Source organism: Chiloscyllium plagiosum, unplaced genomic scaffold (genome assembly GCF_037043375.1).
Source record: "Chiloscyllium plagiosum isolate Xiang-an unplaced genomic scaffold, Cpla_swu_hap1 HiC_scaffold_13, whole genome shotgun sequence".
Classification (NCBI taxonomy): Eukaryota; Metazoa; Chordata; class Chondrichthyes; order Orectolobiformes; family Hemiscylliidae; genus Chiloscyllium; species Chiloscyllium plagiosum.
The window spans coordinates 68666391-68776985 of record NW_028270151.1 but is presented as its reverse complement, the minus strand read 5'-3'; the positions used below and the strand labels follow the sequence as shown (position 1 = coordinate 68776985).

The 110595-nt window shown below is 40.3% G+C and overlaps 1 protein-coding gene across 2 annotated transcripts; it reads right to left on the bottom strand.

Moving 5' to 3' along the window:
* Positions 1–6870: 6870 nt before the first annotated feature.
* ngef (neuronal guanine nucleotide exchange factor) lies at positions 6871–106990 on the bottom strand. 2 transcript variants are annotated; one of them, XM_043701979.2, is made up of 16 exons: positions 106826–106990; positions 86173–86457; positions 80955–81108; positions 66152–66496; positions 63434–63528; positions 54264–54544; positions 45882–46042; positions 44838–44990; positions 37357–37486; positions 33067–33141; positions 28692–28781; positions 27369–27532; positions 26098–26256; positions 21219–21298; positions 15042–15146; positions 6871–9073 (listed from the first exon to the last, which is right to left on the bottom strand). In XM_043701979.2, exons 2-16 carry the CDS (start codon positions 86396–86398, stop codon positions 8874–8876), a joined length of 2418 nt encoding a protein of 805 aa, XP_043557914.2. In that variant the 5' UTR covers positions 86399–86457; positions 106826–106990; the 3' UTR covers positions 6871–8873. The 2 variants fall into 2 exon arrangements, with proteins under 2 accessions (XP_043557914.2, XP_087849847.1); XM_087993721.1 differs by lacking the exon at positions 106826–106990 and having other exon boundaries at positions 86173–86577.
* Between the last annotated feature and the right edge of the window lie 3605 nt (positions 106991–110595).

Genomic DNA, 110595 nt, shown 5'->3' with positions numbered 1-110595 from the left:
AGTGTCAGAGGCTGAGGGGTGACCTTATAGAAGTTTACAAAATTATGAGGGGCATGGATAGGATAAATAGACAAAGTCTTTTCCCTGGGGTGGGGGAGTCCAGAACTAGAGTGCATAGGTTTAGGGTGAGAGGGGAAAGATATAAAAGAGACCTAAGGGACAACTTTTTCATGCAGAGGGTGGTACGTGTATGGAATTAGCTGCCAGAGGTTGTGGTGGAGGCTGGTACAATTGCAACATTTAAGAGGCATTTGGATGGGTATATGAATAGGAAGGGTTTGGAGGGATATGGGCCGGGTGCAGGCAGGTGGGAAGAGATTGGGTTGGGATATCTGGTCGGCATGGATGGGTTGGACCAAAGAGTCTGTTTCCATGCTGTACATCTCTATGACTCTATGACTCTATGTGTTTCTTGTTGACTTATATAGTAATGGTCAGCACTTTTTAACTGACAGAAACAGCTTCGTATAAGATGGTGCAAGGAGTGGTGCCTTGTGTTGTCCACATCTGATGTGTAAATGCTGCATCTTTCAATAGGGATCACAGACCAAGGAAGACACAATACTACTCCTTTTATTCCCTATCCCAGGGTGCTGGGTCTGAACATAATGTCTTTTCTACCTAGACAAGACCAATACAGTGCAGAATGAGAACTAAATCAACAACAACTTGCATTTATATAGCTTTTTTAATATAATAAAATATCCCTCACAAGAGCAAAATCAGACATCAATAGACTGAGCCACATAAGAAGATATCAGAATAGCTGACCAAAAACAAAGGCAAAGAGGTAAGATTTGAGAAAAGAGAGAGATGGACAGGCAGGAAAGTTTGAGGAAGAAACTGATGGTCCCCTGCCAATGCGTTTTCAGGCAAAGGAAGGGAAACCATAAAAGTTTCCAGGTAGCCTTTCGATGATCCATCAGCCAAGCCCTGACCAGTAAACAATTTCATGTAGAGGAGGTGAGGGCTAGAGGAGCCCTCCTTCACTCTATCACCCTAGTTATTAGTCATACAGTCATACAGCATGGAAACAGGTCCTTCAGCCTGATGCATCCATGTTGATCAGGTTTCCTAAGTTGAACCAATCCCATCTGTGTCTGTTTGGCCCATATTCTTCTAAGCCTTCTCTATCCATGTCGCAGTCTAAATATCTTTTAAATGTTGTCGTTGTACCAACCTGTACCATTTCCGAAGGCAGCTTGTTCTATGGACGCACCACCCTTTATGTGAAAAAGTTGCCTCTCAGGGCCCTTTTAAATCTTTACCCTGTCACCTTAAACTTATGCCATCTGGTTTAGGACTCCCTTAACCTTCGGGAAAAGATTGTGGCAATTCACCTTATCCATGCCTCTCCTGATTTTATAAACCTCTATAAGGCCATTCCTCAGCATCTTATGCTCCAGGGAAAAAAGTCCCCGCCTATCCAGCCTCTCTTCAGAACTCAGAGTTGAAGACCTTAAACAGCACATTATGAGCCACCTGGGCTGCTTTCTCCCAGCCCTCGATTTTGAAGCTATCTCAATGGTAACACGATTGGTTCAGCAGGTCATGCTGCTCAAGCCTTGATCAGGAAGGAGCTAACAGCGCCCTCTACAGCCCGATTTCCACATAGGTCTGTGATCCACACAAGATCCCTCCAAAACCCTACCTCCATCCCCTGGTCTCTCATTGCTAGATCTGAAACCAGTAGAGATCAGTGACAATAGGTGCTGGGTGAAAAGTGGGAGGCCAGGAGAGCATTTGCATAATTAAATTTGGACATAAAGAAAACATGGATGGCAGCCCCAGTACTGTATCAGCTGAATTGAAGCAGGGGCGCAGGTCAGAGACACAGCGATTTTTTTGGAAGCTCAGCTCAGAGTCAAGTAGGACTGCAAAGCTGTGAATTGTCTGTTTCAACCTTGGGCTGTGGCCAGGAAAGAGGAATTGGGGGTGGAGTGAGTGAGAGGTGACCATGGAGGAAGGAGTATCTTCAGTCTTTCCAATATTTAATTGGAGGCAATTTAACTTAATCTCTGGATGTTGGGCAAGCAACTAGTGAAGAAGTTGGGAGATGGTGAGTTGTCAGAAAATCAGTTCATTACTAACCATTCATAAAGTCTTCAATCCCACCAATCTCGGGACTCATAGCAGAGGCAGTTATGCAAAGGTTAGAACAAACAGTCCTACCACAAATTCAACCCAAACTCTGGGTCAGATATGTCGATGACACGTTTGTAATCATTAAAAACACGGAAATAGAAAAAACACACCGGATCATCAACGCCACACTCACAGGAATCCGATTCACGAGAGAAGAAGAAAAGGATAGCCAACTCCCATTCCTAGACGTGATGGTACAGAGAACACCGAACGGAGAATTCACTACAAGGGTATACAGGAAAGCCACACACAGACCAAGTCCTAAACTATGAAAGTAACCACCCCAACACACACAAACAAAGCTGCATCAGGACACTATTCAAAAGGGCCACAACACACTGCAGTACACCAGAACTGCAAAAAGAAGAAGAGGAACACCTATACAAGGTATTCGCCAAAAACGGATACCCCCACAACTTCATCAACAATGCCTAAGAGAAAGATCACGGAACGAGGACATACCACAACCAAAAGGACTAGCCACACTACCATACATCAGGAGCATCTCGGAACTGACTGCCAGACTACTGCGACCCCTAGAACTCATAACGGCACACAAACCAACAGCCACGCTCAGACAACAACTCACCAGAACGAAGGACCCGATACCCAACATGAGCAAAACTAATGTAGTGTACAAAATACCATGCAAGGACTGCACAAAACACTATATAGGACAAACAGGAAGACAGCTAACAATCCGCATACACGAACATCAACTAGCCACGAAACGACACGACCAGCTATCCTTAGTAGCCACACACGCAGACAACAAGCAACATGAATTCGACTGGGACAACAGTACTATCATAGGGCAAGCCAGACAGAGAACAGCCAGGGAATTCCTAGAGGCATGGCATTCATCCACAAACTCCATCAACAAACACATCGACCTGGACCCAATATACCAACCACTACAGCGGACAGCTGAAACTGACAACCAGAAGCGGCAGGGACAGACCACTATAAACACCGGAGGAAACATCAAAGAAGCGCTTCGCAGGAGGCTCCCAAGCACTGATGATGTCGCCTAGCCAGGGGACGAAACGTTTGCAACAAAAACTTCCAGCTCGGCGAACAGAACCACAACAACGAGCACCCGAGCTACAAATCTTCGCACAAACTTTGCCCAACATTAAGTGCTACAACTACTATTGCAATGTAATGCTGTGACTATATTGCTAGGGTCCTGATTTGACTGCAATGTAAGCCTATAAATAAAATAAATACAACAGTTTAAAAAAACATTAATCTTATCAAAAAAACTCAACTCTTGTATTTACTGAGATTTAAGATTCCGAAATTTATTCGACCACATAGCCTTTTAGAGTCATAGAGTCATAGAGATGTACAGCATGAAAACAGACCGTTCGGTCCAACCCATCCATGCCAACCAGATATCCTAACCCAATCTAGTCCCACCTGCCAGCACACGGCCCATATCCCTCCGAAACCTTCCTATTCATATACCCATCCAAATGCCTCTTAAATGTTGCAATTGTACCAGCCTCCACCACATCATCTGGCAGCTCATTCCATACACGTACCACACTCTGCATGAAAAAGTTGCCCCTTAGGTCTCTTTTATATCTTTCCCCTCTCACCCTAAACCTATGCCCTCTAGTTCTGGACTCTCCGACCCCAGGGAAAAGACTGTGTTTATTTATCCTATCCATGCCCCTCATAATTTTGTAAATCTCTATAAGGTCACCCCTCAGCCTACGACGCTCCAGGGAAAACAGCCCCAGCCTGTTCAGCCTCTCCTTGTAGCTCAGATCCACCAATCCTGGCAACATCCTTGTAAGTCCTTTCTGAACCCTTTCACATTTCACAACATCTTTCCAATAGGAAGGAGACCAGAATTGCACGCAATATTCCAACAGTGGCCTAACCAATGTCCTGTACAGCCGCAACATGACCTCCCAACTCCTGTACTCAATACTCTGACCAATAAAGGAAAGCACACCAAACGCCTTCTTCACTATCCTATCTACCTGCGACTCCATTTTCAAGGAGCTATGAACCTGCACTCCAAGGTCTCTTTGTTCAGCAACACTCCCTAAGACCTTACCATTAAGTGTATAAGTCCTGCTAAGATTTGCTTTCCCAAAATGCAGCACCTCACATTTATCTGAATTAAACTCCATCTGCCACTTCTCAGCCCATTGGCCCATCTGGTCAAGATCCTGTTGTAATCTGAGGTAACCCTCTTCGCTGTCCACTACACTTCCAATTTTGGTGTCATCTGCAAACTTACTAACTGTACCTCTTGTGCTCACATCCAAGTCATTTATGTAAATGACAAAAAGTAGAGGGCCAGCACCAATCCTTGTGGCACTCCACTGGTCACAGGCCTCCAGTCTGAAAAACAGCTCTCCACCACCACCCTCTGTCTTCTACCTTTGAGCCAGTTGGCTAGTTCTCCCTGGTTTTGATTTTCTAAGGGTCATAGTTTTTTATTCTTAATTCCCACATCTTGCAACTGGAATCAGGGAGAAAACTATCCACTGGTTGACGTCATATTGAGCACATAAGGAGGTGTTTGTGGTTATTGGAGGTCAATCATCTCAGATTCAGGACAACTTCTTCAGCTGCTTCATCAATGATCTTCCCTCCATCATAAAGTCAGAAATGAGGATGTTTGCTAGTGATTGTTCAATGTTCGTTACCATTCACATCTCCTCAGATACTGAAGCATTCCAAATCCAAATGCAGCAAGGTCTTGATAAAAGCCAGGATTGCAGGAATAAGTGGCAAGTAACATTCGAGCCACACAACTGCCAGATGGTAAGTATATTCAAGAAAGGATCTAACCATTACCCTTTGATATTCAATGGTATTACCATTGCTGAATCCTCCATAATCAATATTTTTGAGGTTACCATTGATCAGAAACTGAACTGGACTAGCCAAATATACACTATAGCCAAACAAACACTCTGACCAGGTCAGAGGCTATGAATTTGGCTGTAAGTAGCTCACCTCATGTTGGCCCAAAGCCTGACCACAATCTACAAGGTATGAGTCAGGATTGTGATGGAATACTCCCCACTTGCCTGAATGAGTGCAATAACACTCAAGAAGCTTGACACCTTTCAGGAAAAAGTAGCTTATTCGAATGGCACTACCTCTACAAACATTTTATCCCACCATCACCAACACTCAGTAATAGCAGCAGTTTACAGCATAGACTGCAAAGATTCACCATGTTCTTTAAACAGCACCCGTCAATCCCATAGCCAATACCATCTAGAAGGACAAGGGCAGTAAATACATGAGAACATCTCACCTGCAAATTCCCCTCGAAACTACTTACCATCCTAACTAGGAAATATATCACAGTTCTTTCAGTGTTGCTGGGTCAAAGTCCATAACTCCCTCCCTAACACCATTGTGGTGTACCTAGACTAAATGCACTACAGCAATTCAAGGGACATTAGGGATGGACAATAACTTCTGGTCTAGCTATTGACACCTGCACCCATTAATGAATAATAAAAAATAAGAAAAACAGTTTGATTCTGCTCCTATTCAAGGTTTCCCATTCCTTCCTAAGAGCTTCCAAATCCCATCTATACCTTCCAACAGTGTTGCCTAAATTCCCCTCATCTAGTGTTCTCAGGATTTTCATTGCTCCCGGACCCCACTTTCTCACTGCTGTAGATCACAGAGCTTTCATTATTTATATCCCAAACACTACTGAGAACTTTCAACTATCAGCCTCCTAAAGACCTTTTATGTGGTACAAAGGCTCTCAAAGCCCTTTACATCATCTGAATGTTCTCAGTGGCAGATCCATTGAAGTACTTCCAAGCTCAAGCCTCTGTAAGTTATCAAAAATTCATGATTGATAATCACTTAGGTATCACATACTCCAGATAAATTCCAGCACTGAACTCTACCTATCCCTTCCACATCCATTACCCAATTATTTCCATATCCCTGACTCCTATGTACTCACAGAGCCTGAAGCTGCTCTTGTACAATCTTGCAGTGTTCCAAATTCCCAGGTCTATTCTAAGTGTTCACTGTCTCTTGACTTTTCCCTTCCAAGTATTTAATCTACCAGGTTTTCTGGCAAATTTTTAATTTCAAGTAATTTATTTAGCTTTATATTTGTGAGTGGGAATTGTACAAAATGATGAGAATATAATTGCCTTGTTCCAGGTTAAACATTTCTTAAATTAAATAATCATATTAAAATATATACTTTTCCATGAAAGTCGATTTGAAATGTATATTCACTGATCTACCATCCACATCTGCTGCTATTTTCATGCCATCAGAGATTGAGGGCAACTGGCTAATGTTCCCGGAATTTTTCCTGCTCAGTGCCTGCTACAAATTCATGCAGCCGTTGGAGAGGCTAAGAATCTGTCAGCTTTCCAAATGCGTTTTAATTATCTCAACCAATGATCGAAACATTACTTGTAAATGAATCTCTACGACAGGGGTGGTCTTGATAAATATTCACATCCTCAAATGCTTTACATGCCATGCTAGCTTCTTGAAAATTAATGAGGATGTAGGATGATTTCTGGCTGAATTGTACCATTAAAATAGTGCCTAGTTGCAGTGTGATTTCATTTAAATTAGGCGCATAATCCTGCATATCATGGGCAGGTTATCAGTGAAGCATAATAAGATCCTGCAGAAACCAGGAGATCAAATAAACACATATAATTGCATATTTGATCAATGCAAAACCATAAAAACTACACCATCTTAATTATAATGTGACTTTAATTGTTCTCTTTATAAGATTACAGAAATTCCTTGTGTAATATGAAGGAATACATGGTGGATGAAACTCTTCACAAATTGCTGAAACTGTTTTACAATGCAAAACATTAACTTCTGTTCTTTTATTCAACATTCTTTGATATGCCTCATGAATATTTAAGAGCCACTTGATGACTAATCCATAATCACAATATTTATATATGCAAATTTTTCTTAACTCAGAACCTTCTGGTCTGCTGCACATTTAAACTTTCTCAAAGCTCAGCCTGTGATGGCACAATATAAAGTCCACATTTGTAAGACAGAACATTGACGGGTGGATAATCCTTTAGGTGCTCAAGCTATTAGTTAAACCCAGCAGAGAATCTGCCCTAAATATTTATAACACTACCATGCAGCTGATAACTTTGACACAACAAAGAGCGAAAGTACATCTCCAACCTAAGTTAGTGCGAATAAAATTCTGATCCAAAGTTAATGCTGAAGAAAGTTTAAATCCTGAAATCAACTTACTGACAAATTGATGTAACAACTCCTTTTCTTAATGCATGTTTCACTGACTCTATGGGTTAAGTATAAGCAACATCAATCCTGTCAAATAATTACCTTGAAAAGGGAAAGCACATTAACTGTCAGAAAGTTTAAGGATCAGAATAAGGAGTTTAAATGTATGTACATTAGAAGTAATTGGCAAACAGGACTTGGGTTAAGATAGGGCAGCAGACTTTTGGGCATATTTTTAAACATTTAACTTTGAGGTTTTTATTTTATAGAAGTTGAGTCTAGTATTGAAGACTTGGACGGGGGGTTCAGCAAGATGCTGATTGAGGCAAAGTTGAGACAGGCCAAGTTACAGGGGTGGAATTAAATAGTTTTGATCATGGAGGAGATATCAGCCATGTTCACAATTGCAGTCAATGTGGTTCAACCTGACAGTGTTCAAGGAGGGGGAATGGAATTGCTAATGAGGGAAAAGAAACTGTAGCATGGGCTAAAGAAAATACTTTTGCCTTTTAATGGTTTATTTCGTTTGAGTAGCTTTATACAAAAACTTCCAAATTTCATCAATTGAGATGGGTCATTTTGACAAAATAAGCTATTAACTTCAAATTAAAAGTTAATAAAAATAGATCTTTTACCATCAAGTTCCCTTCATTTTTCATCTTTAAAAAAAGCTGTTTACTCTGAAATTTTATAAATTTTGTTTCAGATTTAATTTTTGATGTGGTAGGTGTCTTTGATGTGTCTTGGTCATCAAGAAATGCTTTGTTGTGAATAGCGAAATGTCTTGATTTGTTGTTTAGGAGATAAAATACCTCTAGTAATCCCTGGGTCAAGATTAGGAATTTTAAGTATTGCTGTCTGAATTCTACATATTTCAATGTTTTTATATGAACTTTTTTCTCAAGACCCTTTTGGTTAAGTATATTATAAAAATAATTGATCAATTGTTGCGGGCTTTTACAAGAAAGTTGTTGTGCTGGTGAGGAGATCTATTTATCTTCACAGGAGCCCCACACCATTTACATGGAGATTTACAGCATTTAATCACAATATGGAGTGTAATTCTTCCTGGATTCTTCAAGGTAGAGTTTCTGTTTGGAGCTTTTCATACTTCATATTATAATCCATCCTCTGAACCCTTTCAATTCAAACATTATTCAAGTATAGCAAAACTTGTCCAATTCAAGTATATTATCAACCTAGCTGCCAATATACTTTATTGGGAATGAACTGTTGTCAGTTAAAAAAAAGTCAGAATGATCTCCCTCCAGTGTATTTAGTGCATTCTGCAGTTAAAAACCATTCAATTCAGTCATGCGTTTATTGTGCAAATGAAGTAACTTTTAAAAATGTAGTGTTCTGTGAATTAAATAAAAAGTTGATATTTCACAATTTTCTGGTAAAATTTCACAGTTAACACTGCCATGCAGAACGATGGGAGTTTCAAAACCTGTCAAAACTCCAAGCAGGTCAAAATTCTATCACCGCTGATGGATCACATTCCTGTTGGTAAATTTTCTTCCTTCCTTGTTCTTACTTCCATGGCTTTCCTCTGCCTTATAGATTCGGTAACATTCTTTTCTGTTTTGGGCTCGGAGTTGTGGATTTTTGATCTCCTCAACTACTGGGGTGGGAAACCAACCTTTCTCTCCATCATGCAAACGATCTCCTAATATCCAGCCTGAAAGATAACAGTTACCAAACATGACTCTCTCATGTAATCACCCTCTACTGTATTATACACCCTTCAAAAATATTTTATTTACTTTTAAATTATGTATTAATGAATGTAATTTTTTTTCAAATCAGAAATGTTATTCCTGGACAGTGGACTCTTTCCACTTTTGATATCTGTTGGATGACTTATAGAGCAGAGAGGCAGATAAAGAATTAATTTCTACTCACTTTTGATATTTGATCAATTACTTAGAGACCATAAAGTATAGACAGATGAAGAATGTATTCCTTTTGTTTTTACATGATGTTTGAATAAAATTTAAATTACACAAATCCAAAAGAAAATCTTCTATTAAAAAGCAAATGAAAAATATCAGGCAAATGCATTTATATATGGTACCAACATTTCAGGACATCATTTACTGTAACATTTGGTTTCCTAACAGCACAGTCATTGAATATAACATATAATGCATGAAAATAATTCCAATTTACAAATACTAAGAAAGACCTTGGGTCCAAAGCATTGTTATATATGAACTATTTGAACATGAATTAGTATGGAGTAGATATACAATCTCGGTAAAAACAATGACTGCAGATGCTGGAAACCAGAGTCTAGATTAGAGTGGTGCTGGAAAAGCACAGCAGTTCAGGCAGCATCTGAGGAGCTGTAAAATCGACATTTCAGGCAAAAGCCCTTCATCAGGAATACAGATATCCAATCTCTTCAATCACTGATACATGGAGAGATTGCACCTTATCAAGTGCTCATCATTTCAAGATGACCCGTGCCCTTTTTCTAACTATCATTCCTACCGTAATTCAGATTGGCTTTCTTCTTGTCACTCCCCTCACCTTAACTTGAAATTTGTCTGCTTCCAAATTAACTCAACATGGTACTCTTGATGCATCCTATGTTTAAAACTGGGACCCTTTTCTCCCTTACTTCACACTACCATTACTTTCTACACTGCTACACTGTTCACCCTCAATTCATACTGTTATACTTCCCAACCCCAAACCAGTTCAAGGTGGCATCTTCCTTTGTGCAGCAGCATTCTCATTCTTCCTACACCATAAATGGTTGCAGCTAATGTCACTCCTTTTCTTTCCCCAAGTATCACACTTGCTCTTGTGCACAGTTCTCTCCTCTTCATTGTCATTGATTCGTCTCTAACAATAATACCATACCATCAGTGGGAATACCATATGTGCAAATGCCTCACGTGCAACACTTCCCACTTTGATTTGCAGGAACAAGAATCTCTTTAATTATTGGGAGAAGCAAGAGTAAGCAAATTGGAAGTTCCTCTCTAATGATTTTTATCGAACACTGACTGAATTTTCAAAGCACTGACTTTTCCAAATAAACAATTGACATGCTGTTTAAAAATCTTTTATTACAAAAGGATGAATCTTAGAATGTATCTGGACTGTCGAGTTATGTCTCACAGCTAGCAAGGTCTCAGTTCGATCTTGCTGAGTCCTCTTGCTGCATGACGTGTGCAGGGAAGCATGCTGTCCTCTGATTGCAATATACATAGACAGCAGAAGCTGCAAACAAATGTCTGTTGAATCTTTCAGTATATGTTAGCCAATCTTGTTCTCCTCTTACGGGAGCTAACATAGATTTCACTTTATTAAGTACTAATACACTGCTGAAGGTAAAGAGCCCCTCACTGACAGATTATGAGGGCAGAATAGGTCTGGGTTATTATCGATGGCAGTTTGTTAAGAAATTACTCTCAGATCTTTGATACCACATCATAACACAATGCAATGGCAGGAGATCTCAGCTAGCATATCCAATCCAATCTGACCCGATTTCAAGTAGAGACTTCATAAACTATATTACTAAATTCCATGTAAGTTAAATGTCATTTGATTGTTTCCTATTTTCAGAAATTTCTAACCTAATTTATTTAGTTGCCATGTCACTTTTCCCTGTTGAGAAATGTGAAAAAGTTAACTAATCTCAGATTCTTTGGGCACTAAGTGGAAACCCAAAGCAGGCCTTAAGATCCTTATATGGTCATTCAGGAGAACACTGCTGTTTATCCTTATCCAAAATGTTAGGTGCTGCACTTCTGGTTAGAATCTGGCATACTCCACATGCCATCATTTGAAGCCTTATAATAGCTGGAAGAAAGGATCTTCGTCATCCAATGTAACCTTGTTGTTTGTGACAGGGGTATATAGGTGAGATTTTTGATTATATGGTTTTTTTTATTGCTATTATAGAATCTCCACAGTTTGGAAACAGCCCATTTGGCCCATAAAGACCACACTGATCCTCAGAAGAGTAACCCACCCAGACCCATTCCCCACATTTACCCCTGACTAATGCACCTAACCTAGCATGGCCAATTCACCAATTGGAATGTGGGAGGAAACCCATGCAGAAACAGGGAGAATGTGCAAACTCCACACAGACAGGCACCTGAGGCTGGAATTGAACTCAGGCCCCTGGTGTTGTGAGGCAGCAGTACTAACCACTGAGCCACTGTGCTGTTTGGGATTTGTGACAATACGATGGCTTTAAGAGGTATGTTTTCTCCCTTCTTTTCTGAAGTAAGATTGAGACAGAGGTGACAATAAAGTAAACAGATTGTGAGGCCTTGAGGGTTTTTTTAAAGTTGGAACAATAGAAGCAGCCTGAATAGGTGGGGTCAAGCTCAAACAGAACCAGGATCTTTAGCTTTAGCTTTCTGCATTTGCTGGGATCTTGAAGCTGGATGTCAAATTTCTTATTCCTTGCTCTGTTATAGCTAAAAGCTGAGGTTCTCTTCCTGCTGTTAGAATGCATGTGAGACAATCTGTTTTATTGAATATGCCTTTGCCAAGACTATGTTTATGGGATGTTACTATATTGGAACAGTTAATAAGTAGTAATTAATATATCTATTATTTTGTTAAGCATTTCGATAGAGTTACAGTCAAGCCAGTTATTTTCTTTAATTTTGTCTGTATTTTGACAGTAATGTGAAAAATAAAGTGTGTTTTGCTTAATGCTGAATAGTTTCACCAATCAGATTGCATTCGGAATGCAACACCTGACATCAAAGGGTCACTGGCTCTGAAACATTAACTGTGACTTTTCTTCACAGATGCTGCCAGACCTGCTGACCTTTTCCAGCAACTTCTGGTTTGTGATCCTGATTTACAGCATCTGAGTCCTTTCAGTCCTGCTAAGAATCGTATTATGTTTCAATAAGGTCATCTCTCATTCTTCTAAATTCCAATCAGTTGAAGTGCAATCCACTCAGCATTGCCAGATAAGACAGACCCTCCACACATGGTATCAGCCCCTTGAATCTTCTCTGAATTGTGTCCAGTACATCTTTCCTTAGATAAGGGGCCCAAATCAGTTCATAGTATTCCAGCTTTGGTCTGGCTAGATTCTTGTATGCTTTTAACAAAACTTCCCTAGTTTTGTTCTACAATCCCCTTGAAATAAAGGCCAATATTGCATTTGCCTTTCTGATTACCCACTGAACTTGGATGTAGCTTTTTGTGATTAATGCTTGGGGACTCCCAGATCCCTCTGTTCTATATATTTCTCCATTTAGATAATGTTTACCTTCTCTATTCCTCCTGTCAGAATGCATAATGTCATATTTTCCCGCACTATATTCCATCTGTCAAGTTTCTGCCCAATCCCTTAACCTGTCTATATGCCTCTACAGACTCTGTCATCATCACCACTTGCCTTCCATCCAATCTTTGAGCCAGTCTCAATTAACTTGAAGTCACTTCAAAATCTGCTGTTCATGTCCTAACTGACACAAAATCTTGTTCTCCCACTGCACTCATTTTGCTGACGTACCCTAGCTCCTGAAGGAGGGCTTATGCCCGAAACGTCGATTCTCCTGTTCCCTGGATGCTGCCTGACCTGCTGCGCTTTTCCAGCAACACATTTTCAGCTCTACCCTAGCTCTCTGTCAAGTAACATCTGGATTTGAAAATTCTCTTCCTTCCTTCCAAATTACCTCAATTATCCTTCACTACCTGTGCAATCTCCTACAACCTAACAAGCTTCTGTGTTATCCACACCCATCTAATTGTGGCTCTTTGAATATCCCCAGATCTAAACACTCCACTATTAGTAGCTGTACTTCAGTTGCCTTAGTTGTAAGCTCTTGAATTCCTGCTCAAAACTTCTCTGTCTATCCTGTTCTCCTTGTTTAAAACCCATCTGACCAATCTATTGATCATCTGTCCAAATATCACAATGCTGCTCAATGTTATATTTTGCTTTTCAATGCCCTCAGGGATGCAACATGGGTCACATTCCTACATTAAAGGTCCTAATTAAATAAAATTGTTGCCTGCTCACAGCCAAATGTTCATATTCTTGTCTTTGCCACTAGCACGAAGCATGTAGGAATTCTGCTTTACCAAGGAGACAGTGAAAAATATATGATATCGGAGCTCCTATTCCCAGGATATGCAGTGTACTGCCTGTGACAGTAAAATTGAGTATTCCCTTGCCATTTGTCCCTGTTATCTCTCTCGCTCTCTACCCCATCCCTGATCTCTTTTTAAGCTGTTGGGAAAAGCATCAGAAATTTCGCCCAACTGGCAGGCCAGACAAGTGAAACAAAAAACGGCTGACCGATAACTGGTTACCAGCACAAACAATGTCTTTGCTTTCCTGGTAAACAACCAGTCACAGGCGGAGAAGGCAGAGGGCTGGGGTTTTATCCAAATGTGATACTTGTCGAAATTCTTTGTTATACATTGTTAAGCTGGGTGCTCCTGCTCACAACCATGGAGCCTTCACACCTACCAAAATGCTTTCCAGCACCACACTTTTTGACCCGGATGATGACACCTGGGCAGCATGCAAAAAGACCTGACAAACACAAATGGTGAGTCAAAGAATCCGATGTTGCACATGAGGTAAACCTCTCCACGCAAAAGGAAATGGACAGCACCCTGATGTTGATCAAGTCAGACCATTAAATCTGTTACCAACATTCATAGCTTGGCACCATTCCAAACATCAGATGCCAATGAAAGACAGTGGCCATTGTTGAGATCGTGAAATCATTTGGTGAGCCACACAGCTACCACCCCACCTCCTTGCTTCCAAAATATACAAGGTCCTGTAAGGCCTCCTGCTATGCAAACTGTGTGCCACCATGAAACAGCTATGCTAACCACCATCAAACCCCCCCATCCCACTATCAAAAAAAACAGACTTTATGGTCAGCTACAGCTGCTCTGAGTAAGCTCTGACAATAATCTCACATGTTGAATGAAGTTTCCACTAAGGCCTGAAGATGGAAATGATCTTTCTTGACTTCTTTTGTGCACTCTGACATGCTGCTGAAATTCTGCACACCACCTGTTAGAAAAGCTGTGCAATTCATCCTCGTCATGAGCAAAAACTGACAGCTCCATGGGCATTTTGGATCTCACATCAAATATTAACCCTTGCTCTTCCTTGAAATTGCACCACATGAGATTACACATCCACCTGAGAGGTCAGATGGGACCTCAGTTTGTCAGCTCATCTCAAAAGGCAGAATCTGCAACAGTCCTCTATTGAAGTGTCTGCCTTTGTTTTTGCATTGAGCCCACAACCTTCTGATCCAGAGGCAAGAGAACTACCAACCGAGCCCCTGGCGGGGACTGTTCCTCTCAGTTCAATTTTCATTGTGCAATGTCGTTACAAGAATATTCTGGAGGCGCAATGAAAAGGAAGTGCGACCAGATGTCATTTCCTTCCAGACAATCTGCGCATTTTGTTGATACTTGCCACTGAACATCCAACTAAAGTGCTATAATACCTAATTTCATTTTTTTTCTTTTGATCCCCCAGTGATCTGCAGCATTAAAAGCAAAGAGAATCTGTCACTGCAGGAATAAAACTTGCAATGATTGTGTAAAACAAGGTTAAGATGAGTTGCTTATTTAAATTTATAAATTTACAAATTTACTTTGCAACAAAAAGTGATGTTTACCATCTTGTGAGCAATCCACAACATTGAGGATGTCAGCAGCTTCTAAGGAAAGCTCATCAGGTTCCTGTGCAGTATACCTCTGAATACACTGTACTTGGGGACAATCTAGTAGAGATCACAGAACACCAGTAAGATTATAACAAACGATGGCAATGGTTTATCTACAACTGAACATAATGGTCTGCTGTTGGACAACTAAAGTTTTTTCACATCATTGCATCGATCCCCAAAAGGCAGTATACTTTTAAGATAGTTAGATCATATCATAACGTGATGTTCTAGTATAAATGCCCTTGTCTCATCTTCAGCTGTCACAGTACAATCTTGTATGTAGTCAGTCGCTATGTGTAATGTTACAGTTATGTATCATGCATGTAACATTAGTACGACTCTGTGCAAAGCAGAGTCATAGAGTCATAGAGATGTACAGCACGGACACAGACCATTTGGTCCAACCTGTCCATGCCAACCAGATATTCCAACCCAATCTAGTCCCATCTGCCAGCACCTGGCCCATATTCCTCCAAACCCATAATAATATAAATATTTACTGTTGTTCATAAACTGTAAGATATCTGCCTGAACAAGAATGCAGTCTTCATGGTATATGTTAAAGAACTAACAACAGATGGGGAATACTCACCTCATATCATAGTGGCAGTAGTAGTGGTGTTTGACCGGAGGAACCACATTAAGGTTTGTCACAAGTTTCATTTCATTTCATTTTGTTGGCAAAAGTTGATTCCATGGTATTTCAAAGCTGTGAGCTAGTCCAACTTCCTAAGGTTCAGCAACACCATCTAAAGGATCATTCAGTTGATTTACAGATTCATACATTGCTGAAAAGGCCCTTCGGCCCATCAAGTCTGCACTGACAGTAACTACCACTAAAGGTGTGCTAATCCCAATTTCCTGCACTTTCCTATATCCTTGAATGTTATGATATTTGAAGTGCTCATCCAAATTCTTTTTTAAAGGTTGTAAGTTTTCCAGCCTCCATTATCTTCCCAGGTAATGCTTTCTAGATTCTCACTACCTCCCCAAGTGAAAAAGTTTTTTTTCCCCAAAACCCCTCTGAATCTCCTGCCCTTTACCAAACTGTGCCCTCTTGTGATTGACCCCTCCACCAAGTGGAACAGCTGCTCTCTATTCATCCTCTTCATAATCTTATGCACCTCAATCATGTCCCCCTCACACTCCTCATACAAGCCTATCTAGTCTCTCCTTTTGTTTAGATTCCCTACTCTGTGGAAACAGGCCCTTCGGCCCAGCAAGCCCACACCGACACTTTGAAGAGTAACCCACCCAGACCCATTTCTCTCTGACTAACGCATCTAACCTATGGGCAATTTACCATGGCCAATTCACCTGACCTGCTCATCTTTGGACTGTGGGGGGAAACCGGAGCACCCGGAGAAAACCCACGCAGACACGGGGAGAATGTGCAAACTCCACACAGCCAGTTGCCTTATAGCTCCTTATAGCTTAATTTCTCCATCGCAGGCAATATCCTGGTGAACCCCCTCTAGCAGTATCACATCCTTTCCAGAGTGAGGTGACCAAAACTGCACAGTGCTCCAACTGTGGCCTGACCAGTGTTCTGTACAATTCGAACATTACCTTCTTGCTCTTGTACTCTATGCCACGACGGATGAAAGCAAGTGTCAATTCTTAAATATCTTATTCCCATGCTCTGCCAACTTCAGGGATATGCGAATGATTACCCAATTTCTTTCTGTTCCTTTAAGCTACCCAGTATCCTGTCATTCATCAAACACACCCTAATCTTGTTTCTTCTTCCAAAGTGCATGACCTCGCACTTATCAGGGTTAAATATCATCTTCAACCCATCTGTATCTACCTTTGACCTACAACTATCTTCTTTGCTGTTAATAACTCCACCAATCTTGGTGTTGTCTGCAAATTTGCTTAACATTCCCCTCACGTTTTCATCCAGGTCATTTATGTATGTAACAAACAACAAGGGTCCCCATAAAGATCCTTGCGGTACACCACTAAACACTGGCCTCCAGTTACTCAAACAGACTTCCACAAGTACCCTTTGTGTCCTATTACTAAGGCAGTTTCTGATCAATCCCACCAAGTTTCCCTCAATTCCATGCGCTCTAACCTTTTCAATCAATCTCCCAATTGTGCCCTGTCAAAAGCTTTGCGAAAATCCATATAAATTGCACTTCCCTTATACACACACTTGATCGCATTTTAAAAAAAATCTAACAAATTTGTTAGGATGATCACCCTCTGACAAAGCCATGCTGACTATCCCTAATTAACCCATGCCTTTCCAAGTGGGTATTAATTCACTCCTTCAGAATTTTCTGCAATAGTTTCCCGACCACCAACATGAAACTGACTAGTCTGTAATTTCCTAGTTCACCTCTATTATCCTTCCTAAAAAGTACAACCACATTAGCCGTCCTCCAGTCCTGTGTCACTGCCCCCGTGGCTACAGAGGAACTGCAAATTTGTGTCAGACTCCCTGCGATTTCCTGCCTGGCCTCCCACAGCAGGCAGGGATGCAATTCATCCGGGATTTGTCTGTTATTAAGCTTGACAGAGCCTCCAATACCTCCCCATCTCCTATGTCAAACCATGCAAGTTTCTCACAGCCCCTTTTCCTGAATTCCGTAATCTGTTTACTTCTTCACCAGCGTGAATGCCGAAAGGAAATATTCATTTAACACTCTTCCAATATCCTGCAGTTTCATAGACATGCTCTTCCCTTAGTTCCTAAGAGGCTCTACACTTTCCCCGATTAACCTCTTCCCTTTAAGGTATTTATAAAATAACTTAGAATTCTCATTAATCCTGTTTGCAAGTCCTTTCTCATGTCTCCTTTTGGCTTTTCTAATTGCCTTCTTAAGTTCCCTCCTGCACTTCCTGTATTCCTCTCGGGCCACAACTGAATTGCTCCCTTTGGACTTGCTAAAAGCACTACTCTCCCTCCTCATCCAGTCCAGAATTTTCTGACACATCCAAGGTTCTCTGGACTTATTGCTCCTACATTTCCCTCTAAGGGGTACATGTTTGAACCTGCACTCTCCCCAGCTCCTGTCTGAGCCTCCACTGCTGTAGACTATCTCGCAAGGAGCTGTTCCCCATTTACTGTGGCCAGATTCTGCTCTATTTTAATAAAATCTGCCTTCCCCCAGTCCAAAACCATCTTTTGCATGCCATCTTTCTCCTTGTTCAGAACAAATTTGAACTGTACTGAGTTATGGTAGCTATCGTTGAAATGGTCCCCCATTGCCACATCGAACACTTGCCTGGCTTCTTTCCCCAGAACCAGATCCAGCTCAGCATCATCCCTAGTTTGACAAAAAGCTCCCCCGGATATATTTTGAGAAATCCGCCTCCTCTAAACTCTTGTCACTGTGACTATCCCAATACTTTCGGGTTAGTTGCTGTTTAATTTGTACTGTCTCCTGATGCACTGATAAGTGCGTGAATATCTCTGGAATTGTTTTAAATCGCTAATGCCAACAGGGAGTTGTTCAGTATATGCTATAGAACACCTTTTGTTCGATTCATTCATGGGATTATGGATTTTGCTGGCTAGGCCAGCATTGGTTGCCCATCTATAGTTATTCTTGAGAAAGTGGTGGCTAGTTAACTGCCTTCTTGAACTGCTGCTGTCCATTTGAGGTAAGTATGATCATAGTGCTTTTAGGTAGGGAATTCCTGCATTTTAAATCAGCAACATTGAAGGAAGCGTGATATATTTCCCAGTCAGGATGATGACTAGCTTGATGGGGAACTGGCTAGTGGTGGTGTTACCATGTATTTATTGCCCTTGTGGCTCTAGTTGGTAGTGGTCATCGAGTCATAGAGATGTTCAGCATGGAAACAGAACCTTCGGTCCAACCTGTCCATGCTGACCAGATATCCCAACTCAATCTTGTCACACCTGCCAGCACTTGGCCCATATCCTTCTAAACCCTTCCTATTCATATACCCATCCAAACGTCTTTTAAATGCTACAATTGTACCAGCCTCCACACTTCCTCTGGCAACTCATTCCATATACATATCACCCTCTGCATGAAAAAGTTGCCCCTTAGGTCTGTTTTATATCTTTCCCCTCTCACCCTAAACCTATGCCCTCTAGTTCTGGACTCCCCCACCCTAGGGAAAAGACTTTGTTCATTTATCCTATCCATGGCCTGCATAATTTTGTAAACCTCTATAAGGTCACCCCTCAGCCTCCAACGCTCCAGGGAAAACAGCCTGTTCAGCCTCTCCCTATAGCTCAAACCCTTCAACCCTGGAAACATCCTTGTGAATCTTTTCTGAACCCTTTCAAGTTTCTTTCCGATAGGAAGAAGACCAAAGGTAGTGTCCAAGGAGCTGAGGGGAATTTTTACAGTGCATCTTTTAGTTGTAATAGACTGCTGCGACTGTGGAGACATGAATGTTTGTGGATGTGCAAGCTGCTTTGTCCCGGATGGTTTCAAGTTTCTCATGTATTGTTGGAGTTGCACTCATCTAAGTATGCAGAGAGTATTTCATCATACTCCAAACGTGTGCATTGTTGATGATGGTCAGGTTTTGGGTAATAAAGAGATAAAGTACTTGCTTCAAATTCATAGCTTCTGATTGCTCTTGAGGCCACGGTATTCATGTGGTTAGTCAAGTTCAGTTTCTTGTCAATGGTAACACCCAGGTTGTTGATAGTGGAGGACCTAGCTTTGTGAATATCATTGAATGTCAATGGTCAGATTCTCTCTTGTTGATGTTCATTGCCTGGTACTTTTGTGGGATAAATGTTACTTGTTACTTAACGGCCAAAGCTTGATATTATCTGGACTGTTCAGTATATGAAGTCATGGAAAGTGTTGAACATTGTGCAATCATCAGCCAACATCCCTACTTCTGGCCTTATGATGGAAAGAAGGTCATTGATGAAGCATCTGAAGATGACACTACTCTGAATAATTATTGTAGTGATGTCCTGAAGCTGAGATGACTGACCTCCAACAATCACAGCCATCTTCCTTTGGTACATGTCCAACTGGTGGACACTTTCCTTCTAATTCCCATTGACTCTAGTTTCATTAGGTACCTTGATGTCATGCCTGGTCAAATTCCATGTCAAAGGCAGTCACTCTCACCTTAATTCTGGAATTGAGCTTTTTGTTTATGTTTGAATCAAGATTGCAATGAGCCCAGAAGGTGAATGCCCCTGACAGAACTCATGCTGAACGTTAGTGAGCCCGTTATCATTAAGCAAGCTTGATAGCACTGTTGAAGAACTTGTTCATTGCTTTACAGATGACCAAAGTCGATAATGAGGCTGTATTGATTTTATCCTGCATTTTGTTTCCAGGATAGACCTGGAGAATTTTTCACATTGCTGGTTAAATGCCAGTGTTGTAGCCATTCTAGAACAGCTTGGCTCGGTGCATGGTATGGCATGCTCTGGAAAACAAGTCTTCAGTGCCATTGTCAGAAAGTTGTCAGGGTCCATTGCCTTTGAAGTATCCAGTGTTGTTTCTCATTTCTTAATATCATGTGAATTAAATCAGCTTGGCCGAAGACTGGCATCAGTGATGCTGGAGACTCCAGAAGTAGCCGAGGTGGATTATCCACTTGATATTTTGTGCTGACATTGTTGCAAATGTTTCAGTTCTTGGTTTTGCACTGATGTGCTGGACTCCCCCATCATCGAGGATGGGAATATTTGTGGAGCCTCTTCGGGTACAGGATTTGTTTTGTTATCATGTCTGGTGAAAAACTTACTAATAGTCATTATCCGTCTTCCAGAAGTTTGGGTAGAGTTCTAGAAGCTGAAGTGTTTGAGGGGGTTGGGGGCAAAATGTGGTATCGTGGTATTGTTGCTGGACTATTAATCCAGAGATCCAGGTAATGCTTTGGCTACTCAGATTAAACATCCAATGATGATCATGAAATCATTGTCAGTTCTTGTAAAAACCTGGGTGAGATAGGCACTTAGTTCTGGGTCAGATATACTGTAATTTTGGTGCAGGAAAGCTCCTTCTACTTTTTGGTTGGTTCTAGCTGGACATCAGGAGCTACCATTCACCTGCTCATCAAACATTAGTATAAGAATTGAGAGAAAAACTCACTCCTGATCAAAAACAAAAGCAAGCTTAGTTAGATATCTGGGTAGGAATAAATTATGACATAAAGTCTTACCCCAATGCAATGAGCTGGGAGAAACATACTTTGTTCTTCGATTTGGGACAAGTGCATGGACCCAGCGTTTCTTATCACTCCTACAAAGAAGATTTGTGGATGATTAATATCAGTGAAATAAATCATGAAAAACACAGGAAAACACAGAGGAGAACACAGAGGGGATGCAAGCTGTCAGTTTTCCAAGTTCATCAGAACAACAGAAAAGTTTTGCATAGAAATCCAAAAGGTTCCTTCAGTCATGGATGGAGTATTGTTCTACGTTTGGTTTATTACACTTTAAAGTGACATTATCAACACTTCTTTATTACAAAGTGAAATTTAGTGGAGGTAAGATGTTTACTCATAACCAAATTGGTTTATTGTCAGCATGGTGGCCCTGTGACTTATTGTTTGAGTCACATTTCTAAAAATGCAAAGAAGAAATAACACAGTTAATTCACAGTCATTTCCAATTTGTTTTGATGAGTTGTAATTTGGGGGTATTTTAAAGATACTTTGAGTATTAGGACTCTAAGATGTCACGTGTGATTGGAGAGTTACATAATGCAATAGTATTTTATACCTAATACAGTAATTCTATAGTTTTAAGATCATTGTCTTCAATATTTATCTTCAGCTGACAGTCGAGGAGACATTCAAAACTAGACACCATTTTAGTTTTCTTGAGAGCAGAATTAGAACAAATAGGAACTCTGCTTTTGTGACACTCTGGCAAGGCCTGATGTTGACCAGTTGTGTCTTCAGAAGCAGTGATGACAAAAAAAACCAGCCTAATTCTCAGATACTTGAAAACTTTTAGAGTTCTGAGCAGAATGTCACACCTTGAGTGGCATCAGGTCATTACAAATATGAAGCGAAATTAAGATTAATCACTGATGTATTTACAGCATTTATATGGAATGATGTGTGTGGTTTTACATAGGGTTGAGGAATCATTTGATTGTCTGCTCATTCATTCCACGAGGCCACGAGTTACCTGATGAAGGAGCAGCGCTCTTACACCTAGTGCATACAAATAAACCTGTTGGTCTATAACCTGGTATTGACTAATTTTTATCTTTTCATCAAAGACTACCTTTTCTTTTCCCCCGAGAGAGGGACTATTCGACTGCTCCAACTACTCTTCCTCACTGTTGCCATCAGCTGCTGGTGATTCCATTACAAACTATTAGACTTAGAGTCATAGAGCAAAGAAACAGACCCTTCGGTCCAACCTGTCCATGCTGACCAGATAACCCAACTCAATCTAGTCCCATCTGCCAGCACCTGGCCCATATCCCTCCAAGCCCTTTCTATTCATATACCCATCCAAATGCCTCTTAAATGTTGCAATTGTACCAGCCTCCACCACATCCTCTGGCAGTCCATTCCACACACGTACCATCCTCTGCATGAATATGTTGCCCCCTTAGGTGTCTCTTATATCTTTCCCCACTCACTCTAAATCTATGCCCTCTAGTTCTGGACTCCCCCATCCCAGGGAAAAGACCTTGTGTATTTACCCTATCAGTACCCCTCAAGATTTTATAAACCTCATTCAGGTCAGCCCTCAGCCTCCAATGCTCCACGGAAAACAGCCCCAGCCTATTCAACCTCTCCCTATAGCTTAAATCCTCCAATACTGACAACATCCTTGTAAATCTTTTCTGAACCCTTTCAAGTTTCACAACATGGGCGGCACGGTGTAACAGTGATTAGCACTGCTGCCTCACAGTGCCAGAGACCTAGGTTCAATTCCCGCCTCAGGCAACTGACTGTGTGGAGTTTGCACGTTCTCCCCATGTCTGCGTGGGTTTCCTCCGGGCGCTCCGGTTTCCTCCCACAGTCCAAAGATGTGCAGGTCAGGTAAATTGGCCATGCTAAATTGCCCGTAGTGTTAGGTAAGGGGTAAATGCAGGCATATGGGTGGGTTGCGCTTCGGCGGGGCGGTGTGGACTTGTTGAGCCGAAGGGCCTGTTTCCACACTGTAAGTAATCTAATCTAATCTAATCTAACATCCTTCCAATAGGAAGGAGACCAGAATTGCATGCAATATTCCAACAGTGGCCTAACCAATGTCCTGTACAGCTGAAACATGACCTCCCAACTCCTGTACTCAATACACTGACCAATAAAGGAAAGCATACCAAACGCCCTCTTCACTATCCTATCTACCTGCGATTCCACTTTCAAGGAGCTATGAGCCTGCACTCCAAGGTCTCTTTATTCAGCAACACTCCGAGGACCTTACCATTAAGTGTACAAGTGCTGTTAAGATTAGCTTTTCCAAAATGCAGCACCTTGCATTTATCTAAATTAAACTCTATCTGCCACTCCTCAGCCCATTGGCCCATCTGATCAAGATCCCATTGTAATCCAAGGTAACCTTCTTTGTTGTCCACTACACCTCCAGTTTTGGTGTCATCTGCAAACTTACTAACTATACCTTTTAACTTCACACCCAAATCATTTATATAAATGTCGAAAAGTAGTGGACCCAGCACCAATCCTTGTGGCACTCCACTGGTCACAGACTTCCAATCTGAAAAACAACCGTCCACCACCATCCTCTGTCTTCTATCTTTGAGCCAGTTCTGTATCCAAATTGTTAGTTCCACGTGTGGTCCATGAGATCTAACTTTGCTAACCAGTCTCCCATGGGGAACCTTGTCGAACGCATTACTGAAGTCCATATAGATCACATCTATCACTCTGCCCTTATCAATCTTCTTTGTTACTTCTTCAAAAATCTCAATCAAGTTGTGAGACATGATTTCCCATGCACAAAACCATGTTGACTATCCCTAATCAGTCCTTGCCTTTCCAAATACATGTACATCCTGTCCCTCAGGATTCCCTCCAACAACTTGCCCACCACCAACATCAAGCTCACTGGTCTTAAATAGTGGCACCATCTTTCTTAAATAGTGGCACCATGTTTGCCAACCTCCATTCTTCCGGCACCTCACCTGTGATTATTGATGATGCAGAGCAGCAAGAGGCCCAGCAATCACTTCCCTAGCTTCCCACAGAGTTCTAGGATACACCTGGTCAGGTCCTGGGGATTTATCCACCTTTATGCGTTTCAAGACATCCAGCACTTCTTCCTCTGTAATATGGACATTTTTCAAGATGTCACCATCTATTTCCCTACATTCTATATTTTCCATGTCTTTTTCTACAGTAAACATTAACGCAAAATATCTGTTTAGTATCTCTTCCATCTCCTGTGGCTCCACACAAAGGCCACCTTGCTGATCTTTGAGGGGCCCTATTCTCTCCCTAGTTGACCTTTGTCTTTAATATATTTGTAAAAACTCTTCCAGCAGATTGTTATTATAGAGCTAAAAATGGACAATCAACTTTTGACTTTCATTGTCTCATTGTAATACCTGAGACCATTCATAAACTAAAATCAGTTTACAAAGGGAAACATGCAAACTTAAGTTGACCACATTACTGGTATGTCCACAAGTTGAACCAGTTCATGAAATCTTAAATAATAAGATCCTGTCTGAACTGAAATGAGCATGCCAACAAAATGACTGAAATCAGTCACTCAGACCTTTATCTCTAGTTTGATTTATGCCTTTCTGAACTTTTCACACATCAGGATGGAAGTCACCTGCAGATTATCCAGCTTGTATAAAGCAATGAAGCCAGATACAGGAATACACAATCTCTCTCTCTCTCTCTCCCTGTCTTGCCCTCAACCTCTTAAAAGACAACATTCAGCAAAAAACAATTCAGAGAAACATCCATTCATCGAGAACTCCAAGATAACTACAAGTATGCATGCATTTGTTTGTTATGGTTAATTACTTTTCTTGGTGTTAGTTGGTACCAAACTTATTGTTCTTTAACACAAGAAAATCTTGTAATTGGCTGCTTCCTTCTGAACTTGCAAATTGCAGTTAGTTGAAGTGAGATATTGCTGCATGCTGCAAAGAATGAAAAATCTTTTAATTCAACTAAGTGGGTTATAAAGAGGAAAGTCAATTCACCCTTCCTCATCTGATTGTAACAAGACACATGCACATTGCCATCTTTGGTACAGCTTTGGATTAGACACATTTACATTTTAGTTAAAGAATTATTGGAAAAATTGTGGTATGTTCACTATTGCACTATTCAACATGATGGCTTTGGTTCTGACGGCAGAAATGTTGGGTCCACTGGGGATTTCAAATCAAACAGATTTCAGAAGGGCTTTGACAGCAGAAGCTTTTAAATATCTTCCATCTTGTATATTATTAGAATATCATTTGCATAATGCTTTACTGAATAACTGTCTCCTGATTTATTTTTGTCCTGGTGTCTTTCATGATCAAGTCAGATGAAAGCCAGCCCTGCTGTTCCCAGAGATATTTATCACATTCACAAAGAAGAACCAGGGATGAAAAATATGCAGAGACTATTTTGCCAGATGGATGTCACATCCCACAGGCTGAAGTGTTAAAGAATCATAGCTACAGAATGTTTAGTCTTGTAGGCAACAAGATATACAGCCCAGAATCTCTTACACACTGCTTTAGATACCCTATAAGTTTGCCAATAATTAGAGGACCTCATGGCAGAGATTTTAAAAAATAAAAATTACATATACTGTATTGACAATTTCAAATAAGATGAAAAATATTGGGAATACAGGCTGGAGATTCTTTGTTAGGACAGTTTGAACTGAGGTTCTGATTCAAATTATTAAATAACTTTTATTCATACGCTAACAGACCTGCACCTAGAACATATATGGGAGCTTTCTGGTCAGGAGTTGATGAAATCAATTTTCTAAGCTATTGAAGAGATTTGGAGGTTTCAATAGAAATTGATGAACCCTAATGTACTTTTCCAGCAATGTTCTATTTTATTTCCTGCAAAGCTCTATTGAGATACTTACTGTGATTTTGCTTTCAACATATATTGGACCTCACGATCATTGTTGTTCTCTAAGAGTCTCAACATGAATATATTTGCAAGTGCCTGACCCTGGTCCTCCAGTTCTTGGACCCGGAGGAGACCTCGGAGTGCATAGTCAAACACTTCATATCTGTCACCACTACAGAGAAAACAACATCACTGTTAGGAACCACAATGAAAAATCTGGGGAAGAATTTCAACCGGATTTCTGGGTTAAGACAAGTCTAGACCTATTAGTATGAGCCAATGCTATTCTGTCCCTGTGTAACGTGATTTAGAGGCCTGAACAATGTTGCATCATTTGATATTTCACGGTCAACTAGATATCCTTCCTCTAGGACTACTAGATATACTTTCTGGTGAATTCCCTACTTGCTAGAATGCAGGAAAGAAAAAAAAGTATCTTTTTAGCTTTGTTTCTGCCCTAATATTTTACAGGATCAATGAGGAAGTTCAAGCATTGATGGCAATTAGAGTGTGTAAACTGCGTTTATTATAAGGATAAAATTTTTAATTGTACTCTTGTGTCTGTGGTCAAATGACAAAGGTTTTTTGCATTGAGGAAGGGAGAGTTTTCCATTTTCAGAAAACCTCAGTCAGTACTCTCAGATCAAATATTGACCTGCTAGATGCAGAATGAAGCTGCCTTGCAAAAAAAAATATACAGCAAGTCTACCATCCACTGTCCTGCATTACTGCCTTTTTATTTCACATACTAGCTATGCTGTAATCTCTGAGTGAAAGTGGTAGTTAACGATGAAGTCAGAATTGTTTGTTGACTTGTATGTAAGGCCAATTCAATTAGGAACTGGACTGAGAATATCCAAAACTCATCTCATATGACACAGTTACAACTATTAGACAGAGGAGACTTTAACTGAACCCGTGAGGTGAATGGCCAGTGTCAGAATCATTGAACGTCCAGCTTCCTAGTAAGAGCATTTCTACTGAATCTATCCAAAACAAACTTGCAAACAAACCATTTTATACTTACATATATATCTTTGTGTCAATATATTTCAGATACCTATTACTTCAGAAACTAGAAATACTTGATGATGAAGTAGCCAAAAATCAGATTTCAAAATGTTCAAACATGAAGCAATACTCTTGGACAAAAGCTTGTTCAGGAAATTCACCTCTTATAGCAAGTACATGCCCTAAAGCTATCTATGTATATATAATTGTACAATAATTCAAATTGATGCCATTCACAAAGCCAATATTTCTGATGCATTTGCAAGGACTCACTAGGAATGTTTCTTGGTTATTAGGAAAAGGTCATTGAACAGAATCAGGTGGACTGGCTTGAATAATTTCTTCTTCCTAAAGGTTCGTGTTGCTTTTTGTCCTGACATTTGCTCCAATTCACCTTCCTTCAGTAGCCACCGAGATTGGGAGATGATTGGCACAGCCTGGGAAGACAACAGGTTTTGGTTAAGTGTAAATTTTGGTAATAATAGAAGAAATGGTCTATTGATCTCATTATGATCAGGGGTACTTACTAGAAACATAGAAAATAGGAGCAGAATTAGATTATCAGCCCTTCCACCATTCATAGCTTATCATCCAACTCTGTACCCTGTTCCCTCATTCTCTGCCCTATTCTTTGATCTTTTTAGCCCAAAGAACTGTGCTAAACTCCTGTTTGAAAACTTTCAATATTTTGTGCTCAACTACTTTCTGTGGCAGAGAATTCTATCGGCTCAAAAGTCTCTGGGTGAAGAAATTTCTCCTCATCTCAGTTCTAAATGAACTATCCTGTATCCTTAGACTATGCCCCATGTTCTGGACTCCCTGGTTATCAGGAACAGCCTTCCCATGATTACCCTATCTAGTCCTATTGCAATTTCATAGGTTTCTATGAGATCTCTGCAGATTCTTATAAACTTCAGTGAATAAAGTCCTAAGCGATCAGTTTCTTTCCTTATGGCATCCTGCCACCCCAGTAAACATTTATTGCATTCCCTTCATATCATCCTCCCTCAGATAAAGAGACCAAAACTACACATAACACTCTCACCAAGGCCCTGTACATTTACAGCAGAACATCCCCGCTTCTGTACTCAAATCCTTTCACTACAAAGGCCAACCTACCATTTGCCTTTTTCACTGCCTGCTGCATGGTGCATGCTTACATTCAGTGACTGGTGTACGAAGACTCCCAGGTGTCCTTGCACCTCTCCCTTTCCCAATCTATTGAGGCAATAATTTTTCTTCCTAGTTTGCCACCAAAGTAAAAAAGCCTATATTTATCCACATTATTCTTCATCTAGCATTCATTTGCTCACTCCCTAAATGTACCCAAAACACACTGAACATGATAGATTACCTGCAAACCATTGTCCCACACTAATCTGTCTTGTTATAACGAGAGAATTCCATTAACATACTTTTTATATTGCCCCTTTTATAGAGAACAAAGAAGAATTTTATCTCTATTTTATGTACAATTTTAATTTGTTTATTCTTTCAATACACTCATTGCACTCTGTTCTGAAGATTATGTACACTGGCTTACTGATCGAGACATATTCAGTCTTTTTTAGACAAGAGACTATTTCCCATTCATACCTTGACTTTAAAATCCAGTTTCTTCTCAAAGCTGATCAGCTGCTCAGTTCTGCCCATTTTTTTCACACGTTCACTACATTCTTTGATAACCTTTAACAAGAAGAAATTTCTACTAACAACAAATAGATTTTTTTAATTAATACATCTTCATAGGGCTGTGTTTAAAAAGTACCAAATAAATGTTTGCTGTCGTTTGGTTTAATTTGTGAACGTGTAGAAAAATATTTTCTGCAGGGATGTTTTATAATGGAGCTATCAATATTAAAATGCTAAACTTGACTTGGAAAATATCACTACCAGTACCGAAGGTTAACAATCTGTGTGAGGTTTATAGTTGCTGCCATCTCAGTTTCTTAAGATGGAATTTTCCTGCTGGCCCAGTAAGTGCTGGTCCTCTAATGTAATTCAAATATATCAGTGGCAGACAATATGTAAAATTAAGCAGAGCTGTTTCCCAAAATGTATGTGTATTCCCAAATTTGTGTAGAATAAGTAAAGCATTCTAGGAATGTGTTGTGTAGTATATCTTTAGCTCATTTCTACCATTTCTTTTGTGGAAAGTGAAGACAATGGGACTTGGACAAGTTTTCTCTTGATTTCTTTGTTCCACTGTATACAATATGGCTTTAAGTCTCATTCTGCACCAACAGTGTTTAAGCTATCAAACAAGTCATTCGTGTGTTGTGACTTAACAAATCTCCTGCCTGAGCATTTAAAGTGTCAGCCAATAGGTTTGCCAGATGTATTTGTCACCCAAGCAAGCTCAATACCTGCTAAAATTTGCATTAAAGATATTGCTGGAAAAGACACATTGGCAAGTCAGAGTCAACCTGCTGTGTTTAAAATTTAAACAAAGCTTAGCAGTCATCATTAACTGGTGCAATCTCCATGGCAACATTTTCTACTGATTCCTGATAAGGTCTTATGCCTAAAACATCAATTCTCCAGCTCCTCGATGCTGCCAGACTGGCTGTGCTTTTCCAACACCACACTCTTTGACTCTGATCTGCAGCATCTGCAGTCCTCAATTTCTCCTAACATTTTCTACTAGTTAGAATTAATTTACTAACTAATCAACACTTTATTCTAATACAAGATTTAAAAGGAATCTAAAGGACAACTTTCTCACACAGAGGGTGGTGCATGTATGGAATGAGCTGCCAGGGGAAGTGGTGGAGGCTGGTACAATTGCAACATTTAAAAGGCATCGGGATGGGAATATGAAAAGGAAGGATTTGGAGGGATATGGGGCAAGTGCTAGAAAATGGCAGAAGATTGATTTAGGATATCGGGTTGGCATGAACGGGTTGGATCAAAGGGTCTGTTTCAGTACTATGCATCTCTATGACTCCAGAATATTAATATTCAGTTATTACTTTCATGATTCTTGCAAATTATCCAAATGAGTGCAAGATGAGAAGCTTCAACAATATATGTTTTTTTTAAGCAACACTCAAGTTCTGAACTATTTAATGACTACTATAGATATAATCCATCTTTTACAGGTCATCAATCTTCCTATTTTCCTATGCGGCCATTTATATTTAAGGATTGTATCTCTGTAATTTTATCGATTACTCTTCAAGTGTTGTTTGCATATAATTTTCTGTGCCCTCTCATTCTTTTCTTGTACATTTTCCCCATTCTTCCTGCCCAGGAGCTTTCAGCACCAAACTGAAATATGGGAAGGAAGTCTCCAAATTATAACCAAAGCTGACTGCATAAAATCAGACAGGTTAACAAATTATTGCTGAGGGATTCCAAAATGGCCTGATTGAAAGTCTATCAATATACTGCATTTTGTCACTGTCTTTTGTTGTATATTAATGTATCACAATAGTATATGTACATTCCTTTATACACAGAATCATAGAAAATAGGAGCAGCAGTAGGCCATTCAGCCCATCAAGCCAGATCCATAATTTATCATGCCCAAGGCTAATCTTCTATCTCAATGCCATACTCCTGCTGTCTTCTCATACCTTTTGACATGTTTAACCTCTGGAAATGTATCTATTTGTTTCATAACTATATTCAGTGACTTAGCTTCCACCGCCTTCTGCAGTTGCAAATTCATGGGTTAACCACCTTCTAAGCAAAGAAATTTCTATTATACCCAATCCAAACTGTCATACCACATACTCAGAGAACATGGACCCCTTGTTCTGTATACCTCTGTCCAGAGGAAATATCATGCCTGCATACAATCTGTTAGAATTTTTTATGTTTCAAGAAGATGGCCTCTCATTATTCTAAACTCAAGTGACTACAGGCCCAGTTCACCCAGTTCCTCTTCATACAACACATCTGCCATCCCAGAAGTTAGTCTGGTGAACCCTTGCTACACTCTCTCGATGGCAAGTACATCTCTTCACAGATAACGACAGCAAAACTGCACACGATGTTTCAGGTGTGGCCTCACCAAGGTCAATACATTTCTTTGCACCTGGACTGAAACCTTCTTGCAATGAAGACCAACATTCCATTTGCCTTCCTAGCTGCTTGCTTTGATATGTAAGGACACCAAGGTCTTTGCATTTCCCATCTATCACCATTTAAATAATATTCTGCCATTTTATTTTCCTATCAAAGTGGGCAACCTCACATTGCATCTGCTGCACATTTGTCCACTCACTCAACGTGTCTAAATCACCTTATGAATCTGTTACATACTCTTTGTCACTCACAATCCCACCTAGTTTTCCATCATCAGAAAACTTTAAACCTTACAGTTGACTCCCTCAACTAAATTGTTAATACCATATTTACTCCAGTAATAGTCAATCTCATGTAAAAGTCAACCCCTTATTTTTGGCCAAAAAACTCAAACTTTCTATACAATCCCATGTAAACGTCAACCCTGGTTCTTCATAGTTAACAGATTAACATTTATGAGTAAGTCTGCCGATCGACCCGCTCCACTCTGGACCTTCCAGTTTGCTGGCCATTGCAGTCCTCTCCAGGTCTTCAGAAGGACTATAATTCATTGTGCTTTTGTTCTTTATTTGTTTAGAGGTCAATTGGACTTCTGCTAATGAGACGGTGTTAAATTTGATGGGCATGAATTTCAGCCCCTTAACAGTAGTATCTATATAATAGTCAATCTCATAAATTCAACCTTAGAAAGTAGTCAAAAATTTTGATTATTACTGAGTATATATGGTATATTTTGTAGACTGCTGCAGCCCAAGCACTGATTCATGTGGTACCAAAACTCATCACTGCCTTCCACTCCTGATAATGACCCATTTACTCCTATTTCCTGTCTGCTAACCAATTCTCAATGCATGCCAGTATATTATCACCAATTCCTTGTGCTTTGGTTTAATGTTGGACTTTATTAAAAACTTTCAGGAAATTGAAGTATCCCACTTCTGCTTGTCCCCCCTATCGATTCAACTAAATATATCCTTACAAAGTCACTATGTGTTTATCAAACACCATTTCCTTTTCATACATTAGTATTAACTTTGTGTGATCCTTTTGGCATTTTCTCAGTATCTTGTTAATACACATAATAGACTCCAACAGATGTCCACTCTATCCTGACTTGGAAATATATTGCCTTCGCTATCACTGGGTCAAAATCCTGGAACTAACCCCCCCCCCCATGGCATTGTGGGTCAGTCAACCCACAGCAGGTGGACTGCAGTGGTTCAAGAGGCAGCTCAGCACCACCTTCTCAAGGGCGACTAGGGATGGGCAATAAATGCTGGCCAGCGGTGATGCCCACATCCACAAAATGAATAAAAAGAAATGTCAGGTTAATCTGTCTGTAACACTAGGTTTTCTCTCTCTCTCCTTTTTTAAATAGAGGGGCTACATTTGATACCCTCCAGGACTCTTCCTGAATCTACAAGATTTTGGAAGATGACAACCAACGAATGAACTATTTCCATGGTCCACCCCTTTTAGTAAAGTGGGATGTAGATCAACAAGTCCTCGGGATTTATTAGCTTTGTTTCCCATTAATTTCTCCAGCATTTATTTTTTCACTTCCCAGTATTTGGTGAAATACCTTCATTCTTGCTTCCCTAGCATTTCTAAGGAATTATTGCATCTTCTTCTGTGAAGGCAGATATTGTTTTTTTGATTGCACTGTAATTTCCTTCTCTTACATTTGTCTGTGCTAATCTGTTTTTTTAACATGCATTTGGAATGTAAAAGTTGAGAATTTTAAATCCTTGTATAGGAGGCATAGCAAAAATGCAAAATAAAAGGAATGGAAAGAGAAGGGCTGTATTCCATACAAATAAAAAGCAGAAACAATGCACAATGGGTGGCCAAGTTGATGCTGTACGATTGTCCAAAGTCAAAACATTGGCAAAATGTCAGAAAGGAATAAAAATAGGTAAAGGGAATGTTGCTCTTGTACCTTTTCAAGTTCTTTATGTGCCTTCACAGCTGTGCTTTCTCTCTTTGACTCTTCTTCTGCTGTTTTCAAGATATTCTGTGGACAGAATTGAATTGAAAGTCTTAATTCACATAGCAGGGATCTCTTATAAATACAAGCTACAGTCATTTGGTTGCCTTGTATGTTACTTAACCCGAAGTCACTTTGATTATCAGGTCTCCGTGAGAGTGATGAGCCAGGAAAAACTAACTAAAGAATCTTCATATCAGCCTTGCATTCCAGGGGAACTGATTACCTCCCAACACAGCGTGCTACCTGCCATGAAACACTGAGATTGCTTCAAGCAAAATTTGTAATGTAAAGTGATTGTGGAGTGAACTGAGAATCAAATTTTGGCTGTTTAAGTGCATGATCTCAATTAGATAACAAATAAAAACATTGCAATTTATTCTGTGGCTTGGCACACTTCAAAATGTGATACAATAAGTGGAATTTCCCCACTCCCAAATGACGCGGGAAATTGTAAGTCAATTGGCAAAATCGGAAAAATGGGGTTTTTGTCAGAAAAAAACAGAACACCTTCTGCAGGCTTCCATGCGGTCCAGCAATCTCCAACAACTCAGGGCATGCTCCATGGGTGGTGCATGCCTGCCATCCGCTGTCCATGGATGTGGCATCAGACATGTTTCCAGCCTCATGGCTTCATCACAATAAATCTTCAAATCAGTTAGAATACTTTTCACCATGTTCATGCTGTACATTGGAATTCACCGACTCCTTTCATTGCAATGATGTTGCCAGGCCATCTCTGGACAGGCATCAAAACAAGGTGCATTTCAGGACTCGCTCGCTCTCTGAGCTCACTCAACTCACTCACTGTGTGCCTACTTAGCCTTGCCTTGCCTTTTTGCTATCTCATTCAGAACTACAGGCTCATGGTACTTTGGTCATGCCTTATCATTTAGTGTAGACACAAAACCAGAGAATCTCACGTTTGCCAGAGCTGAACAGTTGAGTGGGTGGACATGTTGCCATACGACACCATGCTATGTCAATGTCGCAGCTGCACTGTGTGCCAGCAGCATACATGGCAAACACCTTGAATATGTTTCAATCAAAGAGCCATGTTGAAGTCGCTGGTTGGTTCACCGAGCTGGTTGATTTTCTTGCAAATATTTCATCTCCCTTCTGGGTGACATCTTTAGTGCTGTATAGCCTTCAGATGAAGTCCTTGAAGGACACCAGTTCAACTGGGATGGTGTCATGATACTGGGACCGGCTAAATAAAGCCAAGCTCGGTAATTCCTGGAGGTCTGGTATTCATCCTTGATTCCATAAACAAACAAGTTGAAATAGACCCCATCTATAGACCACCACAATGCAAAACCAGAAGTAGAATCACCTGTCAGAACAGACAGAATTCGGGGCAGATCACAACAACAGTGTTTCATCCAGAGGCTAAACAGCACTGAAGGGACACAAAATGTTTCTAAGAAAATCAACCAGCTCGGCAAACCGGCCAACAACGTCTACCACAACCCGAGCTACAGATCTTCATTAAAACCTTAAATAGCCATTCCCCAAAAAGTCTAAGAAGAGTGGTCTTCAGTGAAGTCAAGAGGGTGTGTCATCTGTCAGAGTACCCACAGTCAAGCAAGGGCATGGTCCAAATCAGTTCAGGGGCTTGAACAAGTTCATTCAGTTGTTTGAGTCATTCAGGACCAGGACTTCTGTCTCATTATAGTTTGAGGAAAAGGCCATTGTCAGTCCTGCAGGTTTAGTGCAATCAGTCTGGGCAATTGCACTAAGTCAGTTTGGGGGTGCTGCTGAGTTGAAGTTAGTGGTCAAGCCATTCATCATTCAAGGGTGTCGTTCCAAGTCAGTCGGGGTGGGCCACAGATAGTCCTGTGGTTCTGTTCACTGAAAGTCTGCAGGGTTTATCAACATCTGCTTCTGTGCTGGTGAAATCAGAACAGTTAATTGTTAAACCTATGCCCTCTAGTCTTGGACTATGCTACCCTGGGGAAAAGACCTTGTCTATCCAAGAACCTCATGATTTTATAAACCTGTATAAGGTCACCTTTCATGCTCCAGGAAAAATAATCCCAATCTATTCAGCCTCTCCCTATAGCTCAAACCCTCCAACCCTGGAAACATCCTTGTAAGTCTTTCCTCTGCATTTATTTTTTATGTAAATGGCCATTTTCAAGGATCCATTGGGAACCTGTGTGCAATCTCTCAATCTTTAACTCACAAATGTATCATAGCTGTTATCAGTGATAGAGCACTCAACTACATCTCATTTCTCCATGTCGAGGTCAGTGTTTCAACCCGGGCAGTAGGCTTTGTCAACATAGCTGGCTTTCACCAGTAGCAGGATGTTATAGAATAGAAGCAGGTTGTGTTAAGAGTGCCATATCATAACATGGCCTACTTCATCCATAGAAATTGTTTCCTTTTGCTCAATCTACCAGTCATCTGTGACCATTGCAGCCAGTAGACGAGGTCAGGTGCCCTGGAAACTGCCATGATGATTACAGCCATGATAACTCTTAGGCTCCTGTTTCACTTCAAAGAGCTGGACTCCTTTCAAGGATGGTTACTGGGGCACAAGAGTTACCTCGGAGAAAGTGAGGACTGCAGATGCTGGAGATCAGAGCTGAAAAATGTGCTTCTGGAAAAGCACAGCAGGTCAGGCAGCATCCAAAGAGCAGGAGAATCGACGTGTCGGGCATAAGCCCTTCTTCAGGAAACAAGAGTTACCGTCTGCAACCCTTATGTAAGCTCTGAATGAAATCAAGCATAAATACAATGCAATGCATTCTTCCACCTAGGCCATGGTGGAGCAGAGGATGGGCCTTCTGAAAATGAAGTTCCAATGCTTGGATCAGGACGGAGGGGCTTTGCAGTACAGTCCAGCTAGAGTATGCTCAATCTATGCTCTGCTTTACACAGTTGGAGCAGTCAAAGGGATATGATGGCTCTGTAGAGCTGGGAAAGTGACAGCAGTGTTCTGAGGAGGAAGATGAGGACATTGAGCAGGAGGAACATCAAGGTCACTATGACAGATTGATGCAATATCAGGCTGAAAAAGGAGACAAGACTTAACTGACGTCCACATCCAGTGCAGTAATAAATTTGTTGTTGCTTCAAAGGCAATCAAGCTCTGATTAGTCCCAGAAACAATTGCAACATTTTTGTTTGTTCTTTCTTCCATGCTCCATGGGTTAATAAAAGTAAACAACTGTTTGACGGCTTTATAACATGCGATGCTTCCACATTCAGCAATGACAAAATGTTCTGCTATGAAAGCCATTAGGGAAAGGGTTCAGTAGAAACATTCGTAGACGAGATGCTAAAGCTGGATAGCCTCTGCAGCTTCATTCTTGTAGCTGCATTTACAAGATCAGAGAGTTGCTTATTTAAACTGCTAATGTGTTAATGAATGTAATATTCTTCTGACAACAAAATGTTTTTGTGTCACCTATGGCCTCTTAGAAGCTTTTCTATTATTTTTTGTTTTCTTCCCACTACACAGACTGTAAATGGCTGTTGCTGGCTGGAACTGTTTGACCTGATGTACAGCTGTGCATAAAAAATGGAAGCAGCAAAGGAAAGCCCAAAAAAAACCTGACAGTGGCAAGAACATCTGCTGCTGGTAAATACAAGATATCGCGGAACCAACATCACAAAGACATGTTGCACTCACAATGAGGTGAGTAGCGTCGAATTATGTGACGGATTTCACTAAACCTCTTGGAGGCAAAGCCTCTGTGAAACCCTCTGTGATACTTACATTACATACATACTTACAGTGTGGAAACAGGCCCTTCGACCCAACAAGTCCACACCGACCTGCCGAAGCGCCACCCACTCAGACCCATTCCCCTACATTTACCCCTTCAAATTACATACTTAAACTTGATCTTAGCAAATCTAGCTCATACCTCTTGAGACCTGTGACCCAAACAAAATACCTCAAGCAACATATTGTCCATATCTTATGACTCATGAAGTTGCAACGGGAAAAGAACAAGTTCAACATGAACATCACCCAAATTATTGAGTAATTTTTGGAGTGCACAATAAGGCTGTGAAATAAACTGGAATTCCATTTAACTGGTTAGTATGGTGACATTGAGATACTTGAAACAGCTCAGCAAATTGGTGTAAAGTGTTATTGATGTACCACAACACATACACACAATGACGTTCATTGCATGAAATAATAATCATGACACAAATGGATGTTGAAACAGTCTCCTGAAAATTATAGCTAGCCTAATATTCAGAGTGATCTCAGGTAGTTACCTGTACCAGCAGTTTCAGTCGCGTTATCCTTTGAAAAGGCAGGATAAGAAATGAAGGAAATGGCAGTCCTCTACATTTGGGATCTTTCTCGAGTTCAGCCATAACGTTACGGAACTGGAGATTATTTTCCCTTTGAGAAATAAAAGACCACTGTTTAAGGCAAAAGTTCTTCACAAGAGTTCTTAACATTTACCTAAAATTGCTCATCAATATCAGTAGACTTCACTTAAGGTTGTCCCTGTTTAATGTTGCTTGACTTTGTTGTTGTTCAATTAATGGAGCCTGTAACCTCATCAAATATCAGGAAATTCACTTTTTCCCATTAACATCTCCCTGTCTCCACTGTCTGATTTGCGTCCTCACTCCAATCCAATCCAATGCTGGAATTCCAGTGTGAGAGTGGGAATTCTGGAGTTAGGTAACACCAGCAGTAGCAGCTTTAGTCATCATCCCAATAAGGAGCAATATGTGAATCAAGAGTTTGAACTTCTTTGTGAGTGAGCAAGAGATACACAAAATATTTGGAAGTGTTCCTTGTAATATCACTGACATCTATTCCTTACCTCCACCTTTCTGCAAAGTCATAAACGATGGAATTACAAACAGGGCACCCTATTCAGCCTCAAAAGTAGCTTTGACTGGTTGGCAATTCTCTCGTACCTGGTCTGCAGAACAATTAAAGCCTCTGTGATCTTAGGCAGATACAGAACAAATAGGAATCGGGAATCTGAGCACTGTCAAGTGATTGCAGCTAGAAACAAGTGTACGCGGATCATATAAAAATGGCTACCACTGGGATAACAGGGGAGTTAGGACTGTGACTAATGGAACTAGGTATTGCGAAATGGCTGTTTGTAGTACCAAAGTCAAACCCAGTTCCAACTCCCATCTCTTACATCAAAGCAATAATGTGCTGTTTCTGAGGGATGGAGGTGATTTCTGTTGGATACATTTCTTGTGTTAGAATTCTCACCAATAAAACCACCAGAACAGGAGGTCATTTTCTCCTTCAATTTACTTCCCTGGATCTCAAGGTTTTGAAAGTGCAAGCAGGATATACCTATCCTGTAAGTGAAAAGTTACATTTTTCTTCTATATTTTTAAATGCATCTTAGTTCAAAACACAGTTGTTTATTTTATGTTAGTTTAAAAGCTATTATTAGAAACATAATATATTTCAACTTACAGATTATAATACCTTATTTCCCTGAAGAGGGAGGGTCTGCAAAACCTACCTCGAGCTTTAACATTGTTTACTATGGGAACACACAATTCATTTAAAGTCATTTCACTTAAAGTAGTGAGTTTCAAGAATGGAACTACAACTTTAAGTGAGTGCTGTGATATTTACTCAATGATCACTGTTGGTACCTTATGGTATTTGCCACTTCTCCCAGTGTAGTATGTACCAGTTCTTTACCACCATACTGAGTAAAGGTTATCTGAGGTAGTTCACTGCCACCAAGCCTCATTTCACTTTGCCTTGTCTTAGACCTAATGGTTAGTTGTGGTTGTTTGGTGAAGTAAATTTTTAGAGACTCTTATTCATGTTTCTGAAAGATTGCTGCTCACTCTGTACCATCTCGGTCACTGGCATTGATCTCTCTGTTTTAGAAGAAAGAAGATTGAATGTTTCCATCAGTGCTATGAAGTCAGTGACTTTCTCTATATCAATAATGTTAAACAGCAGTCTTATATCAAGATAAGTGAGTGCACTTCATTCTTTCTTCTGTCTGGGTTCTGCCATGAAGTTGGAAAGTCCAATGAAGTCTTCTACAGGTAGCCACTTGAATGGTTGCCCCATAACAGTATTGTTCCTGGACCAGTGTTTTGACAGTTCTTTGATTCTGGAGGTTGTCAATCTCTTCTAATGAAGTTAAGGTAAAGACATGTGCAGGCTTCAAAGTCAAATTAGCTGATGGGAGTCAATGAACACATTTTCAACTCTCACACATGTTGTGTTACAGAGTAACCTGTAGCTTTCTTATATTTCTAATAGTTATTTCACCTCTGTTATGGTAGTTTCATCTCTGCAGGCTATAGTGTCTGCATCTGCGTCCACGATAACAGGTCTAATAGAACACCAATGCTTGCTCCTATATCAAGCATAAAATCAACAGGACGTCCAGTGACGTAGATATGTTATACCGTTTCTGAGTCATCTGGATCAGCTCATTTCCTCAGGCATACTCTTCAATGAAGGTATTTCACCAAATGCTGGTATTGTTTCTAACAATAATGGGTGTTCTACCATGTAGATCCTTTATGTCTGGGACCATCATCCACTCTGTTGTTTTGAAACTGTTACAGAGGACATGCAGAAATAGGACGGTGATCTACAGTTTTACAAATATAACATTTCTCAGTGATGCTGGATATTATTTATACCTGTGAGGCAATGCAGCCACTGTTTCTTAGATTCAGATGTTTGGCTTGTCCTCTGTGAAAGTTTTTCATATGTCTCTTCAGACTGTTCACATCTTATAATGTGAACAGATTTTGTTTCCATCTTGAGATAGTGTTGTCCGTCCTCTCAGGAATTATCTATGAGTCTTTCTAGTTTCTGATTCCAGCACAATTTGAACAGTTTTCTCCAAAGTTAAATCTTCCTTGGACTACATGATTTATGACAAACTTTCATCAAGTGTTCTAAGAACAATTTTTCTTTTCTTATGAATTCTGATTTCAAAGCTGTATATTCACATATTTCCATTAATCTGTAGAGGCCCTTAATTAAATTGTCGACAGAATCTTCTGATAAAACTCACATGTTCGTGAATTTATTTGATCTTAAATTCTTGTAATTATCAAATTGTTTTAAGAGTTTAGGAGCTTTTAATCTCTGTCATTTAAAAGTATCTGTCATTTCTGATGTTTTGTCTGTAACTAACATCAGGAATCAAACTCGCTGAAATAAAGTATTAATGTGCTCAGTTTCAATCTCAACATCCAATTTTGAGGCAATGCTGTACTTTAATATCTGTCACATTCATGAAGTTCAATCTTCTGTTCTGCATAGTGATTCTCTGACTTTCAATCTGCTAGGGAATATTATACCCATTCCTATTTGTTTCTCAATTAGATGATTAACCTGATTACTGTCAAGATGTTTTAAATCAGTATCATTTCGATGTTGCTTTAAACCTACTATCCTTGTATTCACCGATTCTGGATTAAGTTGAAAGACTGTAGAGATTGCTAGATTCTGTACCACAGCAATGTTGTCATATTTCCTTTATATACCAGGGTTTTTAACCCTGTGTGTCTGTAATGCAGTATTGTATTCCTCAGTAGAGATTTAAATTGTATTGCCAGCTGTTCTGCAGTTATCTAAGGGTGTCAAGTTTTTTAAAATCTATACCTTTGTAGTGCTGAGTAGTTGTCCCACACGAATCAGGGTTTTCATTCTTGCTAATGGTTAAAATGATAACTACCCACTTCTTTTCAGGGTTTCCCATGATCTGCAACTAAAATTGATTTTTTCTGTTTCTTATCTGGTAAAATGGATACTTTCCTGCCTTTTCACTGTGTAATACAAATGCCACTTTTCTCTTCACAAATTTAATAAAGATGTCTGGCTGCAGCATTTTTAAATCTTGCTACTAAAATTCCAACTTAATTACTGAATCCCAGTGCTTTCAAATCCTTACTTGATCTCAATGTTACTTCTTCTACTAGACTCTTAATAGATTTCTTTCAATATGCTTGTTTTCCACTTAAATAAAGCTGAAAGCTTTCCTGAATCCATAACATCTTTCCTGGCCATTTCACTGCTTTTTGCACTGTACTTTGTGCAGATCAAATCAACACATTTGTTATGAGAAGTGAGAACTGTCTTTCACACTCTTTAGCCTTCGCTTTTTCATTAAACCCATTCCTTTTCTCTTTGAAGATCTCTGACATTATCTCTTGGAACTCTCAGTTGCTCCTTAAAGAGCCTCCATTGCTCAGGCCTCATTGCTGACTTGCTGCCCTTTATCTAGCCCAGACTCTTGGCTCTGAGGCTTCTTACCAGCTTTTGAATTAAGTTTTGTTTTTTGAGGGCTGAGTTTGTCTTTTTGCAGATTTCATGGCAGGTGCAGTCTCTTCCTCTTTATAATCATGCTTTAGCTGCTGACTGGATGTCTATGTCTTCTCAAAGTGGTCATACTCATAAAGTAGTAAACTCACTTCTTTCTAATTTTGTTTTATTCTATTTTTTCTCATCCTGATAAAGATCAGATCCACACCACGGCAATCATGTCTTGTTTTCCCAGATAAAAAACTTTTGGCACCTTGTGATATTCGTCATCACTGCCAGTATATTGTACTGGGTAAGGGTTGATTGAGATAGTTCATGACCACCAATCCTTTTTGGTTCCAAGACATAATAGCCCTAACAAAACTGAAGTCAGGAGGTGGGCAAAAGCTCTCCACTCAGTGGATTCATATCCAGCACAAAGGAAGATGGCTGTTGTTGGTCAATCTTTTTAGCCCAAAATGTTATTGCAGGAGTCTCACAGTGCAGTATCCTAGATCTAACCATCTCCATCCAGCTCCTTTGTTAATGATCTTCTCTTTTTGTAAGAACAGAAATGAAGCTGTTCATTGATGATTTCATTCAAAATTCCTCAGATGTTGGTATACAGCAAGACTTGCACAATAAACGTTGGCCTAGCCAGCAGTGTCCACATTCCATGAATGAGAAAACAAACACTTGAGTTTGAACTGATAAGTGGCAAGTAACAATCGTGCCAAGCAATAACCATCTCCAACAAGACAGAATCTAACCACCTACTTCTTGACATTCAGTTACTTTATTGTTGCTGAACCACCACAGTTGGTTGTAATCAGTGACCAGAAACTAGGGCTAAGGATCAGACATACATAAACAATGTTTACAAGAGCCAGTCAGAGATTGGCAATTTTGTGGTAAGTGATTTACATCCTGAATTCCCAAAGCCTTTTCACAGTCAACGACATTTTAGGAAGGATGTCGAAGCTTTGGAAAGGGTTCAGAGGAGATTTACTAGGATGTGGCCTGGTATGGAGGGAAGGTCTTATGAGGAAAGGCTGAGGGATTTGAGGCTGTTTTCGTTACAGAGAAGAAGGTTGAGAGGTTACTTAATTGAAATATAAAATAAATAGAGGGTTAGATATGGTGGACAGTGAGAGCCTTTTTCCTTGGATGGTGATGGCTAACATGAGAGGTCATAGTTTTAAATTGAGGGATGATAGGTATAGGACAGATGTCAGAGGTAGTTTCTTTACTCAGAGAGTAGTAAGGGTGTGGAATGCCCTGCCTGCAACAGTAGTAGACTTGCCAACTTTATGGGCATTTTAATGCTCATTGGATAAACATATGGATGAAAGTAGAATAGTGTAGGTTAGATGGGCTTCAGATTGGTTCCACAGGTTGTTGCAACATTGAGGGCTGAAGGGCATCACTGCTCTGTAATGTTCTATGTTCTCTGTTCTAAGGCAAAAGTCATGAGTATATAGTTTACTGAAACAAAAGCAGACAGTCCTGGAAGAGTACAGCAGGTCTGTCAGAAAACAGAGTTAACATTTCAAGTCAGAACACTGATGAACATGTAATCAAAACATTAGCTCTGTTTTCTCTCAACAGATATTGCCAGACGCGCTGTGCTTCTCCAGCACTTGGTTTTGCTTTACATTTCCAGTTCTTTATTTTAATTTTTGTATATAGTTTACTCTCTACTTGTCTGGATAAGTTCAGATCCAATGACTTTCATGAACCACAACACCATCCATGACAAATCAGACGCCTTGATTAATATCAAATGGGCTACCTTAAACCTTCACTCCCTGTAGCAATGGCATACCATGGTTTCAGCAATTACCATCTAAAAACTGCATTTCGCTCAAAACACATTCAACACCATGACCCAAATTCAGAATCTCCATAGAAGAACTGGACTGCAGGCACTTGGACCACCATTATCTGCAAGATCCCCACGGAATCAACACTTGAAATGGTGGCTCAGTGGTTAGCACTGCTGCCTGACAGTGCCAGGGACCGAAGTTCAATTCCACCCTTGGGTGACTGTGTGGAGTTTGCACATTCTCCTTGCCTCTGCGTGGGTTTCCTGCAGGTCGTCCAGTTACTTCCCACAGTTCAAAGATGTGGAGGTTAGGTGGATTGGCCATGCTAAGTTGCCAGTAGTGACCAGGGATGTACAGACTAGGTGCATTAGCTGTGGGAAATGCAGGGTTTTAGGTGGACCTGGGTGGAATGCTCTTCAGAGGGTCGGCATGGACACGATGGGCTGAATGGGCAGCCTTGAAACTGTAACTATTCTATGATAATTCTATGAAAATATATTGTCATTCCTTTATCCTTACTGTGTCAAAATCCTGAAACTCTCTTATCAAAAATGAACAAGCATGGACTGTGCTATTTCAAGTCGGCAGCTCACAGTTACTTTCTCAACAATCAGAGATAGGCAATAAATATTGGTGCTGAAAACAACATTAATGTCCCATCAATAAAAAAATTTAAAATATTTAAAGGAAATGGAAATGTACACACTCTAAGAAGCACCATCAATACTCTCACAAACTATGCATTGTTCGTGAGGTGCAACAGGAATGTGAAATATGGTTCAAAAAATCCAACAAAATAAGGGGAATAAAGTACTGCAGATGCCGGAGATTTGAAGTAAAAACAGAAAATGTTGGAAACATTCAGCAGATCTGTTTGCACATATCAAAGAAAAGAAAGACTTGTATTTATCACACAACATAATCTCCAGACATCTTAAATGCCTTACAGTTGAACAGTCTCATAGTGTAGTCACTGCTTTAATTGCAGGAAGTATATCAGTCTACTTGCACAATGCTAGCTCCCACAAACAGAAAATGTGATAGTGACTAGACATATTTTTTCTCGTCATCATGTTGATTGAGAGATGAACATTGGCAAGGGAGAATTCCCCTCTCTGAAATAGTGCCATGGGATCTTTTATATCTGCCTCAGATGGCAGAGGGTCCTCAGTTCAGTGTCGCATCCACAAACAGCACCTCCACCTCTCTCAGCACAGCAGTGGAGTATCAGCATTGAATTTTGTGCTCAAATCCTAGTGTGGGTTTTGAAAAGTTGTCATTTAGAGGCAAGTGTACCACCAAATGAGCTACAGATAACATCCACGAAGAGAGGAAGAACGATTTAATGCTTTAGCTCTTGTTACTTTTTGTCAAAACCAATTCAGAGTCATCATTCCTGAAATGTCAACTCTACCTTTGTCTCTTCACAGATGCTGATGGACCATTTGAGTGTTTAGAAAAGCAGGTTTCTTCAAAATTTGCCCACTCGATGTTACCACATCGCTAACACCAGTACATTTTATGAATCAAGGTGAGACCCAGCTTCTATTACTAGGTTCAGTTGTACAATTACCCAAGCATGTGATAGGCAAGCATGCACACACTGTAACAAGGATGGTTTTACCGTCCTGGTCAGAAACGTTAATGAAACATACATTGCTCGTCGGTAGGCAGCCTCTTGGTAGCTCTGGTTTGTCACATACGGAATGTAGACATTGAAGTGGTTAACAGTATGTTCATACACAATGTCACAGACATCTGAGATAACAATGTCTTCTTCTATGCGGTGTTCCAGGTCCCGAAAGAATCTGAAAGTAAAAGGTTATGTACACATTACTGTTACTGACTGATAAAATGATCAGTGTAGTCCGTTAAGACTCATAAAGGGAGAAACTGAATGTTTACAGGTACTTGTCAGTTCTACTTTGTTCTAAAATGTGATACTTTAGAACAGCAGGATGGAGAAGCCTGTCAACAAACAGTTTACATAGAATTTTTTCTGCACTCACACCTGCTACAAGTATGCAAAATACAAAAATAAAACAAAATACAGACACCAGTAAGATTACAGATCTAAACTGAAACAAAAAGGCTATGGATACTGGAAGTCCGAAACAAAAACAGAAATTGCTGGAGAAGCTCAGCAGGTCTGGGACCATCTGTGGAGAGAAAAGAATTAGCGTTGAGTGCAGTGGACCTTTATCAGAATGTTCTGAAACAGGGCTACTGGACCTGAAACGTTAACTCTGTTTTCTCTCCATGCATGCTGGCAGACTCCTCTGAATTCCTCCAGCAATATTTGTTCCATTTCCGATTTCAGATTTAGTTCTCTTTACATAAAGACTCATTGAGCTCTTTTCATGACCTCAGAACATCCCAACGTGCTCTACAATCAATTAAATGTTTTCAAGTGTAGTCATTATTGGGAATGTTGCAAACACTGAAGCTAATTTATGCACAGCAATCTCCCACCAGCAGCAATGTGATAATCACCAGATAATCTGTTTCAGTGACAGATTAATATTAGACATGACAGGGAGAGCTTGTTTGCTTCACTTTGACATTGTTCTAAAATTAAACGGGATTAACTGTTTAAAAAATCAATCCAAGCACAATGAAAGATTTCCAAAAGGTGAAATCATGATACTTTTTCAAGGTGCAACAATTATCTACAGTTTATTGCACATTCTTTTGCTTACCTTTCACTGGCTGCTTTGATGTCTAGGATGTTGGAGAAAATGTGATGCTTTTCAATAGGACTGAGTGCTTCACTAAGCTGCTCAGATTTCATGAAGTGGAAAACTAGGATCTCCAGGCTCTTGTAATAAGAAGCTTCAGAGGTGACTAGTTCAAACATTGCCTGAAGAAAAATGTTCAATAATAAAATTCACACTTCAATATCCTTAAAGCATTTGAGATTTATATGTATGTCACATGAATTTTTAGCATGCCTCGACCCCTCCTTTTAATGCTTAGACCTTGCACTCATTTACTGACTTCAAAAAGACTTGTTATGACACAGGGTAAACTCTCCCACTTAATTTAAAACCGGCAACACAGAAAAGATTTATCCCTTGCAGTAATCTGTATGAATTCGAGTGGGCAAGAACTATGTAAAGTAAAAATTAAAACCTTTATTTCGTAAAGAGTAACAGAGAATAATTAACTAACCACTATTTACAATTTCTTTCTCTAATCTATCTTTTACCTTCCCTTCTATAGTACTAGTCCAATAAAACTCCCAATTAAGATTTCCAAAACAACACTTCTTATCTCAAAACCAGGCTGCTGTAGATTCTTGTCTTCGGATCTTCCTTTGTCTTCTTTTCTGCTTGTTAGGAAATTCTGCGTCACAGATTATTGATCGAAAGATTTTTTAAGAGAGTTTTTTTTAAGCCATCTGTTACGTGCTAAGACTTGGCAGTTCTCATCTCAATCGTTCAGTTTCCCCCCGGTCTTATGAGCATCAGATTGTTTCATTGGCTTTTAAGATTGTCAATATACTCAATTCAAACTTGATTCGAAATTGTTTTTTTTTTAGGGTATAATTTAAACTGATTGGCAGAATTCGAATTTGTTTTTGTCTCCAGGCAATGGACTAATCGAGTTTTTTGACCCAGCGTTACATTGTTGCCTTATTGAAAACCCTTGGTGCATGTCCGGTAGTTCTGCTGCTTTTAACTTTCTGAAAGTAAACCCACATCTTCATAACACCTCCCCCATTAAGAAAAAATGAATCATCATGAGACTGGCTCTAATGCAATGAGGGGTACATTGGCTTTCAAGAGATCAATTGTGTTAGGGGATTCTGTAGTCAGAGGTACAAACAGACGTTTCTGAGGCCAGCAGTGAAAAAGCAGAATGGTGTGTTGCTGTCCTGGTACCAGGATCCAGGATGTCTCAGAGAGGGTGCAGAATGTTCTCACAGGGGAGAGGGGCCAGCAAGAGGTCATTGTCCACATTGGAACCAACGATATAGGAAGGGAAAAGGTTGAGATTCTGAAGGGAGATTACAGAGGGTTAGGCAGAAATTTTAAAAGGAGGTCCTCAAGGGTGGTAATATCTGGATTACTCCCAGTGCTACGAGCTAGTGAGGGCCGGAATAGGAGGATAGAGCAGATGAATGCATGGCTGAGGAGCTGGTGTATGGGAGAAGGATTCACATTTTTTGATCAATGGAATCTCTTTTGGGGTAGAAGTGACCTGTACAAGAAGGACGGATTGCACCTAAATTGGAAGGGGACTAATATACTGGCAGAGAAATTTGCTAGAACTGTTTGGGAGGATTTAAACTAGTAAGGTGGGGTGGGGGGTGGGGGTGGGATTGGTGGGACCCAGGGAGATAGTGAGGAAATAGATCAATCTGAGACTGGTACAGGTGAGAACGGAAGTGAGTCAAATAGTCAGGGCAGACAGGGACAAGGAAGGACTAATAAATTAAAGTGCATTTATTTCAATGCAAGGGGCCTAACAGGGAAGGCAGATGAACTCAGGGCATAGTTAGGAACATGGGACTGGGATGTCATAGCAATTACAGAAACATGGCTCAGGGATAGGCAGGACTGGCAGCTTAATGTTCCAGGATACAAATGCTACAGGAAGGATAGAAAGGGAGGCAAGAGAGGAGGCGGAGTGGCATGTTTGATAAGGGATAGCATTACAGCTGTGCTGAGGGAGGATATTCCTGGAAATACATCCAGGGAAGTTATTTGGGTGGAACTGAGAAATAAGAAAGGGATGATTACCTTATTGGGATTGTATTATAGACCCCTAATTGTCAGAGGGAAATTGAGAAACAAACTTGTAAGGAGATCTCAGCTATCTGTAAGAATAATAAGGTAGTTATGGTAGGGGATTTTAACTTTCAAAATATAGACTGGGACTGCCATAGTGTTAAAGGTTTAGATGGAGAGGAATTTGTTAAGTGCTAACAAGAATATTTTCTGATTCAGTATGTGGATGTACCTACTAGAGAAGGTGCAAACCTTGACCTACTCTTGGGAAATAAGGCAGGGCAGGTGACTGAGGTGTCAGTGGGGGAGCACTTTGAGGCCAGCGACTATAATTCTATTAATTTTAAAATAGTGATAGAAAAGGATAGACCAGATCTAAAAGTTGAAGTTCTAAATTGGAGAAAGGCCAATTTTGACAGTATTAGGCAAGAACTTTCGAAAGCTGATTGGAGGCAGATGTTCACAGGTAAAGGGATGACTGGAAAATGGGAAACCTTCAGAAAAGAGATAACAAGAATCCAGAGAAAGTATATTCCTGTCAGGGTGAAAGGGAAAGCTGGTAGGTATAGGGAATGCTGGATGACTAAAGAAATTGAGGGTTTAGTTAAGAAAAAGAAGGAAGCATATGTCAGGTAGAGACAGGATAGATCGAGTGAATCCTTAGAAGAGTATAAAGGCAGTAGGAATATACTTAAGAGGGAAATCAGGAGGGCACAAAGGGGACATGAGATAGCTTTAGCAAATAGAGTTAAGGAGAATCCAAAGGGTTTTTACAAATACATAAAGGACAAAAAGGTAACTGGGAAGAGAATAGGGCCCCTCAAAGTTCAGCAAGGCGGCCTTTGTGTGGAGCCGCAGAAAATGGGGGAGATACTAAATGAGTATTTTGCATCAGTATTTACAGTGGAAAAGGATTTGGAAGATATAGACTGTAGGGAAACAGATGGTGACATCTTGCAAAATGTCCCGATTACAAAGGAGGAAGTGTTGGATGTCTTGAAAGTTTAAAGGTGGATAAATCCCCAGGACCTGATCAGGTGTACCCGAGAACTCTGTGGGAAGCTAGAGAAGTGATTGCTGGGCCTCTTGCTGAGATATTTGTATCATCGATAGTCACAGGTGATGTGCTGGAAGACTGGAGGTTAGCTAACGTGGTGCCACTGTTTAGGAAGGGTGGTAAAGACAAGCCAGGAAACTATAGACCGGTGAGCCTGACATCGGTGGTAGGCAAGGTGTTGGAGGGAATCCTGAGGGACAGGATTTACATGTATTTGGAAAGGCAAGGACTTATTCGGGATAGTCAACAAGGCTTTGTGCATGTCTCACAAACTTGATTGAGTTTTTTGAAGAAGTAACAAAGAGGATTGATGAGGGCAGAGCAGCAGATGTGATCTATATGGACTTCAGTAAGGCGTTCGACAAGGTTCCCCATGGGAGACTGATTAGCAAGGTTAGATCTCATGGAATACAGATAGAACTAGCCATTTGGATACAGAACTGGCTCAAAGGTAGAAGACAGAGGGTGGTGGTGGAGGGTTGTTTTTCACACTGGAGGCCTGTGACCAGTGGAGTGCCACAAGGATTGGTGTTGTGTCATTTACATAAATGATTTAGATGTGAATATAAGAGGTACAGTTAGTAAGTTTGCAGATGACACCAAAATTGGAGGTGTAGTGGACAGCGAAGAGGGTTACCTCAGATTACAATAGGATCTTGACCAGATGGGTCGATGGGCTGAGAAGTGGCAGATGGAGTTTAATTCAGATAAATGTGAGGTGCTGCATTTTGGGAAAGCAAATCTTAGCAGGACTTATACACTTAATGGTAAGGTCCTAGGGTGTGTTACTGTACAAAGAGACCTTGGAGTGCAGTTCATAGCTCCTTGAAAGTGGAGTCGCAGGTAGAAAAGATAGTGAAGAAGGCGTTTGGTATGCTTTCCTTTATTGGTCAGAGTACAGGAGTTGGGAGGTCATGTTGCAGCTGTACAGGACATTGGTTAGGCCAGTGTTGGAATATTGTGTGCAATTCAGGTCTCCTTCCTATCGGAAAGATGTTGTGAAACTTGAAAGGGTACAGAATAGATTTACAAGGATGTTGCCAGGGGTGGAGGATTTGAGCTATAGGGAGAGGCTGAACAGGCTGGGGTGTTTTCCCTGGAGCGACAGAGACTGAGGGGTGACCTTATTGAGGTTTACAAAATTATGAGGGGCATGGATAGGGTAAATAGGCAAATGCTTTTTCCTGTAGATGGGGAGTCCAGAACGAGAGGGCATAGGTTTCGGGTGAGAGGGGAAAGATATAAAAGAGACTCAGGGGCAACTTTTTCACGCAGAAGGTGGTATGTGTATGGAATGAGCTGCCAGAGGATGTGGTGGAGGCTGGTAAACTTGCAACATTTAAGAGGCATTTGGATGGGTATATGAATAGGAAGGGTTTGGAGGGATATGGACCGGGAGCTGGCACGTAGGACTTGATTGGGTTGGGATATCTGGTCGGCATGGATGGGTTGGACCGAAGGGTCTGTTTCCATGCTGTACATCTCTATGACTCTCTGACTCTAAAAGATGGCTTCATTTTTTTTCTACCTTTTAAACACATTACCCTAACATACTGATAACTTTCATATAAGTTCCCCTGAACTTCTTCCCGTATACCTCGATATATACATAAAATATTAAATAAATGCAAATCTCATCTAAACTCTCTCAGTTAAATCTGTGATAACACATCTGCAATTACATTCTTCCAACCTGCAACATGTATGACTTTAAAATTAAAAATCTGTAACATAAGACTCCAACAAAATAGTCTCATATTCTTATCTTTAAAACATTCTAAGAATGTAAGCGGATTGTGGTGAGTGTACACAATCATCTCCGACACATTGTTCGTAACATACACATTAAAATGCTGTAAGGCCAGTACCAAACTCAATGGTTCCTTTTCGATTGTGGAGTATTTCCTCTGCTGATGTTGATCTTCTTTGAAAAATAACCAACTGGCAATTCAATGCCATCCTCATTTTCCTATAGGATACAGCTCCAACTCCAATGCCATTAACACCGATGGCGACTTTAAAAGGTTTTGAAAAGTTTGGTGTAGCTTAACCTGGTTTGGTGGTTAATATCAATTTCAAATGGTCGAGTGCACCCTGGAATGGTTCTGTCCACCGAAACTTTGTGTTCTTCTTCAGCAAATCGGTTAACAGTGCCACTATATTGCTGAAGTTTGTAACAGGCCTCTGACAGAATCCGCTGAGTCCTAAGAGTCAAAGCACCTCTTTCTTCAAGGTTGGTCATGGAAATTCCTCAATGGCCTTCGTCTTTGCGTTCTGTGGGGTCAACCTTCCATGACCGATGTTATGTCCCAAGAACATCACTTCTGCTTTTGAGGATTCAGTTTTGTTTTAAGTTTATCACCGGTTTTGCTTCTTGCAGTTGTGCAAAGCGCTCTGCCAACTGTATCATGTGATCCTTCCAGGACTTACTAAAGATCACTACATTGTCCAAATAGACTGCACAGTTTGTTAACCCAGCCACAACTCTGTTCATGAGTTGTTGAAATGTGGTGGGTGCATTCTTTATTCCAAAGGGCATCACTTCAAACTCATATCGCCCATTTATGGTTACAAATGCAAAAATTTCTTTCACCAACTTATCTTTTACCTTCGCTTCTATAATACTAGTCTGATAAAACTCCCAATTAAGATTTATAAAACAACATTTCTTATCTCAAAACCAGGCTGCTGTAGGTTCTGGTCTTCGGATCTTCCTGTGTCTTCTTTTCTCCTTGTTAAGAAATTCTGCATCACAAGTTACTGATCGAAAAGGCACTTTTAAGAGAGATTTTTTAAAGCAGTCTGTTACATGCTTGGACTTGGCAGTTCTCCTCTCAACTGTTCAATTTTCCCCTGATATGATACACCATAGCATCGGATTGTGCCATTGGCTTTTAAGATTGTCAATACACTCAAATCAAGCTTGATTGGAAATTGATTTTTTTTCAGGGTATAATTCAAACTGATTGGCTGAATTCAAATTTATTTTTGTCTCCAGGCAATGAACTAATCAAGTTGTTTGACCCAGTGTTACATTGTTGCCTTAGTGAGAACATTTGGTGCTGTGTCCAGTAGTTCTGCTGCTTTCAACGCTCTTAAAGTATACCCACATCTTCATAACATACTTCACTGAGTAAATGCCAGATGATTCTACCTTCAATGTGTATCTGGATCCTGTAGTTTCAGCAGTCTAAAAGATTCTTTTTCAAAATGTCTTTGTAGGGTGTGGGTTTCACTGACAGGGCTAGCATGTATTGCCCATCTCAATTTGCCTTGGAGAAGGTGTTGGTGAACTGTCTTCTTGAACCGTTGCAGTCCATGTGGAGTTGGTCCAATAACAATATTGTTTGGAAGGGACAAATCTACTGTTAGGTGTTCAGTTCTTAGCTACCATTCACTAATGGATGTGGCTGTACTGCAAAGCTTAGGTTGTATTGGTTGATAGTGGGACCACTTAGCTCTGCCCATTTCATGCTATATCTGCTGCTTGGCACATGGAAGTAGACCCCTATAGTAGCTTCAGCATGTTGACCACATTTTGTAATATCCCTGGCACTGCTTCTGACTTGCTCCCCTGCATGCTTCATTGAATAAGTAAGGACATTAATTTTACAAAATATTAATTGTCAGAACAGTTTGTGGAAGTTTTCATCATTTGAACAATGCAATACAGTAAGCAGTTTATTTTTAGTTCAATTTTTAAAAATAGTTTTCTTTCACCTCCAGTTCACAAAGGCACATTTTCTGCTTCCTCTGCTGTCTTGATTTCAAAGGTGTACCCTCTTCTTCTCTCCCCTATTCAGTAAGTGAAAGTACTCACATCTTCTCCCAAATTGCCCTTATTACCAATTTGAAAGTCTCCTTAACGTTGTTGCTTCGTTTGAAGATTCCACTATGCTGCAGTTCATGGCTGGGGTTTTCCAGTCACACAGTATTAATAGCAAGACCTCCAGTCTGCTGAGAAAAAAAAAATCTGCTGCACAAGATATCATCTGTGAGGTGTGAACTGGTAGTGGATGGGAAGATTACACTCAGATTTACATTGGTTTATCCTGGTGAGCCATGTACAGACTGAGAAATATTAATTCCTGTTTGATCATCTGGAAAAACAAACTCACCCCAGCTACCTGTTGTGAATATTAACTATCTGCATAAAACATGAACATTTGACATGCTTGGAAGTCAATTCCTCTTTTATGTTATACTGCTCTTTCATAGTAACATTTTTCAATTATTGTCATGCACGTTATTTTTTTTTGCTACATTAAAAAGTGGCAAATGTTTAGAAATCCCTGCAACTGGGTAGTGTGGTCAAAATCTCCACTGAACTGTCTGTTTGATGTTGTCACGCAAATAGTGCAAAAGTGGTGGAAGGTTTAGAAGGCTGTTTATCAGTCTGTTTCTGAGTGCTCCTCTCATTACCAACAACATAGAGAGGGGCTTAAACACAGAGAGTCTGACTCAGAGGCAGGGACAGTACCTACAGAGTCACAAGACCCCCACAGAAATTTGCTTTCTGATTATTATTATCTGTCATCACTGTGAAGGATGGTTTACAATAGCTCCTATCGACATCAAGATTGCAAACTCATTCTTGAAGAATGTGTTTGTAACTTCATTACAAACAGAAAACTGCAGGAATTTTTCCTCTATGTTAGCTGACAAACTTAAGTGAGAATTCATTGTATGCAAATAAAATTAAAACTTATCTTAAATTATTAAAGATTTCTTGTAATTTTAAATTAAGATCATTGTTACAATAATGAATGATTGGTGCATTAGGGTATCAAAACAACTTCAGTTCATAAAATACTTAAAATTCACCATGGCAATTTCAAGGAATATAACATAAACCATGTATAAAATTAGAACTGAACTCAACTGGGCTCATTGTCTCTATTAACATTCAAAATTTGAAACACTAGAAGATAGAATCTTATTGAATTCCTAATTCAAACCATTTTAATTCCTAACTTTAATCAGCAACTAGATTGCATCTCAGGCATAACAAAAACCTAATCTCCTTCTTGTTGAATTCTAGCAAATTCTCTTTGGTTTTTGGGAATTCTAGTGAACACAGAAATCCGATGTTATTGCGAGAAAGAAAAATTTTAAATGGCTGATATTATTCCTTGTCATTTGCAATCTTGTGAGAGCAAAAGTGGTTACAGTTAACTGATGGAAACAGTTTGCAGAATGAGTGACATTGATTTTGAAGAATCAAAGGTTTTAGGATGAATAATACATGAAACATAAACTGTGCACAGGCGTTGCCTTTATTCCTGCCTTACCTCCTGGAGTTTAATTTCCTTGCGACTGAGAGTACTCAGCACTGTGCTGTTCCTCACTTTTTCTAAATTCTGCCATAATTTCATGCCCAGATTATTTGTTCTCTGATTAAGTTTTACTGGCTGTGTTATCATTTGAGCAGGTGCATTGGCATCAGTCTTTCCTTCCTGAGGCTCAGCTTTGTTTGTGAACTCTGGCCTGTCTTTTTCAGTGCAATCTTGCATCCGTCTTGTCTCAATTTCTTGAATGGTGCTCTTTTCCCGATATTCCTGGTACAGAAGTTCTAGGGTAATACAAATTGGTGTATTTCAGTTGATGAATCAGATTAACTAAGCATACAAGCACTATGTGGTAATAGCCTGCAGTTCAAGGCAGTTTATCAGATCACGAGAAACAGTAGGAGAATTCTTAGATCTATGTTATTAGCTTGTGATTGTTTTATCTACAAATGGTTATAATGAACATTTCAGGATGAACAGAGCCAGCCTGTGGTACTATCAGCATCCTAATCCTTCCTTCAATTTAAAACACTCTGCAATATTCATTAGCAGCACAGTTATCCAGACAATTCTGAAAATTTTCAAAGGTTGCATTTTCTTGCAACATAATCCACAAAGGCACAGTAAAGACAACATTGGAACACAAAAACCTATTTAAATGACAGATTAGAGGGAATGTGTTTTCAAACTGCTGAGATCTGTATAAGCAGAGTGACTCAGTTACCCTTTGCCTTCATAAGAATGGAATCAATGACTTCCAAGTTAGTTCTCACAAAGAATGAGAATCAAACAGACATTAAGGTCATTCCCAGCATCCAACTTCACAGACTCATTAGCAAACACTTTGAAGTAGGTCATCCATGATTTATGATATATATTTAGTGGAATGTCCGGCAAAGGAGAAAAGAGAGGTCAAGTAATTAGTTTCCAAACAAAGAACAGCCAAAACTTCTCAGGTCTTCAAATATAATTTGTTCCAACCTCAGGGGCAGTGCAATGCAAACTGACTGTAACCCAGACTTGGTGGGTGCTGATTTTGCCCTGGATGTATCTTTGTAATGGAGCACAGTTAGGGTGGATGCTCTGCTTGGGGAAGTGGAGATTTTTTGGCGGGGCTGGATGTGGGATCATACAACTGTTGTAGTAGATAGGACTATGACATGAACATCTGAATCTAAACATTTGTGTGACTTTAGCTTGGTGATTAACAGGAGAGGTAGATGTGGAATCCACATTGCCCATCTGTGCTTAGGTCATGCACTGTACCCGCATTGAAGAAGATTAAACAATTTTTATTACCAATTTCAGCGCAGGTATAGTCAAAAGATTTCTGGGGGAAGGAGATGCTGCCAACTAAACCAGCACCCAGAAGGATAAAAACAGTAAAACTTCCAAATACCACACATTGGTCCAAATCGAGCTTGGATGTGACTACCACTGTCACTTCCAAGTATTACAGGGTTTTTTTTAAACTGCTTGTTCCCTCTGGGCAGCACAACACTTTGCATCCAATACCTTTTTCTAGTCATGTAGGTATTTGTGGGAATATGTAAATTGTGTAACCTCTTTCTGACCCTGAATGCTCGGACTGAAGATGGAGCAGATGGCTCCAGCAGGTTCAGTATTGTTAGGTTCCACAATCTATGGGCCTTCAGGCCTGAAATCTAACTTTTGATCAGGGTTTTCCACCATCCCGGGTTGTCCTTGAATTCCCAGGAATTAAAGATCAATTTATAAACATTGTGAAAATAACTTTGAGAAATCTCCCCAAAGATGTGTTTGGAGTATTTCATTCATCCCTGGAAACTCTATAGTCCAACCGATAATGAAATGCAAAGTCAACACATCATCTTATTGATGTATTTGCAGAATGTTAAGTCAGTCCTCTGTCATTTTACAGTTACATTCAACTTAGGTCGTGCGATGAGGTCGCCCATAATCTTCCCAATCAAAATAGACAGCGTTATCAAATGGTGCTCTGTAGGTTTGGATATTCAAGTTGTAAGATACTGAAATGGTCAACAGTTTTGCCTTTGAATACCAAAGCACTGACATCTTGCAACAGGCAGGGCTCTGAGAATGACCTTCAGAGGAGCTAGATAAGGTGTTTGTGAGACATTCTCAAAACGTCTTCATCTGAGTCAGCCTATATAAGAATCAATTGGTTTCAAAGTCTAGCTTTCAATTTCTTAGTGTGGGGCGTAAGATAAAATCTAAGTTCCTTTTTTCCTCATTCCTGGGATGTGGATGTCACCAGCAAGGCTGGCATTTGTGGTCCGTCCATATTATTCTTGATCTGATTGACTTATTAAGGACCATCATAGCTAAGATCTATTGCTACAGATCTGGAGTTTCATGTAGTCCAGACAGATAAGGACATCAGATTTCCTTCAAATTTGCCAATCATACAAAAATAGATGGGAAGGCATGTTGTGATGGTGACAAAAGGAATCAGCAAAAGGATACAGATAGGATTAATGAATGGGCAACACCTTCAATGATAGAGATTAATGTAGGAAAGTGTTAGATCATATATTTTGGCAACTGTGGGAAAAGATTTGCTAACCCACGATAGGCCCACAAAAGCAAATTGGCCAAATTGTACCAGGACACCCAGAATTCCCGAGCAACTCACAAACTGGGTCAGATGATACGCAGACAATGGAATACACTTTCAAACTCCCATGGACATGACAGAGGCTCAAAGCCCTCAGGGCAGTTTCACAACCCAGCAACAGCAAAGCCACACAAAGAGTGGGACAGACAGATAGGTACCACAGGATAATGGAAGCACCTCACCACTCCAGAAAAGACTTTAACACCTACCTGGGAAGATGAATGGAACCATGATACTGTCAGGATGTTGCATTGTGTGAAGGAACTGGACACACATCCAATAAACTGTTTTCCAATTAGCACCCTTGCAACTAAATTACTCTATTTTCAGAAACATTGTATTTTCCCATTTCTTAATCAGTGTCATTGTGCAGCATTACTATAAAACTGGTCTCATTCTCAGCCCTCGGAGGAGAAAATCAACTAGGTAAAAACAATGACTGCAGATGCTGGAAACCAGAGTCTAGATTAGATTGGTGCTGGAAAAGCACAGCAGTTCAGGCAGCATCCGAGGAGCAGTAAAATCGACGTTTCGGGCAAAAGCCCTTCATCAGGAATACAGGCAGAGAGCCTGAAGGGTGGACAGATAAATGAGAGGAGGGTTGGGGTGGGGAGAAAGTAGTATAGAGTACAATAGGCGAGTGGGGGAGGGGATGAAGGTGATAGGTCAGGGGGAGGGTGGAGTGGATAGGTTAAAAAGAAGATAGGCAGGTAGGACAAGTCATGGGGACAGTGCTGAGCTGGAAGTTTGGAACTGGGGTGAGGTGGGGGAAGGGGAAATGAGGAAACTGTTGAAGTCCACATTGATGCCCTGGGGTTGAAGTGTTCCGAGGCGGAAGATGCCATCGCAGGAATTGCAAAACCTGCACCCACACCTCTTCCCTCATCTCCATCCAAAGCCCTAAAGGAGCCTTCCACATCCATCAAAGTTTTACCTGCATATCCACCAATATCATTTATTGTATCTGTTGCTCCCGATGCGGTCTCTTCCACATTGGAGAGACTGGACGCCTCCTACCAGAGCGCTTTAGGGAACATCTCTGGGACACCCGCACCAATCAACCAGACCGTCCTGTAGCCCAACGCTTCAACTCCCCCTCCCACTCTGCTGAGGGCATGGAGGTCCTGGGCCTCCTTCACCGCCGCTCCCTCACCACCCAACGCCTGGAGGAAGAACGCCTCATCTTCCACCTCAGAACACTTCAACCCCAGGGCATCAATGTGGACTTCAACAGTTTCCTCATTTCCCCTTTCCCCACCTCACCCCAGTTCCAAACTTCTAGCTCAGCACTGCCTCCATGACTTGTCCTACCTGCCTGTCTTCTTTTCCACCTATCCACTCCACCCTCCCCCTGACCTATCACCTTTATCCCCTCCCCCACTCGCCTATTGTACTCTATACTTCTTTCTCCCCACCCCCACCCGCCTCTCATTTATCTGTCCACCCTTCAGGCTCTCTGCCTGTATTCCTGATGAAGAGCTTTTGCCCGAAACGTCGATTTTACTGCTTCTCGGATGCTGCCTGAACTGCTGTGCTTTTCCAGCACCATTCTAATCTAGACTCTGGGAGGAGAAATCAAATTCTCTGTGCAGACTGTCAGTTCTGTGTCAGCTAGTCTGTTTTCTCCTCCAGTGATATCACTTGCAATAAACTGTTTGTCAATTTCACTTCGAGCTGTGTTTTGTCACCTCTAACCTATTGGGCAAATTTCTCCGACAGTAGCAATAAACAAAAGGCAGCCTATTATTTAAATGGAGAGTGATTCAAAAAAAGATGCTGTGCAGAAGGACCGGGATGTTCTTCTGCATAAAGCAGAAAGTATGAGCATGCAGTTGCTGTAAGCAATTAAGAAGGCAAATCAAATTTTAGCTTCTATTGCTAGAGGATTGGAGTTTAAAACTAGGAAAGTCTTGTTACAACTACATACGATGTTGAAGAGACAGCACCTGGAGCATTATGTGTGGTTTGTTTCCATATTTTAAAAAGGATATGGGCGGCATGGTTGCTCAGTGGTTAGCACAGCTGCCTCACAGCACCAGGGATGCGGGTTCAATTCCAGGCTCGGGCGACTGTTTGTGTGGAGTTTGCACATTCTCACTGTGTCTGCATGGATTTCCTCTAGGTGCTCTGGTTTCCTCCCACAGTCCGAAGATGTGCATGTTAGGTGAATTGGCCATGCTAAATTGCCCATAGTGTTCAGGGATGTGTAGGTCAGGTGTATTAGTCAGGGGAAATGCAGTGCAATAGGGTAGGGGAATGGGTCAGTGTAGACCTGTTGGGCCAAATGGCTTATTTCCACACTGTAGGGGTTCCTCTATTCATCCTCTATGTTATACTGGCATTGGTGGCCATTCAGAAGAGATTCACTGGGCTGATTCCTGGGATAGAGGGATTGACTTATCAAGAGCAGCTAAAGAGGTTAGACCATTAGTCATTAGAATTTAGAAGAGTACATGCAAGATTCCGAGGGGGTTTGTCAAGGTCGGTGTTTAGAAGATCGTTTTACTAGTGGGCAATCTCAAAGTTGAGCAGATCAGCCAGGAACTCACTGAATGGCACAGCAAGCTTGAAGTGCTGTTTGGCCTACTCCTGCTCCTATTTCTTATGCTCTTACATTTTTATTTCCAGACAGCAAACAACATCAATTACTGTTCGCTTTTTAGTTATTATTTAAATGGAGAGTGATTCAAAAAAAGGTGCTGTGCAGAGGGTTCGGGAGTTGTTGTACATGAACCATAAGATGTTAACAAGCATGAGTTTAATGTGGAAACTGAAATATCATAAAACACTGTTTTTTAAAAAAACACATTTTAAACATCTATGGATTTAAAAAATAAATGCAGGGTATGACACTTCAACCTTCTAAAATTAGCTTTTCAAGGCCAAAAGGTTGTTAATAAGTAATTACAACTTAGTACCTTACAACTCAGCTATGACTCATTCAACAGACATAATAGTTCAACTTTATTTACAGAATGAATACTGCGCAAAAAGTTGAATTTCAGATCAAATCAATGAATTCTGTGTTTCTTGCATCTGCAAAAGCACAACCTCTGGTATCCTAGAAGTTAATTTCTAGATTTCCACATGTAGTTATGGAGGTTTAGAAGCAACGGTTATGATTAGATTCCCTAAAGTATGGAAACAGGCTCTTTGGCCCAACCAGTCCACACCAACCCTCCAAAGAGTAACCCACTCAGACATTTACCCCTGACTAATGCACCTAAGACTATGGGCAATTTAGCATTGCCAATTCACCAGACCTACACAAATCTCTGGATTGTGGGAGGAAACCCACACAGACACGGGGAGAGTATGCAAATTCTGCACAGACAGTCGCCCAAGTCGGGATTCGAACCAGGGTCCCTGGTGCTGTGAGGATAGCAGTGCTAACTGCTGAGCTGCTGTGCCACCCCTTGGGATTGTAAGCAGTTTCACAGGGCAGTGATGGTAAATGCTGACAGTTTTGCCGCAATGCAATCATAAAATCTGGGCACTATATGTATGGAAATGGAAGCCATTTTCTCTGTACAATGTAATACAAAGCCATATGAAACTCAGACTGGGTAGGCTGCACCAAAGCAATAATTTAACATTTAAATGATTTAGCCTAGTAAAACAAGGACTTGGCAATTCTATTGCACCTTTTATGATCTCAAGACATCCCAAAGTACACAACAACCATTAATGGAGGTCTGATACATCGTCACTGTTGTAGGAAATACAAAGACCAATCGGTGTTCAGCAAGATCTCTGTAAAGACCGGTGACTTTTTATTTTATTTTCATCATGGACTGAAAAAGGAAAAGAATAGTTTTATTTTGTGAGAGAAAGTAACTTGACACCGATTGCAAATGTACTGTTTACACATCTGCTGGTGGAAACAGTAATACATGGTTTGCGAACGAGCCAGATCTGAGGGGTTGTGTACATTTGAAGATTCAGCCGGCACCAAGTAGCTGATTGGTTTGTGGGTTAGTGATCAGTTATCATTGACAAAGGCTTTCCATCTTCCAAAAACCATGTGATCAGTTTCCAGGTAGTCGAATAATTTGGGGCTGTGGGCAAGAGAGTGAGAAGCCATCTGATCTCGGCAGGTTCAGGAACTATCTCTGTTCTCTCAGTTAAAAAAAACACTTTAAGCCTAATGAAAACCAGTTATTTCCCCTCCAGCAGTTGCTGTAATCTGTGACTTATTTTTTTAAGCAAAAAGTCAGAAACCTTTTATATGAAAGCCAGTCAGCCTGCAAACCAATGAAAGCATCCACAGAAGGAAGATCAAGAAGCAATGTTCTGATCAACATAAGAATAACCTTGGCAGACCCTGTGATCATAGCCCACTGAGAACCGCTTTCCCAACCTGTCAACTGTCTATAATCGCCATGTATTTTTCCTGTGGCTGTCTGTATGTGTAAGGGAGAGTTTATAAGGAGGTTATAGTTTTAATTGGCAGTTATATGCCTGCAGTTCATAATTATTTATCCTCAGCCTAAGTCTATTTATTTTGTAATAATAGTAACTTGATTCTTGTCAGGCTGTGCTTTCTGTCCACCCAGGTCTAAAAGACAAGGGAGCTCTGCACACATTTAAAATCTTTCATTTTTATGACAAGTCCAGGAACAGCAAGGCTTGATCTTCAATGTGGAACCCCAGTGAGGCATAATATGTCATAAAGAAAAAATAGGTAATGACCTGATAATCTATTTTTTAGTGACTATACTTGACTGTCAGCCTAGATTATGTACTCAAGTATTTGGAATGGGACTTGAAATCATGACCTTAAACATCGCTGAAAGGTGACTAAAAGTTGAAGATTTTCCTCTTGTACAGAACTAGAATGCAAGAGACAGATTTGATTAAAAAAAGACACCATTTTATATGGAATGAGAAGAGGGTGATGATTGGTTGTGCCATAATTTGTATAGAGATGCAACCAGAACAGTTCAACGTTCATTTTAATATTCAGACTAGACAGTCTATTTCTTGCATCACCCTAGCTCTTGTTGTGGGTTCTCACTGGGGGAATGCACTAGAATCAAAGCCCTGCTATTCCTGGAGTCATCACAAAATTTAAACTTTTGATAAAAGTTCACAAAATTCCTCAATTTACCGGTTTTTTTAGACCCAGGTTGACAGAAAGCAGAGAACAGGTTTCTGTACTTGACAAAAATTACAATTTATTACAGACAATTAGGTTCTAGTACAGGTAAACTACAATGAACCATCATCACATAACTGTACTTTAAAACCCTTATAAATAAAAATGTTAGAAAGACTTATAACCCACACAGACAAAAAAAAGTTAGGTATTATGAATGGAGGGAAAGACAGGGAAGACAATTCAATGGTTCCTGTTTGCAAAATTGCTGAGATTGTTGCACTGGTCAGAATGTGCCCTCTTGGTGTTTGTTCTGTAGAGACTTCAACTGGTTTGCAAGACGCACAGGGTGGCTGGTTCACTTATAAAAGGTCTGTGATATATTAATTATAATCACAGCTTACATCAAATCTTGAATGAAAGAAAATCTGGTTTAGTTCAGGCTTAAAGTGGCTTTTACTACAGAGTACAGCGAGTGTCCCTGAACTGATGGAGATCTGATAAGCTTCTCTGTATTCTGTTCACAGTCCCAAGCTGTTCAGTCACATGAGAACCGATCACATAGTTGTTGGCAGGCAGAAGGCCTTTGTCATCAATAGCTGATCATTATTCCAGAGAATCAATCTGCTTGATTTTGCCTACCAAATCTCCATTTGTACACATCACACGGCACCAGTTTGTCTGCAAGCTATACTTGAACTACTGCTTGAACAAACAGCTGTATAAACCATGCTTGCAATGAGAGTCAAATTACTTGCTTTCAAAACTAGCAGCAATCTTCTTTTATAACCATTATTTTCTCATTTCAGTCCACAATTAAAACAACAGGAAGATAAAAAAAAGAGTACTCATTATAATGTAAAGATTGTAAGACAAAAAGCTTCAACTTCTAGTCTCCTTTTTAGCAATGTTGAAGTTCTGCACTTCCAGGCATTTATTTATATCCCATGACCTTCCAGTTCAGACTGACAATACTAACATTAAACCAAAATGTCCTCAAAAATGTTACTATTGGATAAACCAAAATATTAAACAACAGTTGCTATTGATTGTTTTCATGCCTTTTTATCTTCTGGCCTGTGTCTAGAAATATTTATGGAAAAATATTGTCTTTATAATATTATTTTGATGCAATTACTGAGCAAATAACGTAAAAAAAATGTTGAAGTGAAGCTTTCTGATGCACCTTGGATTAATAACTATGTACTAATGTTAATTCACCTCCCACATGTTGTCAGGCTCAGTAACTCCCCCAAGCTGACAGCAACTGTTTCACAAACATGCACATAAGATCAACAGCAATGAGACAAAAAAAAAACAAGTGGGATGTGCAGGTTCATCATAATTTTAAACCTTTTCATTTTTGAGAGGATACTAATGACAAATGTCTCTCTTTAAATCATATTAGAAGTAATAGTTTGAAACATTCAAATATATTAATCATTCACAGCATAGTACCTATGTTTTCAATGAAATGCCACACATTCTTAAATCTGGTTATGGAAGCATTTACTGGAGAATTTCCATTTTGCTGTGAGCTTGCCAGAAGAAATCTAAAATGGTACAGGAAGAGATGATTGATTAAGTTACATAGGAATAGTTTCATTGTCATATTGATACATTTATGAAGTATTTCATCTCCCTACATTGAACAAATACTTGTGACCCATTAACAGCAAGTACACATATGGATTAGTTTTCTATTTATTTTGCTCTTTCAGTGCTTAGTGCCCTTCATTCCCATTCATTTACTTTGTAGCATTAAAGTAGTATCTTCATGGTTTTACCAATAGATTCTTCAGTCATATATAAGCCTCCTCCAGCTGATTCTTGCCCACAAACATTAACAAAGAAAGCAGCATTATGAGAAATGATTGAAATTTGTATAGTATTTCACTCTGCTTTGAGTGCATACATTAATAAAATAAATTTGGACCTGCACATGTATGAATAGCTTACTCTGTCCACACAATATTCTGTATATATCTCGAGATTAAACAAAAAGTTTAGTTCAATTGCTTTGTATTAGCAAGCAACTGAATATTGTACTTTTGGAACAGAATTAAAATGGTCAGAGCTACAGATACTCATTCTTCATTGTAATAGAGTCAGTTTTCCTCGCCAGGCCAGAATTTGCTGTATTGAGGTCACAGCAAGGATATCAGGGCATGTGAGACTCGAGTAAACAGGGCAATCTCTTTAAACAACCAGATTGAAGGATTGTGAGATTAAAAGGGCAAAGATGAAGATGCAGGTATAAAATAGAGTGGGTGAACTTAATGTCAAACTGGAAAGTGAAATGAAAGGAAAACGTTAAGATTAAGTGAATTAAAGGAAAAAGTTTAAAAAAGAAATTTTAAATCTGACATTTTTTAAAATCTCCAATAATTAAAACCAGAACAAACAAGATTTCACACTTTATAATGGTCAATTTGAAGTGCCAGAGAAATTGATTAGGTTGCAATTACCAATTGCTACATTGTTATGTATATCAGTTCATTGTGGCTTCATACTGGTCAACGCATATCAACAATAAGGCTGACAGAAATATGTAATTCTCACAAAAGCTAACAGCCAAACTGTGCAACCTTTTTTAATAACTTTGGACATTCATGTTTAACCATTCATATGCTCTTTGCCTGAAAGCTGCTGTACTATTTACTCACAAATAATGGTAACATTAACCTCACCATTAGTTAAATAACAAATTATATCTCATTAAATTAAGAAAAGCCAACTCTGTGTATTTAACAATTTTTATATAATATCATAGAATCATAGAATACCCACAGTTTGGAAAGACGCCATTCGGCCCATTCCAGTCTGCACAGACCCTCCGAAGAGCGTCCCACCATACCTACCCACTGCTGCCCCTTCCCCATATCAAGATGTTCTTTTTAAAACACATTTGGCAGGGGCAAATGCAAAGCAAACCTCCCATTTCATCTTTCTTTTCAAATTCTTTATCCTTGATTTCGTAAGAACACCTTTAATGCATCAATGTGCATTTCACAGTTTTCAAAACAAACCTTCTTCAGGCCTGCCATCGAGAGAGATCCAATTTGGAACTACTGTATTGTTAAATTGATCTCAACCTATGCTTAGATGGGAATTGAGTAGATACCATCCATACCATTTCACTTCTGTGTCTTATGGTATTAGACAAGGAAGTCCAGAGGGTTGATCTCCCACTGGGCACTGGCAACAAGCATGCCATTCCCAGAGTTCCCTTCAGTTCAAGAACCTTCCAGCCCTGAATTTCTTCAAGTGAAATGATTGAACTCTTCACCAGCATTTGTAGCCAGTGCCAAATATCACTGAATGTGCCCAAACAAGGAATCCAAGCTTATTTTTAAGGCCAACTCTTAGCTCCCAGACTTGAAAGGATAGTATTCAAACACATTATTTTTTTCTATTTAAAATGCCACCTGTAAAATATGCTTCAAGTTTTTAAAATTCATTTCCTTTTAATTCATCATGAATAAGATGTAATTCTGCATTTCCATGGAAGATGTTTGTGTACCTTGCCAGGTCATTTGTGTGGCATTTTCCAGTGAGATTGCCATTTTTAGGACAAAATGGAAAACTTAGAAAAATATTTACAGTTCTACATGTGGATTTCACATTCAATAGAAATTGAGTTGAACCCAATTAAGAAAATTGCATTTAAGACACATTAAACCTATAATATTCAACTGGGTTTGAACCCAACTCCTGACAGCATTTTGTTATGTTAGGCTCAATCTGTTAAATATTTCCAAAGTATTGCATTGTTTAGATTATATTCCCTACAGTGTGGAAGCCGACCCTCCGAAGAGTAACCCACCCAGACCCATTTCCCTCTGACTAATGCACTTAGCACTATGGGCAATTTAGCATGGCCAATTCACCTGACCTACACATCTTTGTATTGTGGGAGGAAACCAGAGCACCTGGAGGAAACCCACGCAGACACGGGGAGAACGTGCAAACTCCACGCAGACAGTTGCCCGAGTTGAACCTGGGACCCTGGTGCTGTGAGGCAGCAGTGCTAACCACTGAGCCACCATGCAGCTACTGCTGCCAATTAAACCTGTTGGACTATAATCAAGTGTTGTGTGATTTTTCACTTTGTATACCCCTGTCCAACACCGGCATCTCCAAATTATTGTTTACTTAGTTTCGCAGATATCTTACCTGTTTGAGCTGTCCTCTGAAGTATTCATTACTGAAGTTACCTTCAACCCTGTGTTTTCTGGAGACTGGACTTCTTCGCCAAGGGTACAGGATCCAAGATCATTGGCCAGAGTCTCTGTACCAGTGACTTTACCCTGAGTTGGAATGGAACCAGTTGCTTTCTTTCGAGAATTTTCAGGGCTTGATGTCAAATTACAACTTTGGTTGTCATAAGGTCTTTGTACGTGATTTTCCTTTTGCACCTCATGCAGTTCCAAAACTGGCAAACATCCATGGTAACTGGGCAACATTGTCGTTTCACCACTATTCCAATGCTTAGGTCCAAGGTTCTTTGATACTGATGACCTGGACCAAAAAGATTTGTATTCTTTACACATCAATATGCAAAATACAACAGTAGTTTGTTTTTAAAAGGTCCAGCTAGCAGTTTCCTGTTTAAAATTCAGGACCATTAAGTACACCCAAAATAAATGGCAACTGTAGATGTCAAAACAATGTCAAAAGAGACTCACTTGGTCACATCTGAAGACCATTACCAGCCATTCAAGTCATTGCCAAAGGTGTCACACACTATTAGCCTAAGTCACATGTTTTTATACAGTATGTATTCTTTTCCAATATGAAGGTTAGCTCATTATGGCCAATGTTGAGAGAACAAATTGTAGATTGTGTTCAATACCTATGCAGTCAATATCATCAGATATTATGGGCTGATTTTAATACCTGTGAGAGGATGTAAGAGCATGCCAAGCCTACAACCACATCCTCACATTTAGCAATGACACTGGGGTTGGTGTAAGTGCCTGCTTTATCAACCTAATATACAGATTAATATCTTAGTGCAATGATATTATTGGTACAGAATGTGATTCTTACAAACACTTAGGAGGCAACCCATACAAGACAGTACTAAAGGACATGGAATCTTGACAATTCAGAGCAACAGTTACTTCAAGAACCATAGGCTGTGCTATGGTCCTGCAAATCAAGTGTTTTTTTAATAAAATCAGTAAAATTATATAAGGTGTCATCAACAGTGTTGGCTGGACCAGCATTTTTTGCTCATTCCTTGAGGTGGTGGTGGTGAACTGCCTTCCTGAAACACTGCAGTCCGTTTTGTGCAGGATTCTCCAGCGATATGTGTCCTAGTCTCGATGGTAAGCAGATTGGCGGGGAACTTGCAGGAGATGGGCTTCCCCATGAATTTGTTGATTGTGTCCTTTTAGGTGACAGTGGTTGTAGGTTTGAAAGATGCTACAAATATTACATATTGCTGCAACAGAGCACTGGTGGCAAAGGAAGTGGATGCTTCCAGATATGGCACTGATCAAATGGGCTGCTTTTCTCACCACAGAATCCGAGCCTCTAAGCCATTTCTAAAGCCGCAGTATTTATGTTGCTAGTTCAGTTCAAATTGTGGTCAATGGGAACTCCCATTGACAATGGAGAATTCAGTGATAGTAACGTCATCAAACATCAGGGGGCAATGATTAAATTCTCACTTGTTGGAGGTGGTCACTGCTTGGTACTTGTGTGGGGACAATGTTACTCACCAATTATAAGGTCAAATGTGGATATTGTCCAGGTCTTGTTGCATTTAGGCATAGACTGCTTTAGTATCAGAGAAGTGATTAATGATACTGAAATTGTGCAATTGCCAAGAACCATCTCCATTTTGATCTTTAGTTTTATTATTCATTCATGGGATGTGAGCATTGCTGTCTAAACCAGTATTTATTTCCCATCACAAATTACCCTGAAAACAAATGGCTTGCTAGACTCTTTCAGAGGGCAATTACACCTTAACCACATCGTTGTAGGACTGGAATTACATGTTTGCCAGGCTGGATAAGGATGGCAGGTTTCTTTATCAAACAGACATTACTGAACCAGATGAGGTTTTACTCCAATTAAAATTGCCTTTAGACTAGGTTTTAATTCTAAACTTTTTTTAAAAATTGAATTTAAATTTCACCATCTGTTATGGTGGAAGTTGAACCAATATCCCCAGAAGATTAGAGCTTGGGGTTCAGGATAATTGTGCCATACCTACCCCTTAAGTTGGAGGGACATTCATTGATGAAGCAGTTGAAGAAGTTTTAGGTCTAATACACTACATTGGAACTGAGATGACTGACCTCCAACCAGCACAACTATATTCCTACGTGTCAGGTAGAACTCCAACCGACAAAGAGGTTTACCTCTGACCCCTATTTTGCAAGGCACATGGTGCTCAGTTAAATGTAGCCATGATGTCGAGAGCTGTCACTCTTACCTCATCTCTCAAATTCAGCTCTTTCATCCATGTTTGAAGCAAGGCTGTAGTGAGATGAGTAGCCGAGTGACCCTGATGGAAACTAAACTGAGTGTCAATGAGCAGGTTGTTGCTGAGCATATGCTGCTTGATGACACTGTCGATGACCCTTTCCATTGCACTTCTAGTGATCAAAAACAGACTAATGGGGTGGTAATTGGTTGAGGTAGATTTGTTGCTTTATTTTGTTGCAGGACATAACTGGGCAGTTTTCCATATTTTTAGAGAGATGTCAGTTTGTAGCTGTACAAGAGCAGCTTGACTTAAGGCACAGCAAGTCTTCACTACCATTGCTGGAATGTTGTCATGGCAATATCCCGCAATATTTGCAGTATCCTGTGCCTTCACCGTTTCTTGAGTGAATCACTTTGGCTGAAGACTGACATCTGTGATACTGAGGACATCCGGAGGAGGACAAGATAAATCACCCACTCAAAAACTTCTGGCTAAAGACTGTCGAAAATGCTTCTTTGCATTGACCGCCAAACCTATCACAAAATCCTTCAATTTATATTTTGTATGCTGTAGTACAATTTTTCATCTCACCTTTCAATGTCATATCCAGCTTATCCACTTCCCTGGTAAATAATGAAGCAAAATAATGGTTTAATATTTCAATATTGCTGTTCAAATTATACATCTTGTACCAAAAGCAACAGCTTTAGGACTGTACGTGAGTTTGCAAAATGTATAGCAAGACCATCCCTTCTAGTCCTGAAAGTGTCTGGTCAACCTTAGATTATTCTGAAAAGGTGAGGTACTTTAAATGTTTGAGCAGCAGGTGAAGTTAGCTGTTTCACCATGGTACAATGGTCTTATCTTTTGCACTGAGTTAGGCTTCCCTGTTATTGACGATGTCAATGCTTGTGGGGCTTCCAGCTCCAGTGAGTTGTTTAATTGTCCACCATCATTCATGACTGGATGTGGCAGGATTGCAGAGTTTAGATTTGATCTTTTGGTTGTGAAGTCATTTAGCTCTGCCTATTACTTCCTGCTTGTGCTGTTTGACATGTAAGTAATCCTGTTTCATAGTTTCATCAGGACACCTCATTTTTAGGGATGCCGGGTGCTGTTCCTGGCAGTCACTCCAATACTCTTCCTTAAACCAGAGTTGAACCCTGACTTAATGGCAATACTAGAGTGATGGAGATGCCAGGCCATGGGGGTTACGGTTTGTAGTTGAATACTATTCTGCTGTTGCTGATGGCTCTCAGCACCTCATGGATTTCCAGGTTAGATGGCAGCATTCTGTTAGTGGCAAGCATCACTTGTGTTGTTCCTTCATTGTACCATGGTGAAACAGCTAACTTCACCTGCTGCTCAAACATTTAAAGTACCTCACCTTTTCAGAATAATCTAAGGTTGACCAGACACTTTCAGGACCAGAAGGGATGGTCTTGCTATACATTTTGCAAACTCACGTACAGTCCTAAAGCTGTTGCTTTTGGTACAAGATGTATAATTTGAACAGCAATATTGAAATATTAAACCATTATTTTGCTTCATTATTTACCAGGGAAGTGGATAAGCTGGATATGACATTGAAAGGTGAGTTGAAAAATTGTACTACAGCATACAAAATATAAATTGAAGGATTTTGTGATAGGTTTGGTGGTCAATGCAAAGATGCTCACTATCATCCTAAAGGAGAATTGCTCACCAAAGATTAGTGATCTCTGTAGCATGGATTTCCCTTTTCATGACATGAGTTTTAATCTGTGGCCAGGTCAAGGGGATCTGGTGGCACACTGCAGTCATGATGTCAACAAAATGGATAACCAGCAAATCAAATTGAAGTATTCTCACAGATAGCAAACCAAGAATCTAAAAGCACACTAGCCTTCATTTCTAATTTAAATTGTTTAATAACAAAATGAATGAATATAATTGGATGAGATACAATATTAAAATACCAATATAAACAAACTTTAATAAAATATTAGTATTCTATCACAATAGTGAAATCTGGCAATTCACAAAACTTGTATGGAGGGAACTGGGGAGAGCACGGTGGGGTGGCCTCAACCTGAGGAGAAGTGTGGAGTCACTGACAAGTTTTGGATTTCTACATTATTCTCTAAACTCCTTTATTTGTGGTTAGCTTCAAGAGGGTAAAAATGTCAAATGTTGACAGTCTTATCATCATTACCACCATTAAATTCAGGTCATATCAACTGATCATTGGAATCTCTTTTGGGGCAGAAGTGACCTGTACAAGAAGGATGGATTGCACCTAAATTGGAAGGGGACTAATATACTGGCAGGGAAATTTGCTAGAACTGTTTGACAGGATTTAAACTAGTATGGTGGGGGGGGGATGGGACCCAGGGAGATAGTGAGGAAAGAGATCGATCTGAGATGGGTACAGGTGAGAACAGAAGTGAGACAAACAGTGAGGGCAGGCAGGGACAAGGTTGGACTAATAAATTAAACTGCATTTATTTCAGTGCAAGGGGCCTAACAGGAAAGGCAGATGAACTCACGGGATGGTTAGGAACATGGGACTGGGATGTCATAGCAATTACAGAAACATGGCTCAGGGATGGGCAGAACTGGCAGCTTAATGTTCCAGGATACAAATGCTACAGGAAGGATAGAAAGGGAGGCGGGAGAGGAGAGGGAGTGGCATTTTTGATAAGGGATAGCATCACAGCTGTGCTGAGGGAGAATATTCCTGGAAATACATCCAGGGAAGTGATTTGGTTAGAACTGAGAAATTAGAAAGGGATGATCGCCTTATTGGGATTGTATCATAGACTCCCTAATAGTCAGAGGGAAATTGAGAAGCAAACTTGTAAGGAGATCTCAACTATCTGTAAGAACAATAGGGTAGTTATGGTAGGGAATTTTAACTTTCCAAACATAGACTGGGACTGCCATAGTGTTAAAGGATTAGATGGAGAGGAATTTCTTAAGTGTGTACAAGAATATTTTCTGATTCAGTATGTGGATGTACCTACTTGAGAAGGTGTAAAACTTGACCTACTCTTGGGAAATAAGGCAGGGCAGGTGACTGAGGTGTCAGTGGGGGAGTACTTTGGGGCCAGCGACCATAATTCCATTAGATTTAAAATAGTGATGGAAAAGGATAGACCAGATCTAAAAGTTGAAGTTCTAAATTGGAAAAAGGCCAAGCATGACGGTATTAGGCAAGAACTTTCGAAAGCTGATTGGAGGCAGATGTTCGCAGATAAAGAGATGGCTAAAAAATGGGAAGCCTTCAGAAATGAGATAACGAGAATCCAGAGAAAGTATATTCCTGTCAGGATGAAAGGGAAGGCTGGTAGGTATAGGGAATGCTGGATGACTAAAGAAATTGAGGGTTTGGTTAAGAAAAAGAAGGAAGCATATGTCAGGTGTGGACAGGATAGATCGAGTGAATCCTTAGAAGAGTATAAAGGCAGTAGGAGTATACTTAAGAGGGAAATCAGGAGGGCAAAAAGGGGACATGAGATAGCTTTGGCAAATAGAATTAAGGAGAATCCAAAGGGTTTTTACAAATATATTAAGGACAAAAGCGTAACTAGGGAGAGAATAGGGTCCCTCAAAGATCAGCAAGGCAGCCTTTGTGTGGAGCCACAGAAAATGGGGGAGATACTAAATAAATACTTTGCATCAGTATTTACTGTGGAAAAGGATTTGGAAGATATAGATATAGGGAAATAGATGGTGACATCTTGCAAAATGTCCAAATTACAGAGGAGGAAGTGCTGGATGTCTTGAAATGGTTGAAGGTGGTTAAATCCCCAGGACCTGATCAGGTGTACCTGAGAACTCTGTGGGAAGCTAGAGAAGTGATTGCTGGGCCTCTTGCTGAGATATTTGTATCATCGATAGTCACAGGTGAGGTGCCGGAAGACTTGAGGTTGGCAAATGTGGTGCCACTGTTTAAGAAGGGCGGTAAAGGCAAGCCAGGGAACTATAGACTGGTGAGCCTGACCTCAGTGGTGGGCAAGTTATTGGAGGGAATCCGGAGGGACAGAATGTACATGTATTTGGAAAGGCAAGGACTGATTCAGGATAGTCAACATGGCCTTGTGCATGGGAAATCATGTCTCACAAACTTGATTGAGTTTTTTGAGGAAGTAACAAAGAAGATTGATGAGGGCAAAGCAGTAGATGTGATCTATATGGACTTCAGTAAGACGTTCGACAAGGTTCCCCATGGGAGACTGATTCGCAAGGTCAGATCTCATGGAATACAGGGAAAACTAGCCATTTGGATACAGAACTGGCTCAAAGGTAGAAGACAGAGGGTGGTGGTGGAGGGTTGTTTTTCAGACTGGAGGCCTGTGACCAGTGGAGTGCCACAAGGATCGGTGCTGGGTCCTCTTCTTTTTGTCATTTACATAAATGACTTGGATGCGAGCATAAGAGGTACAGTTAGTAAGTTTGCAGATGACACCAAAATTGGAGGTGTAGTGGACAGTGAAGAGTGTGACCTCAGATTACAACAGGATCTTGATCAGATGGGCTGAGAAGTGGCAGATGGAGTTTAATTCAGATAAATGCGAGGTGCTGCATTTTGGGAAAGCAAATCTTAGCAGGACTTAGCGGCATGGTGGCACAGTGGTTAGCACTGCTGCCTCACATCGCTAGAGACCCGGGTTCAATTCCCGCCTCAGGCGACTGACTGTGTGGAGTTTGCACGTTCTCCCCGTGTCTGCGTGGGTTTCCTCCGGGTGCTCCGGTTTCCTCCCACAGTCCAAAGATGTGCAGGTCAGGTGAATTGGCCATGCTAAATTGCCCGTAGTGTTAGGTAAGGGGTAAATGTAGGGGTATGGGTGGGTTGCGCTTCGGCGGGGCGGTGTGGACTTGTTGGGCCGAAGGGCCTGTTTCCACACTGTAAGAAATCTAATCTAATCTAATCTTATGGTAGGATCCTAGGGAGTGTTGCTGAACAAAGAGATCTTGGAGTGCAGGTTCATCGGTCCTTGAAAGTGGAATCGCAGGTAGATAGGATAGTGAAGAAGACGTTTGGTATGCTTTCCTTTATTGGTTAGAGTATTGAGTATAGGAGTTGGGAGGTCATGTTACGGCTGTATAGGACATTGGTTAGGCAATTGTTGGAATGTTGCATGCAATTCTGGTCTCCTTCCTATTGGAAAGATGTTGTGAAACTTAAAAGGGTTCAGAAAAGATTTACAAGGATGTTGCCAGAGTTGGAGAATTTGAGCTATAAGGAGAGGCTGAACAAGCTGGGGCTGTTTTCCTGGAGCATCGGAGGCTGAGGGTGACCTTATAGAGGTTTACAAAATTCTGAGGGGCATGGATAGTGTAAATAGCAAAGTCTTTTCCCTGAGATTGGGGAGTCCAGAACTAGAGGGCATAGGTTTAGGGTGAGAGGGGAAAGATATAAAAGAGACCTGAGGAGCAACCTTTTCACGCAGAGGGTGGTACGTGTATGGAATGAGCTGCCAGAGGATGTGATGGAGGCTGGTACAATTGCCACATTTTAGAGGCATTTGAATGGGTATATGAATAGGAAGGGTTTGGAGGGATATGGGCTGGGAGCTGGCAGGTGGGACTAGATTGGGTTGGGATATCTGGTCGGTGTGGACAGGTTGGACCGAAGCGTCTGTTTCCATGCTGTACATCTCTATGACTCTATAACTCTATGACCAATCTCAAAGAGGAGAAAAGTGGACAGACTGCATTTATAAGTTTTCAAAGAATCTACTGTAGACATAGCAGAGACACTATAACACATGCCTAATCATTCATTAGAAAAAAAAAGTGTACTGTCAGAAGACTGGCGGATAGGTAATGTAATTTCTATATTTGAGAAAGGAGTTAGAACATGTCTATGAGAAACTGTAGATCAGTCACTTAAACATTGATGTTATGGAAGATAATAGAACAACCATGAGTGGAGAAAGTACAGAAACATCTCAAAACCAAAACTGTAATAATGAACAGTCAGCATGGGTTTCAAAAGGGCAAGCCTTGCTTGAGAAAACCCATTGAACTCTTTAAAGAGGTAAAAGTGAGGGTAGAAAACAATTATGGAGTCAATATGGATTTCCAACAATCTTCAATAAAGCTCCGTAATAGTAGACCAATAAAAAAGATCAGAACATTTGGATTGAGGGATAACCTGTACAATGAATGGCTAAATGCTGCTCTACAAAAAGAGAGAGTGGGAGTCGGGAAAGGATTGTTACAAATCAAGTGATAACAGATGGTAACCATGGTCACAAAAACATCAGTACTCTTCTTCACAATTTATATTAACAACATAGAATTTGCAATCAAAAGCACACTTCCTAAATTTATCCCATATGGAGGGTCAATGACCCCATAGATTGCTCCATCTAGAGAGGGATAGCCAACACTAAGGAGGGCTGGAACAGATTATGAATGACATTAATAAACTTGTAGAATGGACAGACAATTGGCAAATTAACTTCAACACAGCTAAGTGTGAGGTTACACACTGGTAAAAAAATAACAAGGTCCCACTTTACTTGGAAAATAATTATCCAAATAAATTAGAGGAGCAAATGAAAATGAATGCAGACGCTCACAAATCTCTAAACATTGCAACTTTGGTCAATGAAGCTATTTTAAAAAGCAAACCAATCACTAGGAGTTATTTCTAGACAGATAGAATTGAAAAATAAAGAAGTTATGCTAAACTTGAATTTTACATAGACTGTACTAGGAGTACTGTGCAAAGTTTTGGTCACCATATTGAAGAAAGGGCACTATGGAGAGTGCATAAAGATTTATGACCTGACCTTAAATTCCACCCTGACCTTAAATTTACCTGGACCATCTCTGACACCTCCCTCCCCTTCCTGGACCTCTCCATCTCCATTAGTGACGACCGACTTGACACTCACATTTTTTACAAACCCACCGACTCCCACAGCTACCTGGATTACACCTCTTCCCACCCTATCTCTTGCAAAAATGCCATCCCGTATTCCCAATTCCTCCGCCTCCGCCGTATCTGCTCCCAGGAGGACCAGTTCCACCACAGAACACACCAGATGGCCTCCTTCTTTAGAGACCGCAATTTCCCTTCCCACATGGTTAAAGATGCCCTCCAACGCATCTCGTCCACATCCCGCACCTCCGCCCTCAGACCCCACCCCTCCAACCGTAACAAGGACAGAACGCCCCTGGTGCTCACCTTCCACCCTACAAACCTCCGCATAAACCAAATCATCCGCCGACATTTCCGCCACCTCCAAAAAGACCCCACCACCAGGGATATATTGCCCTCCCCACCCCTTTCCGCCTTCCGCAAAGACCGTTCCCTCCGTGACTACCTGGTCAGGTCCACACCCCCCTACGACCCACCCTCACATCCTGGCACTTTCCCCTGCCACCGCAGGAACTGTAAAACCTGTGCTCACACCTCCTCCCTCACCTCTATCCAAGGCCCTAAAGGAGCCTTCCATATCCATGAAAATTTTACCTGCACATCCACTAATATCATTTATTGTATCCATTGCTCCCGGTGCGGTCTCCTCTACATTGGGGAGACTGGGCGCCTCCTAGCAGAGTGCTTTAGGGAACATCTCCGAGACACCCGCACCAATCAACCAAACCGCCCCGTGGCACAACATTTCAACTCCCCCTCCCACTCTGCCGAGGACATGGAGGTCCTGGGCCTCCTTCACCGCCGCTCCCTCACCGCCAGATGCCTGGAGGAAGAACGCCTCATCTTCTGCCTCGGAACACTTCAACCCCAGGGCATCAATGTGGACTTCAACAGCTTCCTTATTTCCCCTTCCCCCACCTCATCCTAGTTTCAAACTTCCAGTCCCCTTAACTTGTCCGGACTTGTCCGACCTGCCTAGCTCCTTTTCCACCTATCCACTCCACCCTCTCCTCCCTGACCTATCACCTTCATCTCCTCCCCCACTCACCCATTGTACTCTATGCTACTCTCTCCCCACCCCCACCCTCCCCTAGCTTAACTCTCCACGCTTCAGGCTCTCTGCCTTTATTCCTGATGAAGGGCTTTTGCCCGAAACGTGGATTTTGCTGAAGCTCCTCGATGCTGCCTGAATTGCTGTGCTCTTCCAGCACCATTGATCCAGAATCCATAAAGATTTATAGTTAAGGCAGTAGTAAAACTGTGAGCTTATATTTATCAGGATAAACAGACTGGCTTTCTTCTTTTGTGCAGAGAAGGCTGAAGGGTTATCTGATGGAAATCATTAAAGTTATGAAAGATTTTGATCGAGTAAACAAAGAGTGTATCCACTTATGGGGAAGGGCAAATCTAGAGGGAGCCACATTCAAGGTCATCACCAAGAAATCAAACAGTAAATTCAGAAGTAACTTTATTTTTTAATTTGAGACAATGTTGTGGTGCAGAACTCTACCATAAAGAATATTTAAGACCAACACTGCTGATGTGTTATAAAAAACTGAAAGAACTGTGAATGCTGTAAATCAGAAACAGAAACAGAAGTTACTGGAGGCATTTAAGCTCAACTAGTATAAGTGACAGCAAATTGAGATAGGGTTTCCCAAAGTGGGGTTTGGAAACCCAGATGGGGGTAACAAGTTGAAATTTTGGGATCATGAGTTCTGAGGCTGTAATGGCCACTGTGGACTCTGATGAATTTGTATGTCTGCTCTAACAGGCCCCCAGTCTCACCACCCCCAAACCCCTCACTCTTAGTTGCCACTTGGGAGTCAGAACAATTCCAAGCCTCAAAATGGGGTCTTGGCATGAAAAGGTTTGGAAAGCACTAAAATCAAGGGCTTGCTGATGTGATTCGATGAGGGTAGAGGTTGCAGTGGAACACTAACATGAGCATGAATATTTTGTGTTAAGTGGTCTATTTCTGTAACTTTATGTAAAATGAGTTTAGACAATCTAAATTTAATTTCTAGTGGGTGTGATGCTGTGGTACAAAAATTTTCCTTAATTTGGTCCTGATTACCAGTCTGACCCAGAGAGTTATAGGACATTAGAAACGTTGCCCCACTATATGTACTTTTCTGGTGTCTGGGCTGACATCAAGGAAATGGAGCCTTAATCCCACCTGTAGTGGTAATATTTTCACTGGTACCTGAGATAAAATGAGATGGATTCACCTAGATAAGCATAAATGTTTCAAAAAACTTTACAAAATACAAAATCTCTCAAGAACCACCTTTGTTTCTTTTATCAGTTCAGCCTTTAAGACAATGCCCTTCTCAAGACTGGATAGCAAAAACTCACAATCATTGGCAGGTATATTAGTATGAATATTCAAACAAAATATTTGCATCAACATATATTTATGAAATTACTGTAATCCCTTCTGTACAACTTCTAGAATCAATTCAACTCTTACTCTTTTCGTTCCCTGCCAATGGCCTCCTAATAGATTGACAAGTCGCCAGGCCAGGATCAGATTTGTCCTCGGCTGCTTTGGGAAACGAGAATTGCAATTGCTTCGCCACTTGCGAAGATCTTTGCATCCTCGCTCTCCACTGGAGAGAGGCAAGTGTAATTCCTCTCTTCAAGAAAGGAAATAGGGAAATCCCCGGCAATTACAGACCAGTAAGTCTCACATCTGTCGTCTGAAAGATGTTAGAAAGGATTCTGAGGGATAGCATTTATGACCATCTGAAAGAGCATGGCTTGATTAAATGCAGTCAACACGGCATTGTGAGGGGCAGGTCATGCCTCACAAACCTTATCAAGTTCTTTGAGGGTGTGACTAGAAAATATGATGAGGGTCGAGCTGTGGATGTGGTGTATATGGACTTTAGCAAGGCATTTGATAAGGTTCCCCATGGTAGGCTCATTCAGAAGGTCAGGAGGAATGGGATACAGGGGAACTTAGCTGTCTGGATACAGAATTGGCTGGCCAACAGAAGACAGCGATTGGTAGTAAAAGGAAAATATTCTGCCTGGAAGTCAGTGGTGAGTGGTGTTCCACGGGTCTCTGTCCTTGGGCCTCTACTGTTTGTAATTTTTATTAATGACTTGGATGAGGGGATTGAAGGATGGGTCAGCAAGTTTGCAGATGACACAAAGGTTGGAGGTGTTGTTGACAATATAGAGGGCTGTTGTAGGCTGCAGTGGGACATTGACAGGATGCAGGGATGGGCTGAGAGGTGGCAGATGGAGTTCAACCTGGATAAATGCGAGGTAATGCATTTTGGAAGGTCGAATTTGAAAGCTGAGTACAGGATTAAGGATAGTCTGACCTCAGTGGTGGGAAAGATGCTGGAGTCTATTATAAAGGATGAAATTACGGCACATCTGGATAGTAGTAACAGGATAGGACAGAGTCAGCATGGATTTATGAAGGGGAAATCATGCTTGACTAATCTTCTTGAATTTTTTGAGGATATAACTCTGAAGATGGACGAGGGAGTTCCAGTAGATGAGGTGTACCTGGACTTCCAGAAAGCTTTTGATAAAGTCCCACACAGGAGGTTAGTGAGTAAAATTAGGGCGCATGGTATTGGGGGCAATGTATTAGATTGGATTGAAAATTGGTTGGCTGATAGGAAACAAAGGGTAGTGATAAACGGCTCCATTTCGGAATGGCAGGCAGTGACCAGTGGGGTACCGCAGGGATCCGTGCTGGGACCGCAGATTTTTACAATATATGTTAATGATATAGAAGATAGTATCAGCAATAACATTAGCAAATTTGCTGATGATACAAAGTTGGGTGGCAGGGTGAAATGTGATGAGGATGTTAGGAGATTACAGGGTGACCTGGACAAGTTAGGTGAGTGGGCAGATGCATGGCAGGTGCAGTTTAATGTGGATAAATGTATGGTTATCCACTTTGGTGGGAAGAACAGGAAGGCAGACTACTACCTCAATGGAATCAATTTAGGTAAAGGGGCAGTACAGAGAGATCTGGGTGTTCTTGTACACCAGTCAATGAAGGCAAGCATGCAGGTACAGCAGGTAGTGAAGAAGGCTAATAGTATGCTGGCCTTCATAACAAGAGGGATTGAGTATAGAAGCAAAGAGATGCTTCTGCAGCTGTACAGGGCCCTGGTGAGACCACATCTGGAGTACTGCGTGCAGTTCTGGTCTCCAAATTTGAGGAAAGACATTCTGGCTATTGAGGGAGTGCAGCGTAGGTTCACGAGGTCAATTCCTGGAATGGGGGGATTACCTTACACTGAAAGACTGAAGCGACTGGGCTTGTATACCCTTGAGTTTAGAAGACTGAGAGGGAATCTGATTGAGATGTATAAGATTATGAAAAGATTGGACATTCTGGCAGCAGGAAAGGACACGGCTTAAAAATACGGGGTAGACCATTTAGGACAGAGATGAGGAGAAACTTCTTCACCCAGAGAGTGGTGGCTGTGTGGAATGCTCTGCCCCAGAGGGCAGTGGACGCCCAGTCTCTGGATTCATTTAAGAAAGAGTTGGATAGAGCTCTCAAAGATAGTGGAATCAAGGGTTATGGAGATAAGGCAGGAACAGGATACTGATTAGGAATGATCAGCCATGATCATGTTGAATGGCGGTGCAGGCTCGAAGGGCTGAATGGCCTACTCCTGCACCTATTGTCTATTGTCTATTGATAGGATTCTTGGCAGTGTGGAGGAACAGAGGGATCTTGGTGTGCAGGTACATAAATCCCTTAAAATGGCCACACAAGTGGACAGGGTTGTTAAGAAAGCATATGGTGTTTTGGCTTTCACTAACAGGGGGATTGAATTTAAGAGTCGTGAGATCTTGTTGCAGCTCTATAAAACTTTGGTTAGACCGCACTTGGAATACTGCGTCCAGTTCTGGTTGCCCTATCATAGGAAAGATGTGGATGCTTTGGAGAGGGTTCAGAGGAGGTTTACCAGGATGCTGCCTGGACTGGAGGGCTTATCTTATGAGGAGAGGTTGACTGAGCTCGGACTTTTTTCATTGGAGAAAAGGAGGAGGAGAGGGGACCGAATTGAGGTATACAAGATAATGAGAGGCATAGATAGAGTCGATAGCCAGAGACTATTTCCCAGGGCAGAAATGGCTAACACAAGGGGTCATAGTTTTAAGCTGGTTGGAGGAAAGTATAGAGGGGATTTCAGAGGTGGGTTCTTTACACAGAGAGTTGTGAGAGCATGGAATGCGTTGCCAGCAGCAGTTGTGGAAGCAAGGTCATTGGGGACATTTAAGAGACTGCTGGACATGCATATGGTCACAGAAATTTGAGGGTGCATACATGAGGATCAATGGTCGGCACAACATCGTGGGCTGAAGGGCCTGTTCTGTGCTGTACTGTTCTATGTTCTATGTCCTATGTAATACTTTTTCCTACTCGCCAGCAAAGAGCTGTTCCTATTGAGTGTTACTGGGAACTGACTGGAGGCCCAAGTCTCTCACAAGCAAGATGGCTTCCTGCTGCCTGTCTGATATCTACCTTGAGTTAAAATCAGGTTAAAATTTCTGTTAGGAGACTTGCTGGAGAATCGATCAATTGAAACAAGTCAAAACCACATCAAAAATTCCCTATATTTGCTCCATAAAAATGTCAGACTAGAGTTGTTTACTCATGCTCTTACCCAAGGTTGTTGCTGAATAGTGGAGATCTCTGCATGTGCTGCGGGGTGATAGTGGGAATTTTCCAGCAAGGCAGTGAATCAGAAAGTTTGGGGGCAAGTCCTAGTTCTTTTGGTCTTTCCTGTAGGCCATCTCTTTTCATGGTCTTGTGGCTATCTAAGCAAATGAAACACAGAAAAAGTTTAACATTAAAAAAAACATAAGTCACCATCCAAAAACACAAGGCTAGGTGACTAAATTTTCTGTTATACATGCAGTTTCAATCAGGGCATCCACCCAAGGAATTTACGTACTTTATATTGTGACAAGACAGTTGGTTGAAAATTATCAATTTATATTTACAATGGATTAGATTTGGATAGTTTTAAGAACTTTGTAATTTTTTTAGATTCATTAGAATCCATCAAAAAATAAATAATGATAAATATATGCTTTCAATAGATATTTCTAAACTCACATCTTTCTAAATTATAATTTAGGGTTTATCAAAGGTAGCTTGAAATTGGTGTAACACGTTATGAATGTGTTATCCAGTGACTCGTTTCTGATTTTTACCACATGGACACATTCACAACTAAATGTGATTATTTTGTTCATACTTGTAGCAAGGGCAATTAAAAAGTACTGTTCTATTTACTGACATATGAAGAAAATGCATCCAGTTTCACGCCACTGAAAAGTTTAGATTTCAGTTTGGTGACTTCAAGATTCAAAATCATGAATGCTGCACTACATGTAGTAAATACATGTACCAGTGTTAACTTCAGACATTATACATTATTAATATTTCTGTAATATATTATCAAGCATATCCATCTGATAATAACATCGAAATTGTCATTTTTCAGAAGATCACCTGTAAGGTCGCTTGAATTGTAAATAATTTAGCCAAAAGCCTACAAAACATGATAAAATCCTAATTTGATAAATAACCAAGGTTAACTTGCATTGCAACTAATGCTTTAACATTTACATTCATAATAGAACATCACTTATGCTTCTTAGCCCCCAGAGTATAATCTCATTTCAGAAGTGCAAATTCTACAGAAGCTTCCAAATTGTTCTGTTCTGATACCGGTTTAAATATTTCCTCAAGGCCTTGATTCTACCTCACATTCTGGCCCTCTTAATTCTTCTGTTCAACATCATGAATGCTTCTCCATTCTATCGAGGCTTTTATCTTTCCCTCCATTTCACAATTCTGTAGTGGTGCATCCTCATGCTCATAGAATATTGATTTCATCTTCCTAGTGTGGCTTTTCATGTTCTCAGTTTCCAGTCCTTCTTGTTTTCTTCCGATGCCCTTCCAAAGCTGTGATCTTGTTACTGTGCCAAATACATAAAATGCTGGCAGCACTTAGTAGATTGATCATGCTTTTTGGTCTCAACATTGTGCTGGTACAAAAAAGGATTTATCATTTCCATTCCCATTCTCCTATGATAGACTTTTCCAGACTGTTTGATTCTCATTCACCTTTTCATAATTTTTTTCACGTTCCATGGGGCACTTGAAAAGATTAGTTTATCTCATCTTTTCAGATTTTGTCAGAACTGCCTGCTCTGAGTCTTTCAAACTGCATTTTTTTTTATCTTTTATTTTTTGAGCGCTTGCCATAAATCGATTTTATGTAAATTCAGTATTGATTTTTCTGACCTCAAGACTTAACATTTTCATTTGGATTTTCTGCTTTACTCCCATTTATTGATAGTGTCTAATCAACCAGCTCAGACATATTACTATACATCTCTGAAGTAGGTAGGACTTGAACCCAGACCTGCTGGTCCAGAGTTATGGACACTACTACTGTACCACAAGACCCCTCAACAGTCTAATTTCAATTGATAGATTATTAATAAATGATCTGATATTGTATTGATCTGTTATTAATCTATGTTCTGTCATATAGACACCATCTTCTTGTGGACAATACCTAACACAGTATTTGAAAAAGATAGTCTTATGTAGGAAAGTAAATACAGAATCTATATAATTTACAAAAATTTAGAAACATTTTAATGATTAACATCTTTGGCCATCTGTAAATATCAGATAAGTGTAGGCCTGAGCCTAAGCAGAATGTGCTATCTTCATCAAATAGCCTCCCTGTCAAGGCATATGTCAGTAATAGTGAGGCACTCAAGTCAAATACTGGATGGTGATTGACATACACAGTATTGCGTTCCAGTATGGAACCAATACATTATATTAGTGTGGTCTGGAAAATGATTTGTGTGACAATGTGCGAAAGGAAGGAAAAATATATTCAGGTTTAAACCCACTGAATCTATCCATCCCTTGTTGCCGGGAGAAAACACATTTTGAAATATATTTCCATTTGTTAAATTTAAGTGATAGAAATAATTTCCTATTTACATAAATCGATATTAATAATGCAAAGATTATTCATTTGCAAGAGCTCAGACTGCATTCCTATTATTACCACATTCCTCACAACTTAAGTCCACCTCCAGCTTTCTGCAGCGATAACCAATCAGTCTCAAAGTTAATTTTATTTCTGGTGAGTCATGAAACTGTGGAATCTTTTTGCTTCCTGTACAAATACAAACACTGAAAATATCTCTTTCAATTTATCATCACATGCTGAACTCAACTGAAACCAAAATGTATTTGCTCCAATTCTAGTACCAAGTCTTAGTGGTATGGAATCCTTCCATTAGAAATTGCTATTATCTTAAAAATAAGTGATATCAACAATGATTGCCTGAAAACCTCTGAGCACACTTTCTTCAATACTGTAATGAAACCTTCAAAAGAAATCATTAGAAATAGTGAGTTGCAACAACCTAATCAAGATTTTTCACTGATAAATAGGATAGATGGGGTTGTAGTCAGGGTTTCAAACTGAAACATCCATGATTGTTTTTTATTCCTTTGTTTAAAGCGGAATGCTTTGAATCAGGGGTAAAATGCAAATCTTCTGAGTTTTGTAATTCAACGTCTGTAAACCAATTAGTGGAGTTTGAGCTTGTAAGTGTTAGCCAGGGATTGCAGAGAATAGTAGAGAAATTATTGATACACTGTTAATAAATAGCTAATGCTTGCACTTAGTCCTTTAGAGCTTTTTTTCAATCAGAAATTTTCATTTGCTTTTTTTTCCCAAAACTGGTATTGTTTCCTGTCATCATCCTTCTCCATTATTTAGCCTTTTATTCACAGGTTCACTTTATTACCTCACCATTTCACAACAACACAGCTACAGAACTGTTACATTTTCTCAGACATATAATAGTTTATTCAGTTTTATACTTTACTCAATATCATCATTTCAATTAATCATTTTCCCTATTTTAAAGGTTTAAATTGAATGTTATTATTTAGTCATTGTGTAATGATTACATTTTTAAAAATCTACATATGAAATACAACTTGTCTTCAATTACATTCTCACCAACAATAATCACATCTCTGCTTCGGTGAACGATGTGTGAAACTAAGGATATGGCATGGAAAATTTGATGTTTGGGAAAAAACAGAAGCTTGACAGTTTAGGAACAATAATTTAATCCTTAAGTCCAATGATTTTATGGATGCTTAAATTGTAAAGCAAAATGGGTTACATAATTTTTTTAGACTGATCTCCACTTTGCCGATGCTATCAATTCAATCCCACATAACACACTGCTACTCTGTTATATTTATAAATATCTTATAAATGAGACAAATCAGTTACTCATTATTAAATGAATGAGTTAGCTCTTCTAATTGTTTAGTAAGTAAATGCACATTTATTGCATTGCTATTATTGACCAGGGAGTCCCAGATTAATCTCAGACTGTTTTGAATTACTGATCTCTGCTTGGTGAGCGACCTCACCTGTAGTTGACTCCCTTTCTTAAGGCTTGTCAACAAAGGGGTACCTGACTTGATGCATCATGTGCTTGAACTGCTAACAACATATTCCAAAAATAGAATGGTCACTTGAATGAGATAGTGCCGGACATTCACTGATGCTAGTGAAATCACTGGGGCATTGTATAAACTCCTCCTACATATTACTGTTTTGTATGTGATGTTAAATTATATAAGACATACAGCACATGAACAGTTTATTTGATCTAACCAGTTCATACTGGCAGTTATTTGCAGCTTTTGAAAAATTATTCTTACTATATTATAGCATTTTCATATCAGAGATCAGTCTCAAATCTGTTAATGATTTTGAACGAAAAAACAATCAATCTTCAAGAGCCAAATTGTTTTAAATATCACAAGCATCAAGACTCAGAAACATTATTTATATGTTACACAAACAGAAACTATGTTAAATCCCTCTTCCTACCTGAGTAACAGGGTCTGAACTCTGTATTCTGAATGACAAGCTTTGGAGATGTTGCCTGGGCAAACTGACTGCTAGCTCTGTGCGCTTACAGTATTTCACTGTAAGCAAGAGCACTTTGGATCATTCATTATTCTTAAGGGGGCACCATGATTATAAAAAAAATCGTCAAGTCTTTTTTGTTTACTAAGTGCTGCATTGCAATGGAGCAAATCTTTTCACAAACCTTACTTGCATAGTGCCATTTGCACAGGATTTTATCAAAACCAAAATAATGATAGTGATCTTTCTGTTATTATCCCTCATTAATTACTGAGAGACTGCCTCTCTAACAACATAAATACCAAGACATAAACTGATGAATGATGATGCAGTATAATTTGTATCATCGTTCATTAGTATCTCAGATATTTGGTCAGAATTCCACCAACCGCTTCACTGGCAAAGTCATCCATTGACCAGAAAGATTCCAGATTCAATCCTTGGTCAGCATTGGGTTCCATAATCTCAACTGGGGGAATAGTTGATTGGACATACTACCTTTAAACCAGGGAGGGTTCTCATTCTTTAGTATCATTCAAACAAATCTGTGCATATATGGGTGCCTAGAGAGAAGAGGTTCAAAACCCCAATTCCTTGGTAGAGTCCTCTGTAATAAGTTACCTGTTGGCACATACATTGCCAAACTTACATGTGGGAAGTAAGCAATTGGACAAGGTGGCAGAAGGCAACCTGGTTTCACATGGATCCTTATCCCAACATCAGTCAGGAGAGATAGAAAGAAAATCGAGGGCATTTCTCTTTTTAAACAAACAGGCTAATTATCATTTGTAACATTGCGGAAATCATTAAATATTGCTTTTCATCAGTGAAGTCTTATGACTATTTTGTGACCCTGTACGTTCTATTGATTGTAACTTACTGTCTGTTTGTCTTGGTGCTGATTCAGACTGACCCTTGGTATGTCGTTTCCTCCTCATGGATCGGTAAAACAAAGAATTCCTGCGAATGGGTACATGCTTCTTTCCTTCTCGTTCTGAGTCGTCAGTGTCATGTTGAGTGAGTTCAAGTTCCCTGTTATCACCAGGAGCATCATCCATTTTCACTGCACCAATCTGCTTCACACTGTTTATACTGCTTGCTTTCATCCCTTCATGCTGATATTCTTCCTTGCTGTGTTATTCCTGTTGAATCCATGCTGGGAAATCTTGGTAAATGGGAGAAATGAAAGATTATATTTATAATCCAACGTGCATCTCTGAATCTTCTACTCCAAGGGCATCTATACTATAGTTAGTTAATCGTTGTTGAAATGAAGAGAGAGCTATTGAAATATTGTCAGTAACCAGGCATGAATTCATCTTTGTTACCATGACAACTAATAGCACTGTTACTAAAGGAGGGTACAGTGGGTGGGAATGTGTTCCAAACCAAACAAGAGACCTGGTTCTACCCTGTTTTGGTCCATTTCAGATAACATTCTGAAATAAGAGAACTTTGACATAAATTATTTATTTAAGTTAGCTTGTCCCTTTAAGAAAACTTCTCTTTCTACATGCCATGTTCATTTGCCAAGCAATGCAATGCTGTAAGAGCCTCCATTTATTACAATATATTTAAGATGATCAGCTAATTAATGTGCTAAAACCATGCCTCATTGCTGGTCTTCTGATAAATGACTGGAAAGGTGATACAGTTTAAAAAATATATAGTTTTTAAATTTAAGAACAGTATGATCAGTTCTTCTTTCAGGATTTCCATGCTGAAAGAAATGTGCAAAATTGAAAGTTTGTTGCTTGCACCCACTCCTAATCATGATAGATTAACCAAAATACAGGTTTTGTGTTAAAGATTCTGATGATATTTAATTACCAAAATAAAACTAAGAGCCCAATTTTCCCAATTCCATATGGGCAGGCAGAGGTGACAACAAACTGATGTCTGGATATGGGCTTATGTGTCTAAAAGCCTTACTTGAAGAGGGATTTGGGAGAATAGTTTCAAAGAAATGGAAAGAACAGGAAGCAAAAGTTTGTTTTTAGGGCTGCAAGAGGAATCAAAGATGGAATGAAGCTATGTTATAATTAAAAGAGTGATATTTGAGTCAATGGGAATAGGGTTGATGGAAAACTGGGCCTGGATGGACAAAATACAGGAAGCAGTGTTTTAGATCAGCTACAATTTGTTGAAAATATTGGATAGCAGAATGGCAAGGAGAACATTGGATAAACTGGCTAGCATTTTAAAGAGGGGTGGGTCCAATGGAGATGAATCTAACGCACCTGAATGTGGTGGTAAGGTGGTCACTCTCAGGATGGAAAGTTACAGCCCAGGACACAAAGGTTCAAAGCTTACTTACAAGAACTACCTTAAAGTTACACTAAGCAATTTTACTCTTGGGGTCTTTTTTTAGCCCATAATCTCTGGCTTGAAGAAGAAGCCATTTACTTCTCCATTCAGGCCTCCAGCTAAAATCGTGGATCAAGTCCAATCCACATAATTCAAGCAAGGCTCCAATCTCCTTTCTGTAGATGTCCCACTCACCTGCTCAAAAATGCAGGTTAACATCTGGAAGCAGTGGGAAGAAAGCAAATCGGGTTAGATTGGGAAAATTATTGGCTTCATACATGCTCGACATCAATTAAGCAGAGGGATATAAAATGGGTCAAAGTTGAGGAAGATATGGATGAGGGTTTCAGTGATTAAGGTGGTCAGTGTTACAAAGGTGGAAACAAAAGTATTTTGGGATGAAGGGAATTTGATGTCAGAAGCTCAACACGGAGTCTGAAAGGACAATTTGGTTTCCGGCAGTGCCTTGGTAAAGGGAAATGAAACTGGTGTCGAGGTTATGAATGTTCAGATAGTGATCAAACATAATGAGTTTTCCTAATGCTGCTAGAAAGCACATTCACCTAGAACTAAACACCGAAGCAGTAAAGAGACTGTAAGTAGTGAGAGCTGAATGGTCATTAATGAAAACTGCCCTAATGTATACAGACAGTGTCACCAAATGCAACATGAACATAATGAAGAGGAGAGGGCCTAAGGATAAATCTTTGCAGGACTCAAGGGGCATGCTGCAGCAGTAGGACAAGGAGAGTTATTCTGAGTATAATTGCAGGAAATGAAAGGCAGGTAAGTTTCTACCTTCTACCTCTGCTCTGCCTATTTTTCATCAAAGTGGTGAAAGAAAAATGACCTGATGACCCCTGGCTAATCCCAAATTCTCTGTAATTCCTTATCCCTTTTAGCATTTTGTAAGCAATTTGACAAGTTATACTTAGCAACTCTAATATAATTAAATATTCCAAGATATTTCACTGGTACATTGTAAAACAACATCTGATCCTGAACAGCATAAGGGAATATTAGACAAGATGACCAAAGCCTTGCTTAATGAGGTAGGTTTCAAGAATTATTTTTTAGGAGGAAAGTGAAGTAAAGAAAAGGAGTGGTGTAGGGGGTATATAGAATCACAGGAATCTCCTAGCTGTGTGGTGGTAATGATAACATTAAATGTGACTGAACCTCAGTTAAGTAAATCAAAACCTATTTTCCTAAATCTAATTTACTTTGGGCTTTAGATGCCACCTTGGCCTATTTATGAATACGGTCACAGCACTGCTGTTGTGACAGACAATTTGGGAAACTAAAAATAAAACTGATAATTAAGAGAGATGCAGACTTTCACATGACATATTAGGCTGGATTTTTCTAAGGAATGGCAATTACAGGCAAATTGCTATTCCACTCTTTTTTTATTATTAAGGAAGAACTCACATTTCTGGCAGGAAATTCCAAATGCACCTCCTTCAGAAATGCACAGTGTACTTTAAATCCAACAGATTCCTCATAGTGCAGTATAATGGGGGGGAAGTCAAACCATGCCCCTTTTTTCATAGCAGTAGCTGCGTTATTCTGTGACTTAAAAGACAGGTTGCACAGCCAGCCACTTTGATAGATCTTGTGAGAGCATAAGCAGATAACTGAGAGGTCAGGGAAACAAGTAGAACAGGGTGAAAACTATCTTCTTTAGGTCCTTTCCCTTCCATCCTTACCTCCAACAATTGATGTGAGAGGTTTATGGCTCAACAACTTCTTTATCACTATGACTAAGGCCAGCCAATTAACTGCTCCTGCCATATCCCTTCAGCTAAAGCTCCCTCTCCTCTAGACCCCCAACTTGAAACTTTCTCTAATTTCTCTGTTATCTCCCCACATGCCCTCAAACATCATCTTGTCCAAGACACCCACTTCCTGTTCCCCCAAACCTATTTCTAATAAACTGCTTATTGCCCAACCCGATACCCTATTAGCAAATATTGTTAACAGTTCTCTCCTTTCATAAGCCCCTTTGTTCTTTAATCTGCCACCGTCATTTCTCTCAAGAAACCAATCCTTGACCCCAGCATCCTTGCTTGGTTAGTTTTGTTTTCACAGTGTTTGATGTATTGTTACCTCTTGAATTTATTCCTGTCTTTCCCAGAACTCAATCTTTCAAGCCTTCCAATTAGGTTTCTGCCTCTGCCACAGTATGAAACAGCTCACAAAGTCCCATATTACATCCTCTGACAAAGATCATTTTTAGCTCCTCGTCCTTCTTGACCGGTCTGCCTTTGTTCATCACACCATCTTCCTCCAAATGACTATTCCTTGTTGTCCAACAGTGAAACCACTCTGGTTCAATTTTTATAGACCACTCTGTTACTTTTGGTGTCCTCCAAGGAGCTATTTGTACACCTTTCAAGTGTATCCACTTACTGCCCTTGGAAACACCCAAAGCATGGAGTAAATTTTCCCTGCCTCACCAGAAGCTCTCCTAATTCCACTGCAGTTTCCAAAATATCGGACTGTTCATCTGACACTAGGGCCTCAATAAACAGAAATTTCCTCCAGCGAAATGCTGGGAAGACTGATTATTGTTTTCAGTCCTCATTCTTAATTCCTTTTCTAAGTCACTGGAAGCTCTCTATGGCAACAGTCTGAGAATAGCTAGCTAGCTTGCAATCTTAATGTCAAATATGATTCCAAGACAAGGGGGCAGGAGAAATAGGTTTAACTTAAAGGACAGAAGACTTATTGAAGACGTGGGAAAAACAATTTCACTTAGACGGTGGTGGGAATCTGGAACTCACTGCTGGTAAGGGTGCTAGAGGCAGAAACTCTCAGAACATTTAAGATGTACTTATATGTGCAAATGCAATGCCAAAGAATGCAAGACTATAGGCCAAGTGCTGGAAAATGGGATTAGAATAGTTACAGAGTCATAGACTCATAGAGATGTACAGCACAGAAACAGACACTTGGGTCCAACTCATCCATGCCGACCAGATATCCTAACCTAACCTACGCCCATTTGCCAGCAATTGGCCCATATCCCTCTAAACCTTCCGATTCATATACCATTCCAGATGCCTATTAAATGCTGTAACTGTACCAGCCTCCACCATTTCCTCTGGCAGCTCATTCCATACACGTACCGCCCTTTGTGTGAAAAAGTTTCCCCTTAGGTCCCTTTTAAATTTTTCCCCTTCCACCCTAAACTGATGCCCTCTAGTTCTGGATTCCCCCACCCCAGGGAACAGACCTTGTCTATTTATCCTATCCATGCCTCGATAAATTTGTAAACCTCTATAAGATCACCTCTCAGCCTCTGACGCTCCAAGGAAAACAGCTCCAGCCTATTTAGCCTATTCCTATAGCACAAAGCTTCCAACTCTGGCAACGTCCTTATAAATCTTTTCTGAACCATTTCAAGGTTCACAACATCCTTCTGATAGGAGAGAGACCAGAACTGCATACAATATTCCAAAAGTGGCCTAACCAATGTCTTATACAGTTGCAACATGACCTCCCAATTCCCACATTCAATACTCTGACCAATAAAGGAAAGAAAACCAAATGCCTACCTCACTATCCTATCTACCTGCAACTCCACTTTCCAGGAACTATGAACCTTCACTCCAAGGTCTCTTTGTTCAGCAATACTCCCCAGGACCTTACCATTAAGTGTATAAGTCCTGCCATGATTTGCCTTTCCAAAATGTAGCACCTCACATTTATCTAAATTAAACTCCATCAGCCAATCCTCGGCCCATTGGGACATCTGATCAAGATCCTGTTGTACTCTGAAGTAACCTTCTTCGCTGTCCACTACACCTCCAATTTTGGTGTCATCTGCAAACTTACAAACTATACCTCCTGTGTTCACATTTGAATCATTTATATAAATGGCAAAAAGCATTGGACTCAGCATCAATCCTTGTGGCACCCACTGGTCACACGCCTCCACTCTGAAAAGCAACCCTCCACCACCACCCTCTGTCTTCTACCTTCGAGCCATTTCTGTATCCAAATAGTTAGTTCTCCCTCTATTCCAAGTGATCTAGCCTTGCTAAGCAATCTACCATGAAGAACTTTGTCAAACACCTTACTGGTGTCTATATAGATCACACCCACTGTGTTGCCTTCATCAAACGTCTTTGATACTTCTTCAAAACACTCAATCAAGATCATGAGACATGATTTCCCAAGCACAAAGCCATGTTGACTATTCTTAATCAGTCCTTGCCTTTACAAATACATGTAAATCCTGTCCCTCAGGGTTCCCTCCAACAATATGCCCACCACTGATGTTAGGTTCCATGGCTTTTCCTTACCAGCTTTCTGAAATAGTGGCACCACTTTAGCTAACCTTCTGTCAACTCACCTTTGACTATTGATGATACAAATATCTCAGCAAGGGGCCCAGCAATCACTTCCATAGCTTCCCTCAGATTTCTAGGGTACACCTGATCAGGTCCTGCGGGTTTATCTACCTTTATGCATTTTAAGACATCCAGCACTTCTTCCTTTGTAAAATGGATATTTTTCAAGATGTCACCATCTAATTCCCGACATCCCATTCCTTCTCCCTGGTAAACACTGATGCAAAATACTCATTTAGTATCTGCCCCATCTCCTGCAGTTCCACACATAGGCTGCCTTGCTGATCTTTGAGGTGCCCTAGTCTCTCCTTAGTTATCCTTTTGTCGTTAATGTATTTTTCGAATTCCTTTGGATTCTCCTTAACCCTATTTGCCAAATCTATCTCATGTTGCCTTTTTGCCCTCCTGATTTCCCTCTTAAGTATACTCCTGCTGCCTTTATACTCTTCTGAGGATTCATCTCTCCTGGCTATACCTGACACATGCTTCCTACTTTTTCTTAACCAAAATCTCAATTTCTCTAGTCATCCAGCATTCCCTACACCAGGTTAGTGCAGGAGAGAAAGAGAGAAAGGAACTGACACTGCCTTTGCTGTTTGAATTCATGTATTGCTGATATCGGAGTGCGTCTGGGAAAATTAACTAACAGTGAAATTCACAACTGATCTTGGAGGAACTGTTGGGTGAAGTTCACAACACAGAAGCAGATATGTGCATTGTTGTTTTAAGTGTGATCACAGAAAATCTGCAGTAATGAGTAGAATTGATTCTTTCTTGATTAGATGTTTTTTGGAGACATGACTCTTGATTAAACTTAAAATATAAGCCATAACTATTAATTTAACCTGGGGCAGTGTTTTCTAGAGGAATAAGACAGTGTTATTTTCTGGGTCTGTAGATTGTGAAGGAGCAAAAAGTGGCTTTTAGTACAGTGATATGTGCTTCTTGTCAGATGTGGGAGTTTAAAGAGAGTTTAAGGATTACAGCAGATTATATCTGCCAAAAATGCTGTTGGTTGCAAATCTTATCAGACCGAATGGATCAGTTGGAGAGACAGTTAGAAGCAATGAGGAATTTGCAACAGCAACAGTATGTGATGGATGGCAGCTATAGGAAGGGGGGCAAGTCTCACATACAGTCACATAGATGGGTTAACTCCAGGAAAGGTAAGAGAGGTAGGCGGCGAGTGCAGGAGTCTTTTGTGGCTATACCCATTTCAAACAGATATGCTAATTTGGAAAATGTAGGGGGTGATGGATTCTCAGGGGAACGTAGCACGAACAGCCAAGTTTCTGGTAATGAGACTGTCTCTAATGCAACAAGGGGTATGTCGACTTCCAAGAGATCAATTGTGTTAGGAGATTCTCCAGTCCCAGGTACAGACAGACGTTTCTGTGGCCAGCAGCGAAATATCAGAATGGTGTGTTCCTTCCCTGGTGCCAGGATCAAGGATGTCTCAGAGACGGTGCAGGATGTTTTCATGTGGGAGAGGGGCCAGCAAGAGGTCATTGTCCACATTGGAACCAACGACATAGGAAGGGAAAAGGTTGAGAATCTGATAGGAGAATACAGAGAGTTAGGCAGAAATTAAAAAAGGAGGTCCTCTAGAGTAGTAATATCTGGATTACTCCTGGTACTACGAGCTAGTGAGGGCAGGAATAGGAGGATAGAGCAGATGAATGCATGGCTGAGGAGCTGGTGTATGGGAGAAGGATTCACATTTTTGGATCATTGGAATCTCTTTTGGGGTAGAAGTGACCTGTACAAAAAGGATGGATTGGAAGGGGACGAATATACTGACAGGGAAATTTGCTAGAGTTGCTCGGGAGGATTTAAACTAGTAAGGGGGTGGGGGGGGGGTGTGGGGGTGCAGGGCAATAGTGAGGAAAGAGGTCAATCTGAGACGGATACAGTTGAGAAGAGAAGTGAATCAAACAGTCAGGGCAGGGAGGCTTAATTAATTAAACTGCATTTATTTCAATGCAAAGGGCCTAACAGGGAAGGCAGATGAACTCAGGGCATGGTTAGGAACATGGGACTGGGATATCATAGCAATTACAGAAACATGGCTCAGGGATGGGCAGGACTGGCAGCTTAATGTTCCAGGATACAAATGCTACAGGAAGGATAGAAAGGGAGGCAAGAGTGGAGGGGGAGTAGCATTTTTGATAAAGGATAGCATTAAAGCTGTGCTGAGGGAGGATATTCCTGGAAATACATCCAGGGAAGCTATTTGGGTGGAACTGAGAAATAAGAAAGGGACGATCACCTAATTGGGATTGTGTTATAAACCTCCTAATAGTACAGAGGGAAATTGAGAAACAAACTTGTAAGGAGATCTCAGTTATCTGTAAGAATAATAGGGTAGTTATGGTAGGGGATTTAAACTTTCCAAACATAGACTGGGACTGCCATAGTGTTAAAGGTTTAGATGGAGAGGAATTTGTTAAGTGTGTACAAGAGAATTTTCTAATTCAGTATGTGGATGTACCTACTAGAGAAGGTGCAAAGCTCGACCTACTCTTGGGAAATAAGGCAGGGCAGGTGACTGAGGTGTCAGTGGGGGAGCACTTTGAGGCCAGCGACCATAATTCCATTAGATTTAAAATAGTGATGGAAAAGGATAGACCAGATCTAAAAGTTGACGTTCTACATTGGAAAAAGGCCAATCATGACGGTATTAGGCAAGAACTTTCGAAAGCTGATTGGAGGCAGATGTTCGCAGATAAAGGGACGGCTGGAAAATGGGAAGCCTTCAGAAATGAGATAACGAGAATCCAGAGAAAGTATATTCCTGTTAGGGTGAAAAGAAAGGCTGGTAGGTATAGGGAATGCTGGATGGCTAAAGAAATTGAGGGTTTGGTTAAGAAAAAGAAGGAAGCACATGTAAGGCAAAGACAGAATAGATCAAGTGAATCCTTAGAAGAGTATAAAGGCAGTAGGAGAATACTTAAGAAGGAAATCAGGAGGGCAAACAGGGGACATGAGATAGCTTTGGCAAATAGAATTAAGGAGAATCCAAAGGGATTTTACAAATATGTTAAGGATAAAAGGGTAAGTAGGGAGAGAATAGGGCCCTCAAAGATCAGCAAGGCGGCTTTTGTGTGGAGCTGCAGAAAATGGGGGAGATACTAAATGAGCATTTTGCATCAGTATTTACTATGGAAAAGGACTTGGAAAATATAGACATTAGGGAAATAGATGGTGACATCTTGCAAAATGTCCATATTACAGAGGAGGAAGTGCTGGATGTCTTGAAATGCATAAAGGTGGATAAATCCCCAGGACATGATCAGGTGTACCCTAGAACTCTGTGGGAAGCTAGAGAAGTGATTGCTGGGCCTCTTGCTGAGATATTTGTATCATCGATAGTCACAGATGAGGTGCCGGACGACTGGAGGTTGGCTAACGTGGTGCCACTGTTTAAGAAAGGTGGTAAGTACAAGCCAGGGAACTATAGACCAGTGAGCCTGACATCAGTGGTGGGCAAGTTGTTGGAGGGAATCCTGAGGGACAGGATTTACATGTATTTGGAAAGGCAAGGACTGATTAGGGATAATCAACATGGCTTTGTGTGTGGGAAATCATGTCTCACACGCGGAATACAGGGAGAACTAGCCACTTGGATACAGAACTGGTTCAAAGGTGGTGGAGGGTTGTTTTACACACTGGAGGCGTGTGGCCAGTGGAGTGCCGCAAGAATTGGTGTTGTGTCCTCTATTTTTTGTCATCTATGTAAATGATTTGGATGCGAGCATAAGAGATACAGTTAGTAAGTTTGCAGATGACACCAAAATTGGAGGTGCAGTGGACAGCGAAGAGTGTGACCTCAGATTACAACAGGATCTTGACCAGATAGGCTAATGCGCTGAGAAGTGGCAGATGGAGTTTAATTCAGATAAATGCGAGGTGCTGCATTTTGGGAAAGCAAATCTTAGCAGGACGTATACACTTATTGGTAAGGTCTTAGGGAGTGTTGCTGAACAAAGAGACCTTGGAGTGCAGGTTCATAGCTCCTTGAAAGTGGAATCGCAGGTAGAAAGGATAGTGAAGAAGGTGTTTGGTATGCTTTTGTTTATTGGTCAGAATATTGAGTACAGGAGTTGGGAGGTCATGTTGTGGCTGTACAGGACATTGGTTAGGCCATTGTTGGAATATTGCGTGCAATTCTGGTCTCCTTCCTATCGGAAAGATGTTGTGAAACCTGAAAGGGTTCAGAAAAAATTTACAAGGATGTTGCCAGAGTTGAAGGATTTGAGCTATAAGGAGAGGCTGAACAGGCTGGGGCTGTTTTCCCTGGAGCGTCGGAGGCTGAGGGATGACCATATAGAAGTTTACAAAATTATGAGGGCCTTGGATAGGATAAATAGGCAAAGTCTTTTCCCTGGGATCAGGGAGTCCAGAACTATAGAGCATAGGTTTAGGGTGAGAGAGGAAAGATATAAAAGAGATCTACGGGGCAACGTTTTCACGCAGAAGGTGGTACGTGCATGGAATAAGCTGCCAGAGGAAGTGGTGGAGGCTGGTACAATTGCAACATTTAAGAGGCATTTGGATGGGTATATGAATAGGAAGGGTTTGGAGGGATATGAGCCGGGTACTGGCAGGTGGGACTAGATTGGGTTGGGACATATGGTCGGCATGGACGAGTTGGACCAAAGGGTCTATTTCCGTGCTGTACATCTCTATGACTCTATCAGCCTTGCCTTTCAGCCTAACTGGAATATACTATCTCTGGACTCTCATTACCTCATTTTTGAAGGCGTTCAATTTTCCTGCCTTCCCTTTACCTGCAAACATTTGACCGCAATCAAGTTTTGAAAGTTCTTGCCTAATACTGTCAAAATTGACCTTCCTCCAATGTAGAACATCAACATTTAGATTGGGTCTATCCTTTTCCATCACTATTTTAAAACGAATAGAATTATGGTCGCTGGCCCCAACGTGCTCCCCCACTGACACCTCAGTCACCTGCCCTGCCTTATTTTCCAAGAGTAGGTCAAGTTTTGCACCTTCTCTCGTAGGTATATCCACACACTGAGTCAGAATATTTTCTTTTACGCACTTAACAAATTCCTCTCCATCTAAAACCCTACCTCTCCATCTAAAACCTTAACACTATGGCAGTCCCAGTCTATGTTTGGAAAGTTAAAATCCCCTAACATAACCGCCCTATTATTCTTACAGATAACTGAGATCTCCTTACAAATTTGTTTCTCAATTTACCACTGACTGTTGGTGGGGGGAGGGGCAGGGGGAGGAATCTATAAGGTGATCGTCCCTTTCTTATTTCTCAGTTCCACCCAAATAACTTCCCTGGATGTATTTCCAGGAATATCCTCCCTCAGCACAGCTGTAATGCTATCCCTTTTCAAAAACGCCACTCCCCCTCCTCTACTGTGTCCCTCCCCCGCCACCTTTCTATCCTTTCATATCCTTCCTGTAGCATTTGTATCCTGAAACATTAAGCTGCCTGTCCTGCCCATACCTGAACCATGTTTCTGTAATTGCTATGATATCCCAGTCCCATGTTCCTAACCATGCCCTCAGTTCATCTACCTTTCCTGTTTAGGCCCCTTGCATTGAAATAAATGCAGTTTAATTTATCGGTCCTACCTTAGTTCTTTGCTTTGACTGTTTGACTCGCTGCCTGTCCTCACTATCTTCCTGGGTACCCTGCCACCCCCCACCGCCACACCTTCCCTCACATCCCCCGCTTAAATCCTCCTGAGCAGCTCTAGCACATCTCCCTGCCAGAATATTAGTCCCCTTCCAATTCAGGTGCAATGCTTCCTTCTTGTACAGGTCACTACTACTCCAGAAGAGATTCCAATAATCTAATAATGTGAACCCTTCACCCTTGCACCAGCTCTTCAGCCATGCATTCATCTGCCTTATCCACCTCTTCCTATCCTCACAAGCTCGTAGCACTGGGAGTACTCTCAATACTACTACCCTCGAGGACCTCATATTCAAATTCCTGCCTAACTTTCTATATTCTCCCTTCAGAATCTCACCCTTTCCCCCTACTATGTCCTTAGTTCTAATGTGTACAACAATCTCCTGCTGGTCCCTCTCCTCTTTAAACCATTCTCTCTCCGAGATATCATTGATCTTAGCGCCAGGAAGGTAACACACTATTCTGATTTCTTGTTGTTGGCCACAGAAATGTCTGTCTGTGCCCCTGACTAGAGACTCCCCCATCACAATTGATCGCTTGGAACTTGATGTCCCCCTTATTAGATTAGAGTCATTCTCGGTATCGGAAACTTGGCTGTTCATGCTATATTCCCCTAAGAGTCCATCACCACCTACATTTTCCAAAACAGCATGCTTGTTTGAAATGGGGATAGCAGAATCTGCAGAACTCCTGCAGAACCTGCCTACCCCTCCTACACCTCCTGGAGTTAACCTATCCACCTGTCTGTATCTGCGGCTTTTCTCCCTTCCTATAACTGCCATTTATCCATCCACCCCCTAGCTCTTGTAAATTCCTTATTGCCTCTAACTGCCACTCCAATTGATCCATGCAATATGATAGGATTCACAACCAAAGACATTTCCTGCAGACATAATCATCAGTAACATGGAAACTGTCCGTAATCTCCCACACCTGACAGGAAGAGCACATCATGCTACTAAAGGCAATCTTTGCAGTTTAACAATCTACATACCCAAAAACATAGCACCGTCTTATTGCTCTAAAAAAAAGTGCTCCAGGCTAACTTAGTACTTATGGCTTATATTTTTAAAAATTTAATCAAGAGGCAGATCTCAATAAAACATATAATCAAGAAACAACCCACTCTACTCAGTTAGGTGGTTAATTTTATTGACGTGGATGTAATGGTCTGAAGTGTCTTTTTTCTATGCAGTAGATCTCTATGACTCTGTCTCTGTAAACCTCTAACCTTACATTTGCACAATTACTTACATCCACCTCCATAACATTGTCTGATTTATTCTGTGTCAGCTCATTTGCTGCTGAAACTTTTATTTTGCCTTTGTTACTTATTGACTTGCTTATCCCTATACACTCCATGCTGGTCTCCAAAATTCTACCCTCTGTAAACCAGGGGTCACTCAAACCTTTGCTGCCCATGTCTGAATTTGCGTTCACCTGTCCCCACTGTGCTCACTGACTACATTGGCAACTGGTAAAGTCATCTCTTGGATTTAAAATTCTCATCCTTATTTTCTCACTCTAGTCCCTAACTTTACAATTTCATCCAACTCCATATCCTCTTCGATAGTTACCACTTCTCTTGTTCTGACCTCCTGGTGGCTATGTGGCAGATGCCTATTTTCTCAGCTCTATATTATGTTGCAGTTTGATGGTTGAAGCACTGCCATATGGAACAACTTGTGGCAATAGAGAGAGAGAGCGAGCGAGAGAGAGCGAGAGAGAAAGAGAGAGAAAGAGAGAGAGCAGAACCCTGATTTGAGAACCCCATCCGACTTCTTCAGTATATTTTCCTCTTTGCCCAAAGGCATGAGTCACCTGATGACACATAAATCTTGAAAGCCTGACAGTTATCCTTAATTTGAAGGACGGAAATGACAAAGCTTTTGAAAACTTGCCCTGTCTCTGCTAATCTACTCCACTCTCTACTGTCAAACACTCCTTAAAATCTCCAAGCTTATGGTCATCATGACCTTTCCTCAAGTGACTGTCAATTTTTTTCAAAAATGTTTACATGAAGCACATTAAGATTAAAAGTGCCCTGTAAATATAATTCCTTGGGCCAACAGTAAATTACATTTTAAAAACTTTTCATGGCCATTTTCACTTCCTGTCTATTTTATATCATGGTCCAAAAGACATCAAGAAGATATTTCTACTAGCTAAGGTTCAACTTCTGTCGCTGATTTGGTGTTCTCTTATGATATTTAAAATAACTTTGACCATTTTACTCAGTTTCCCCCACTATTGTCATGATTAAGGAACTCAGTCCCCTGCTGAGTCTGTGACTGGCCACTGATTATACTGGTATTTCAACCTCCATTTTCTGTTTGGACAATACTTGCCTGAGTTGAAGATCAAACCTCTGTTGCTTTTGTATCTTGTGGTGTCTGCAGACTGCCCAATCATATTTCTGGCCCTGTAACTGGCTCTGTACACCCAGTGGATCTTCATTCCTACAGAAATCCATCCATCAGTGCATTTTCCAATGTTTCACCCTCAAATTACATCTGGACTGTAATTGTTTCACCTGTTTCCAAACTTTGACAATTTGCAGATGCTTTGTGCTGCCTAGTTTGTCTCTGTCCTGCCATGGGACCTCTGACCTTAACTCCAGATTCCCTTCTTTTTTTATTTCCTCAGATTTTTGTGTATCCTAATGTTTATGTGCAGTAATTAAATTTAGCTAGAGTTCTGTAAGCTAATTCTCATGCATCATTTGCTTGCTGCTCCATACCCATGCTCATCGCTTTATTTCCACTGTGACTCTTTCTTTTTAACTTTTTTCTTTGCTCCTGCTCAAACCCTCATTTCGATTGTCATATTTCCTTTCACTTCTCCTTCTTGGAATTCTCCCTCCCAATTCCCTACCCCAGAAATTTGGTACCCCTCAACTTCTCTCCTTCTTTGCCTGGCACAGGATGGACTCCATCTTAATGAGGACTGCTGTTTCCTCTGAATCTCACTTGACATCTTCCAAAGTTTATTGAGGCATTCAGTACCAGCTCATTTTGAGTTCTATCCCAATATCTCATTAACCCTGAGATGAATTTACAATATGATATTCATTCCATCATTAAGATCGCCATGCCAATCTCTGTGCATCTGCTGCTGACACACTCATTCATATTTTTGTCCTCTAAATGTGACTTAGGGTGGCACAGTGCCTCAGTAGTTAGCACTGCTGCCTGCCAACACCAGGAATCTAGGTTCGATTCCATGCTTGGGTGACTGACTGTGTGGAGTTTGCACATTCTCCCCATGTCTGCGTGGGTTTCCCCGGGTGCTCCGTTTTCCTCACACAAATGTGTAGATTAGGTGAATTGGCCATTCTAAATTGCCCATTGTGTCCAGGCTAGGTGGATTAGCCATGGGGAATGCAGGATTATGGGGATAAATTAGAGGGTGGGTCTGCGTAGGCTGCTCTTTGGAGGGGATGGTGTAGACTTGATGGCCCAAATGGCCTGCTCCAGACTTAGGGAGTCTATTAACTATTCCACTGCACTGCTGGCTGCTCTCCCACATTCCACTCTCCATAAACTTGGGTTTGTCCAAAACTCTACTGCTCATGTTTGAAGTTACCAAGACCGTCTGCACTGTTGCTGCTGTTCTGTACTGAATTTCTGTCAAGCAATTACTTGATTTTAACATTCTCATTCTCATTTGTTCTCAATTTTTTTCAAATTATTGGCACTTTGCTATCTCTATAATCTCCTCCAACCCACAATCCTCCAAGATATTTGTACTGTATTTATGAACTATTGAACTTCACCAATTACAATTGATCTATGTTTGAAGAAATGCAAATATTCATTATGCACAAACTGGAAATTGTTTTCATTTTGTTGCAGCCATTAAACTCTATTGGTAATATGATATCAAAAGAATGCAGCTGAGGTTGTCTTTCTTGACGGTGTTATAAGAGAACTGGCTACTTTAAAAATGTAAAATGAAGAATTAAACTGCAATACAACTTGCAACTTTGAAGTGCTGAGTGAATCAGAAAGGCCAGCATTTTCCACACTCTGCTGCTTTGCAAATGGAAGGAGAAGATATTGTACAGAATTGAACTTTATTTTAACTGTCAGTGGTAAAACTACGAAATAGCTACAGAACTAAATAAAGGAACTTTGAAAATATGATTCACAATCCTGTATTAGTGCTGGGGAATATGTGGTGGAACTTGTAATGCAGCACAAATGTCACTTAGGAGCAGAGAACCTAAATAGGAGAGAGATTTTGAAAGCTTTGTATACATACATTGAACACAAAATTTAATATTGAATGGAATATGTACAATATCAGAGCAGAGAGAAAATGTTGATCAGTATGCGACAGGAGTGACATATCTAACTGAATCCTGTAAGCTTTGTAATATAATTGTAAGATGTTCTTATCAGAGATAAAATTTGTCTTAGACATAAAAGATTCTTTTACATGGATATATCCATTTAAAGAGGAGATTTGTACTCTCAAGAAAGCTTTCACCATGTTCAGTAACCCTAACGCTTATCAATCATCAGTTATAGCATATTAATGGGAGAACAGGCAAGATTTTACATTCTGCTAAGAGACATTCCGAAGCTAATGAGAACATTATATTGGAATAAAAAGGAAGAAATATTTGTAAAAAAAGGTCAACAGAAAGATTAAGGCCAGGGTTTGGAATGCACAGTCAATACTATGAAGACACCATACAAAAGAAAAGAAAGAGCGCCCCGAGTGGGGAAAAGCAGTGCTGTAATTGCAGGAAGCCACATCACTTTGTACACGAGCGTTTGGCCGCAAATAAGCAAAGCAAACCCATCAAGGTGGCTGTTGGAGTGAGGCCAGATGATGATTCTAATGAATCACTCATAACCTCAAAATGTGTTGGCATCATCAAACCTAAAGGCAATAAATGGATTCTGACATATGGAATGTAGATTGTAGAAGGAGAATATTGAGTGAATGTGAAATACCAGCTAGACAGGCAGACAGCAGTGTTACATGTAACAACATGAGCTTTGCAAGCCTCTGTAAAGTAGCTCAAGATTATAACTCAAAAATGAAATTCACAACAGTAATATTGAGCCAAACAATGGAATGGTACTCTACCCAACAGGACAAAGGTGTAGTGGACAGCAAAGAAGGTTACCTGAGTTCAATGGGTTCTTGATCAGATGGGCCAATGGGCTGAGGAATGACAAATGGAGTTTAATTTAGATAAATATGAGGAACTGCATTTTGGAAAGGGAAATCAGGATAGAAATAACATACTTAATGGTAATGTCCTGGCAAGCATTACTGAACAAAGAGACCTTGGAGTGAAGGTTCATTGTTCCTTGAAAGTGGAGTCATAGGTAGATAGGATGGTAAAGAAGGTGTTTGGTATGCTTTCCTTTATTGGTCAAAACATTGTGTATGGGAATTAAGAGGTCATGTTGTGGCTGTACATGACATTGGTTAGGCCATTTTTGAAATATTGTGTGCAATTCTGGTCTCCCTCCTATTGGAAGGATTTTGTGAAACTTGAAAGGGTTCAAAAGATTTACAAGGATTTTGCCAGGGTTGGAGGGTTTGAACTATAGGGAGAGGCTGAATAGGCTGAGGCTGTTTTCCGTGGACTGTTTGAGGCTGAGACGTGACCTTATAGAGGTTTATAAAATCAAGAGGTGCATGGTTGGGTAAATAGAGAAGGTCTTTTCACTGGAACGAGGGAATCCAGATCTTGAGGGCATAGGTTTAAGATGAGAGGGAAAAGATTTTAAAAAGGACTTTAAAGGCAACTTTTTCACACAGACTGTGGTGCATGTATGGAAAGAGCTGCCAGATGAAGTGGTGGAGGCTAGTACAATTGCAACATTTAAAAGGCATCTGGATGGGTATATGAATAGGAAGGGTTTAGAACGATATGGGCCAAGTGCTTGCAAATGGGACTAGATTAGGTTCGGATATCTGGTTGACATGGACCAGTTGGACCAAAGAGTTTGTTTCTGTGCTGTACATCTCCATGACTCTATGACAAATGAAGGTGAGAGCCAATGCAAGGGGAAGAATGACGATATGGAGTTACAGATAATAGACATTAAACAAAATTCACTGATCTCAGCTAAAGCTTGGGCTAATAATCTATCATGTACCAGAAGAGATTTGTAGCATTCTACAGGACACAAAGTCATTGTTTGCCAATCATTTCCTAGAAGATTACAAAAATTCTTTTTCCAACCAGGTCTTGAATGTTGACCTGGTGAAGAGTTTGAGACCAAAACAGCATCTGCCTAGGAACTGGCAGCCCTCAAGTACATCCTGAAAGACAAGTCTGAGGAGCTGGCAGCCTGACTGATCATTCTGGGTCAGTGAAAATTAATGTCAGATTCTTGCAATCTCTTCCCTTGTGATTCACAACACCCTGGGACACTTCTTACCTGTGCCTGAGAATCTATTCACTTTCAAGCCCTTTAAAACCACAAATACTTCTTATTTCTCAATGCTGATTTATTCAAATATATAACAGTAACCCCCCTGATTATTTTTTAACCTTTGTTCTCTACAGTGAATACAGATGCAAAGTACTCATTTAAAACATCAGCTATGTCTTCAGGCTTCATACACAGATTGCTACTTTGGTCCCTAATGGATCCTACTCCTTCCAGAATGTTCCTTAATATTATCTGTCAGTGTTTCTTTATGACCCTTCTTCGCTCTTATAATTTATTTATGTAATCCCTTGCACTGTCTAAATTTCTTGAGGGCATTCAGTGTTTTAAACACAGAGTTTCTGCCAGAAGCTTCTTCCTTGTCCGATCCTGTAAGTTCCTTTACATCCAGGTTCTTTTGGGCTTCTTGTTCCCAGAGAAACCTTCATTGTTACAGGAACATGTTGGCCCTTCACTTTCACTAATAACCCTTTGAATAACTCTCACTGCTGTGATGTGTATTTTTCTACAAGCAGTTGCTCCCAGTCCACTTTAGCCAGATCCTGTGTTATAATATTTAAACTGGCCATTTGAGAAAGCTTCTAAGATATCATTTTTCCTTACTGCAGTAACTAACTCTTTGATCAATATTGGGACACCACCTCCTTTTTTACATCAGACCCCCATCATCTTTCTGGATGGTTCTATAGCCCGGATTTATAAACTGTCAATCCTGTCCCTTCCTCAAGCCTGTGATAGCAAAGATACACCCTCAATCCAGCTGGTCTGACTTAAGATTTCTTGTAGTAAATTAAATACAGAATAACTTCAATTATCCAAAAGAGTTAGGTGGGGAGTATTTTGTTCGGATAACTGATAGCTTGGATAACGGATAACGTTTTTACATGACCTTGAGATCTTGTTTGGATAGTTCAAAATTCGGATAATTGATGTTTGGATAACCGATGTTGTTCTGTACCATCCAGTCTTGCCGTGCTCTCTTGTGTCTTGGCCAAATTTGCATTGCCTTCTAGAATGGGTTGGCTCTTCTTCTATACTTGTCTGTGCAATACCAACTACAGTGCTTCTTCTGCTATATCCAAACCCACTGCCAAATTAAGTTAATATCCCCAACACACAGGGAGAGACTGAATAGACTGGGGCTGTTTTCTCTGGTGCATCGGAGGCTGAGGGGTGACCTTGTAGAGGTTTATAAAATCATGACGGGCATGGATAGGATAAATAGACAAGGTCTTCTCCCTCGGGCATGGGAGTCCAGAACTAGAGGGCATAGGTTTAGGATGAGAGGGGAAAGAAATAAAAGAGGCTGAAGGGACAATTATTTCACACAGAGGGTGGTGCGTGTATGGAATGTGCTGCCAGAGAAAGTGGTAGAGGCTAGTACAATTACACCATTTAAAAGGCATCTGGACAGGTATATGAATAGAAAGGGTTTAGAGGGATATGGGCCAAGTACTGGCATATGGAACTATATTACATTAGGATATTTGGTCAGCATGGACGAGTTGGCCCAAAGGGTCTGTTTCCATGCTGTACATCTCTATGACTCTATGACATGCAGCAACAAAAGAAATAAGACAGACTAGAATTCACAATTTTGTTAACGAATTATAAAGTTTTTTTGTTGGCACTTGATAATTTGAGGCTACGAATGTGAGTAAATTCAATTCTTCTTTTGTTATTTTTATCAAATAGGGAATATTTAGGGAAATGTATTTGCACGTAATGTACAAGCTAGCTCTCTGTGATCTTTACATCTGCTGCAAGTCACTTTCACTTTAGCCAACGGCAGCCATTAAACATGTTATTTGAAACTTTCTATAACACCAACTCCTGTTTCTGGCCATATTGTCAGCTGTCAGGGCCCTAAACTCTGAAGTATCCTCACTTTGTCTCTTTATATCACTTTCCTCCTTTAAAACAATCCTCAAAAACCTTTCTCTTTTCTCAAGTTTTTCGTCATCTGGCCTAATATTTCCTTATCTAATTCCAAGTCACATTTTACTTTAAATTACAGCTGCGAAGTTCCTTGGGACACTATTAATTTAAAGCTGCTATTGTTACTCTATCAATGCTGAATTTACATGTTCCACTACATTGTAAATTAAATAGATTGCTGCTTGAACATTTAAAACAATTACGATAACAAAAGAAAAAAGTAGAAAAGGCAATCAGAAGTAGAGTAATATTTTACTTAAAACATAAAAACAATCACAGAAACCATGAAAGGATAACAAAATCAGAAACTCTCTCCTTCCAAAAAGCTGCTTTAACCCTATCAATTCAAACAGAAACTGATCATCTCTTTTTTAAAGTCAGCACTAGTATTAAGGGTTGTCGAACCAACTGGGGTAAACATCTTAAAGAAAGGTCAACCATGATTCAATTGAATGTTTTAATAGTTTCAAAGTTCTGAATGGCTTACACCTGTTTTTGTGTTTCCATTTGATAAATGCAATTAAACAGAGAGTAGGAATAGTGATTTATCACCTTATTAGCACCTATCGTATATTCAAACCTGTTTAACAGCTATTTCTTTAACATGCATTCAGGTTTGAGTTCTGAGAAAGTAAAGGCAGTAATTAAGACATAGTTACAGTCCCAACTTGCACTCTCTAGCGCAGTAGCAGTATGCTGACCTTTAGCATGACAGTTCAAGAAAAAATCATACGAAAGTTCAGTCCTGTGGAAATCGGATTATTCAAAAGAATTGACTACAGGCAAAATTGAATAGTTTGAGAATGAATAGTTTTGAAAGTAACTTACTTTTTTTAAATTCTCCTTATTCTAAATAAGTCACCTTTTCCATGTGCAAAAACATTTCCAATATGGACAGCCATTTTAGCTAAACTTGAGTGCTAAAGGTGACAAGTATTTCCAGAAAGCACTTCAGTCTTCAAGCATTTCCTGGGTTCAACAGTTGCTTTGTAAACCTGTGTAGCTGCTCTGAATACTAAAGTCCAGAATGGTTTGTTTGCTTTGCAGATATGCTGTTAACTCATTGAAATACTTGAATTCAAAAGCAACTCAAGGATAATAAAGTATTGATTTGCATCTTTAGCATCAAATGGAAGACATAAACTAAGCCTAAAAACACAACAATTTAAATCTGAACATTACCAGATTAATTTTATTTTTTTGAGGATTTGAAAAGCAAAGGAAAAGCAGAGATGATATTTGAAGCAATCTGTGGCATCTTCCCATGTAAACTGTACATTCAGGTCTGTTCCATTTTAGGTGCTGGTACTGCCAATATCTACAAAAATAGCTGTCTCCATGACTACTGAAAGTGTAAATGCCAGCTGGGAAGTTTGACCTTTAAAGAAGTTTAGTTACCCATAATGCAGCATGCAATTGTTCCATTTACTAGTCTACACATCAAAATGTGATATGAAAATAACCTGTTAGGTTATCCTCTCTTTCACATCAGAAATTGGTACACAAGGCTCAATGCCAAAAGTTACATACCAATAACTGCATCAGATTTCTTTTTTTGCAGCATTTAAGTCACAGAGGAATGGATTGCCTGCCTTAGTCAAATCTGCCTCGCATATAACAGCTTTAAAATAGCACTGATCATGTCACTGGCAAACATGAACCCTTATTTTAGATGAAATACTTTATCTTCAATTTTTATTCACCTCTGTTTTTTTTCCTTTGTTAACAGATAATTGAGACCCCACAGTATGCTAGGCCTTGCACCAATTATAAACTTCTTGTTCTACAACTAAAATGAGGAACTGTGGATGCTGAAGATCCAGAATTCATTCAAGTTTGAGTGATTCAATATGTTGATTTCATGTCACACGAACAAATAAAACACTTCCACTTTGTCACGAATCAATAATAATAATTACCAGGTCATTGTCATTGTTTAGAATATTATTTCCAAAATAGCATTAACTTTATTTAAGGAACATTGTACAGTCACTTCATCTTGCCACAAGGCTGTATGAGAGTAAGATCCTATGACGTCACTTCCTATGATGATGAATACTAATCTCATAACCATATTACATAGCCTTATACTACAGTAATGGCAAACAAAATCATCTTCAAGCTTTATTTTAAACGTCATTAATTCAAAACAGAACCACAAGTGTAAGGTGCAAAAAAAAATTGGATTAAAAACAAACAAACAAAGCTAAGAATTAATAAAATGGAAAACAGTCATAGAGTCAGAGAGTCATAGGAATTCCAGCACGGAAACAGACTCTTCAGTCTAACTCGTCCATGCTGACCAGATATCCCAACCCAATCTAGTCCCACTTGCCAGCAGCCGGCCCATATCTCTCCAAACCCTTCCTATTCATATACCCATCCAGATGCCTTTTAAATGTTGCAATTGTACCAGCCTTTACCACTTCCTCTGGCAGCTCATTCCATACGCGTACCACCCTCTATGTGAAAAAGTTGCCCCGTAGGTCTCTTTTATATCTTTCCCCTCTAACCCTAAACTTACGCCATCTAGTTCTGGAATCCCCCACCCCAGGGAAAAGACTTTGTCTATTTATGCTATTCATGCCCCTCATGATTTTATAAATCTCCATAAGGTCACCACTCAGCCTCCAACGTTCCAGGGAAAACAGCCCTAGCCTATTCAACTTCTCCCTAAAACTCAAATCCTCCAACTCTGGCAACATCCTTGTAAATCTTTTCTGAACCATTTCAAGTTTCACAACGTCCTTCCAACAGGAAGGAGACCAGAATTGCACGCAATATTCCAACAGTGGCCTAACCAATGTCGTATAGCTGTAACATGACATCCCAACTCCTGTACTCAATACTCTGACCAATAAAGGAAAGGATACTAAATGCCTTCTTCACTATCCTATCTACTTGCGACTCTACTTTCAAGTAGCTATGAACCTGCACTCCAACGTCTCTTTGTTCAGCAGCACTCCCTGGGGCTTTACCATTAAGTGTATAAGTCCTGCTAAGATTTGCTTTCCCAAAATGCAGTGCCTTGCATTTATCTGAATTAAACTCCATCTGCCAATTCTTAGCCCATTGGCCCATCTGAACAAGATCTTGTTGTAATCTAAGATAACCTTCTTCGCTGTCCACTACACCTTCAATTTTGGTGTCATCTGCAAACTTACCAACTATACCTCTTATGCCCACATCCAAATCATTTATATAAATGACAAAAAGTAGAGGACCCAGCACCGATTCTTGTGGACTCCACTGGTCACAGGCCTCCATTCTGAAAAACAACCCTCCACCACAACTCCCTGTCTTCTACATTTGAGCCAGTTCTGTATCCAAATGGTTAGTTCTCCCTGTATTCCATGAGATCTAACCTTGCTACCAGTCTCCCATGGGGAACCTTATTGAATGCCTCACTGAAGTCCAAATAGATCACGTTTACCACATTGCCCTCATCAATCCTCTTTGTTAGGTTAGATTCCCTACAGCGTGGAAACAGGCCCTTCGGCCCAACCAGTCCACACCGACCCTTTGAAGAGTAACCCACCCAGACCCATTTCCCTCCGACTACTGCTCCTAACCCTATGGGCAATTTAGCATGGCCAATTCACCTAACCTGCAGATCTTTGGACTTTGGGAGGAAACCGGAGCACCTGGAGGAAACCCATGCAGACAGGGGGAAAATGTGCAAACTCCACACATACAGTCACCCGAGGCTGGAATCGAACCTAGGACCCTGGTGCTGTGAGGCAGCAGTGCTAACCACTGAGCCACCCTGCCGCCCTTGTTCAAAAATCTCAATCAAGTTTGTGAGACATGATTTCCCACACACAAAACCATGGTGATTATCTCTAATCAGTTCTTGACTTTCCAAATACATGTACATCCTGTCCCTCAGGAGTCTCTCTAAGAACTTGCCCACCACTGCTGCCAGGGTCACTGGTCTATAGTTCCCTGGCTTGTCTTTACCACCCTTTTTAAACAGTGGCACCATGTTAGCCAACCTCCAGTCTTCTGGCACCTCATCTGTGATTATCAATGATACAAATATCTCAGCAAGAGGCCCAGCAATCACTTGCCTAGTTTCCCACAGGGTTTTAGGGAACACCTGATCATATCCTAGGGATTTGTCCACCTTTATGCATTTCAAGACATTCAGCACTTCCTCCTCTGTAATATGGACATTTTTCAAGATGTCATCTATTTCCCTACATTCTATATCTTCCATGTCCTTTTCCACAGTAAATACTGATGCAAAATACTCATTTAGTATCTCCCCCATCTCCTGCGGCTCCACACAAAGGATCATCCACATGCTGATCTTTGAGGGGCCCTATTCTCTCTCCAGTTACCCTTTTGTCCTTAATGTATTTGTAAAAACCCTTTGGATTCACTTTAATTCTATAGCTATCTCATGTCACCTTTTTGCCCTCCTAATTTCCATCTTAAGTATACTCCTACTGCCTTTATACTCTTCTAAGGGTTCACTCGATCCATCCTCTCTATACCTGACATATGCTTCCTTCCTTTTCTTAAACAAACCCTCAATTTCTTTAGTCATCCAGCATTCCCTATACCTGCCAGCCTTCCCTTTCACCCTAATAAAA

Bases quoted from the DNA above. Each gene is read 5' to 3' on its own strand.
- ngef (XM_043701979.2), bottom strand. From the start codon at position 86,398: ATGAAAGCAAGCAGTATAAACAGTGTGAAGCAGATTGGTGCAGTGAAA. The intron at 66,497-80,954 runs GTAAGAGCATGA...TTTTTGGTCCAG, and splicing joins CTATTCAGCAACAACCTTGG to GTCATCAGTATCAAAGAACC. The intron at 46,043-54,263 runs GTAAGGCAGGAA...ATTTTTCTTCAG, and splicing joins AGGAAATTAAACTCCAGGAG to GCAATGTTTGAACTAGTCAC.